General features: G+C 39.5%; 1 protein-coding gene and 1 long non-coding RNA gene across 2 annotated transcripts; both read right to left on the reverse strand.

Annotated features, from left to right (window-relative positions):
- Positions 1-47,322: 47,322 nt before the first annotated feature.
- On the reverse strand, positions 47,323-49,204 carry LOC130684880 (uncharacterized). Its single transcript, XR_008999233.1, has 2 exons — positions 48,015-49,204; positions 47,323-47,925 (listed from the first exon to the last, which is right to left on the reverse strand). It is a non-coding gene; the product is annotated as an uncharacterized LOC130684880 (long non-coding RNA).
- Positions 49,205-61,728: 12,524 nt separating this feature from the next.
- Positions 61,729-117,894, reverse strand: PPP4R2 (protein phosphatase 4 regulatory subunit 2). The gene is made up of 9 exons (XM_036877850.2): positions 117,652-117,894; positions 116,583-116,664; positions 77,485-77,655; positions 68,354-68,447; positions 66,650-66,687; positions 65,720-65,794; positions 65,323-65,466; positions 64,314-64,600; positions 61,729-64,057 (listed from the first exon to the last, which is right to left on the reverse strand). The coding sequence occupies exons 1-9, from the start codon at positions 117,683-117,685 to the stop codon at positions 63,738-63,740; spliced, it is 1,245 nt and encodes a 414-aa protein (XP_036733745.2). The 5' UTR covers positions 117,686-117,894; the 3' UTR covers positions 61,729-63,737.
- Positions 117,895-124,447: the final 6,553 nt, after the last annotated feature.

The raw sequence follows: 124,447 nt of genomic DNA on the forward strand, positions 1-124,447 counted from the left end.
TCCCCCCACACAAGCAGAGGCATGGCCTTGTGAGGACTCAGCACGAAGGCCGACGCTCACAAGCTAGGAAGAGAACCCCACCAGAAGGGAACCTGCCAGCACCCTGATCTCGGACTTTGGTCCCCCAGAATGGTGACAAAGCCAGAGTGTGTTTTTTAAGCCACCCAGTCTGTAGGATTTAGTTATAGCAGCCCAAACAGCTGATGCCTGGTCAATCAAAAATACCAATCCAAACTTAGTCCCATAAATCACAGCAGAGTCATACAACTGGAGTACACGGAGCCTTTAAGAAGAAACAGCAGATTTCCATGCAACCCCATAGAAAGTTGTCCCACCTTTACTGTATGACCAAAACAAGTTGTCCATACGTGCAGGATCCCGCTGCAAAACAAAGTGCTACACTGGCTCAAGTCTGGAGGTATCTTGGTTACAAGGAAGAAAAAAAGAGATAATAAGAAAAGACGCTTGGGGAAATTTAATTTTTTTTAAGTCATACTTGTTTGTGATTCTTACATTTTTTAAAAAGCAAAGCATTTTATATACAGTTCAATTATAAATACGTACATTTTTAAAAAAGGAAAAACAACAAACTCCAGTTGACTGAGAATTTCCCAAACTCCAGAAGTGATTAACACCCACTGGGTTTGCCTGTCAATTAGAACTTCTGCAGCGCTCAGTGATTTCATTCTTGGGGTCTGGGTTTCATTGGAAAAGAATCCAATGAGATGGTATCCTGCCCTTTTTACCTCCCAATATTTTATTACACAAATTTTCATACATACCAAAAAAAGTTGAATTTTACAGTGAATCTCTGTATGCCCGCCCTACAGATTCTATGATTAATAACCTCTTCTTGCTTTATTGTATATCTATCCACTGCTCCATTCACCCATCAATCCATGGTTTTCTTCTAAGGTATTTCAAAGTTGTGGATGTGAATAAATACTATTCCCCCTAACTAGTTCCCTATGTGTAGCATGTAAACTACTGTTAAATACATAAATTGTGAAAAAATCTCACCCAGCAGAAGAGGCCACACACACTTCATGTTACACTATCAAAGGGAAGAACTTGGAGAGACATTATGGGGTTGGGGGAGACAATAAAAGGACTAATTAGATTTTGTTTGCCACCTAGGTCCAGCCTTCACTGAGAAAGAGCAAATACCCACACCTCATAAGCCGAACATCAATATGTTTGTCATTAATCAAAACTGCAGATAAAAAAAAGAATCAAAGGGAAAACAAGGATCCAGACATATTTGTTGCTGTGAGCATTTTCCAAGGGGAGCTAGTGTCTCAGACTGGGAGGTTCGGCCTCGGTTGGCTCTAAGCCTTTAGCTTCTGGGAAGGCACCAGCCAAGCATCCTTTCAAGTCCTTGAAGATACGGTCTGTTGCTGTTTTCTTACAAACATTTGCATGTTGATATCATTGAATGTTTTCAATGTTTTCCAGTATTGTTTTAACTACAGCAACATCTCACCCCAACAGCCCACAAAGACTTTGATGTGACAAACGGTGTATCAACTTTTCCAACCTGACCTAAGAGGTTTATTTATTCAATTTCAAGGTAGTCCCAGGTCTTTTAATTTCTAATTAGTAAGCAACCCAATAGGATTAAAAAGCCTTGCAGACCACCTTTCCTTTGACAGATGGGCCTGTCAGCCAGCCTGGCTTATGGGAAAGCAAAGCATTGCAAACCAGTTTTTTTTTTTCCAAAACCAGAGAGAACATTTGCTCTTGCTTTGATGAAGGTGGCTGTAATGATACTCAGAAACACAACTGTACTCATGCATAACATAGCTCAGATTCTTTACTCTGATGGTGCCGCCCCATGGCTCCACCAGAACGGGAACGGCTGAATGCCCCAGTCCCCGCTCGAGAATGTGACACCTGCATGCAGCTCCAGGGAGCTCTTTTCCCACCAAAGAGGGTGCCTCCAGTTGTAATGGAAATGTCTAAAATTCCAAAGGTTAAGGGTGACCCCAAAATCCAGAAATGAAGTACTATTTCACAGGATAGAAACACCATTAGAACATCTGTCACAAAGATTAAAAAAACATTAGATTTAATTTTTTCACTATTTGGTCAGGATGCCTCACCGCCTCCACCCCAGATGCCAACGATAGATGGTTACAGGGAAGTGCAGTAAAGCGTGATGCTTGGATGCGTACATGGTTCGCCTGGTTAAGAAAGATGAGAATCAAAGGGAGGGGAAAGCAGCTCATATATCTTTTCAAACATATCTGTTCCAACTGATACTCTCATGGTTTTTTTCCCCATTTAAAATTCAAGAATAAATTAAAATTTAAATCCACTAAGACTTTAAATGGCCTTCATGGAGAGGAGTAAATGGCATTACATTTATCTGTTGAGAACATCAACAGAAAACTAATTTGAGGAAGAAAAGACTTATTAATAAGAGCAGAAATGACTACTTAACTTGCTTTGATCTTAGGAATTATTAAATAGCAAAATCACCCCTCTTTTTTATTAGGTATGATAAAACAGAGAAGGCAGAAGAAGAGGAAGCAAATAAGTGCTGATCTGGAAAGAACAGGGGCAAGTTCTCTGCAATGGGAGCTCCAACCCACTTGGGCTTCTAAGTGCAACTCAGGGCCCTTTGTGTGGATTACTGATTTGGGGGCAGCCCAATTCCAGGTTCCTACCTCAACAGCGGAGATGGAAGTCATGAGCTCTGAGAATCCCTGCTGCCCCCATCAACAGTCCAGATTTGGAGAGACTGCATGTAAAACCCTGGCCTAAGAACTGCGAGCAAATCCTAGAAGTAGCCATAGTTCCTGGTCTTAAATTCCTTAGAAAGACTAAATAAACTCACACACAAACCAAAGAGGCACTCTTGAAAAACCAGAATGAAGGACATAGAGAAGCAATGAGAATGGAGTTTCAGAACTCTACACAAGAGGAAATAAGTTTCTGGACTGTCAAAAGGCTGAAAAATTAAGAATCTGCATCCAACTTAGAGCTCCAAAGAACAGAGAGTCAATATCCAAATTGCACATCCATTGTTCCCACTAACTTGGAATTCATTTACCTATACTTATATAAATGAGATGGAACAATATAATCACAGCGTCAGAATCTCCAAATTTCTATCCCCAAAGAACATGCTATTTCCATATCGAAAAACTGCTTTGTAAACAGAAAGACATGCATAAATTGCTCTAAATTCTGTAATAGCACAGTTATGTCTTGGCCAATTTTCTTTGTTCCCACGACTTAGCAAAATGCCTGGTACACATCAGGTGCCAAATTAAGAGGTGTCATTAAGAGGGTAAAAGCAAACACTCTGTCATTGAATTTGAAATCACATAAAAGAATTAACAATTTCATGTTTTAACTAGGTGTATTTTTAGAGTTACTTGATTTTGTCCATTTCTAAAAGAAAAAAAAACTACAAAAGAGATATTTTATTGAACTGAAATTGCTTTGCATAGGAACCTTAGAGAAGGTTTCTGTACACTATTAGGCCCTTAAGAGAATTAGCCAGGTGGAGGTTTATTAATTCAAAGTAACAAGAAGAGGAACAACAGGAATCAGGCACTTTATTATCATCCCTATTTTACAGACAGGGAGATAGAAGCTAAAAAAACTTAAAGAGATTGTTACAGAACTTATTGCGGTCAACAGCCAATCCACTTCTAAGCACATGCTTTTAACTCTCACACTAGATTACTTAACTCAAAATATACCCTCATCTATAACTTGTAGTACAGAAAGGCTGGCTTTAAAAAGGTCCTTTCTAAGTATTTTAATTCCCTTGTTTTTATATTAAGATTTGGTTTAGGTGAGATATCAAATCCAAAATAACAGTGGGTTAACTCACATAAAAGCACTCAAGCAGTAGGCAGTGCAGGGCTGGTAGGATGGCTTTAGGATAGTAATCAGGATCCCTCTATCTTGATGTACTACCATCCTCACAGCCCAAGTTGACTGCTGAACTCCAGTCATCACATCCATAGTTCCTCAGCAGGAAGTAGGAAGACAGTTCCTGGAAATCACACGGGCCTCCATTTACATCCATCATATGACCATGAGGGAGGTTAGGAAATAATAGCCTTTGTTCTAGGTGGCCACATGTCCATGTAAAAACTGCAGACTCTATTAATAAGGGACAAGAGAAGAAAGATTTCAGAAGAATATCTAGCAGTCTGGGCCACAGGCAAATGATTAACTCAGTGCATTTGAGGCACAATGTGGCTACAAACCTTAGCCCCCGTTGGAATAAATATGCATGATTATCATTTTGTTCTTGGTAGCTTGCTCTGCTGGATGAGAGCAGAAAATTCTTTGTGAATGAAATCAATTGATTCTTTTTAAGTTTCACCTTCCTTTGCCTTTGGAGCAATGCCAATTAAGTTACGTACAAAGTATTTGTTTGCCCAGAGCGCACATATCCATTCATGTATTGAGTGCTCATAATGTACCAGGCACACGCCTGGCCCTGGATGCTACTGAGAACTACAACAGACCCAGGCTCACCCCTCCTGGTCACATCACACAGCCGGGAACACGCTGCCAAGGGCAGTCCAGGGGCCCTGAGGGCACCGGCCGGTGGCCCAGACTCACTCCTCAGAGCAATCTGAGAGCGGTTTCCCCGGGCAGCACGTTCATGCCAGGCCCTAGGTGAGGAGGAGGCTGCAGCAGGAGTCTGTCTCCTCAGACTGGGCTCGGAATTGACAACGTGAACCCGGGCACACACTTCCCCTTCTCTGACGGTCTTCACATTTCTAAGGATTTTCAAGTCCATTCCCTCAAACAGGCCTCTGCAAAAACCGACGTGGCCTCCTTTGCCCAGGCTGCGCTGATGGAGGAGAGGAGGTCCGTGACCAGCCCCCTGCGCACGACCCACGAAGCTCGCCCCGGCTTTGGACGGACTGCGCCCGGCATCCACATTAAGCTTAGTACTCGGAGAGGCTGAAGCATTTGCATGAAGCCACTGAGAAGGAGAACCGATGTGAGAACTGACAGCTTCATAGCGGGCGGCTTGATTCATAGACTGTTCGGTGACATGAATTTAAAAGCCAGGGCCCCCCAAGCGACATTTTAGGTTGGGCTCTTTTCCCCTTAATTACAAAATAAAGCATAGGAGGACTCCACTCCCCCCTGAAAAGTGGGGAGCTGGCTATTTCCAACTCAATACTAACTCCACTGCACCCACTACACAAATCAATAGGCCCTTTGGCTTGTGATATAATGGGCCGCCTTCCTCCACCACAGGTGTAGGCAGGGACAGAGCCAGGCCTCCCTCCTCCGGGGCCTCAGGCTTCCCTCACCTATGAAAAAAAATAGAACCAGAAGAATTCAGAGTTGGTGCTAGGACACTCAGCCTCAGGCAGACCTCTGCATGTGACAGGCCTTAGCTCTGCTCACACTGTCAGCCAGGAAGGAGAGCTCCCTAGTGACAGGCAGAAATCTGCCTGCCTTGCAGAGCTACTCAAAGTGTGGCTCCAGATAGGTAGGGTCAGCATCACACAGAAGCCTGTTGGAAATGCACAGTCTCAGGCCTTGTCATGACACTACTGAGTCAAAATCTGCATTTTTAACAGGACCCCCAAGGAATTCACAAGCATAAGGAAGTTTGAGGAATACAGTGCTTGAAGACGGATCCCAGCCCCACAAAAAAAAAAGTTTCCACAACAACAAGTTCCATAGTTAGAAATGACAGTTGATCAGATTTGTGAGGAGCTCTTGATTTAAATGCTAAGAAAGCTAAGCTTCCAAGTAGCCTCCATTCACTGGTTCACTTTTCACAGTTAAGCAGGACCAGACACGCGTAGGCCATCTGTGAAACAGTGTTCGCGTTGCAACGGATACCTAGGGGAACATGTTAAAATTCCAATTCCATGGCCCTGCCACGAAGAACGCCGATTCAATGGGCTGTGGTAAGACACGGCAACCTACATGCTTTAACAAACTCACCAGATGATCCTAATGCAGATGGTCTCAAAACACTATCATAAACACTGTGCAGTTAAACCATTACACTGGGAAATTGGAGAAAATAACGTGGACATTGGAAGTACTGCTCTCCGTCAGGTGGAAGAGCAGGCATCAGGACTGTGACAATGAAGCTGGACAAGAAGGAAACCTTTGCTTCCTCCCACATACATCACACACACACCTATGTATGTAAGTTTTACAGTTAAGTGTAGGGAATGTGAGGTCCCAGGTAGTTGGGGGCACGGGGGTTTAATTAATAATGTGGCTTGTTTGGAATAGGCCTGTTCCTAAGGAGAACAGGAGGGGCGTCCACACCACAGCTGGTGCAGTTAATTGGTGGGAAAGTTTGGGTCTCTGCAGTTCATGGTCTCAGGAGTTCTGTTTAGTCTTAGATAGGTGACACTTCCTCTTGCAGATTCAGCCTGAGGGTGGGTAGTCAAAACTACATTAACTCTTAGTGGTCCAGGATAGACAGCTTCTTAGAGACACCGATGAAACAATTTCAGAGCAGACTTTAGAGAGCCTCTGGTCCACAGCCTGCCTGCCTCAGAACACACCTTTCCTAGACCCCACACCGGCACGACTGGAATTCATGTTTAGAAGCTCCCAGGTGGTTTCGGTGATCATTAGCTTTGAGAACTACACAAATTTCATCTTCTAGATGAGAAAAGCAAAGTGACAGGCCACAGTCCTCAGCCCTGATTCCCCGAGAAGTGCTCTCCTGACAGAGGTGTCAGCTGCCCAGGAAGCTGCCTCTGGCCCTGAGGCCGCCTGGGCACCAGGATTGCAAAAGCACCAGTTTGAGGAGACTTTGTGCCTATTGTGAGTGCGAGCCCCCTCCTTATTTTTATTCTTTATGATCTCCCCCTGAGTCTTTGATGGATCCTTACAATGCAGCATGTTCTATAATGCAGGGTCCCCTGCCTTACCCTGGAGCAGGGCTCTAACCCGGAACAGTCTGCCCTCGGGGAAAGAGCTGCTGTTGTACCCACTCTACATCTGTTTGGGATTATGCACAGTGTTTAGTAGGAGAGAAGGCGCAATAAAATTTACACAGGAATTATCACATTCCCTTTCTTCAATTCTGCTCCAGAAAAGAACACAAACATAGATTTAAAGACTTAAAAAAACAGTAAGTTTCACACACTACCAATTGGGTTACAATAAAAAGGAAGATAATTACATATACATATATATCCGCTTTCATTTGCATAAAATTTCCCCTAAGTTTCACCACAAACTAGAGGGTTGCAATGGGAGAGGGCATTTCATTGTACAGATAGTGTTACACTTTTAAAGTTGGGAGCCATGGAATTGTACTGCAAATCTAATCATTAAGTTCACTTATAAGGAAAGATCTTGTTTTTAAGAAAAGATGACCTTAAGTGTTGCAAAGTTGGCAGTTAATCTACAGCAAAAGCTGGTTTCCTAGTCCTGGGGGACCCTGGGACTCAGGGGGACCAGCCTGATCCTCTCGTGTGTCCCTCTTGGCTGGCACCAGGAAAGAGCTGGCTTGGCTCATGGGATGTGGTCTCCCCACTGCTTGCACTGCATAGGATTTAGTTTTCCTAAATAATTTCAAAATTATGGCCACATAAGTAACCTGCATAGTAAAAAAAATAATAAAGAAGGGAGGGGTGGCTAAGTGGAACACAGCAACCAGCATGCCCAGCACCACTTATCTGGCATCTGTTGCATCCAGACACCAGCCAGAAGCCACCAAATAATCACAAAAACCCTCAGCTCCCAGGCAGAGTAAACCCTTTAGGACCATGAGAAGGCCTCACAGGGGAACCAGATGAAATGCGGGTATTTCTCTGTTTGCTTCTTCTGCCGGGCCAAACTGCTCACCTACCCCCATATAAAAAATATACTGCAGCAGGAGTTCTTAATTTGAGACCATAAAATCCAGACATTTTCAGGAAAAATAAATAATACATATATGCATATATATATTGTTCTGAAAAGACTCTCAAGGATTTCTGATCCCAAAAGATTTAAGCATCATTGTTCTTGAGCATGTATCTCAAGGTGTGGTCCTAAATGTTCCCATATTAAAAGCCCATTCTGACATATTACAGTAAGAACAATAGTGAAACATTTATTCATTTACTCAATAAATACTTGTTTTACCTACAAAAATAATAAATAAACAAATAAATGCTCCCATATCAGGCCACCTGGAACACTTTTTTAAAACACACATTCCCATAGCCTGCTGACCTCTAGCGTCAGAACAGCTTCAGGCAGTGCCTAGGAACCTACTGCCAAACACGCTTCTCCAGGTCACCCACATTTGAGAGTCACTGAGGTAAGCATTCAGGCTGTTTCCATAGCTTAGCTACGAAGAGCGCTGCAACCAACATGGCAGAGAAACAAAACTGAATAAACAAACCATGGTAAATACATGCAATGGAATATTATTCGATCCTAAAAAAGGAAATTCCACCACTTGAGAAAATATGGATGAACCTTGAAGACAGTATGCTAAGTGAAAGAAGCCAGTCACAGAATGATGAATACTGTATGATTTATTTATTTATGAAATCTAAAAAAAAAAATCCAACCCATAGAAGCAGAGCATAGAATGGTGGCTGCCCAGGGTCAGGGATGGAGGAAATGGAAAGACGCTGGTCAAAGAACACACAGCCTCAGCTATGCAAGAGGAGTAAATTCTGGAGATCTAATGTACAGCATGGTGACTGCAGTTAACAATACTGCATTGTGTGCTTGAAATGTGCTTAAGTGCTATCAACACACACAAAAAATAACTATGTGAAGTGATGGATATGCTAATTAGCTTGAGTGTGGTAACTATGTATATGGCTATCAAATCATCACATTTAAGCCTTAAATATATACAATTTTTATTTGGCAAGTATATCTCACTAATGCTGGAAAAAACAAAATTAAAGGAAGAAAAGAAGCCACAGCATTTCCTGAGGATAAAGATTTATATTCTCTTTAGAAAATTCTTCAGGGTGGAATAGGGGTGGAGGATGAAACAAACATTTCCCAAGGAAGGAAAATGAGCTATTTGTCTGAATCTTTTTTCCCTTAAAAAAATCAGGGTGTGAAGAGCCAAATTCAGAAGACACCACAATGGTAATAGCTTTTTAAATGCTGTATTGAAAAGGGTGAGTCTCTAACTTTACAAAGCCTTCTCCCAAAAACATGCCTGACTTACATTTAAAGATTACAAGGGAGTCTGACTTGTTTATTGATCATTCGCTTAATTACCAAATATAAAGGTCTGCCTTTTCAACGCATGATTTATTAAGGAGGTAAACCTAATATTAATTCCTGCCCAATCTGATACAATGATAGATAGCCTAATACTTGGAACTCCAAACATGTGAAACTGTTTTTACAGCCATCTAAGGTTTAATTCCATCATATCTTTTGATTGAAAACCTCCTCATCTGATCCAGAGGGTTTTTCCCCCAAGTTTTCTTCTTATGAGTCAAGATCTGTCCATGTAAAATTCCTTTTATGTTGGTATCTTAATTGAACACTAAAAAATAATAGTTCGTGGAATACAAGATTTAGTGTGGCACATAAAAAAATAAAATGACAACAATAAAAAAATATCTATCTCACTCACATAAATTAAAGCAAAGCCCTTAAAAATTCAACCTATGAATATCATATATTCTGCAGTTGATTTTCCATTTTCACCTCCAAAAATGCAATAAATTACAAAGTATTAGCATGCAGCCATGCAACTGGGTTACTGATCAAACACATAATTCTCCCTTAAAACATCTCAGCCATTTCTTATCATATTTGTCTTTCCAAATCTTTATTAACTCCACCAAAAGAGCTTATTGAAGGCGTACCTTCATTTTGACCTCAGGGGCTTTCAGCCAGTAAAAACAAAACAAATTAGAACTCTGATATTCACATACATACAGGGGAAAATCAATAGTTTTAATTTTCACATTGAGGCCCACAATTTTCAACTGACGGCCTCAGCAGGTTTTAATGGACACAAACAATTTACTTTTACTGTTTTAATTGTTTTTAGTCAATCACTTTTTATTGCCCCTCTACATCTGACTAAACAAATTAATCGAGCTATATTCATAAATGATGACTTGGTAAAACAGCCGGTTATGTATATTTTACTATTTGAGTCTCAATTACAGGCGGCATTAGGAAATAGCTGGTCCAAAAGGTAGCCTTGGTCATTAGAGCAGAAAACGAAAAAACCATCAGGAGGATGACAGAAGAGTGATCGCCTGTGGGTCAGGGCACCGGAGGGCAGGGGCTGGTGGCTCTCTTCTCCTATCTGAATGCAAAGCGGCTATCCAATTATACTCTGGGGGAGAAAAAGTGGCAGAGTTTCGGGTTACTGGGATGGCAAAGGCCTTGCGAGCGGAAAGGCAGGTGAGAGCCGTTTGTACCGAGTTAATTAGGAGGCTCCGCTACAGCTCAGGTAAGCCTATGGTCAGATATGTAGACTGCTGTGTGCACAACCCACTTTCTTTGCAATCAAATTAACCCTCTGTGCTCTCCAAAAAGTCCATGATATCCTGGAGCTGCAAACTCTCTCCTCTGAACAGTTAATGTGGGACATTTTTATGCCTATCAAGCAAACATGAGCAAAGACCACTTCTCACTGAAAAGGCTGGACCACAACATTTTCTAGCTTAAAAATAATGTTCCTAAAACTGATCTCTGAGATTCTTACCAAAGACAAAGGTTTGCTGCAAATCCAATGTTAAGTTTTAACTCCCACATCTGCTTTGATCACATGGTCCAGCCCTGGGCTTGATTTGAATCATTAATGAAAGTTAATCGATTCCAGTGGCCATCATGGTGTATGGGATGGAATTTTCCAGAACTGTCACCAAAGTGCTTTCTGACTCTACAAAGTCACAGCTTCTTAGTGTCTCGCTAGAATACAGTTGTATCTTAGTGGGTATGACTTTTGCAAGTTCAATTACATGCTCTGGCCAAAAAAAAAAGGAGGGAGGGTGGAAAGGGAAATATTTGAAATAGTGCAGATGACTTCACCCTCCATCCACCTGAGGAGCACGTGTCCTACAGAGAACTGAGACTGGAAATGCGATTCAGCTGTCCCAACAGTTGCTCTAAGCCTGAACGAACCCTAAGCCACATCTGTCACTCAACTGAAGAAACCACAGTGGGTTCCAAAGTTACAGAGAGGCTAAACTATGTTGGAGCTATGTTCCATCTCGCAGGGAGATGGAACCTGGGTTTCCAAATGGGGCCTTCCTAAAGGATTTTCAAGGGTAACTTGGACTACCTTCAATGTGCTCCTGATGCACTGCCTTTAAAACCTACCCTCTGGGCACCTCCAGGCATCCCATGGGGAAATTCAGCCGTGCCAAACCGAAATCCAGGAAGTCTCTTCTGTAGCATGATTTACTTACTCGTTAGAGCAGTCAAACCCTAGAAATCTCTGACTTGACCCAAAGGGCAAATAATTATTCATTTTAATTGTGATAAATCACTCTGCAATAGGCAAATATTTGATTCTGAATTAATTTCCCCAGCACTCCCACAGGGACAGTGCAGCTGCTCCATGACTCCTTCCACTGCCCCGTCAGGACTGAATGGAAATCTTATGGAAGGGACAGGTGGCTCACAGTGACTTCAGGAGACAGGCTGTGCTCTGAGAGTCTGTGATAAAAGCAACAATTATGAGGAAATTAATGCTCTGAATTGGCATTTGGATATATCAGGTAAGCCAGAGACCATACATGGCAAAACTAAAGAGAATACAAGATGCTGAATGTAGGATCCATGTGTTCCTGGCATCAAAAAGAAGCAATCACTTCTCTGAAAATTCAGTTGCCTGCCTATCCTCTTCTCCAATGCCTGGGGTTGTATGGAGTAGCAGGGAGCTGGGAGCACATTTTTCAGGCTCCACTCCTCACTAGCTGGGAGACATATTCAAGTCACATAAATTCTCAGTGCCTTTATTTCCTCACCTGTAAACTGGGGATAGTCATAATACCTATTTCTTAGGATAGTTATTAGAACCTGGAAAGTCTATATGAACATTTTTGTATGAATAAATAAATGTTAGTTGCTAACATTACTACTCATATCAATATCTTCATTGCTGTGAGAGTTTAAAATGCAGAAAATAAAACAATAACAAAAGAAACTAACACACAGTACTTCTATGTGCCTGACCCAACAACACAGGAAGATGACCATCAACTATGTTCGCTATGCAAGGGCACAACCCTTTTCAAGAGGGTCATTGTGTGGTGGGAGGCTGTGTCACAGCTCCATTCCAGCTTCTCTCTATGCAGCTGCTTGGAGAACTGTAAAAATCCAAACCTAGGGTATAGGGGAGATCAAATGAGTAAAGTCTCAAATCTTCTTTGGTCTCAGTCCAAACAACCTAAGGACAACAGAGAACTCCATTGCACCAGCCCAGCTTCTCAGGCTCAGAGGTTCTTCCCAGGCTTCACAACCCTGAAGTTTTGGGGTATGTGGTACTGTCTTAATGGAAAGCTCAAGGGTTACTTGCAACTCAACCCTATTACATAGCGAAAATGAAAATATAAATCTGGATCAAGTTAGTGCCTGGTCACTGAAATAGGCCTGCATGGACTATCTGGCTCCAAGTTTGGGCTCAGAGACCCCGAGCAAGAGACTTACAGTGAAGAACACCAAGGCTCCATCATGCTGGCTACGAATATTAAAACAGATGAGAGATGCCACACTCCAGCACTGTTCAGTTCAACACATTTTGCTGAATTACCTCCCCAAGACAGTGAGGATACAGCAGCTAAATGGAGGACAGGATCCCAACCCTCATGAGACCAATACCCTACAGACCAATCAATTTTTACCTATGTTTGAGATACATAACTACATTATGTAGGTTCTTTGCTTAAAAGCAAGAGAGACTGACTCTAACTGAAGGAAAGAGAAAATAATTCAAAGGACAACTGTGGTTGTTTGCAAAGATTAGTAGTCTAAATACACCAATTAAAAGACAGAAATTGACAGAGGGGATAAAGACAGATGACCTAACATTATACTGTCTACAAGAGAACTCACAACAAACACAATGAGCAATGCTGAGACAGAAATTTCTTAACATTGCTGGATAACCTAGAAGAAATGGACAACTTCCTAGAAAAATACAACCTTCCAAGGCTGACACAGGAAGAAACAGAAAATCTGAATAGAGCAATTACCAGCAATGAAACTGAATTGGTAATCAAAAAAACTACCTAAGAACAAAACTCCTGTACCAGATGGTTTCACTGCTGAATTTTATCGAACATTTAGTGAAGACCTAATACCCACCCTCCTTAAAGTTTTTCAAACAGTAGAAGAGGAGGGAATACTCCCAAACTCATTCTACAAGGCCAACATCACTCTAATACCAAAGCCAGGCAAAGACACCACAAAAAAGAAAATTACAGACCAATATCCCTTATGAACATAGATGCAAAAATACTCAACAAAATACTAGCAAACTGAACTCAAAAACTACATCGAAAAGATCATCCATCATGATCAAATGGGATTCATCCCAGGGATGCAAGGATGGTACAATATTCAAAAATCCATCAACACCATCTACCACATCAACAAAAAGAAGGACACAAACCACATGATCATCTCCATAGATGCTGAAAAAGCATTCAACAAAATTCAACATCCATTCATGATAAAAACTTTCAACAAAATGGATATAGAGAGCAAGTACCTCAATATAATGAAGGCCATATATGACAAACCCACAGCCAACATCATACTTAACAGCAAGAAGCTGAAAGCTTTTCCTTTAAGATTGGGAACAAGACAAGGATGCTCACTATCCCCACTTTTATTCAACATAGTTCTAGAGGTCCTAGCCATGGCAATCAGACAATACAAAGAAGTAAAAGGCATCTGTATTGGCAAGGAAGTAAACTGTCCCTGTTTGCAGATGACATGATAATGTACATAAAAAGTCCTAAAGAATCCACTCCAAAACTACTAGACCTAATATCTGAATTCAGCAAAGTTGCAGGATACAAAATTAATACACAGAAATCTGTGGCATTCTTATACACTAACAATGAACAAGCAGAAAGAGAAATCAGGAAAACAATTCCATTCAATTGTATCAAAATGAATAAAATACCTAGGAATAAACCTAACCAAGGAAGTGAAAGATCTATACTATGAAAACTACAAGACACTCATGAGAGAAATTAAAGAAGATACCAAAAAATGGAAACACATCCCAAGCTCATGGATAGGAAGAATTAATATTGTCAAAATGGTCATCCTGTCTAAAGCCATCTACAGAATCAGTGCAATCCCTATCAAAATACCGACAGCATTCTTCAACAAACTAGAGCAAATAGTTCTATTCATATGGAACCACAAAAGACCCCAAATAGCCAAAGCAATCCTGAGAAGGAAGAATAAAGCTGGGGGAATTAAGCTCCCCAACTTCAAGCTCTACTACAAAGCCACAGTAATCAAGACAATTTGGTATTGGCACAAGAACAGACCCATAGACCAATGGAACAGACTAGAGAGCCCAGATATAAACCCAAGCATATATGGTCAATTAATATATGATAAAGGAGTCATGGACATACAGTGGGGAAAAGACAGCCTCTTCAACAACTGGTGTTAACAAAACTAGACAGCTACATGCAGCAGAATGAAACTAGATTATTGTCTAACCCCATACACAAAAGTAAACTCAAAATGTATCAAAGACCTGAATGTAAGTCATGAAACCATAAAACTCTTAGAAGAAAACATAGGCAAAAATATCTTGAATATAAGCATGAGCAACTTTTTCCTGAATGCATCTCCTCAGGCAAGGGAAACAAAATAAAAAATGAACCAATGGGACTACATCATGCTAAAAAGCTTCTGTACAGCAAAGGACACCATCAGCTGAACAAAAAGGCATCCTATAGTTTGGTAGAATATATTTGTAAATGACATATCCAACAAGGGGTTAACATCCAAAACATAAAGAACTCACATGCCTCAACACCCAAAAAGCAAATAACCTGATTAAAAAATGGGCGGAGGATATGAACAGACACTTCTCCAAAGAAGAAATTCAGATGGCCAACAGGCACATGAAAAAATGTTCTACATCTATAATTATCAGGAAAATGCAATTAAAACCACAATGAGATATCACCTCATACCAGTTAGGATGGCTAATACCCAAAATACAACAACAAATGCTGGCGAGGATGTGGAAAAAGGGGAACCCTCCTACACTGTTGGTGGGAATGTAAATTAGTTCAACCACTGTGGAAAGCAATATGGAGGATCCTCAAAAAACTAAAAATAGAAATAACATTTGACCTGGGAATTCCAATCCTAGGACTTTACCCAAAGAAAACAACTTCTCAGATTCAAAAAGACATATGCACCCATATGTTTATTGCAGCACTATTTACAATAGCCAAGATATGGAAGCAACCTAAGTGTCCATCAGTAGATGAATGGATAAAGAAGATATGGTACATATACACAATGGAATATTATTCAGCCATAAGAAGAAAACAAATCCTACCATTTACAACAACATGGATGGAGCTAGAGGGTATTATGCTCAGTGAAATAAGCTAGGCGGAGAAAGACAAGTATTCAATGATTTCATTCATCTGTGAAGTATAAGAATAGAACAAAAACTGAACGAACAAAACAACAGCAGGCTCACAGAACCCAAGAATGGACTAACAGTTACCAAAGGACTGGGGAGATTGGGTGGGAAGGGAGGGATAAGGGGAAAAAAGGGGCATTACAATTAGCACACATAATGTAGTGGGGGTGGCACGGGGAAGGCAGTACAACACAGAAAAGACAAGTAGTGATTCTATAGCATCTTACTACGCTGATGGACAGTGACTGTAATGGTGTATGTGGTGGGGACTTGATAATGGAGGGAGTCTAATAACCATAGACTCCCATAGATGTAATTGTACATTAATGATACCAAAATAAAATAAATAAAAATAAAAATAAAAATAAAAGATATGGTACATATACACAATGGAATACTATTCAGGCATTAGAAAGAAACAAATCCTACAATATGCAACAATATGGATGGAGCTAGAGGGTATTATATTATACTCAGTGAAATAAGTCAGGCAGAGAAAGACAAATACCAAATGATTTCCCTCATTTGTGGAGTATAACAAAGAAGCAAAACTGAAGGAACAAAATAACAGCAACTCAGTCTCCAAGAAGGGACTAGTGGTTACCAAAGGGGAGGGGAGGGGAGGGCGGGTAGGGAGGGAGGGAGAAGGGGATTGTGGAATATCATGATTTGGTGCACATGGTGTGTGTGGGGTCACAGGGAAGACAGTGTAGCTCAGAGAAGACAAATCGGGACTCTGTGACATCTTACTACACTGATGGACAGTGACTGCAGTGGGGTATGGGGGCGACTTGATAATAAGGGTGAATGTAATAATCACATTGTTTTTCTTATGAAACCTTCATAAGAGTTTATATCGATACCTTAATTTAAAAAAAAAGAAAAAAAGAACTTTACTAACACTGCTTACATTAGAAAAAGATCTCAAATCAGTAATCTAAATTACAACAGCAAACTAGGAAAAGACAACAAAAATAAAAGCAAAACAGAAAGATGGAAATAATACAATAGAAATTATAGCAATAATAAACACAGAAATCAATTAAATTGAAAATGGAGAAAATCAATGAAACCAAAACTAGTTATTTAGGTGAAAAGAAATCAGTAAAATTAATAAATCTTTAGAAGTCTAACAAAAATAAAAAGAACACACAAATCACCAATATCAGGAATGAAAGAGGACATAACACTACAGATGCTGACACCATAAAAAGATATTAAGGGAATACTAAATACAACTTTACAGTAATAAATTCAACAACTTAAAAAGAAATGGACCAGTTTCTTACCAACCACAAACTCCAAAACTAACCAAGATAAAATGAATAACCTGAATACTAGAACCATTAAGAAAACTGACTATGTAATTTAAAACCTACTATAAAAGAAATTTTCGGACCAACTTCCATAGAGAATTTTATCAAAATTTAAAGAAGATTTAACATTAACTTCACAAAATCTCTTCTTCCAGAAAATAGAGGGAATGCTTCTTAATTCATCTCATGAGGTCAGTACTACTTTAATACCAAAACTGAGACAGGCAGTACTAAAAAAAGAAAATTATAGACTAGTATCTCTCATGCTACCCAGAGGTAAAAATCTTTAATAAAATATTACAAATAGAAGCCCACAATGTATAAAAAGAATTATACACTATAACCAAATGGGATTTATTCCAGGTATACAAGTTCATATCTGGTTCAACATTTCAAAAGCATTCAATATAACCCATCAGATCAACCAGCTAAAGGAGAAAAAGTATATGATCATCTCAATCGATGTAATAAAATCATTTGACAAAATCCAACAGTTATTTATGATAAAAATGCTCAGCAAGTTAGAAATAAAGGAGAACTACCTCAACTTGATAAAGAGCACCTAGAAAACCTACAGTTAATTTCCTATTTAATAGTGAAAGGTTGAACACACACCTAACACTAGAAATAAGGCAAGATAATCCTGTCTCAGTTCTTATTTAACAAACCACTGAAGGTTATACCCACTGTAATAAAGAAAAAGAAATGAGATACACAGATTGTAAAGGAAGGAATAAAATTGTTCCTTTTTGAAGACAACACAGCTGTCTACATAGAACACCTCAAGGTATATACAAAATAAAAAAACAATAAAATTAAAATTTTAAAAACTAGAATGAGTTCAGCAAGGTATCAGGAAACAGAATCAACACACAAAAATTAAAAATCAATCACATTTCTATATAAAAATAAACATTTGCTAATAAATTAAAAAATGCAATAGTATTTACAATTGAATAAAAAAATGACATGCTTAGGTAAAGATGCCAGTTCTCCCCAAATTGAGCTATAGTTTTCACATCATTCCTATCAAAATCCCAACAAGGTTTTTTGTAGACACAGATAAGCTTATTCTGAAATTTACATAAAAAGGCATAAGCCCTAAAATAGCTAAGATAATCCTGAAAATGAAGAATGAAGTGGGAGGGTTCACATTACCTGATATTAAGGCTTACCTAGAGTAATCAAGAAAATGTGGAATTGGTAGAGGGAGCAACAAACCGATCAATAGAAGAGAATAAAGAATCCGGAAATAGGCCCACAAAAATATGCCCAACTGATTTTTTCACAAAGGTGTAAAAGCATTTCAGCAGAGGAAGGTTGGCCTTTCTGACAAATGGTACTGGAACAAATGGACATCCACACCCTGAAAATGAACCATAAGCGAAACCTTAAACATTACACAAAAATTAACTCAAAATGGGTCATGGACATAAGTGTAAAACATAATTATAATACATTTAGAACAAACAAAGAGAAAAAATGTTTAGGAGATAGGGCCAGGTCAAGAGTTGTTAGACACAACACCAAAAGAACCACATAAGGAAAAAAATGGATAAATTGGATGTCATCAAAATTTAAAACTTCTGCTCTTCAGAGGCCCCCATTAAGAATATGAAAGATAGACTACCAACTAGGAGACAATATATTCAACAAAATATACACAGAACATTAAAAAGTCCAATAGTAAAAACAAATAGTCAGAAATAGGCAAAAGATATGAGCAGACATTTCATCAAAGATAATATACAGATGGAGAATAAGGACATGAAAAGATTTGCAGTTTCATTTGCCTCCTTTAGGAAAATGCAAATTAAGACTATGATATATTATTGCATACCTCTTAGAATTGCTAAAATAAAAAATAGTGACAACCAAATGCTGACGAGGATGCAGAGAAACTAGCTCTCTCCTACCTTGCTGGTAGGAATGTGAAATAGCAAAACCACTCTAAGTCTGGCAGATTCTCACACAATTAAACATACAGCTACCATATGCCCCAGCAGTTGTACTCGTAGGCATCTATCTCTACAAAACAGCAATTTATATTCACACAAAAGCCTATACCCAACAAAAGGCAGCCTTTATTAATAAATGCAAAAACTGGAAACCACTCAGATAATTTTCAATCAGGGAATCGGTGGTTGATTAAACAAACTGGTACAAACATAATTCAGGATATTACTCAGCAATAAAAAAAAGCTATTGATATGCTCAACAATTGGGATGAATGGCCAGAGAATTATAGTATGAAAAAGCCAGTCTCCAAAGGTTTCATACTGTATAACTCCATTTACATAACCTTTTTGAAGTGGCAAAATTACAGAACTGGAGAAAATACTTGGGGCTTACAGGAGTTAAGGACCAGAGTTGGAGAGCAGGGAATAGAGAAATGTAAGTATGGTTATAAAGAATGATCTTTGAGTGCTTATGGAACTGAATTATATCTTGACCATAATGGTAGATACACAAATCTACCCTGGTGATAAAATTGCACAGAACTAAATATACACACAAGTGATACAAATAAACTGGGAAAATCTGAATAAGGTCAGTAGATTGTATCAATGTCAATATCCTGATTGTGATACTGTAAGGTTGCAAGATACCATAATTGAGGAAAATTACATAAAAGTTACACAGGATCTTGATGTATGTCTTACAGCTTCATGTGAATCTACAACCTCAAAATAATTTTTTCTTAAAAGGGAAAAAGATAGAATTTCACTTTTTTAAAAATAACTTTGTATATTTCAGCTTTTTCTCTTGTACCTTTGCTACTGACATGAAAAAATGGCAGGATTAGCCTGCTGGAAGATAAGAAACATGTAGAGCAAAGCAAGTTGCCCCAGGAAGGCCATATTTGACCTGCCAACAGCCAGCCATTCCCAATCATGTGAGCAACCTGGGCACATCAGAGCCAAATGCCAGCTGACACCAGACAGATATGCAACTAATGCCACTGAAGGTTTGGGGGCTATTTGTCATGCAGCATTATCATGGCACTAGATAACTGACACACCAGGCAGGTCTCAGAAAAGACACAACCAAGGTAACTCCAGAGAATCAGGCAGCCCTGGTACATCAGGGTTCCCATATAGGAAGAGAGCTGCTCCCACCATTTTTCGTGCTTGAGTCCTCTGGCTCAAGCACAAAAGATTCAAATTCTTAAGGGAGTGTCTGCTTGGCTGAGCTGGGATCCTGTGGTCACCCCTTTGCCGGAAACAGCAGGACCCCTTGACTGCATGCACTGAGAGCTGGGACCACAAAGGAAAACCAGAGGACAGTAAAAAGAAGGCAGAGGAGACACCAGCCAGGCAAAAAGGACAGACATCCTCTGCCAAGACAAACAGGTTGTACTTAGTTACACCAGGGTGATGACCAGCTTCTTAAAAGATGTACCATCCACAAATCCCATTTTTATCAGCTTAGGGAAAAAGAGCTTTGGGAAAGTAAGCCACATTGGACCCTGGAACCAGATTGTGTGGGTTTGAATTCATCTCTTCTGCAAAAGTACAAATGTCCTACTTTGAGGCAATTAATTTGAAAAATGCCATATCCTATTTCTAAATATTAAAGATGTCTAATGCTAATTACCATATAATTAATAATTCTGAAAGTCCTGGAGTACAGAAACCCACTTAAGTGGTATTACTCCACCAGATCACTCAGTCAGCATAGCAAAGTGCAGGCTCAGTTTGTAGCCTAGCTCTAGTAGCTGTGTGACCTTGGGTAAATCAGTTAACATCTCTGTGCCCCAGGGACCTCATTTGTAAAATGGGGATAACAATAGTACCAATCCCATAAGATTGTTGTGTAGAATTAGTGAATGTACCTGTACAACATTTAGAACAGTACCTATTCTAAATAGTATTATTTAGAATATAACTACTTACCAATAAACACTATTATTTATTATTTAATTCCTTACTTGAATAAGGAAGCCCCTTGCTTTATCCTTCCTCCTGGTGGAAGAAGACATTTATAACATTTGACCTGTGAGTTTTAACAACATCAGAGGCCATATGTCAAATTTCATCCCTCAGCAATTGGGGGAAATAACTAAAGAGCCATCATAAATCCCTAAATCTTTATTTTAATGGCTACAGTGACTGATCCTTTGATACTCAACATCCCATTTCACTATTGTAAATGTCCCATTCTTGTCCAGGTTTCAGAGGGATGCTTTATGGCCATTCCTTCATTGCTCACATGGCTTATTGACATGCCACAGCTGAGCCAACTGAGTCCTTTCAGCAGCATGAAGCATCTCAGCCCATTTGTAGGCACTTTGATTAATCGTCAAGGGCTGCAGTGGCTGTATGGCCAGCTCGCATCAGGCCACCATGGGATTAGATTAAGAGAAGGCTCCTCATGTAGTGGGTTAAAAAAGTAATATTTCATCTCTTGAGACCTGGATTTAAACCTCACTGTAGCCACAAGAGAAAACAAGATTTGTGGCCTCGGTCCATCCCACAATTTGTCAACATCCAGCAGGAGTAAAATCCTTCTTAAAGGCCATTAATCAAAGAAAGTGGAATCATCATAGCCAAGGATTGATGGGAGGTGGGGCTGCAGTTGACACAGTCAGCCTAGTTAGAAATGGTTCCTTTCCCTTAAGAACTTCCCCAGGACTAGGATCAGAGGCAGATAAAGGTACAGAGCATCAGTCCCCATAGCCTCCATCCCCAGCCCGTCAACCCACTGTGTCCATTCTATCCCTAGGGATTTGCCTATTCTGGAATAAATGGAACCATACAACGTGTGGCCTTTTGCATCTGGCTTCTTTCACTTAACATAATGTTTTTAAGATGCATCTCTGTTGCAGTGTGTATCAGTGCTCTGTTCCTTTTTATGACCAAACAATATTCCATTGTATCGATAGACCACCTTTTATTTACCTCTTTATCAACTGATGGCCATTTGGGTTGTTTCCATGTTTTGGCTTCTATAATGCTACAGTATAAATTCATGTACAAGCACTTGTGTGCATGTATGCTGCCAACGACCTTGGGCATTTATCTAGGAGTGGAATTTCCGGGTAACTGTGTGTTTAACTTTTCGAGGCAATGTGTGTGCACCATGTTACGTTCCCCCCAGCAGTGTGAGAGTTCCAATTTCTCCACATCCTCACTGACTCTTGTCGTTGCTTGCCTTTTTTATTATAGTCATCCTAGCAAGCGTGAAGGGATCATCAGTATGGCTTTGATTTGTTAATCATCTTTCATGTATTTATTTATGTCTTTTAGAGAAAGGTCAACTCAAATTCTTTGCTCATTCATTGAGTTGCCTTTTTATTGTTGAATCCTAAAAGGTCTTGATATAGTCTGGATATTAGCTCCTTCTCAACATACAAATATTTGCAAATATTTTCTCCCATTCTGTGAATTGTCCTTTCACTTTCTTGAGGGTATCCTCTGAAGCACAGTTTTTGGGTTTTTTTTTAGTTTTAATGATGGTCAATGTATCCAGTTTTTCTTTTGTTGCTTGTGCTTTTGGTCACTGACTGCATTTAAGTAGCAGAGCAGGAGAGAAGATAGAAAAAGAAAGTCCTTTTGGGTCACTTACAAATCCTATAGATGCTGCCTACTTGCTTTTATCACAGATAAACAAAACTCTTCAACCCACAAAACCAACAGCCTGAAGTGAGCGTATCTTTCAGTTGCGCACAGAGTAGTTTTGTCTTCATGGAGCCAACATTTAAAAATCTGGATTTCCAGCATCCCCAGAAATATTTGAAAGACTGGCTATACAAGGTCACTGTTCCCAGACCTGCAGGAACCGAGCAGTGGCTGCTGCTTTAGCTGTGACCTGGACTGTCGTGTTCACCATGCTCATCTGTCCCTGCCCCCATGGGACAGATTTTTTGTCCCATCTACACATTTGAAGGCCACCCCAGCCATGTCAAAGATCTCAAGTCACTATTATCCCCACTGAACAGATGAGACAGACCCCTAAGGCTCAGAGAGGCAGTAACAAGCCCCAAGGGGCATTGTGGGAATTTGGTGGAAAAGTAAAGCCCAGGTCCACCTCATTTCAAGAGCATGCTCTTAACCACCATGCAACTCTGCCTGTATGTCACCTGTGCAAAGTATGCCATGCTCCCCTTCTGCCCTCCGCAACACCAAACATTCATTCAACAGCCCCTGGAGCCCAGGCAGCCTCGCCGTATCCCCTGTGGCCTGCCCCCACCCCCACCATTGTCAGACCAGGCCGACCAGAGGAAGCAGGAGCAGGGGCGTTAGATCAAGGGCAGCCCACCAATCCAAGAGCTGTCCGGCGCCCAGACACCAGGCCTAATACGTAAAATTGAGCAGAGCAAACCAGGCTCCCATCTGCACACATTTAAGAAACAGAGAAACTGAGGCGGTGAGCTCTGAAGCCTACACATGAACAACCACCACGGCACGCCCACCTACAAGTGGAGGTTCTGGAGGAGCAGAAACCGCATGAGTGCAGGGAGCTGCTCCGATGGGCACGTGAAGACCATGCTGGACCTCCGGGGCCCTGCTCGGCCCTCCACTGGTGCCTTCCTCCTAGAGGCACCACCCTTCCCAGCCTGCTTCTGGGCCAGGGATCTGTGTATCGTGTAGGCTCCGCCGGTCAGATCCCCCCCCCACCTCGAGAAGTGGCGTAGATGTTCCTGCTGTGTGCTCGGGCACGTGGGGCTGGTTCTCCTGCAGCCAGCCCCAGCGGGCTCAAGTCCTGGGGGCATCTGCCTTTCCGGGTGCAGTGTGGCTGGGGAGCCGAGGCCAAGAGCAGAACCATCAGGACCTCGCCAAAGCGGCCCCCACGGTGGTGTCTCCAGAGCCAGCAGATGCATGGCAGCGCCCCAGTTCCCCTCCCCTGTCCCTGCGTGTGGAGGAGGCAGCGGCTCCCCAGGGGTGGGGTGGAGGTGGCTTCTGCGGGGCTTCTAAAGAGTCACCCCTGGAGCCTGCTCCCCTGACCTTTCCACTGCTTTTGTAAGGACCTTGTGCCTTTTAGTAAGTCCCTGTCTGCTTAAGATACCTACAGTGACCTCTATTTCCTGCCATTGTTATAGGCTGTCATGTCCCCCCAAAGAGTTCATATGAAATTCCAACTCCCCACTACCTCAGAATGTGACATTCGGAGATGGGATCTTTAAAGCGGTCACTAAGTTACAATGAGGCCATTAGTGTAGGCCCTAAGCCAATATGACCAGCACTCCTCGGAAAGGAGATTCAGCCACAGGCGCACGGAGGGAGGAGATGAGAAGACACGGGGCGAAGACAGCTGTCCGCAGGCCGGGGGCAGGGGCCTTTGACTCCTGCCTCCTCCATCCAGGGCTCCAGGCCTCCAGCACCATCAAAAATATGCTTCTGTTGTTTAAGTCTCCCGGCCTGTGCTACTTGGTCTCAAGAGCCCTGGCAGACTAATACGGCCACTAAACCCTGACTTATGCTCAGGAGGAATGGAGAAGAGGTAGAAACAGGGGCAAAGATTCCATGAGCAAAACTCTGGCACCTCGAGGCAAGACGGAGAGCAGCCGCTTTTCAAAGGCTCCTACGAGCTGCGTGCTCCTGGGAAGTTCCTCACCCACTCCCGGCCTCAAGTTTCCTCATCTGTCAAATGGGAGTGATTGTGGTTATGAGGATTATGTTGCATAATCCATGTCAAGGGCTGGACACTGCGCCTCCTACACAGTAGGCCCTGAATAAGAATAGTGATGGCCTCGTTATTAGTCGTCACTGCCTCAATTTTCTGAAAGCTTCGGTGGTCTGATTCCTCTCTCTGTATGTTTACAAGAAATCTTTGCTTTGTGGAAATGGAATTTGTTGTTTATAGCCTACATATTCCCAATAAAACAATACTGGGAATATTTTCTCTTAGTAGATAGACTCTTAAAGGTCTGAGGCCTCTCCCTCCCCTCTCTGGCACCTTCTGGAAGGGGCTGCACCTCCACTCTTTCCCCCGTTGGGCTGGGGCAGGTGCGGCCTTCGGGACTGTGCAGAAGCAGCAGGTCAGGACCGACCCAGGTCAGGACCAACCCTCTGGCTCAGCCCTGCTACAACGATCACATTCAATCAGGGTGCCCCATTTTTAAAACACAAAAAAATAAAAGACAAATGATAAGCTACTCTTTTCATCAGCACGCCCCTGATTGCAAATGACAAAAAACGTTGACCCAAACCTGCTCAGACAAAGGGGAAATGTTTTGGCTCACATTCCCAAACCATGGGGCAGCAGGGGGTGGCTAAACCACAAACTGGGGCTCTCTCGGGCTTCTTCCCACCTGCTCATCTTTGCATCTGTCTGCACATCTGTTTAGTCTCTCTTCTCACAGACCTGCCTGTGTCACAGGTCACAGGTCACAGGGACATGAACATAACAGCTTCCAGACTCACACCCTTGGCCTGAGAAAACAGGGGCTTTTTTTTTCCCCCAGCTCCAATTTGAGAAATCTCAGGGAAGCATTCTGATTGGCCCAGCTTTGGTGACATGTTCATTCATGGACCAATCATAGCAGCCAGGGAATGGGATGTTGTGATTGGCCCACTTGGGTCAGGGACCCATCCTTCCTCCAGTGACTGGTCAGATGTGATTCTGTCCTGCAGACCAAACGGCTCTGGGGGGCAGGAGGAGAGGTGGAGACCAGCACAAACTGGCCACTGTGAGCTGTGCAGCCACCACTGTGATGCAATTTAACCTAATCTAAGAAATGTAATTAGAAATTAAAAACAAGAAGATGGAAAAGAAATCAGGAAATGACGTGACCTAGCACACTGTTCTAAATCGTGTCCCATTCACTGTTTAACGTCTCTGGTGCACTTGTTGGGTGTTCTTTCCTTACTTTACAAATGAGGAAAGTCCAAGAGAAATTAGTAAATTTTCCAAGGTTCCCAAATTAACAAGTGGCTTCACTTCCAATCTAGGTAACCACACTTTGGTTTTACTTTTTTGGGCTTTCCTTCAGATGACAAAGATTTGGAAACAGCAGGAGAATCCATCAAGGGCATCGCTAAGCCCCACCACTCAGATGCCCAGCTCCTCACGTAGAGCAGGTCCCTATAAACTTGGGATGGCAGCCAGATTTCATTATTTGGCTGATCTGCTCAGACTGATCTGGATTAGCCTGAAACAATACCGAAAGAAGCTTTGTGACGCTGCCTCAGGTTCAAGGGGAAAAGGATGTTGTGCTTGATTCACAAGGTCTGCCATGGGCAAAGGACAGGAAATTTACTATAAGACCCATGTGTTTGTTAATCTTACCCCAGAATTCCTCAGCAAGAGAGCATCAACCCTGATTCCTTTGACTTCCAGCCTATTTTTTATTTTATTTTTTTTAAATCTCTGTCCAACTTTCATTTCATTGTATTTTGGAATAACAGTGTATTCTTTCCTACCATCCTTCTTCCTACACCCCCCAATTTCGGGGACTCAGTTGAAACAGCATTAATTAACATCCCCTGTTACTCTACATTGGTCTTTAGTATCAGGGTCTCCTGGCCATTCTGTTTCTCTTATGCAAGCAGAGGTCTTACATTATTCTTTGCACATCTAGCACCTGCATGGCTCAAAGCATGAATCCGTAGCTTACTTCCTTACTTATCAAGGCCTTTTAGGAAGAACAGGTTGGGTATTCACTGTCTTCACCAGCACAGCTTTCTCAGAGCCCATGAGAAATGAATATGAATCATCACTTGTAAGTAATTCATACACAAAGAGATCCCAGAGCCACTGAATACCCACACAGCTAGAATGGTCCTGCATAGAGGTGTCTATATGCATGTACATGCACATGACCTTATTTTTCTCTTCCTTAACTCTAGAAAGAAGTGCTATAAAGTCCAGTTGTATGTGTGTATAGAGAGAAATCGAAAGTTTCCAAATGTATATATTCTGCTCCACTCAGTCAGGGTGGAGTGGATGAAAAAATGGTGAGATATCCATATAAGGGGGTACCACACAGTCACAGCCATTAGACAAAGAAAGCAATGAAGCAATACATCTGTAAGTCCCACTATGGAAAAATCTCCATGACAGACTATTAAGCACACAAAGCAGATCAGCATGTCGAAAATTGTCAAAACCTAATGAGGGTATTCGAAGACATTTGGGCAGCCACAAACATCCGCCAACAGTGAGCTAAGTAAAAATGTATGAATAGCTCCGTTTCTATCAAAACACCAATTTATGCTAGTTTGTACACTAAAAATAAATTTGGACGGATACACACTTAACTATACTAAGCCACTATCCTTAGGAGATGGGCTCATAAGAAACCCTTGTTTTTGAGAGCATATATTTCTATAATGATTAACTTTTTCTTAACAGGGTGAATGAAGACACTTTAAAATCTACCTCATACATTTTAGCTGTCATTTAGATTTAAGAATTCCACGGAGGACTCTCCTCTCAGGAAGGGAGAAAAGAGGAGAAAGGGGTGGGCAGAGAGACCCAGAAACTAAGCTCCTTAATTATTACAGAATCTTAACCACTTTGAGCCCTAGAAGGATATTTTGAACTGCCTGCATAGACTAGAACTATCAAAAGCTAACTTTTCACAGTGGAAATGAAACAGCGATGCTCCAAAATATGACCAGCCCTAAAGCCAGAGGCATCCTCTCTCCCCCTCAACGCCTGGGACATTGGATTTCAGGAAGAGCCTTTCGTGTGTACATCTCTGAGGCTCCCGCACATGTCACCGTTCACTTTTCAGGACCACCACCCAGCCACACCCCAAGCAGAGCTCCTATCTCTTCAGGACTTCAATCCCCAAGGACGCCTGCCAACTCTCTCCTTAGAACACTGGCCCTTCCAGCTGCTCAGTTTTCAATGGGGCACACAGGACACTCGGCACCAACATTATCACTCCCATGGAAGTGCACTTCCTCACATCTCCTCTCTCCAAATTATTTCTCCTGTAATTGCTCTGTGTGCCTTTGGATGCCATCAGCCCTTTGAGGACCGCTGGGCCTCACCTTGAACTGCAATGGGAGACGTCCCACTGCAATCTCCTCATGGCCATTTGTCGCGTTTTTAGACAGGGCAGGAAGTCGTTATTTCATGACAGACTATTCCTTCCCCTCCACAAACGAGCTCCCGCTCCATTCATCCAGGTTCCCGCTGTGTTACTGCTGTGACACACTCCCAGCCTTCCGGTTGACATGGGGCTTCCCGGCTTTCCCTAGAAACCTTGGTTTGCTACAATTTATGCCTTGATTAAAAATGTGCTGTCGGGTGAAACATGCCATTCAGGGGAGGGTTTTTTGTTAATTAGTAAAACAAATCAGGTCAAATGTTTCTCATAAAGATTTTGCATGTCTGCAGTTTTGAAACGACTTAACTTTGGTGTCTTAAGTGATTTTGTTTTATTAAAAACTGGAGGCGAGAGGATATCTACATTTTTTTAGACAAGTTCTGAAAGTAGCAGCAGGAGAGACATTATTTTTCTCTGTATTAATTTTTTTATAAAGTCACATGTCACAGCAATGTTTTTAAACAAGAACAATTTTGATACCAGTCTCTTTTGTTTGAATCTAAAAGCAGCAGCTACCTACCTGTATGCAAGAAGCCGTGTAGCCCATCTTGGCCTTTGGGAAAGCTTTTTGTTTGGGCCATGCATCCAGTATTCCATGAAACTTAGGCCCTTTCTGGACAGGTGGCCTTCAAACACAGGGTTGACTCCCTGTATATCGCACCTCTTTATGTCCTCCTATAAGTGTAGGGCGATTTCTTGGTCTCTCTCATCGCCTCTCAGTGAGAACAGGAGCTTACCTGACTTCACTCACTGCAGAGCCCATAAAGAGGCGCTGCATTCCTGACCTGACCTCAGGTTATTTCAGGGGCTCTTTGCCCTTCGCTGGCTCTCACTGGTCTTGAAGAACCTGAGGGGGCTCACTGGATCTTACTCGTCTTTTCATTCGTAGACACCAGTCCCATAGCCCTTCACACTTTTTATATTTTTTCAGCCTCCAAATATATGCTAGGCATTGTGGAAAATACAAAGATAAATATGATTGCTGCCTGCAATGACCTTGCCATTTATTAATAAAAGTGAATAACAGCAACACTCAGATATTTAATATGGAAACATGTTAACATGTTACAGATACTGCCTCGTCTCATTCTCCCAACAAGCGTCTCCCGCAGAGTTTTGATTTCCATTTTACAAACAGAGAAACTGAGACCCTAAGAGGTTCAGGAATCCACGCCTGGTTATAACTTGCTCATAACTAGGAAGGGGCAGAGCAAGGATGCTAGCCCAGTATAGTTAGAAATACTGGGCAAGACAAGGCAGGGTATGGTTTCATGCTAAGGGCCACGGGAGGGCAGAGAGGACAGACTGTGCAGCAGAGTAGCAGGGACAGCAACTGCTTGAACAAACTCCTGCGGTTGCAGGTGAAAGAAACAGAAATCCAACTCCATGTGGCTTTAAAAAGAGAACAAGGAGATTCCCCGGCTCTTAAAGGGAAAGTCCACGGGTTTGAACATGGCTGGATCCCAGTAGCTCGCACCATGTTAGCAAGGCTCATCTCTAAGTGTGGGTTCCACTCTCCTCCGCGTTCACTGCCAGGCAGGCTTCTGCACTGACAACATCCCAGATGCCACCAGCTACAGGCAGCCATACATCAGTTTTGCATCCCCGACAAAAAGATAGGGCATCATGCCCAGGAGCCCTGGCAAGGTTCTGAGCTCAGGGCTTATCCCTAAACTAATCACTGCATGTCAGCCGACATCATCTCCAACCACCATATTTATTTATCTGCTCTCTCAGCACCGTACCGTGATATACTAAAATATAAGATAAAAATTAAACTGAATACATTAAATTAGATCAGTAAAGATAATTACAATACAAATGAAGCACAATTAATAAATTCTTTACACTTAAAATAAGGAAAGATATAATGCAAATTTAAATGAATATTTACAAAATAAACTTAAAACCATGAGCAGCTCTGTAGTAGGGAGGCTCTGAAATATAGACTAAAACGGGGAAGAAAGTGATTTCTGCCCCAGGATCCAGTCTAGGGTACCACACTGCATGTAGTGTCATACCTTCCCAGTCTCCTCTGGTGTGTGGCAGTTTCTCACAGTTTCCTTATTTTCATGACAACACCAGTTTTGAGGAGCGCTGGTTGAGGGTCCTATAGAATGTCTCCCATTGAGGATTTGGCTATTGTGCTCCTTAGAATAGGGTTACACCCATATTAACTTAAAATATATAGATGTACCATTATTAGCCAACATTTTGATGGATGATCAGTGCCTATGAGGGCGGGCCCCGTGACCGGAGTAGCACACCATTTTTCTTACATAAACCATTTTTCTTGCATAAACCATACCCATTGTACCATCTGTGAATTTAGATGCCAGGTTTGTTAAAGAGGTTATATCAATTAGAAATGCTTTGGGCTACGACTAACAATGGCTTAAGCGATGCAGACAATTATCTAATACATCAAATTGTCCAAAGACGGATATTCCTGCATTGATGTTGTGGCTCCAGGATGTGTTAAGAAACTTAAGCTTCTTCTCTCTTTCCATTCTACTAGCCTTAGGTGCTACCTTTAGCCTTATAATCACAAAATAGTTGCTGCACCTCCAGATATTACATCTACATTCAACGCAGGAAGAAAAGTGAAACAATATGACTAACATCTGTTCCTTGTATCAGGAAAGCAATTTTTTGCAGAACCACCTCCCTTCTTAGCACACTTTCATCTGTTCTTTAATCAAAACTGGGTCACTGATACACCCAGCCCTAAAGCAAACTGGAAACTCATGTATTCATCTTTCCAGCCTCTATAAAAGAGGCAGACCAAAAAGAGAAGAGTTAGAAAAAGGTGTTGAGCTACCCAGTCAACACTGTCTGCCAAAGAGAACCTAAAAGCATTTCAAAACTATCTGAATGCAGAATTTTTCTCAGTTTTAAGCAAACCTTTTCAATATTTTATAATAACCTTGCCCATATCTAATTCAACAGCATTTTTTTTCCACCAAATTGTCTTTCTAGAGCATCTGTCTTTGGTTTCATAGAAATCATCATTTTTGCACTTTTATCTCATTGGATTACATGATATTCAACTGAATACATGTATCTATTCTTTAATACACTAAACTGATTTTTTCGAAGTTACAATATGGCCGACACGAACAGGTTTGGGAGCAAGCTCAGTCTTCTGGGAAAGCATGCAGCCCAGCAGGCAGAGAGGTGCCCAGGTGGACGTGCCCACAGCCTCACTTAGAGGGCTTCACTGAGGGAGTGATGTCGTCCACTGATGGGGAAGTCAGAGAAGTGGGGGGCAATGGTGCAAGCTTCTACTGAACAGGCACCATCAAGGCCCAAGTGGGAAAATCAGATGAAACTGAGTTTTGACCCTCCTAACAGCACTATCCATTTATCTTGTGAGGGAGCTGGAACAAATATAAATAGGCTTGAATCACAGATGGGTGAGGTGCTACCACAAAAACAGAACTGCCTGGGCAGAAGGGTACCACGGATGCTGCCAGTCCAGCTCACATCCCCTCAGCCTGGCCCCCTCCGTGCATGCAAGTGGGACCTCCCGCAGCCAGCACCTGCATCCGTCTGCCTCAGGCTTTCTCGGACTACCACGCTTTTCTCTGGCCCAGAGTGCTTGAGAATTCCCACTGCATCAACCTTCCACGGCTGGCTGGTAGGAGCTGGTGCCTAACTCCCCCAGCACCTTGCCCCCTGGTAGGATAACTCCAGGGTGTACACTCTACACCATACCTGGAGTTTCCAGCAGGTTTTAGCTCCAGATGCTCACAGTGGTTGCTGGCTTGGCAACACACCCTGGATTGGCTACATCCCCCTGCCCTGTCTCAACTTGCCAACTCCCCTAAGGATATTCCTTAGGATTTCCTCCCAAATAAGCTTCTTGGACTCCAATCCTTATCACAGGATGTACTTCTGAGAAATACTAAATTAAGATGAAGAGTATTAATAATAGCTTCCATTTATTGAGGTTGTCAGTCTGTGCCTGGCATTGGGCCAGGCAGCTTACATGCATTATCTCACTCATCTTTTCAATTCCACAAAGTAGAAACTATTGTTATTAGGATCAGAGAAAAAGCTGAGGCTCAGAGAAGTTAAGCAACTCATTCAACAGTGCACAGCTAAAAAGTGGCAAACATCAACAGATAAACGGCATATAGACACAAAGGAGTATTACTCAGCCATGAAAAGGAGTGAAGTACTGATACATGCTACAACATGGATGAACCTCAAAAGCACCATGCTCAGTGAAAAAGGTCAAACACAAAAGGTCACAAGTAACACGATTCCATTTATATGAAACACCCAGAACAAATGAACCCATAGAGACAGAACTCAGGTAGTTGCTGGGGACCAGGGTGAGGGAGGGAAAGGAGAGAAACTTCTGAACAGGTGTGAGGGTTTACCATAGAATGATGGAAATGCTTTGAAACTGTAGAGACAATGGCTGCAAAACATTATGAATAAACTACATGCCATTCAGTTGTTCACTTTAAAGCAGTTCCTTTTATGATATGCAAGTTTCCCCTTGATTTTCTTTTTAATGGCAGAGCTGAGAGTTTAGACCCAGCAGCTCTGGCCAAGCTCTTCCATCAGCACTTCTGCAAGTGTGGTCCTGGAACCAGCAGCAGCACCACCGCCTGGCAGCTGGTTAGAAATGCACGTTCTCAGGCACCACCCAGACCTCCTGAATCAGAAGCTCTGGAGGAGGGCTCAGCAATCTGGGCTGTGACCAGCCCTCCAGGCAATCTGATGTGATACACTTTGAGAACCACCACGTAATGTCCAGAAACCAAAGCAAGGCTTGTTCTTGGCAATGCTCAGCCAGTCTCAGTCTAAACACTTCCCATGAAAACAAAGTATTGGCTGGATTCACTGAAATGAGGACTTCAAGGGCTTGTGTGGTGTGGGTGTGGGTGTGTATTTCAGGCATCACATGCCTCCGCTGTTTACCAGCTAGGCTGAGGGTGGGGTGTCCCTTCTTTCAGCGAGGCTGGGTGCTCCCCAAAATGCAGGGAGGCAGTCTCAGCTGGCCCGGCCCTGCCACGTCCATCTGAACGTCGGTCAGGGGGCCCAGGGCAGACTGGGCCATGTGCTCACCAGGCCAGCAGACACCAAACTGGCAAACGCTTGCCCACGATAACACAAGAAGAGATTCCTTGCCTTGGCGGGACTAACAGCCATAAACATCCTGAGGCTCCCATGAGATCCAAATCTGCTCTTTTTCCGTACCAGGAAAGCAAACTCTGTGAATTTATTAACGAAAGCACTTAGGGATAGAATCAAGATTATGTTCATCTTTATACTAGGTTTAGAATCTTAGTTCAATTCTGGCTGGAACACTTCACCTATGTGCCATTCTCTCTGTTTTCCATAACAGATTCCCTTTGGAATAGTCCACAAAAGCACAGGTAGAGGCAAAAGATGGGAAAACAAGAAGGGAGGCTCTCAGTGCAGATTTTTTAATTTAATCCATTAAGCCAAAGAGACGGGTGATCTTTGAAGCCTGCCCACAGCCAGTGTGACTGGCTGAGCAGCCAAAGATCTGGCCAAAGTCTGGCTCGTCAGCCTGAGCAGCAGGAGAACAGACTAAGCAGAAGGGCTCCAGTGAAATGAGGCCCCATCTCAAAGGGCCAGAGGGAACCCCATCATTTCAGGTAACCAGCCTGCTGCAAGTCATACTCTCTTAACACTGGGCGCTACTGCCCCTCACACTGTAAGGCCAAAATTTCGATTTCTACTCACCGGTTTTTACCTCAGAAGACTGCTGCTTAAAATACACAGAGAAAAAGAAACCACTGGGGTTTTCCCAGCTTCTACAGCCTAAGAGAACAAAGTAATGCTGACAAGCATCTCATGAGACTCATTAACTTCTTCGTATTTATTTAAGACATAGTTACTGAACCTTTAATATGTTAGGTCCCATCCTAGCACTGATATCATGGCAGGGAACAAAACAATGTTCCTCTATTCCTGAAGCTTCCAAGTGATCAGCTTCGGGCTCTGTGTTAGCCAGGGGGAACTAGGTGGGTGCCTGGGTGAATGTTCATTACTGAATGCCTACTATGCGCTAGCCCTGTGCTATGCTCTTGTCATGCATTACTGTAGTCTTCACAACCCTAGGCAAGCATTATTACTTTCTCCATGTGACTTGAGACTCAGAGAGGTATAGCCACTTGCCCAAAGTCACACAGCTAGCTGGTCAAGGCTGGTGTCGAGCTGGGATGGATTTTCCAGAGCCCATAAGGAACCACACCACTGCTTCCAAGAAAGGAAGAGAGATGAAAATATCTTATCTTTGCTTTCCTTTTTTCCCCGAAATGAGAATACCTTTGATGTCCTGAATCCAAAGATGATAGAGTAGAGGTCACTTAACATGCTATGAATCATTTTACATTCTTGCTGTCACATCTTGTCAGGAAATTTTTTTTTACCATTTTTCTCTCAAAGGAAGGAGAAATGCTAGCTATAAAATGCAGACAGTACAGGAAGGTATTTGCATCATTCCATCAACAGAGCTCTGAGCAGCTGCCACATGGGACACACAGCAGAGACATGATACCATACCCGCCTTCTTGGAGATGATATTCAGGATATTGGTGCAGGGGAGGGCTGCCTGACCAGGGGAGGCAGGGGGCAGGGTTCTGTAAGGAGCGGAAGACAGAGCTGATGGGGAAAGGAGAAGCAGCAAAGGTAAAGTGGGTGGGGTGGGCCACCAGGGAAGAAGAAAGGAAAAGGCTAGTGCAAAGGCCCTGAGGCAGGCAGGCACAAGGCTGGTTAGAGCAAAGGAGAGGTGTCCCATAGGCTGTGAGAGATCACATTGTCCAGGTGGGGAGAGGTCAGACAGCACAAGGCCTGGCAAGCAATGTCATGTGAGGCCTGGAAAGGTCCATCCTTAGAACAGTGGCCACCCCTACAGGGCTTAAAATGACAGAGTGAAAGTTTAAAATTACCTGAATCTCACCATCCAGAAATAGCAATGGTTAATATTTTGCTATGGACCCTTTAAAACATTTTTCTAGGCATCTGTGCTCACATGCAAAGAGCTACAACCTTTCAAATGCAGAACAAGAACACTCAGTCTCTTTTTGTGTCTGCTTTTTTCTCTTAACAATGCATGGTGACCATTTTAGGTCCTTGCATGTGGCTACAGCTCATTTTAATGACTGTTCGGCATATCATTATATGAAGACATCACAAGAGATTTAGTTAGCCAGTTTCTAGCGATGGTCAGTGAAGTTGTATCCATTTCCCTCCATTTCAGGGCAAACCCAATGACCGCCCGGGCATGCACCACCCTGCATTTTCCCCTCCAACTCAAGGCGGCTGAGTTTTCTTTTCCACCCTCTTTGGTTGCCTCAGAGGCCTGGCTTGCCCTTGATCTGAGGTTTGGTGTCTGAGTGCCAGTTAGGCTAAAAAAGATGTAGGGTTTGATTTGGCATGGGGTGAAAGTGGCAGTTTCTGCCCTGATCCAAAGCAGATGGAGGAACCCAGAGAGATACTAGAATAAAGAGGGAATTGGCAGCTGGGTCTTCCCATGGGAATCAGGGAAGCCAGTAAGGATGCATTAAATGCTTAAGAGAGGGGAAAAAAAGGGGGGGGGGTGATGAAATGAGCTGGAACCCAGCCACGGGCTTGTCTTGCATCTGACAGCAGCACATATGTCTGGGAGCTGGACGCTAAGGGGGGGACTTCCAGGGGAGCCACAGAGTTGTGGTGAGGAGCACAGACCCAGCCTGTCACGCCCACCCCACCCCTGTTTCTGTGACCCTTGCTTGCTGTGCTCCAGTCTCACTGGCCTCCTGTCCTTTCCCCGCCCTGCTGAGCCGTCCCACCTCGGGGGTCTGTGCTGGCTGGGCCCTCCTCCAGGCATGCCCCTCCCCAGATCGCCCCCTGGACGGGAAGTTCTCATCACCCAGGTCTCACACCTCCGTGCCCTTTTCATGAAGCCTTCACCAAACATCCCATTCAAAGCCACCCTCTTCCCTTATTAAGGTTCCCTCTATATTGTCTTTCGAATGCATACCAAAACTATCTCATACTTTCTGTTTGCTTGGAGTCTGCCATCCTTTAGCATTTAAGCTCTATGAGGACAGGGAACTCATGCCCTTTAGTCCTTATTATTACCCGATAACCTAGCACACTGCCTGGAACAAAGAGCACACCACATACGTCTGATGCATGAATGAATGGAGTCATCCAGACTTGACTTCCAATTCCAGCTCTGCCACTATATGACCCCAGGTAAATATTTAACTATTATAAACCAGTTCTTTACTTTTAAAATGGATGTGATAAAAGCCCCCACCTGGCCAAGCTCTTGTCAAGATTAATCGAGATGATACCCAGGAAGCCCAGAGGCCAGGGCCCACCCTGGCAAGCGTCCGGCGTAGGATAAGTGGAGAACATAAGTCTTTCTAGAGGAAACCCTGCTATGTCAGGCACCATTACCATCTTCAACTCTTCTCTGGGCTTCCAAAACCGTAATTTTACCCAGAACAGGTACAGTACAGGTCTCTTTATGACTGCAGGAGACAATTGAAGATAATTATCAAGCAGGATCTAGGGACCAAAATGTTATTGTCACTTATTTACAACTGTGCTTAAGGTCAGTTTTTAACAATTAACAGGGCCTCCGAGGCAGGTTCTGACTTACTCATTAAGGCCAGAAACAAGCCCCTAGGCACTGCCCACTTAGAGCTGTAAATGCCAACCGTTACAGCCAACCTGGTCCACACCCAGGCACTGCTGACCAGCGGTATTAGTTGTTGAGAGAACTTTTGTATTTGCATTATGAGACGTGTCTCTCCTTGAATTCTTAAATTCCCAGCAAGAAACCTCTTGCTTTATCTCATTAGCTGCTCCACGGGTGGCAGGGAAGTGAAAACTCGAATATTATACAGGGCTGGTAGCAAGGAGGGCCCGTTTTTCCAGAATGCAGGAGGAACCCGTAGTTTTCAAGCACAGTGCTCCCTCTGGTGGTCATTATTCAAACAGCAACACCAATATCTGTACCACCCACTCCCCAGCGCCTGCTCCATGAAACAATGGCAGTTGCCCTTGGGGACACCCAGACCACCGTTTACTCCAGAAGAATGAAGGATAATCCTCTCTCAGACGTGGCTTTCGTTAAATTATACTGGGAGGGGAAGGATAATGGGTACACACTGCTAAAATAATGGGAATTAAGTCTTTTGCCAAAATGAGGCCACACCTTGAATCCTTCCCTGTGGATTTCAAAGCAAACCTGAACCTTGAGGGGAAGGGGATGTGGGAGTGGGAGGAGAGTGTGTTTATGCTGAGCCAGAAAGGGCTTCCTGTTACCAAGAAGACCGGATCCGAAGCACTCAGGGCCTCCTTGGACTGCCAACATTTCTTACAAAATGCCTTTTGATGACTGATGCAAATTTGTGGAAATATGCGGAGGTGATTTCCCTGGAAATCCAGCCAGGCAGAGCATGAAGGGAAAGAGAGGCTCGGGGCAGAGAGCAGGAGCTGGGTCCTGCCAAGCCTGAGACAGACCGCCGCTGTGGGATGTTAGCCTGGGCCCCAAGGTCACATCCCTGATCATTTGAATATCGGGGCGTGGTGAGAAGGGGGCGCCAGCACTGCTGGAAATCAGACGGATGGAGAAATTCCAGCAAGTTCCCTCCTCTCCACAGCTTTAACTTGTTGGCATTTCCCAACCCGAAACCAGCATCTTCTCCCACTTTACATTTAAAAATGTTTTCTGCTGAAGTTGAAAGAGGCCCAGCTTTCCATTTTACCCTGTTCTGTGAAATAGCTAGACTCCCTCCGACCCCATCATCTCTATCAAAATTACCCCTTGTTCATCATAAGTGGCCAACAATTTGACACTACGCTCAAGTCCATCAACAAGAGAACAGCTGCCTAAGCGATTCAGTCCACACTACAGAATATTATACACATCTAGAATGAGCATATACCACGTCCACGGACCCGGAAGGACGGCCCTGTAAACAGTTGCACAGGAAAAGCAGTAGAGTTCTGTGCAAGACATGCTGTTGGTGGGCACCTGTTTGTAATATATTTGTATGAACAGGAGATACACTCCAAGGAGTTGACACCTGCTATCTTGAGAGGGGGCAGGATGGGAGAAAGAGAGGCATGTTTTTCTTCCCTGGGTATCAGTCTGCTAAGAAGAGGATCCAATCCTGTGGGTACCTCCCCCATATCAGGTGGATCCCAAAGTCCCTGCCACAAAGCCTTTCCCTATTTCTCCATAAGGAGGCACCTTCTCTCCCATCTCTATTCCCCCCATGGAGCTGGGTTGCCAGTGTTCTTTGGTGCATAGCTCATGGAGCTTTTAGCACCCACATATGGGGCTTATCTGCCCCTAGATTTTTAGAGTTTGCAAGACAGTGAAGGAGCATTGTCTCTAAAGCTTCTATACCTAGGCCAGCCTGGCATGCAGGCTGCTTTCAAATACTTTCAAAGCTTGAGCATGGGAAGAATCACTTAGTAAATAATTAGGGATGAATTCCCAACCACTGGGGGAAATGAATAGTCTAGAAACATGCCACAAAAGAAATTCCAGGTGCATTAAAGGACTCCTTGAAAAAACCAGTCTACTGCAGTGGTTCTCAAACTTCAAACTGCAGGGCCATCAGCACCACCTGCAGGGCTTGTTAAAACATGGGCGGGGTGGGGACAGCCTGACTTTCTGATTGGGTAGGTACGCACGGGAGCTTCGGTATTTGCATGTCTAACGAATTCCCAGGTGACGCTGCCCAGGCAGATGCCACATAGCCGCCCATTGAAAACAGCTGGTCTATGACCTGTGGGTAAATTACACCATTTTAAGCAAAGGGAGAAATTACAAACAGAAAAGTGGTATTAGACCAATGGTTCCCAAACTCGGTTGCCCATCAGAATTATGCTCCCACCCTGTTCAGCTTGTTGAAATACTTAGTCTCAGACCTGTCACCATCTGAAGCTGAAGGTAGAAACCAAGAATGTGCATTTTTTTAAACAAATGCCCCCAAGTAAGTCTAAAGCACAGCCAAGTTTGGGAACTACTGTATTTACCTATATATGATATTGAAGAGCTTTACAGGATGAAAAATAGCCATAGAACAATAAAGGCAAAAGCAACAGGATGGGATTTGCATGGATGTGGTAGAAGGCTGAGTGACTGTGCTGTGTAAGGACCTTGTTCAAAGGCTCATGAGCAACTTCAAATCCCCAGAGGTTAAATCGGAAAAGACTAGTAGTAGCCACCAGAGTGATTACCCACCAGGCCTCTATGGAACTCTCTGGAAGTCTCTTCAGGTGACTTCTCGGGTAAATCATCCCAAAGGCCCTGTCCCTGGGGCCGCACGCCCCCCGGAAGGCGGGTTTCCGAGCAGAGGGGCCCGTCCCCAGCTGCCTTCCACATGCCCGAAGCAAGGCCAGGGCCGCCCGAGGAGGGAGGGTAGTAAGCAAGGGCCCGAGCAGCACTGTCCGCCTGAGAGGAGGTACTTTGTACTCTGCGAGAAAACGAGGCCCGAGAAGGTTTGAGTACCAACAGGAACAGAGGCGGAAGGGCGCATGAGGCTCCGAACGGCCACCAGCATCGCAGCGCACGCCGGGCAAAAGGACGCTCCAGCCTCGGAGAAGCACCACGCCAAGTGCACCGTAGCCCTCCCGCCACCTCGCGGCGGCTCTCCCCACCCGGCAGGGCCCGTGCGATGGGACCCTCACTCCATGCACAGCCGAGCAAACCCCGTCAGAGACACCATGCCACTTACCTGGGGCCACACCGGATCGGGCGTGTGGTTTTTCCGCTGGAAGATTCCGGGCCGCGCTGTCCCTTGTTTTCCGGAATGAAGTGGCATTCCTGACGCGGGTGGATGTGGTTGCAATTCGGCGAGAGTCCTGCCCTGCCCGCGCCACCACGCTCCGGGGCTCTTGAGCGCCAGGAGCGGCCGCGGCCGGGCTGAGAGGCCGGGAGGCTGAACGGGGCGCCCGGTCCCAGCGAGGCGCCTGCGGCGGGCCAGCCCCTCAGGCTCCTGGGAAGGCCGCTTCGCCCCACCGCGCAGGTGCACCTCCTTGGGCGCAATCAGGAGGGCCCGGGGCACGGCCCCACGCGCCACAGACCCAGAGGGAGCTCAGGCCACCCCCGGGTTTTCCTCCACTGTGCCAGTGTCCTGCTAGGATGGCCAGATTAAAATCACACACACGTATACATGTGCAGGATGCCTGGTTCAGTTCAAACTTCAGATCCACTGCACATGTTTTTTGCCATAAGTATATCCCAAGTAGTGCATGGAACATACTTGTACTACAGTTACTCGTATGCATCTGAAATTCAAATTAAACTGGACATCCTGTGTTTTAGCCAGCAGCCCTATAGGGGTTTAGCCTCAGGAGCCTTGACCTGGCCCCTCAGACTGCCAGGAGCCCCTTTCCCTACAACTGCAGTACCCACTCAGCCATTCAGTTTATAAGCAGACTTGCTCAGGGTTATGCTGTGAAATGAAATGAAATTGTGTGGTTCCCCATGGCAGTCCCGTAGACAAAGAGCTATGCAAGCTGCCGAGGCCCAGGTTAGCCAGGTCAGCTCCCCCGCTGCTGTGAAGGTGCCCTGCAGCCCTTCCTGCCTGTGTCCCGAGACTCAGCCCCGCGCCCCTACCACAGACAAACCGGCCTGAAATGCTCAAAAGAAGAGAAGTCAGTCTGCTTCTTGTGTCCCTAGTAGAATCCTTTACAAGAATAATTAGCAATCCTAACCGTTTTTTCCTCTCACACACATAGATGGCATCAGAATATTGTCCTTTTACAACATTGCCCCGATGTATTGATTGACATAACCTCTTCTCTGCACCCACTCCCTGTTGTGAAAAAGTATTTACGACATTCCCACAGGGGCTGTAGAGCAATTTATCAGAACACACTGATGGGCTGCTCTGAGGCCTGAGTCCTCAGTGAAACACTGAATAAACTTCTGTTAAACACAAAGGTCATGTTGATTTGGGGGACAATGACAAGTTCTTGCTAAGCACTTAAATTTCCATGGTGATTTCTTGTTTGACCTCAGAGTAACTTAGAAATACTTTCACTTTTTCAAACACATGAGGGCATATTTTTTTAATCGTTAATTTGTAACTTAACTACATGGTAGCCATCGAGCTTGTGCTGCATCCCTTACCTTCTTCCCTCCTCTCGAGCCACACTGGTCCCACCTCACAGCTTTCGCACTTGCTGTGCCCTCCTTCTGGGATGCTCTTCCCCTGGGACCTGCACAACTTACTGCTCCACTTCCTTTCGATCTCTGCTCAATGCCGCCTCTGAGAGGCCTGCCCACACTACCTTATGTATATGTACATTGATAGCCCCATCCCTGTCTGCTCTACTTGGCCGTATTTTTTGTCTCCATAGTTATCATCACCCGATATATGAAGTATTTGCCTAATTTTTTGTTTATTGTCTGTCTCCCTCTCGAATGCAGATGTCCTGAGGCTCACAGTTTGATCTCTTTGGTTCACTGCTGTATTTGGGGTGCCTGGAATGGTGTCTGTCTCACAAGCAATAACTGCTGTATGACAACATGAATTATGATATCAGGAATCTTAGATGTGTTGAGACTTGCTTTATGGCTTGGTAATGGTCAATTTGTATAACTATTTCCTCAGAATTGATAAGGATCTGTCTTCTCTAATTGAGTACAGAATTTTACAAATGCCCCTTACATACCTACATTTTAATCTACGTGTCCTTGTCAAAACTTCCCACTATGATGGTGGATGTGACAATTAAGCACATTGCATATCTTATCTTATTTGTAATAGCAACTACTCGAGGTACTGTGGCTGTGTGGCAAATAAACCACCTGCCCAAACTAAATGGCAGCAAAAATACAATTTTTTTACACTCATAGATTCCGTGGGTCAGGAATTCCTGTTGGGCACAGTAGGGGTTCTGCTCCAGGGTCTGGGGCCTCAGCTGGAGACTGGAAGGCTGGGGTGATTGAGGGTCCCTCCACATGACCCTGCCTCCATTCCAACTCTGGTGGCTGAGTGGCCGTTGTGGGGCATCCCAGGCCCCAGCGCCTAGTCAGTACCCAGACCAAGGCCAGTGAACAGTGAATGTGCTTCCAAGAGGTGCTCTCTCGGCCCACGCACCCTTCAGAGCATCTGCAGAGAGGCCTCTGTGGGAGCCCCGCAGCGAGCCCCCGGCAAGCGTGCAGCCCTTGGGGGAAGCAGAGCACAGGGCAGGCCTACTGTTTCGCGACAGCAGAGGTGGGGGCTTGCCTGCCCCAGGGTCACCCTCCCGCAATACAGGTTCCCTCTCCAGAGCCAAAACCAGCAAGCGGTGCTGCCAAACCCAGTCAGGGAGCAGGGCCCCCAGGTCTCCTTCCTCCGACCCAAAGCTCAGGGCCCTGCAGGGGTTGATGTAAACACCCCACGTACTTCCCATTAAGCTCTTCAACCGGTCATTATCCGTCACTGCCTCAAGTCCCAAGCAGGTGGTACAGGTTACTTCTGGGACCCCCTCTGCCGGCTCGGGAGCCAAGGCGCCGGCGGGGGTGCCCAGCACTGCAGCCAAAGGGCTGAAGCCGGGCTCTGCGTCTTATGTGGGGCTCTGGGGGCCTGGCAAGCCCTCTCACCTCCGGGTTTCCTAGTCAGTGAGAAGACAGCAAAGTACTGGCCTTGAAGCTCACCAACAGCACGCACAGGGCCGGTGCACACGGTGCTTCTCAGCAGCACCGCCGTGCTGGGGCTGAGGCTAATGCTAGAACAGCATGGACCCCAGTGGCCCTGGGTGCAGGAGGTCACAGCAAGGGTCTGTTGTTTGCCTCCACACCACAGGGTCTGGTGCTTCCTCACACACTGGAAACAGCCGTTGGAGAAGGCCTGGTATGCGCTGGCAGGGAGTAAACCCTCCTTGCCCTTCACAATGGGACGGGAAATAGAGTGTAAAAGATGCTAAAAGACTATGTATTGGTTGCTACCCCAACTTGTTTAAAAAAAAGAAAAGCACCAAAAGAAACATGGACTTCTTGGATTAAAAGTAAAAAATAGGTAAAAGGGGAAAAAATGAGAATGTAAAATGAATAAAAGGTAAGGCAAAGGGAAAATGAGGATCTGAAAACTTAAGATAAGCCAGAGTGAGCTTGGTGCCCCTGGTACCCACTGCAAACCACCACACCAGCAGAGGCCACACCATGCCTGCACTTTATTCTGTGGAGCCTGGATGCAACCTCAGAATCCTTCCCAACACATGATCCAGCCTTCAGTCCCTGAAATTGGCTATCCCCGCTCCACAGTCACTGAGTTTCATGGATTCAACTCTGCCTGGCAGCCCACACGTCATCTGTGGCTGTGGCAGGAAGCCCAGAGAGTAGCCTGCCGACACCAGGGAGGAAGCAGGGGCGTTTGGGTCTTAAAGGGAGAGGGGGTAGTGGCCAGAGGGGCAAGGCGAAGGGCATTCCAGGCAGCAGGAACATTACCAGAGGGAACGTGATTTCACTTGGAAAGACAAAATGATTGCACTGGGGCCTTGTTAATTAAAATACCTAAATTCCCGGCAGCTGAAAAAGGAAGGGTTTCTAAGCCACTCACCATACACCTGATAGCGCAGGAATCACACTTACTTGATTAACATCCCATTAAAAAGTCCATTCAGGCACAGATTAAGGGGGTCCTTAAATCAAAACATATAAACCTATGCTATGGCTTCTCTCATCTAGTCTTGAAATCATGAAATATGGGACAAATAATACTACTACACCACACAGATAATTCATCAAAGGAACAATCAATAGCCAGAACTGGACTGCAACCTTTGCAGAGGGGCAAACACATTTCCTTGACCACTAACATACAGCCAAGGCTCAGAAATTTTGATGAAGACAAATATTTTCTGAATTCCAGAAATTCTTAAGATTTTAAGTATAAAGCATTTTTATCTTAATTTTTAAATTTTAAGTCCATTCCCTTAATATTTTATGTAGTAGAATTGGAAAATGACCCCTGGTCACAAGGAAAATTTGCGTAACTGAATTAATTCACTTCCTGCTTTTGTATTTCTCATTGAATAGTCCTCTGGGACACTGAAAACTTTGCTCTTACAATCTGTTTTGAAAAAATTTTTTTGATTGAGATATGTGACATGCAGCATTATATTAGTTTCAGGTGTACATCAAGAGTCCACACTGCCCCACAAGGGCACCCCCAGCCTCTCCCCAGTACCCATATTTCTCTCCCTGAGGCTCGGCCACCCTGTGGGCCCAGGGAGTTCACCGCCCTCGGGAGCAGCTCTTCACGGATGCTGGTGGATAAATTCCCTTGTTTGCACCCCCACCCAAGTGTGGGGATGACTGCCGTGCAGTCTACACTGTTCCCAGCGGCTCCTCAGCAGGGCCTCTGGTGAGGGAGAGGCGACACGCCCCTCAGGGCAATGCAAACTTTTAATGCCAAAGAATTATACAGGTTTACAGTCAAGTCTATAAAATCTGTTTCTTACTTTCTGAATAGAAATCATACTCTGTGCTTGTGACCCACACCACATGAGAGAAGACTGCTTACTTATCACATCCAGATTTCCTCCATGATTTCTGGGGCTTTCTCTATCTCACTGGGTTCAAAATCCAGTCACTCAGATGGTGTCCCGGGTTCCCCTTCTCTTGCAGGTACTGACCAGAGACCCCCAGCAGGTCAGGGCCCCCAACTAAGCTGGCAGGCCCCTTCCTCTCTGTTTGCTCAGCAAACTTCCAAGCCAACATCCCCCATTCTTCAAGTTTGAATCTATTCTCCTGAAACCTTGACCCCTCTCGTGCTCACAGCTTTAGAACTGTGCTCCAGCCAAGAACCCCCAACAGGGAACAAGTCAGCAGCCACGTCAGAAAGTGAGAACGCACCTCACTTAATCCCTTAAATCCCACCTGAAGCTCAACATCAAACTTAGCCATCCACTGCAAAACGTGACACACTGCAAACTGGACCTTTCAAGACCTAACTGCAAAAGTGGCCCCATTTGCAGTCCCCAACTCAATATACAGCAAGGGCTTGGGGCACCTCTGCTTACTTTTCTCTCACAGTCCTCAATCTGTCAACAAATTAGGTCCATCTCCAAAATGCATCCAGATGAATTTTAACCACCTCTTTCATTGAGACCTTGTCTCTTCCCCTTTCCTGCATTCATTGCTCTCAATTTCCATCTATTTCCATCTCATGCAGCTTTATTTTCTACACAAGAATTTTCCTGAAACTATCTTGTGTGGCATATTTCTCTCTATTTACCTTCTGTCTTCTCCTCTGAAATGTAAGCTCCGTGAGGACTGAGACACCGTCCTGTTTGTGCCTGGCTGGCTGAATAAATGAGGGCGTGGCCGAACGTGCCTTCTCAAAAAATGGGCAGCAAATTCAGCTTCCAGCACCAAACGTGGAAAACTGAAGCTCTGTCCTGCCTTTTCGTTGACGTTCTGCCTCGATGTCTCGGCTGCCTTTCCCTTCGGTCCCTGTCCTGATTCTCACACTCAAGCATCACACACCGCACTTCCCTTGTCCTTCAAAATGTTCTTGGCACATTTCACCACAAGGCTCTGTCGACAAGGTTCCAAATGTGTCTACGTATCTTCTGTTGTGGTTACTTTGAGGTTTGTTGAGCTGTTCTGTTTTGACAGGACTGTCACATCTCAAAACTTGTTGCTGACTAAAAACATATGTGGGACCTTTTTTCCTTCTCTTTTTATTTTTATTTTTAAAGAAAACCACCTCCACCACCTTGCAAGTAAACACAGAGCCACAAGAGGGCAGCATGAGGCCATGCTTCTGCTCCCCAGGAAGTGGCTGGAAAATTGAGGGAGACCTAGGGAAGACGGTGCAAAACGCTCAGACTTTATTCTTCATCTCTTCTTTCATCTCAAAACCTGCATCTCTCAGTGTTGACACACCCTTCAGGCACAGGCTTGGAAAACTAAATTCTGGTTGGAAAACTAAATACTGGTAAAGCATTAGTAACGATAATAAAAACACTAACAAGCTGAATTTCTTCCAGGGACTAGGAACTTCACAAAAGTGTATTTACTCAGATATGCATAAGATCTTTCATCAGGGTTGAGTGAAAGTGTAGCTACAGGCACAAATGGAACAAATCTGAAACTCCTGTGAATTACAGCCTTCAGAAAATTTCCTCTGTAACAGAATCTCTAAAGCTGATATGAGTAGTTGAAAACAGTGCAGGGGAATTAAACTCTCATCAAGAGGGTCATTCACACTCCATCAATTTCTTAGGTAGTGACATCTTCAAAGGGAAATTTTCACTGTCAGTGATATTCTAAGCAAGACGGTTTGATGAATTTGGAAGAAGTAGGGAGAGAGGGAAATAGGAAAAGGGTTTAAACATGAAGGTAAAAATATCTTACATGTCTTTACATAGCGTTGAGACAAAAAGGAAAACTGAGGTTTTGACATCAGAGAACCCTTTCCAAATTAGCTGTGTGTCATTAAGAGAGATTTACCTCCCTGAGCCACTTTTTTTTTTAATCTCTCTTAATAGAGATAACAACTGTACCTACTTTCAGCTTGTGTGGATCAGAAAAAATAAATCACCTGATGCATAACAGATGCCAAAATGGCTATGCTAATGACCATTTGTTCACATGCTGAGGCTGGACAGGTGGGGTGACCTGAGAAATGCCACTTCTGGGTGTCAGTTTAAAAAGAAATCTGTGTTGCCATGGATTAATAATTGGTCCCTCCTGAAATTCCCCAAAGAAATGTCAGAAAGATTTTGGTAGTTTTTAATTCAAATAAATCCATAAAGATTATAACTGCTTGATGATTGCCATTTGTTTCAGACATTCCTACAACAGGGAGTGAGATGTACTTAAGGATCTTTTAGATTTTGTTAACATCAACTTCAAGTCAATGGCTGAAATAAGAGCATTTTCACAGTACTTATTAGGAAGCATTGGAATGACACGCAGGTTTCACCTGCAATGTTTGGGGCAAGTGAGGGAGTTCTCCTGGCAAGAAGATGCCCCCTGTGGACGTCTGCCTGTATGTCACTGGCCAGCAATATATGACATTGCTGCCCATAGTCACCTTTCAGCTTGTACACAGGAAGCAGGCAAGTGCAACATAAACGATAATGGCTGCCCAGGGGCCCAAACCAAGCGTTTCCAATGTTTTGTTTTACCAATTAGACACAAACACATGCCATTTCTCACCTACTACCCTCCATCATTCCATAAAAGGAGGGAGATGTGAGCACTGCAATAAGAGGAAAGACATCCTCAGAATAATGATCTGGTCTATACATTACTTCCACTTGGTGGTATGAAAAATTCCCCACATCGTCTTTAGTTTTTGCATTTCTTCAAAACCTAGTGAGAACTATCACACAAATTGGCACCAGTCTGGGGAACAGTGTGAGGAGGACATGTCTGCAGGGAGACAATAAACCACAACACTAGGGAGCCTGCCTAGGGCTTTTGGAGACTCAATAGAGAAAAACGGTATTTCTTCCAGATTGGGTCATCTCAAGATCATGGAACAAATTCTAGTAGAATTAAGTCTTGTTACAAACCTTTACGAGCTGTCATAAACAGAGATGGACATATTTAGGCCAAACTAACACATCTGCTCTGTTCCAGATCTTCATTAACATTCTACTAATACGAACAAGGTTGGGACCTGCAATTCCAACTCATTCAATGAGAAGTAGGAGCTGACGTGGGAGAAGACGACATGTCGTCAGGGAGGACACAGGGACAGCCAGCTGTCAGCGATGCACAAGCCTTCACAAAGAGCAGAGCAGACTGGGTGAAACCTTGACACAAAGTGAAGACAGAGTCAGTCCTCCCAGTAAGGTAATGCTGACTCGAGGCCTGTGGCTCATGAAAACTCAGATGGCTCCACCTACAGGCCACAAACTGACGACACAAAATGTGGTGGGGTGGCAGTTCTGTGTTGTCATTTCTCCTCAGTAAGATTACGTGGCTAGGCAGTCTGAATCTTTCCCTTCTTTCTCCAAAGAAGCTTCTGCCCCTCTCACAAGGAATGATTCCAATGGAAGAAAGCAAATTTGACCTGGAAGAGAAAAACAGATTTTAAATCTTTTGTGTCAATAGTATTACAGGTTCTTTTTCCCCTGGATAAATTCTAGGAATTTCAATTACTGGAAACTTCCGGGCTGTCTTTCTGTTGATTTTCCCTCAACGTCAGTTAAATTCTGAATTGTCTTGAATGTAGTACCAGGCGAGTCATGAGTGACAAACTCGGAGGACATAAGCATGCCTTAAAACCACCACCACTCGGAGCAGAGGTCAGCAGACACTTCCTGTAATGGGCCAAAGAGCAAACATTTTAGGCTTCGTGAGCCATACGGTCTTCATCACAACTGCTCCACTCAGCCTTCATAGCAAGAAAGGAGCCCATAGATAATACATAAAGGAATGGGTGTGGCTGTTGCAATAAACTTTATTACAGACACTGAAACTTGGATTTCAAATAATTTTTCATGTGTCACAAAGTTTTACTTTTTAAAACATTTTTTTTAACAATCAAAAAGGTAAAAACTATTTTTACATCATGGGCCATTCAAAAACAGACAGTGGGCCTGTAATCTGTCTATCCCCGAGTTAGACAAATAAAATAATGAACTCAGGAGCAAGCTTAACAGGAAAACCACGTAAACAAATTTAAACATTTTTTGAAGCCACAAAAGTAAACTTGAACACAAAGATGTAACACGTTCTTAGACTCAACATCAAGATGCCAATTCTTCCATAGTTAATTTTTAAAATATATTACGACCAAATTAACGTACACACAGATCATTTTTCTGGAATCACAGAAGCTGATTCTGAAGTTATGATATAGCTAATAATACTGTCTAATATACTTGAAAGTTGATGAAAGAGTAGATCTTAAATGTCCTTACCACAAAAAAGAAATGGTAATTATGTGACTGGACGGAGGTGTTGGCTAATGTAATGGTGGTAATCATTTTGCAATATATAAATGGATCCAATCAACACAAAGTATACCTTAAATTTATACAATGTTTTATGTCAATTATATCTCAATGAGGCTGGAAAAAAATGAAATTCACATGAAAAAATAAACAAGTAAGACTAGGTCTAGGAAATAAAAAGCCATGAAGAGAAACGAGTTGTATTAAAAGTAAAACCCATTACAAATAAAGGGAAGGAAGATGATGTGGGTCTGTCCATGTATGGACAGACAAGACAACAGAAAAAAGTAGGAAGTTAAGAAATACACTCAAAAGCAATAGAATATTTACTATGAGTTAAAGGCATCATATCAAATGTGATAAAAATGAACTTCTTAATAAATGCTGGCCATACACAAATTCAAACCTCACACTATATACATCAGGATAAACTCCACTTGGACCAAAAATGAAACCACGTAACTAAAAATGGGGGAAGTCTTTCTAAAAATAATTTAAAATCCAGAACTGGTACAAGAAAAAACTCATAAATTCAACTGCATAAAAATGTTTTGTTTATGGCTTTTTTTTAATGCAAAGACCAATTCAAAAAAAAATGACTATGGTTCATAACCAGAGGTTAATTTCCATAATACATAGAGAGTTCCTGGAGTCTAAGAAAAAGATTTTAAAAAACCAATAGGAAAATGGACACAGGGCATGAACTGAGAGTTTATGGCCCTTAAACACAAGAGACTCACACAGTTGGTAAGGGTGTGGGAAGGAGGAACCCTCCATACACGGCTGGTGTGAGGACCCAGGGCATAACTCCGAAGAAGGGGAAATGTCAGCAACTACCCAGATGGCTGCAGCAGTTATCTTCGGACAGTGGACACGAAGCCACCCTACAGACACTGCTGTGATGAATCAGATGACACAGTTACGAGGATATTCACTAAAGCCTCACTGTACCTCCAAGATTGGAAACAAGTGCACATCGCCCTACAACATACCGTAAAGAAAGACTGGGGGTGATCTCTCCATTGGATGTGGGTGAGCGCCAGGATATATTAAGTGAAAACAAGGAGCACAACAGTGTAGCTGGTGTGTCGCCTTTTGGTCAGTCAGGGATTTAAGACCATGTTTTAATTTGCTTGTATTTGCATTAAGAAATCCTGAAAGAAAAAACAAAAAATAAATAAAAATGGTTACCTATAGAGGGTTGGGGGACATGGGCATGGGGACAAGGGTGGGAGCACGAGATTTATGTCATCTTGACTTTTCAACTATTCAAAAAAAGTCTAATTAAAAAATTACTTCAGTGTGCTCATTTTAAGAACTTTGAGCCATTTCCAGGCTCACAGGTCACCTGGGTCAGGCTGAGGGGTAGGGAGTAGATAATGTGAGTAGTTATAAATATGTGTACCTTCACATACTGAAAAATGAATCTCTGAGTATCTGCTTTGGCGCAAATAGAAAACAAGTAATTTTGTTATTAAGAAGCCGAAACTAGTTATTAATTTGAAGTGCATGAGTGTAAGAGAGATCAAAGATTTAGACAGACCCCATTCAAGTTGTGCTGAGACTGACAGTAGCTGCCTTTGAGGATGCAGACTCCCTGTGGGGCACAACTGCTACAGTAAACATAAAAGGTCATTGCAGACACCCAATTTACAACGAACTACCCTCCTGCTCCCATCCTCCTCCTCTATATGTTTAGGTCCACAGCACTTGTCACCATCTTACGTCTAATTCTGCTCATCTTGTCTGTCTGTCCTCATTAAGTGCTCATCTGCAGGCCCATGCTAATTACATAGCCCCTTAATAAACACATAGATGAACAATGGAGCAGATCATTGCTGTTTCCAAGTTGTTTGATTCTAGCATGTCTGTTTTATCTTCTTGGAAATCGGGTCATGTCTCTCGGTCGCCTTCAGCCAGGGACAGCTGTGGCAGCGGCCATTCTGAGGGCACACGAAGTTGTGGTCACTGTTCACACCACTGTCACACCAATGGAGCACTGCTGGCACAGGTATGTCTTGCAATTGCCAGTGAAAATGTTTTAAAAGGCTTGTGCTATGATTCCACATGGAGACAAAAATGCATCATATCCCTCCAAAAAAGACGAGTTACCTATCATGCCCTGAAAGTCACAATAACAGAACTGCAGGGAATAAAGCTGACATTAGTAAAACAAGTATTTGTCATTGCAGGAATGAATGAAATTTTGTTATTTTCTTGCCAAGCAACAACCAAGAGTTTTGCACAGCTTAAGAAAGGAATATAGGAGGCGGAGCCAAGATGGCAGCATGAGTAGAGCATCAGAAATCTCCTCCCAAAACCACATATATTTTTGAAAATACAACAAATACAACTCTCCCTAAAAGAGAGACCAGAAGACACAGGACAACAGCCAGACCACATCCACACCTGTGAGAACCCAACGCCTCGTAAAGGGGTAAGATACAAGCCCCGGCCCGGCGGGAGCCGAGCGCCCCTCCCCCCAGCTCCCGGCGGGAGAAGAATAGGCAGAGCAGGAGGGAGACGGAGCCCAGGACTGCTGAACACCCAGCCCCAGCCATCCGGACCAGAGTGCAGACACGGTGCATGCGTGGAGGGCTGGAAACTAGGGAAACAGGACAGTAAGACCTGTGAGCGGGTTCCTGCAGCCAGTACCCCGGGGACAAAGAAAAGCGAGTGCTTTTTGAAAGTCTTAAAAGGACAGGGACCCCACAGCTGGATGGGAGTGCCCTGGTACACTTAGCCTAGCAGCAGGGAATATGGGGCAACTCAGGGCACCCAAACGCCCTGTGCAGCAGGGCGGCTCGGAGGCCTCTCACGGAGATAAACAGCCTCCCGGCCGTTTCCTCTCCGACACGGCTCCGCCATATTGGAGCAGCAGCCTGAGGCAGGCCACGCCCACAGCAACTGTGGAGCTAAACTCCATAGCAGCCGGGCAAGAATCAGAGGCCCCGTCTGTGCATAGCTGCCCAGCACATGCCGCTAGAGGCCGCTGTTCTCCCAGGAGAGGAGGGCCACAAACCAACAAGAAGGGACGTTCTCCCAGCCGTCACTCGCCCCAGCTCCGCAAACTATCTCTATCGTCATGAAAAGGCAAAATCTGAGACAGACAAAAATCACAGAGACAACACCTGAGAAGGAGATAGACCTAACCAGTCACCCTGAAAAAGAATTCAAAATAAAAATCATAAACATGCTGACAGAGCTGCAGAGAAATATGCAAGACCTAAGGGATGAAGTCCGGAGGGAGATTACAGAAGTGAAACAAACTCTGGAAGGGTTTATAAGCAGAATGGATAGAATGCAAGAGGCCATTGATGGAATTGAAACCAGAGAACAGGAACGCATAGAAGCTGACATAGAGAGAGATAAAAGGATCTACAGGAATGAAACATTATTAAGAGAACTGTGACCAATCCAAAAGGAACAATATCTGCATTATAGGGGTACCAGAAGAAGAAGAGAGAGAAAAAGGGATAGAAAGTGTCTTTGAATAAATAATTGCTGAGAACTTCCCCAAACTGGGGGAGGAAATAGCTGCTCAGACTATGGAAGCACACAGAACTCCCAACAGAAAGGACCCAAAGAGGACAACACCAAGACACATAATAATTAAAATGGCAAAGATCAAGGACAAGGACAGAGTATTAAAGGCAGCCAGAGAGAAAAAAAAAGGTCACCTATAAAGGAAAACCCATCAGGCTATCATCAGACTTCTCAACAGAAACCTTACAGGCCAGAAGAGAATGGCATGATATATTTAATGCAATGAAACAGAAGGGCCTTGAACCAAGAATACTGTATCCAGCATGATTATCATTTAAATATGAATGAGGGATTAAACAATTCCCAGACAAGCAAAAGTTGAGGGAATTTGCCTCCCACAAACCACCTCTACAGGGTATTTTACAGGGACTGCTCTAGATGGGAGCACTCCTAAAAAGAGCACAGAACAAAACACCCAACATATGAAGAATGGAGGAGGAGGAATAAAAAGGGAAAGAAATAATCATCAGGCTGTGTTTATAACAGCTCAATAAGTGAGTTAAGTTAGACAGTAAGGTAGTAAAGAAGCTAACCTTGAACATTTGGTAACCACGAATCTAAAGCCTGCAATGGCAATAAGTACATATCTTTCAATAATCACCCTAAGTGTAAATGGACTGAATGCACCAATCAAAAGACACAGAGTAATAGAATGGATTAAAAAGCAAGACCCATCTATATGCTGCTTACAAGAAACTCACCTCAAACCCAAAGACATGCACAGATTAAAAGTCAAGGGATGGAAAAAGATATTTCATGCAAACAATAGGGAGAAAAAAGCAGGTGTTGCAGTACTAGTATCAGACAAAATAGACTTCAAAACAAAGAAAGTAACAAGAGATAAAGCAGGACATTACATAATGATAAAGGGCTCAGTCCAACAAGAGGATATAACCATTATAATCATATATGCACCCAATACAGGAGCACCAATATATGTGAAACAAATACTAACAGAATTAAAGGAGGAAATAGAATGCAATGCATTCATTTTGGGAGACTTTAACACACCACTCACTCCAAAGGACAGATCCACCAGACAGAAAATAGGTAAGGACACAGAGGCACTGAACAACACACTAGAACAGATGGACCTAATAGACATCTATAGAACTCTACATCCAAAAGCAACAGGATACACATTCTTCTCAAGTGCACATAGAACATTTTCCAGAGTAGACCACATACTAGGCCACGAAAAGAGCCTCAGTAAATTCCAAAAGATTTAAATCCTACCAACCAACTTTTCAGACCACAAAGATATAAAACTAGAAATAAATTGTACAAAGAAAGCAAAAAGGCCCACAAACATATGGACGTTTAACAACATGCTCCTAAATAATCAATGAATCAACGACCAAATTAAAATGGAGATCCAGCAATACATGGAAACAAATGACAACAACACAAAGCCCCAACTTCTGTGGGACGCAGCAAAAGCAGTCTTAAAAGGAAAGTATATAGCAATCCAGGCATATTTAAAGAAGGAAGAACAATCCCAAATGAATAGTCTAATGTCACAATTATTGAAATTGGAAAAAGAAGAACAAATGAGGCCTAAGGTCAGCAGATGGAGGGACATAATAAAGATCAGAGAAGAAATAAATAAAATCAAGAAGAATAAAACAATAGAAAAAAATCAATGAAACCATGATCTGGTTCTTCAAGAAAATAAACAAAATAGATAAGCCTCTAGCCAAACTTATCAAGAGTAAAAGAGAATCAACACACATCAACAGAATCAGAAACAAGAAAGGAAAAATCACAATGGACTCCACAGAAATACAAAGAATTATTAGAGAATACTATGAAAACCTATATGCTAACAAGCTGGAAAACCTAGGAGAAATGGACAACTTCCTAGAAAAATACAACCTTCCAAGACTGACCCAGAAAGAAACAGAAAATCTAAACAGACCAATTACCAGCAACGAAATTGAAGCAGTAATCAAAAAACTACCCAAGAACAAAACCCCCAGGCCAGATGGATTTACTTCAGAATTTTATCAGACATACAGAGAAGATATAATATCCATTCTCCTTAAAGTTTTCCAAAAAATAGAAGAGGAGGGAATACTCCCAAACTCATTCTATGAAACCAAGATCACCCTAATACCAAAACCAAGCAAAGACCCCACCAAAAAAGAAAACTACAGACTGATGAACGTAGATGCAAAAATACTCAACAAAATATTAGCAAACCGAATTCAAAAATACATCAAAAGGTTCATACACCATGATCAAGTGGGATTCATCCCAGGGATGCAAGGATGGTACAACATTCGAAAATCCATCAACATCATTCACATCAACAAAAAGGACAAAAACCACATAATCATCTCCATAGATGCTGAAAAAGCATTCGACAAAATTCAACATCCATTCATGATAAAAACTCTCAACAAAATGGGCATAGAGGGCAAGTACCTCAACATAATAAAGGCCATATATGATAAACCCACAGCCAACATCATACTGAACAGCGAGAAGCTAAAAGCTTTTCCTCTGAGATCGGGAAGAAGACAAGGATGCCCACTCTCTCCACTGTTATTCAACATAGTACTGGAGGTCCTAGCCACGGCAATTAGACAAAACAAAGAAATACAAGGAATCCAGATTGGTAAAGAAGAAATCAAACTGTCACTATTTGCAGATGACATGATATTGTACATAAAAAACCCTAAAGACTCCACTGCAAAACTACTAGAACTAATATCAGAATTCAGCAAAGTTGCAGGATACAAAATTAACACACAGAAATCTGTGGCTTTCCTATACACCAACAATGAACTAATAGAAAGAGAAATCAGGAAAACAATTCCACTCACAATAGCATCAAAAAGAATAAAATACCTAGGAATAAACTTAACCAAGGAAGTGAAAGACCTATACCCTGAAAACTATAAGACACTCTTAAGAGAAATTAAAGGGGACACTAACAAATGGAAACTCATCCCATGCTCCTGGCTAGGAAGAATTAATATCGTCAAAATGGCCATCCTGCCCAAAGGAATATACAGATTCAATGCAATCCCTATCAAATTACCAATAGCATTCTTCAATGAACTGGAACAAATAGTTCAAAAATTCATATGGAACCACCAAAGATCCCAAATAGCCAAAGCAATCCTGAGAAGGAAGAATAAAGTGGGGGGGATCTCACTCCCCAACTTCAAGCTCTACTACAAAGCCACAGTAATCAAGACAATTTGGTACTGGCACAAGAACAGAGCCACAGACCAGTGGAACAGAATAGAGACTCCCAACGTTAACCCAAACATATATGGCCAATTAATATTTGATAAAGGAGCCATGGACATACAATGGGGAAATGATAGTCTCTTCAACAGATGGTGCTGGCAAAACTGGACAGCTACATGTAAGAGAATGAAACTGGATCACTGTCTTACCCCATACACAAAAGTAAATTCGAAATGGATCAAAGACCTGAATGTAAGTCATGAAACCATAAAACTCTTAGAAAAAAACATAGGCAAAAATCTCATGGAAATAAACATGAGTGACTTCTTCATGAACATATCTCCCCAGGCAAGGGAAACAAAAGCAAAAATGAACAAGTGGGACTATATCAAGCTAAAAAGCTTCTGTACAGCAAAGGACACCATCAATAGAACAAAAAGGTATCCTACAGTATGGGAAAATATATTCATAAATGACAGATCTGATAAAGGGCTGACATCCAAAATATATAAAGAGCCAACACACCTCAACAAACAAAAAGCAAATAATCCAATTAAAAAATGGGCAGAGGAGCTGAAAAGACAGTTCTCCAAAGAAGAAATTCAGATGACCAACAGACGCATGAAAAGATGCTCCACATCGCTTGTCATCAGAGAAATGCAAATTAAAACCACAATGAGATATCACCTCACACCAGTAAGGATCGCCATCATTGAAAAGACAATCAACAACAAATACTGGCAAGGTTGTGGAGAAAGGGGAACCCTCCTACACTGCTGGAGGGAATGTAAATTAGTTCAACCATTGTGGAAAGCAGTCCAGCATTCCTCAAAATGCTCAAAATAGAAATACCATTTGACCCAGGAATTCCACTTCTAGGAATTTACCCTAAGAATGCAGCACTCCAGGTTGAAAAAGACAGATGCACCCCTATTTTTATCGCTGCACTATTTACAATAGCCAAGATATGGAAGCAACCTAAGTGTCCATCAGTAGATGAATGGATAAAGAAGAGGTGGTACATATACACAATGGAATATTACTCAGCCATAAGAAAAAAACAGATCCTACCATTTGCAACATGGATGGAGCTAGAGGGTATTATGCTCAGTGAAATAAGCCAGACGGAGAAAGACAAGTACCAAATGATCTCACTCATATGTGGAGTATAAGAACAAAGGAAAACTGAAGGAACAAAACAGCAGCAGCAGCACAGAACCCAAGAATGGACTAATAGTTACCAAAGGGAAAGGGACTGGGGAGGATGGGTGGGAAGGGAGGGACAAGGGCGGGGAAAAAGAAAAGGGGAAAAAAAAAATCATAGGGATAAAGGAAAATAGTACCAGCTGTGCTAAAGGATGTATTAATTATCTTATCTGTGGTCATTATTTCACAATCTTTGTGTAAGTATATATATAATTCATATGTATATCTCTATATAAGTTGTACACATTAAACATGTATATTTTATTTGCCAATAAAAAGAAAAAAAAAAGAAAGAAAGGAATATACCCACCAAGAGGTGAAGCTGTTTGGTTTCTTTGTGGGATTGCCCACCATGAGCCAAAGCGGAGCAAACAATGGAGGAGTTGCAACATATGTGAGGAGAGGTGAAAATGCCAAGCCAGACTTAAAACTGGCCTATGCTCTGTGCAGGACTATCACTACGCATGTGTCGTATTTTAGTGGGTGGCTTATTTTCCCACTTTCCATAAAATAACAGTGCATCTTACGATTTGAGATGGCTTCCCAAGACAGTCTGGATTTGCCTGACAGATGATTCCCCATCCTTGCCTGCACCACATCCTCAAAGCTAAGTGCATTCATTCCACACATCACGTAATAATTCTCCAAGGAATACTTAAGCTCAGTGGCTTTGTGGACCCCCGACCCCGGGGTTGGCTGATTTTACATGTCCCAAAGTCAAATGCTCAAGGTGAGCAAACAATGGTCACAAGTCAAAATATCACAAGGTCACTTTAGGTGTCTGGTTAAATGAACTGTGGTTCAGCTATATTCTAAAATATTATGCAGCTGTTAAAATAACTGAGGTGGCTTTCTAGGGACTGATGGAGTATCACAAAAAATATATTAAGTAGGGAAGGAAAAAAAAGGCAAGGTGTGTATCAGTGTGTGTAATGTGCATTCCTATATATATCGTTCTATATTAATTTCCGCCAGAAGTGCATTACCTCATTTAAAAATAAAGAATAGATATCCACATATAAATCAAGTATAAAAACCAAATGAGTATTCATATTTGAACTGTTTATAGTTCATAATGCATGAGCAAAACCGAAAGTTTCTGTGATGACTGCCCTTGTACTGTTCACTATGTAACTTATTCATTATGTAAGAATTTGTTCTACATGTAAGAACTTGTTTGTTATGCCTCAGAAGATTGGAGACTGACAAAAATTAGGCTTGGGGTGGAATAATGATTGTGCATTGAGCATTGACTCCCCTATACAGAATTTTATTGTCGTTAACAACCATTTGATCAATAAATATGAGAGATGCCCTCACAAAAAAAAAAAAAAAAAAAAAAAAAAAAAGGACAGACTTCCAATGGTAAAATAAATTAGTAACCGGGATGTAATGTATAGCATAAGGAATATAGTCAAGATATTGTAACAGCCTGGTAGGGTGATAGCTGGAACCTAGAATTATGTATATAAATGTTCTACCACTGTGTTGTACACTTGAAACTCATGTAATGTAATACTGTGTGTCAACTACCCTTCAATAAAAAATAATTATTAAAAAAATAAAATAAAATAAAATAAAATAAAATAAAGAATAGACATGCACTCAACTCAACATGTCTAGCTGGAAGAACAAGGTAAGAAAAGTAACAAGGTGAGGCCGGAGAGTGAAGTACATGGGAGTGTGAAGGCAAGTGCTTGGGTCTGTGGCAGATGAAGCCTCGATGAACATGAACACAGGCAAGTCTGAGCGGCTCTGAGGACCTTCTGATACCTGGAATGGCTTCCTCTCTGCTGCCCTCGCTCCAATCCTGCAGGCCTTCAGGACCATACAGCACCTAAGCATAATAGATAAAAACCATTGGATTTTGCTGACTGAACCCGATTCTGAATACACGTGGGGATTCTTAGTCACTAAGTTCCCTTCCGTTCTGTAATACTGTGAGCAAAAGAGGGAGAATATAAACCAGAACGGAGACGGCCAAATACTGACCTCATACTCATCCCTCAAATTCTCAGCAAATGTTAAGCAGCAGTAAAAGACAAACAAGCCTACCTAACCACAAAGATTTCTTGAGGTAAGCATTATTAACCAAACATCAAGTCCCATTATACCACATTAGAGCAAGACTTGATTGGCTGGCTTAATGACTTCTTACTCATACAATCACCTGCCCCTATCAGGTGACAGTGTGGCACTGTACCTTTCTAGTCAGGGGTGGCTGGTCTTAGTCATAGAAGTCTTCTGTTACTGAAGTGCACATTTCCATATTTCCTGGTAATTCAGTTTGTCAAGGACATCCAAGAGCACGTACTGCTCCCAACTCCTGCAGCCTTCCTTAGTAGTAAAGGACAGTTTCAGAGAATTCCAAACCTTTAAAGTGGGCAGAAAGTAGTTGTGAGATGGGGAAAACCTAGATGTCCAAATTGGTTTGTGTAGGCAGTATCCACAAAACCCACGTGATTTAGACCGTTACCACTTGGCCAAGCACAGGGCTAGCTTGTGAGGTTATAAAGCTAAGTAAAATAGTGGAGTGTGCAGACTAGTATACAGAATTGCCAGCATTATTTATCTTTCATTATTTTTAGTTAAAAAAAACCTCAATGCCTCTGGGAAGAAAAACCTTGAATATTTACAAATAAATCCAAAGACTAGACATAAATGCTCCTGCTAAATTTTAAACTGAAAAAAGTCTGTTGCTCTAAAACTGTTAGAATACAACAGAGAACAGTATAGTCTTCATTCCAGTAGGCAAGTGGCCAGAGATTGTGCACTTACTCCTGCTCAGTGTTAAGAGTCAGTCTTCAAATCATTAACCCAAAACTCTGTACTATCACTTAGAAAATAAACTAAGTGGGGATAAGTTAGAGATCAAATAAGAATGAGAAGCTGAAATTCATTAGTATTTAAATTCAGAAACATGTCAATTAGTACTCCCACCTTCTGAGTTCCAAGTCACTGATGCCACTATTTACTATCACCGACTGTGCAGTAATATGCATAAAAGAGAAGCCAGAATTGAAAACCGAATCCATGCTCTCCACCTAGGGCAATTCTCCACTTCTTACAATGTTGCCTAGAATGATTCTAGCGCAAATTTTGTAGATCTGTACATGCAGCTAGTGCCAATTATGCCAAAGGGGAAATTTTTCATGGTAAATCTGGAGTTTTGTCAGATGTCAGGTTTGAATTACCAGCAAAGAACTGCAAAGACTATTCGACTGAGATGCACTCTGTGCAAATAACCGTTATCACTTAACAGAGCTGCAATAAAGTCCCGCATTAAGCTTCTCTACGTATCAGGAAATGCATACGGATCCTGAACCGAGGTGAGCAGAGGGGGATACTGGGAAGGGGTGTGAACTATTACAGCAAATTAAATAATTCCACACAAAAAAGACATTCTTCTAATTTATATTTTATTGCATTATGAAAATAATACATTTATTTGGCAAAGTAATCTAGGCTCCAAATTGAAATAAAAGAGAATTCTGAAGAAAGTGTACTGGTAATTTTTTAAATGTGAAATATTAGATGTATTCTAACCAATACATACTAGCATTCTTATTTAGGCCAATAATCCAGTAAACCTAATTATAATAATTCCATATGAAATTACAGTGTTTTTGCATTCATCCATTTTATGATTAGCACAAACCTTGAGAGAGAACTGAGCTTCATTTGATCAAAACCAATGTATTTAAGAAAGTCCTGTCAGGAAGACAATTTGACACACTATCCAAAATTTTTATTTCCTTTGGTTCTACAAGTTGCATTTTCATCCTTACAAGTTAACATTTCTCATAATCAAACATTGTAGCAGCTTCAGATTCTGCCCAAGTACCTTTTTAAGTAAACTAGTGTATCACATTTACATTATTTGAAAAATTGCTGATTTTACAAATGCAAAAATGCATAAATACATGCCTATCTACACCAGCAAAACAAAATACTCTGAACCTCCATGCTTTCAACAGGCTGGGCACCTTCTGACCCAGGACTTCTGGGGTGCCTCTCCTGCTAAGCCAAAGGGTTACAGCTCCCTGACAGCAATTCCACTGCTCTAACACTTCTGAAAGGTGTAGTTACAATAAACCTTATGTGGATTAGTTAACTTTACATAATCAACATTTGAAATTAATTTTTTCACTAACTCATCTCTGCTACATTTTTGGAACTGAAAAGATAAAGGTTTTAAAATGTTAGGATAATGTTTTCACTTTTTAAAAAGGGAAAAGTGCTAAAAAAAAAAAAAAACCACCCATACATAGTCTCACTTTCCTTATCAGCACTTCAAATTCTTTTTACATGTTGGGTTCAGAGTCTAGATTCTAACAGGTCAACAATCTGCTCAAGTCCAAAAAATTGTGGTTATTTTTCATTTAGATGTTCTAATATGACTTTGCTAATGTGTTAAGAAAATGTGCCTAAAATCAGCCTTTGAAAAATTTGCATCTGAATCAGTTACTATCAGAACTGACATTTTCATTAAGCAAAGTTTGTGTTAAGTGCACCTACAGATACTTGCAGAAGTTGACTTCCAAATGGGGCATCAGTGTCTTAAACCAACTTAACAAGGTTTCCCAGTTTAACTACGTAAGTATTCCACCCATCCGAAAGAAGATATTCCATGAGCATTCTATAATAATCTGTATAAACAGCAACAAGTTTGATCTATGATCAACATATGAATATCTAATAAATATTAAAACTAATAAACTATAGATTAAAATGCAGATCTCTCATAGAGTTAGTGATGGCATTTTGGTACATTCACCATTATTGTACTTTATTTAATAAAGAAATACATTTGCCCTTGCAAAATTAGCAATTGCAAGTTTACAAATAAAACCACAGACCTCAAAGTCATGATGGTAAATCTTCAACTTATAACGAACAAAAGTAAATCAATTTGTTTAAAAATGGTCTATGGCACAATTAAAATAAAAAATATCAAAAGGTCACAGGATCTTAAAGAATAGGTTTATTGACAATAATTCCATAAATATTCTAAAGAAAATTTCTAAATTTCTAAACTTAAAATTCTTTAAATCTGTTCTTATTGGCAAAATATCCCTCAACAAAATAAAGTAATAGGTTATTACATATGAATGTTACATTTAAAATTTGCTTCACTTTAACATTTTTGCAAAAAACTTTTTAAAAATTTACAATGTGTGATTTTTCTCCCCTCTTGGGCACAGTAAATTCAGTTTTAATTTCAACTATTAGACATACAAATATATCATCTAGCTGCTGTGAACTTGACAATTAAGTCAGTCAGTAGTATATTACCCTACAAATATAAACGGAGCCAAATCATTTTATTTTTAGTCATTAGCAACTAGTCAAAACTTTAAACTTGTGGTTGCCACCCAAATTACCCCAAAGATTATGATACAGTGTCAAAAACTGTTTGCATCAGATTTATAAGTTCATCTGTGTACTTCAGATATCGGAAACTTAAGAAGGGATTCTTTTATATTTTGATAAAAATGTACTCGAATATTTCAGAACATTAATATTTATTGCTTTATAGGAATACTGTATTGAAAGCCCAAGCATTCAGTTTACACACAGAAATTATACAATTATATACCGCTTCACAAAGGCAGTGAACACATTACATCCTACAAAATCTACAGAAATTTAAAAATTCTAAATATCAAAAGGTACAGCTGAAGAAACAGGTATAAATTTGGCAGCCAGTAATTTTGACAGGGAAGTTGCAGCTTTGCATGACTTCAAATACGTGAATTTGAAAATATTTGAGTTTAGAGTAATCATTGTGCTTTGTGTTGATCTGAAAAATATAACACTGGCTGTCAAAGAAGCATGTTCAAAAATATTTAATTCACTTCAAAATGTCATACAAATTATGGTGGTTTCTACACACCCCTAAAGCTTCAGTCATTTAGCTCCGGTATATTACTAAAGTAATATATTAATTCTTCCAGTACAGTGGTGTTTCAACCATGACATCTGCACACTCTAGAATAATTTAAAAAGAAATGTGTAATATTCACAATGTTCAGAAAAGCAAGCGAAAGGTCAAGGAACCTGCCTGGTTCTTCTGAGATGGTCTTATGTCAGCTTTATAAGCATTCATTCTACAAAATAGTCAACTAATGTTTGAACACAATTTCCAAGATAAAGCACATTTTCTCATAAATAATGAAGTCTTTTTTCAGGCACCTCAGAAGTATACAAAAGAATTTTAGTTTGAGGGATCTCTTGGAATGTGTTTAACCTGGTACATCAACAGACTTAAGATTTCCAGGGTTTCACAAGGGCCAGATTTTATCTGAATTACTCAGAAGAGAAAGAAAGTGTCTTCTGAGAGAGGTGAACTCAATCATTACCAATAGAAAAAGTATACACTGTAGTCATCTCTTATAGAAACAGAAAAATATAACATTTCCCCCCTTAGAATAATGTGTGTGTATGTGTGTACATATACATATATATATATGTATGTATGTATATATGACTTAAAGTTCCATTGTACATAGTTAAACAATAAAATCTGGAAACCAGCATGAAACCCTCTAATTCACGTTAAAATGTTGAAACTATGACCAAAATATGAAAACTGCTAGAGCTGTCAGCAAGAGACAAGACAAAAAACTTTCTTTCATATGTATAAACTAAATGTGATAATCTCCAAAAGGTTTTCAAAATTATAATTACTATCTTCCAGTTTAAAAACTTTTTATTCTAAATTAAAAAAAAAAAAAAAACTATACACAAACCACTGATTTGACCAGACCAAAAAAAGTCAGCGGTAAGCAGGACCCAGAGGAGCTGATATTCACAGTTCTTACATGTACAACTCTTTCAGGATTTACCCCATAAAGTACTTTACAACCTGCTTCTCTTTTAAAACTAAAGGTCCACTTTATTACATAAAAGGTTTATACAGTGTAAAACCAGAACTGTATGTAAAATACTGCATCTAAATGTTGCTAAACAGTTAGTCTTGTTCCATTGGTTCATCTGTGACTTCTGTGGTTTCGTCGTCATTTTCCATGGATGATTCCGAGGGACTCTCTCCAGTTTTACTGGAATTGGATCCTACTAATTCTTCTTTTTCATGGCAATCAGAACCACTACTTACAGGGCCTATATTTTCACTACCTTCAGAATGTAAATCTTTCTCAGCTTGAGTCAGATCAGATTCCTCCATTTGATTATTTTCCTCAGAAGTCTCTTCATTCACAGTTAAGGCATCATCAGATTCTTTTTCTTGATTTTTTCTTTCTGGGGTCATTTCTTTTGATGTCATAAAAGACTCTAAAAATAAGCAAATGTTGTTGTAGTTAAATTTTATTTTCAAAACACCTCCACAGTTAAGTTTCAAGAACTCTGATATTCTACAGTTCAAATCATAGCCCCTGAAACTCAGCAGCAACTACATACAGGTGAGAGAATAGCCCAACATCAGCACTACAAGGAGTTCAATTATGTTAATTTCTTTCACGCAAAAATGGAAGTACAAGAATTTGAGGATTTCCTTAACTCCACCCTTTTACAGAAGGTCTCTAAATACCTTCTTCTTCCTCTTCATCCTCTTCTTCATCCACTTCTGTACAGTGCTGCGTGGTACAACTTTCTTTGTCTTTATCCTGAGATGACGACGATGCTTCTGTTTCTTCAACCATAACTGAAGAAATTTCACTGGAAGATGTTTGACTGGCCATCTCTTTGACTTCACTTTCTTTGTCAAACCTGAGTCTTTTTACCTCATGCCCCTCAGATTCCACAGCATCTTCGTCTGGATGTTTATTTTTTATAGGGCTCACTGAGGAACCGTCTGGTGCAGATGCTGAAGAGTCACTGCAAATGTTTTTTTTAAAGTGTCATTAATAAGATTATTTTCTTCATCTTCTACATTCTCATTTTTAAGGTCTAATAATTTTTTACATCATATTTCAGTGTCAAAGTCAAACTGTAACATCTGGGCAAAGAAAAACACAAGAGAACAGTTTCGAGGGAACCTAAACTGTTTGAGTGTTTCCCACTAGGAACTAGTCAACAAGTTACATGATATTTCTGTTCAATTCTCCAGTAAGTTAAATGTCCTCCTATAATGAAACTGTAAGTCTTCCACATGGACAGCTCTTTAAAGTCCTCCCATTCATTTAATCTTCTTTCTCTTAATGTGATGCAGAAAATTTGAGAGGGGATATAAATAAAAGGCTTTCTTTTATGATCTATAAGAAATTAATTACAAAATTTCAACTCATTTACAAATACCTTTTTTCTTTTCAAGTAACTTTCAAAAACAAAAAATAAAATGCATGATGACCACTCTATTTTCTCAAGACCCTATTATGAAGAGGATCTACCAAACCAGCAGTTTTAAGCCTCTATGTCCATCTTCATCATATGCTAATGCTGCAAATGGCTAGAAGTCACAGCTCCCATAACCACATTTAAACCTCCGTCCACTCCTCAAAACAACAGCAAATTGTAAATAGTAAATAAAGAGTGCTGAAAACCATCAATGAATGTTAACTTTTTGTGAAACATTTTTAAAGAATAAATCACATACATACCTGTGATTTTTGTCCTCGTTTTGCTGTAAGTCTGAATCTTTGCTGTCTGTGCTCTCAGGCAAGCCATTTGTTGTCATGGGCACTGACAAAGAAACTTTTGGTCGATTAAGTGGCCTCGGTGTTCCAGGCCCATTTATATTAGACCTATGGTAAAATAAATCAGTATCATTTTCTCATTTTTGTAAAAAGTCAGTCCCCCCTCTCCAAGATCTGTTTATACGAACAAATCAAAGAAGTACCTGTTGTAACTGCCTTTCAGATGCAGATTACCACATCAACTAATTGTTTAGCATATCCTATATAAAATGCCCCAATTTAAAAAAAAAACAACACTGAACCTACTACTCATAATTAGGAAAATGCAACCTCTTTGGATATTGAAAATCAATCACCTTACCTCTCAGTATAACTTGGTGAATTTCCAGGAAACATAACACCATTCATTCGATTTAAACTATTGGAATTGTTTTTCCTGTGAGAAAAGAAAAAAAGTTATGGGTAGTTTAGCTCTTTAATACTGATAAGAATTATGGGTCTAAAAGACCTTTTGTAAAATCTCACTAACAAAGAACCAAACAAAAAGACTTCTGTGAAATATAACCTAATGAGGGAATTACCTTAGCATCTTATTTACCACCACATATATTCTTAAGACTTCTAAAAACAGATTCTGTTACTGTCTAAGAAATCATATGATAATAACTTAACCAATGTTTCTCAAAACAGGGCAACATCCTCCTCACAATCCCTCCCCCACCACACATCACCAGCGGACAGGAAGCAATATCTTGAAGACATTATTCAGGGAAACTGGGGGACGCTACCGGCATCCAATGGATAGAGGTTAGGGACACTGCTACACCTCCTGCAATTCTCAGGATAGCCATTAATAATAAAATATCAGTAGTGCCAAGGACTGTGTCCTAAGATGATATCTTAATTTCCTATATGAATCTTGAAAGCTGGAAATAACTTGTCCACTGTAAAGACGAATCGTAATCAAGTAGCTACTCTAAACCCAGGAGTTAGGACCTAGAGCTGTCCTGGAAAGGTCTGCAGAATGGGATCCCAGGGCCCTGAGTGCCATGAGAGTACATGAATTCTACAGGGCTAACAGGACAGGAAACCACCAATCTCTTTAATCCAACTTTCTTTACTGGCAAATGTTATTGATAAATTCGATTTTGGGGACTGGCTTTACAATTCTTTGTAAATGTTGTTATGCTTCATTACATATAAAATAAATGCACCCTATTTTAAGGCAAATATATTAGAAATGATATAATTAGGACATAATGTACAGAAACAGAAAAATCTCTATACTTACTCTGAAGAAGGATAAACACAGCTAACAACCATCACATTCTGCAATAACAAAAATTGGTGATTTACTGAGGGAAAGTATTACAACATACAGTTTAGTCATTTGTTTTTAATTCCTCAAAATCACCCTGGTAGGTTCAGCTTCCATTTATTCCAGTTTTACTAATAAAAGAAAATTAATGGTTAAAAATGAAAACTTCTCATCAAACAAAAACTAAAACATTAACAGAAGCCTAAAATCAAATATCCTACTAAATCATTTGAGGCTTTTTGCTAGTTTTTTTTTTTTTAACTCAAGTTACTTTGGAGCTGACATTACATATTACATGCACTCGAGCGAGACCATATTCGCTTATTTTAGATGCAATCACCCCCAAAATATTTAGAGACTGAATATTTAGGCGAAGTATAATGAATTACCTCATAAAGCAGTACCTAATCAAAACCTTCATGTGTACCATCAGACACCAAAGAGACTCAAACCATTTTTATAATATTCCTGGTAGTACTGATGGACAGTGCCTACTGGGTGGGGACTTGATAATATGGGTACATGTAGTAACCACATTGTTTTTTCACGTGAAACCTTCATAAGAGTGTATATCAATAATACCTTAATAAAAATTGTTTTAAAAAATATTCCTGGTAGTAACTACTTTAAGTCAATATTTACTGAAAGTTTACTATGAGCCAGAGTAAGTGCTTTACACTTAATCCTCCCTCAGAGCCCTATTAGTAGTCACACTTTACAGATGAAGAAAATAAGATAACTATGGAACACTGCAGCCCTGACTTAAAGGCAAGGCCACTGCTGGTATGACTACTATGACACTGCCTTTCTACCCAAAGTTCACCAAAATGTAGTTATTAACGGCTCCAAGGTAAAAACAAATATTGATGAACTATTTCAGTTTCCTGCCCTTCAGGAATCTTATTGAGGGCATGGAAGCTTAACAAAGCATATTAATCCAGCAAGGCCCTAAAATTTACTGCAGATCACTAAGTAATGGTTTTGATTCCTGCTTTAAGGGTAAAACAAATTGATTCTGATTTAGAACCTGTAAACTCACCACTGGACTATGTTTTAGGATCAATCACTGAGGGACTCAGCAACCCATCAGTTCAATCTTGCTTCCAACAGGGCTCCTTTGTTCATTCTCCCCTCCAGACAATTCAGTTTCTTACTTTTCATTCCATCAAACATCTTGACATATTTTGTTCACATTTTCTAACATGCCCTTCTCTTGTAACTAACATCCCTCACCCACAAAAATCCTAATGTTTCCCTCATTCTTAAATTTGATCTGTATCTTTCTCAGTATCTAACTTAAATGCTTTGCATCAACTTAGATATTCTGAACTCCAGAACTAAAAAAATTAATTCTGAGGGTAAACGAATCTGCAAACGTTTACTGAAGTTAAAATAACTTTATAGGACCTTCAATCTGTTGATGAATACTATGAATTTTCAAGAGACAATAAATAAGTTGCTTTCCCCTAACTTCACTGATCACAAGCCCTCCTCTGCCCTGCTGCCATTACATCTCTCCCTGAAACTCAGAACACAATCGGGAAAACAATTTGGGAGAAAACTCCAGATAGGCCAAGAAACTTTTAAGAAAAGGTGCCTGAAAACAGAGCTTACTTAATGTTCTTTTCTTAAACCTATTACACTAGTTTAATATAGTTCCAATAATAAAATAAATACCTTTTCTACTCCTCTGAGAAATTTGTCTGTTCCTGTATAGTTTCTCCTTGGATCTGTTAGCAATTCACACAGTCGCTGAATAGTAAAAGGAATACTGCAAAAGAATATAATTTTATAGTTTGAGGTCATAAATTATCTAGAGAATTAGGTCATTACTACTCTTGCTATTTAAAGCTTTATCTAAGCACCCATGTGTTAAGCTACAAAAGAAAATGCTACAATAGGGGAATGAATGGATGAGTCACTTAAAAACAGGCAGGACAGTGAGCACACCTTCTTATTTATCATGAAAATAATTTTCCCTTCCCTGCCTTAAAATAACAAAAAAGGACATTTAAAATTAACAAAGCTCCAAAATTGAGAAAAAATTTTAACATTTTGAATTATGAAAATTTAAAGTTTACAAGAGAGGCAACACAAGTAATAATCAAGTTAGAATTTATTTAAATACAGGAACTTTTCCTGAAGAGTTCTTTTGCACACAGATTTCTTCACAGTATTCAAATAAAACTACAAGTGTTTTATCATCAAATAGAGTAAGACAAATGATTCCAATGAAAAGTATTTTAAGCATGGTTCTGCTCCATAATTACAACTTTCTATACGGTCTACATGCTTCATCAAATTTGTAATACATACGAACAAAAAGTCAATATTTTGATGTGTCTCATTGTTAACTTTACCGAAATACTTCAACCATAATAAAATTATTTATCATAGCAAATACAAAATTCACATAGAACTAAAATCATTTTATAAATATAAAAGTAGTTTTGCATCTCACATATCAGCATTTCTCAATTACAGTTTAAACAGCAAACACATTATGACATGCAGTTAAAAAATACAAACATAAATTTCAGACTTCAGTATTTGCCAACAAATTTGACTCTTCTTATGAAGAGAATTACAAAGTCTCAAATTAATATAATTAACATTCACAAAGTTCTTTATGGATGGTAGGCAGTTTGACACAATAGTCTCCCACATAAGGTCCTAGCTTCTCTAACTTTCAAATCCCATGTCTTCCCTTCTACTATACCACTAATAGTTTCTAACTGGACAAACTACGTTTAGTTCTTATAGTATGAACATCAATACTATTCTTATGTTCTTATAAAAAGTCAATACAACTTCAAGAAGCTTTGAAAAGGTTAAAGTAAATGTTATTAATATGAAAAGTTACCCAAGAAACCAAAAAAAAATCAACCTTTTCTCAAGTAGCATCAAATCTTCAGTCAGAAAACTCTTGTTCTACAAAAAGACTGGACACTACTAAAACATGAAAGGCTTTCCTGATATCACAAATATTCAGGAACAGCTAGAAATTACAGAATTTCATGTTCACCATGACTGCTTTAAGAAAATTCCTTCAGGTTCTGAGAAAGAATACACTTTTTCTTCCTTTTGACAAACTCTTCCAAGTGAAGTACACGGTAAAACTAAGAAACCTCTAAATGGCAAAGAGAAGCACAAGGCACACCAACAACATCACAAACAGAATTGTAAGCTGACACATCTGTTTGGTTCGTTCCTATAAGGCAACATGTAAATGGAAACATACAGCTACTACACAAAACAACTCCATTAAAAAATTAAGCATTTTCTCAAGCTACATATATAATAAAACAACATCAGTTTCCAAACTGTCTTTTCTCATATTTGATCCTTCTTAAAGGCAGGGTCTTTTCACGTGTATTACCATCAATATATAATTTATATGCATATGTATCTGACAGGCAGCACCACTGTGGATTTCAGAGTATTAGTGGTTTTTATCAGGCATCTCAGCCCCTCTTCTAGTTCAGTACTTTCCAAACCTTAAACACAACACACACCCCACTTATGCTATTCCTTCATCACCTCAAAGTGGTACTGTAATTAAAAGTTTATATGGGATTCAAAAATAGCATCCAGTGTTAAGAACATTCAAACAGTATTTAACTGACAAATGTTTAAACAGATATTTCCTAAGCATGTCTTTTCCTCCAACTAAATTTCTTTCATACACCAAAAATTAGTTTTTTCTTTTAAAATCAGCTTTAAAAGGTGAGTACCTTTAAACTTTCATTTTAATAATGTTTACAACTACATGTTTTGGCTGATTTTCTTTAGGAAGGTAAGTAAAACTGTAACCACTTATTAACACTGTATGTGCTGGTAAATATTAATACTGCTTTTGCAGGGGATGTATTGTTTGCATAGAAATACTCACAATTAATAGCCTATGATAAAAGTTTACATTCTTAGGCAATTTCAGAAGTTTTTAAAGTCATTTACCAAGTGTCCAATAGATGGCACTAAAACGCCATGTAACACTACCTTCCCTCAGGTGACTAGGCTAAAAAACAAGCATTACTTGTAAATGAAAGTTAGAATTATTAATACAGTAGTTTTGACAACTGCACTGAAACCTCTTTACAAACGGTTTCTACTTCTTAACCTTTTAAGTAAATATGAGAGCCTAATATATAAGCTAGAAATACTCAATTAGCAGAGCAGGTAGAAATGTGAATTATAATTACAGTAACAAATGCACATAAAGTTGTGTGCACAGTGCTAAGGAAATAAACTGTATGCCAAGGAAGCAAGCATGAATCTGGAAACACTTAATCTGAAGTAGGTCTTTAAAAGGAGAAATAATAAACCAGATAAATGAATCCAAATGAATGCTTCATATAACTATATGAAAGGTCTGCCTTCTGTTACTCTTCTATATCTAACTCCTACATGTATTAAAGCTTTTCCTCTCAGTAAAAATTATTACCTAATTTAAGACATTGTGCTAAAAAGGAAAGAGCAAAAATGCACACTACTTACAATGAAAAATCTGAACCAGAATCCCTACATTTGGGGGAATGGGATAAAGATGTTCATTAGTGAAGGTGGACTATAGAATAACTTAGTGGAAAAATAAATATTGGGGGTTATTTCAAATAAATTGTGTTCTGTTTACTCTGCAATCTGTCCATATAAGAAAACTATTATATGAGGAACTGAAAAAACAATCAGAAAAGATAAGACTAGCTTGCATTTTAAACAAACAAGTTTGTCTACAAAAAAAGTTTGTTTACAAAATTCAGTAACATTAAAAAAAAAAAACCTACATTACGTAAAGGATCCAAAAGTAAGAAGTCCTTTCAAATGCCACTTAGAAAGGCTACAGAACACTGTCAGCCAGTACAAATTATAAGGTGATGTGATAAAAAAAAAATACTGGCTAGCCCACTGGGAGACCTTGCCCCCAAGTTGAGTTTACCTCTCTTAAGTCCTCATTTGGAAAAAGATTCTGCAAGTGCACCTCTCTCATGATTATCATGAGGACAAATATGATATAATGTACATAAATCATTTAACAGTGCCTGAAATATTTTCTGAAGTGTTCAAAAAATCTTAGTTCCTATCATCATGTTGATCCCAATTGCTATTTAATGGAGACTGTGGAAAGGCACAAATGCTCCCAAGACCTACCAAAGAGAGGAACAAAAGTATTTTGTTTTTTTACAAATATTCCTTTTAATTCCAAGGAAAGCAAATAGCCCTGATTACACAGGATCACACATTTTTCAGTAGTTATGTACCTGAATTTCACTGCAATCTGTGCCCATTTACTGACCTAGAGAAAGGGAAAGATCAATCAAGTCTTGTATACCTAACTACTGGAGTTCAATACCAAGAAATCTGCTTAACATCAGAGCAAGCCATCTAAGAATAAATAATCATTTCAGGGCTATTTTTTAAAAGATAGAAATTTTAAACAGTAAGGCTAAGCCCTAAAAAGAATTTCCAAAATAATATTTTTACTGAAATTTATCTTAACCTGTTTAACTGTTTGATCATTAAGATGTACAAATATTCTGAATATATACCAAGGTATCAAGTTAGAAAGAGGCATTCAGAGAGGGGAGAAAAAAAAAGCCCATTTCATTCAGAGTTCAAGATTAAAAATAAAAAAAATCAGACCTTACCTCTGTTATAGCAATTTTTCTCATAAAAAAGATAAATATAAAATATTACAGAGTTCACTAGACTAAAAGCTAAAGAAATAACTGTAAAATCAGATATCCTTTTAAGAAAAATGAAGAAACAGCCAATTTAGTTTTTGTTTTGTGCATAAAGATATAGTTTTTACTATGTCTTTATGCCTAACTATTAGTAGCCACACTTAACACTGTGCCTTGATTAATTGAAGTACTTAAGCCTGACCTCAATTATTTAGGTGGAAACTAACTTAAACCTTGCTCAATTATCAAAAGTCTGAGATTCTGTTTTGTTTACTCTTATATCCTACAAAAGTCAGAAATACCACTGGAATACTGTGAAAATCACTCTAAAAGCTATATGCTCTTTATGTATTCAGGCTTTAAAATGGGTGTGTGTGTATATATCTATACAAATACAAATCACATACACATACAAATATTCATATGCATGTTTTATGCCTTAAACCAAATGTCAGAAGTTCTGGTATTTACTGAAAATATCACTGTAAAATGGCAAGTACAAAAAATTAAGAAAATGAAGAATTAGCTTCTTTCAGTAATGGTTAAGTAACCTTAAATTAGTGTGTGTGTCATTGCCCATCCCAAAATAAATCTATGACAATTGTCAATGCTTTTAATCAAGTTAAGTATCTTTCATAGTGCCTCCAAGAGTCTGAATTGTTATTTTACTAGCATCAAGTAAAAATGTCAAGAAAAAAATCAGATTTCTATTTTCCATCGTTTGATTTAAAAAACTGTATTATAGAGAGAACATCATATCAAACCATATTACCACCAGATAAGGCAGGGCAGGGAGTAGAGTAAGGTGGAAAAGCTACTAAATAATTCTGATCCAAAATGATACTGTACTTATGCTAAGAGAAAAGGAAGTGAAGAAAAAGGAAATAAACACATTTAGCTGATCAATTAAATAGGTCAACAAATACTGACATATATAATTAACACAAAAATTCAAAAACCGTTTTTCCTGAGGAGAAAATCCCCCAAGCAATAAAATAGGCCAAGGTAGCACACAACAATTTAATAATAGAAGTCAAGAACACATTCTCTCATCCTTAAATAACCTCCAGCTACCGTAAAGCAAATACAAAATCAAAAAAGGAGTTTATGTTATGTACCTACAATCCAGATTTAAGAGTGCAAAAACCTCATATATGACTTTTAAAAAAGGTATGAAGAGATACATACACTCCCAGGGTGTAGAAACTTACAAAGGCAAACTGTGTTTATGCACATATACATAAAACAATAATGTGAAGTTTTTAGGACTGAGTAACTTTAGAGAAGAAATTCAATAGTCAGAAAGATCATCATGCCAAAAGATGACAGTCATGCCTCAGTTGTGACTGACTGTACCTGCCTTACAGATGATGTAACAATTAAAAGATTTTTAGATACCAAATGGTTATGAACTTTTCCCAGACCCCCTCATAAATATGCAGCCAAGCTATTTTAGTCAACTATTTACAGTAAGTGAAATTTAGTTTATTTTAGAAAACTGTTAAGTCTAACAGCACTGTCAAAGGAGGGGCACCACTGAGTAATTTACATTCATTTTTCTTCCATTCCAATAATTTAGAAGACATAAAATGATCTTTTTAAACTACTAGAAATGTCAAGTAACAATCTCTTTACCCTTGGAAATCCCCGTTTGTGTACCATTATAGTAATGAACTACTAGCTACTAGCAGTTTCTACATTACATTCCTGGTGTCTATGATAGGAAGAGGGTTTTTATAAATGGTCCTGATCTGAGTAAGCCCATATACTCTTGTTCATTACAATCCCAAACAGATGACAAAAAAGGCAACAAATGTCTTTTAGCTGACCATTCCATTAAAGTTTCTAATTTCGTTAATTTCAATTTCTGGGGCTCCTCATGTAAGAAACTTTAACTTCAGTTCTCAGGAGGAGCTACATTCCACTTTCTATAAAATTTTAAAGTTCAGAAGTAATTTTAAAAAGACAAAATATAGCTAAATTACAAAAAAAAAAATTTTAAGCATTTTATTGTATTTACCATGACCCATTAAACAAAATACAGATGTAGAAACTTGTTCATTTATATTCCTTCCACTCATCCATTCACCATTTATTTGTTTGTTTGAGAACCTGTTGTGTTCAAGCATTGACTGTTATAGGCCTTGTTTGGAAAAGACAGTTAATCACCCTTGCTCTGAATCTTACAGCTCAGGAAACTAAGCCAACAAGTGAATGGATTAATTTCCACTTCAAAGAGGCAAAATTTATATGCTGATAAAATACTAACTCACTTTTAGAAAACGTGTAATTTTCTTCATGGCAAAATACTATGATGCATTCAATATATAGGTTTTACTAATTAAAAGCAAAATCAAAATAATAAAATGAACTTACCAATAAGAAAACTATTAAAAGATAAGAAAAGCAAAAAAGGGTATGTTAAAGAGGCAAAAATGACATTAAAAGATGCTGAATTTCACTTGTAATCAGAGACACAAAAATAAATACACACAAATATACAGAAGAATTACGCTATCTGCACTTACATACACACGGAAGCATAAATGAACACACTGAGATCAATTTGGCAGTATCAATAGAAATTTTAAGCTTGAATACACTCTCACCCAGCAATTCCATTCCTACAAATTAAAAAAAAAAAGCAACAATTGATCTATGTATATATTCAATATATATTCATCAACACAAGAAGGTATGCACAAGGATGCACTATTTCTCACTACAAGCACTATTTCTAACAGCCAAAAAACAAACACCCACTACCAATAAGGACAGAGCAAATAAATAATAATTTGTTCATACAATAAAAAATAATACAGCCATTCCAAATAAACAGATGAATAGAAGACAAAGCTGTAAATGTATGATATAGAGAGGATATCACAACTCTGAATAAAGGAAAATAAAGTAACATAAACAGGATCCTACTTTGATTCTTTATGTACTCCCATGACATTTGGGGATCTAAAAATACTATGAACATATATTACTTTTGTGATTTTAAAGACCATCTATTACAACAGTGAAAGAAGTATACTGAAAAGGACAAACCCTCAAACTGGTTGAAGAAGAACAAAAATGCTACTTCTACCTATTATTCTTATTTAGCAAAAACTTTTTTAAAGTAACAACTAATTCATATACACTCAAAACACAAAAATAAAATTGAAGATTACAGATATGTTTCAATGTGCCAATATATAACAGAGACAAAAAAGGATAAATTTAAAAATGAAAACATCAATGTATCACTGATAAGACTGGGATTCTCTCTGATTAGGGAAAATCATTCATAAACTACCATTCTGAAAAATCAAATTTAAATACTTATGGTTCAAAGAGGAAAAATGTTTCAAAAGCAATTATGCTTAAGTATGCTTAGGCATTTAATGACTTCATTTTCAGAAGCAGGTCAATTACCTATTTTACAAATTAAGAAATTAAAAAATATTTACATTTATTTGATAACCTACTTATCTGTATATAGTCCAATTTTACTGGAAAGAATTAAAAATGGTATTACTTGTTCAGACTCACAAGTAAATTATCTTAACATTCACAAAGCAGTGGTATAATTTGACCTGTTTCATTTTAACTCTTACTTTTAAATGGCAGCCATAGTTAATTGAAATAAAAGATGAGTTACCATAATGTCTTTAAGCACTAGCTATCTATGTACTATTTACAAGAAGTATTGTTATTTTGAACACATTGAGTTCAACAGTAAATCTTATGCAACTTATTTCTACACCATATAGTTTCATCTGGGTACATGAGTTAAAAAAAACTAGTACTGATATGGAAATATGTGTATACAGTTAAATAATTTCCAAGAATACAAGGTACACAGTGAAAATAACTCTCCCTCCCATCCCAAACCCACAGAAATGATAAAGCTGTAATTTCTCCCCTGGCAAAGAAGTATTTCAGTAACATACCTAAAACCAAAGCATTAAGATTTTAATATTTTAAGCAAACTCTTACAAGCAGGGCAACATAACATATAACAAAGAGTTAACTAAATTATATTACCTTGTTGCAAATCCCACATGATTAAATATCTGAAGAAAGGCATGAGACTATTTATGCTTCCTAAAAATCCTTACAAATGAAACACCTTAAAATAAATCTGTCCCTAAATGTGAATTCACGGTTAAATACCCACATTCATTAAATTTGGTATTGTTGCCCCACACTACAAAGTGCTAATGCACCAACCTAAGTACTGAAAAATTCTACTTCAATACTTCTTCAATAAGGAAACCCTAAAAAGGCAAAGTCCTAAAAGAAAGTATTTAAAATGACAGAATATGACACACTGTCACTAAGTGCAGAAAAAGTACCAAATGACTTCACTCATTTGTGGAGTATAAAAACAAAGCAAAACCGAAGGAACAAAATAGCAGCAGACTCAGACTCTGAGAAGGCACTAGTGGTTACCAACCAAAGGGGAGGAGCAGGTTGGGGAGGGTGTGTCGGGAGGGAGAAGGGGATTAAGGGGCACTATAATTCACAATCACAACATAGGTAGGTCACAGAGAAGGCAGTACAGCATGGAGAAGACAAGTAATGACTCTACAGCATCTTACTACGTTGATAGATAGCAGCTGCAATACGGGGGGATGAGGACTTGATAATATGGATGAATGCTGAAATCACAATGTTCATGTGAAACCTTCGTAAGATTGTATATCAATGACACTTCAATAAAAAAAAGTCACTAAGTAGAATCATTTCATAAAGTGTTATTTTTTCATTTTAAAAGAAATGTTATTTATCTCAATGAGACAGTGGTTCTAGACAAGGTATAAGATTTATAATACCAAACATAAAATGTAAAGGAAAAACATTAAAACATTTCCTGATGTTCCCACTGTCATACCCATTTAAGGTCTAAATGCCACTGATACCTATATAAAGGTGGTTTAAGTTAAAAAGGAAAAAAAAAGCTGTAAATATTTTAAATACTTATAAGCTGAAAATCAACAAATAAATATGCCATGTCACTAGAGACAACTTACTCTGAAGGATAATCAATTATCAAACAACCAGATACATAAAAACTTAAAAATCTATAATCCTCTGCTAAAATATGAAGCCTTTAAAATAGTATTAAGTGCATACCCATTAAATCCAGTGACAATTTTCAGTATTCTTTCCTTCATTTCATCAAAAGGAATATATTCAACATTAGGGTTGGGAGGACCTCTGGGTTCAGGAGCTGAAGTTCTGAAATCATCCATCACTTTCTCCAGTTTGAAAATAAAATAGCCTTTGAATTGGGACCACTGAATCCTGTAAGGAAAAAAAAGTTTTTAAATATAATATCATGTATATAAATACCACATAGCTTTATAATGCTTAAACACAAAGCCCAATATAGTATTTACTATGACGTGAATGCTAACAAAATTAAGTTCTCAGTAAGTAGTAGTGAGGTCTTCGTTCAGAAGCATCAATGACTATGCCTGATCATTCTGACTCATAAGCTCCAACCTTGTTTCATCCAATCTTCCAACTCCTCCCCACTCAAACAAACCCCAAGTCTCTGATAAAAATCTTTAAAATCAACTACTTCTGGCTGAAAGCCTTTTGTGTGCTAAATTTCATTCTTAGTCTCTTAAAAACATTATGTCATTATTACTTGATCCCTCATAATAAATTTAACCAGGGAGGTACCATTGCCATTTTTTAGAGTGTGTGTGTGTGTGTGTGTGTGTCTCTCTCACAGGTTCTATCCATCATGTCGTGTGTGTGTGTGTGTGTGTGTGTGTGTGTGTGTCAGTCACAGGTTCTATCCATCATGTCGTGTGTGTGTGTGTGTGTGTCAGTCACAGGTTCTATCCATCATGTCATCTGCCAAGTAAAAGTAAAAAACATACATTCTTTTGTCATTTAGGGTGTGTGTGTGTGTCACAGGTTATGTGTGTGTGTGTGTGTGTGTGTGTGTGTGTCACAGGTTCTATCCATCATGTCGTGTGTGTGTGTGTGTGTGTGTGTGTGCGTGTCACAGGTTCTATCCATCATGTCATCTGCCAAGTAAAAGTAAAAAACATACATTCTCTTTTTAGGTTCTTCTCATATCTGTTCATTTATTAAATTAATGTAAAAATTTTTTTTACCAGTCCCCTCACATTTTTACCCTAAGATTAGGAAATCTGTGTTGATATCTGCCTGATTAGGCTAAATTCCAGATGATGGAAGAGGTCAGAATGCTATTCCCCCAAACAGACAGCACAACCGTTAATGGCAGCAGACAGATTTCTTAGGTGACTGCTTAAGAAAAATAAAAGGAATGCTAATATGCAATCACTCTTCAATCCCATTAAGCAACCCTATAAGCTAGGGCCAGTTTTCACGAAGTGTGGTCCAAGAGACCGAAGCTACTTTTATAAGAGTAACAGTTGACTTTTCACTCTGTTGACATTTGCACTGATGGTGCAAAAATAGCAACAGGTAAAACTGATGGCACTTAAGCACAAATCAGGGTAGCAGTACCAAACTATACTAGTAGTAGTCATCATCTTCTTCACCACCACAAACTCAAAGCAAAAAAACAAAAACAAAAACTTGTTTCACTTAAAGTTTAATTTTTTCAAAACTACTGATTTTTTCATCTCAATCTTCCAATACACATCTTTTAAATATTCTGTGTAACAAAAGATGATATACAGAAGGACTTAAGCTGCATTACTAAAATACCATGGACGTCTCAAGGAACAGCAGCTGAATATTATTTCCAGCTCAACTACCTGCTATTTCTCACAGAAAGCCTTTTTTACTTGAAAGGACTGTCAAACAAACAATGCTTATTCAGGCAAGAAGGATTTGGTAGATATTTTCTCAAAAACAAATGAAGTGAGTCTGTCACTTCAAGATAAACAACTGAAATATCTGAGGCCAATTATAAAAGCTGAACTTCAAAATAATAAGCTAAAAGTCTAGGAAATGTTTATTCTTCACTGTGAGCTTGGAAGAGTCCTGATACATCTCCAAGATATTTCAAAATCAATCATTCATGATATAAAAGATTATCTGACACCAAAACACACAGGCAACAGAAGAAAAATCAAACTATATTAAAATAAAAAACATTTGTGTTTCAAAGGACACTATCAACAAGAGTGAAAAGAAAACCCACTAAATGAGAGAAAATATTTGCAAATTTTATCTCGTAAGGTGTTAATATCCGGGGCATATAAAAGAACACTTACAACACAATAATGAAAAAATAAACACGATTAAAGAATGGGCTAAGGTATTTGATATACAAATGGACAATAAGCACATGAAAAATAGGCTCAACACCACTAATCATTACAGGAAAGTATGTCAAAGCACAGTGAGAGAGTGCTTCCATATCCATTAGGCTGTTTGTTACCCAAAAAAACAAAACAAGTACTGGCTGACAAGGACGTAGAGACACTGGAATCCCTAAGCACCGCTGGTAGGAATGTTGAGATAATGAAGCCACTGTGGAAAACAGTATGGTGGTTCCTCAATAAATTCAACAACAAAAAAATCACCTTATGATCCAGCAACTGCGTTTCTGGGCAGATATCTAACAGATCTGAAAGCAGGGACACAATCATTTAGATATTTGGACCCCAATGTATGAAGCAGTTATTACAAAAGCCAGAAGTTGAAAACCATCCAAATGTCCATCAACAGAAGAATGAATAAACTAAATGTGGTATACATACCTACAATAGGTTATTATTCAGCCTTAAAAAGGAAAGAAATCTGCCACACTCTACAACACTGATTAATCTTGAATACACTACACTACGTGAAATGAGACACAAACAAACAAATATTTTATTATTCCATTTATATGAGTTATCTAGAAGAGTCAAATTCAAAGAGAGAGAGGGCAGCAAGGCATTTGCCAGGATCTGGGAGAAGGGTGAGGAGTTACTGTTTAATGGGTACAAAGTTTCAGTTTGGGAAGGTGAGAAAGGTCTGGAGACAGTGCTGGTGATGGCACTAGACTGTCAATGTACTTAATGCCACTGAATTGTACACTTAAAATGGTATAAAGTTTACGTTATGTATATTTTACCCCTATTTTTTAAAAATTAAAAAATAGACAAAAGATTCAAATAGGCATTTCTTTAAAGATAGATATCCAGTAAGCATGTAAAAAAATTAACATTAATCCATTAGGGAAATGCAAATCAAAACAAGGAGAAAACATTTCATACTCATTAAGCCATATCAATAATGGCTATACTAAAAAAGATGGACAATAACAAATTTGGAGGAGTATGTAGGGAAATTGAAAATCTATACACTGTTGGTGGGAATGCAAAGTGATGTAGCCATTTCCAAAAATAGTTTGGCAGTTCCTCGAAAGGTCACACACAGTTAACATGTGATCTGACAATTCCAGTCTATTAAATGAGTGAATTGTATGGTATGTAAATTTTATACTATTATTAAAAGAATTTTGTGAGGATGATTATTAGAAGTTTTGCATGATTACCACTTCCCTCCTTTCCCTGGTCTATTTTGGTATTTCAAGATTTAACAAGCAAAGGCAATACACTTATAATTTTTGTCATGTCCAATATTAATTTCTGATTAACATACAATTGTCAACAGTTACTACTGTTTTTAAATTCCTCTAGACTCTCCACATGCATTTAAGTAATACTTAAACACACCAATGAAGATTACTAAAATAGAAGCCTAACAGTTCTTATTTCTTCAATTCAGAATTCTTTTTGTAGTTTTAATAATCACCCAGTAAGTCATAAACAGGGGCTTTTGACTCCATCTTTCCATTACACTTCCATTACACACACTCTCTCTCTCTCTCTCTCTCTCTCTCTCTCTCTCTCTCTCTCTCTCTCTCTCTCTAATGGGAATAGCCAGACAAAAAGTGATGGAGCCCAGGTAAAGCAAACTATGGGGAGCTTCAAAGACTCTATGACTAACTTGTTAGGTAGGAATTATGTCCTATATACTGAAGTGAAAGTACACACTGTACTTTGAGATTCAAATGTATCCAGCACTGTTACTCTAAATTAGATCCAAGAGATGTAAGATTTACTATGCCATACACAGATGAAAAAAATGCTTACATAAACTGTGATAAAGCTTTTTGTTGCAACACTATTTTATAAAAACAAAAACAGAAAATGCTTCTCTGGAAATTGTAAAATTTGAGCATAAAACCAGGCCATGAGCAAATCAACTGAAAATTTGACAAAAGTAATTCTGAGGAATGTACTCATTGGATTACTAGGAACCAGAAGAGAGTAACACAACACCACAAACCCTTATTTTTCAAATGCAGTAACATTATTCTAAACAGAAGTTCATACAACATAAACACATTTTCAACCCTACCATCAATTCCTTCACATAACATCTCCCCCCTAACAAATAATCCAATTAAAATACAGGCAGAGGACCTGAATAAGTAAGTATTCCTCCAGAGATGACACACAGATGGCCAACACGCAGGGCAATGCAAATCAAAACCATAGTGAGATATCACTCAACACCAGTTAGAATGTCCACTATTCAAAAGACAAAAAAATAACAAGTGTTGATGAGGATGTGGAGAGAAGGGAGCAATCCCACACAGGTGGTGAGAACATAAACTGGAGCAGCCACTATGGAAGCGATATGAAGGTTCCTCAAAAAATTAAAAATAGAAACACCATTCAACCCAGTAATTCCACTTCTGGGAATTTACCCAAAGAAAACAAAATCTCTGATTTGAAAAGATACATGCACCCATATGTTTATTGCTGCATTATTTACAATAGCTAAGATACAGAAGCAACTTAAGTCCCATCAACAGATGAATGGATAAAGATGTGGTCCATACATACAATGGAATATTACTCAGCCATTAAAGAGAATGAAATCTTGCCATTTGCAACAACATTGATGAACTTAAACGGTATTACATTAAGTGAAATAAGTCCGAGAAAAAAACAAATACAGTATGAATTCACTTATATGAGGAACAAATAAAACTGAAACAGACTCATAAACACAGAAAGCAGACTAGTGGCTACCACATTGGAGGGTGTGGGAGTTTGAGTGAAAAAGATGAGGGGGAAAAAATTTAGTAAGAATGTTTGGTATGTTGATCTGGCTAATGGTTCCATGAGTGTATACACATGTCAAAATGCATCAAGCTGTACACTAAAATCTGTGCATTTTATTGCATGTACCTCCATATAGAAAATAAAAAAGTAGAAAGCTGTGAACACTCCCCAAATAAAATACATACTCAGAATGTAAATCTACTTTGGTAAAATTAACTCAGGAATTCAATGAAATTCATTATCTATTAGTTATTTTTAAGTAACCCAACCTCCCTTCACTTCCTTTTCTTCTCTTTCCCCTTCATTTTTTCCCTTAATGCAGTTTCTCCTCTAGGAAGGCTAACAAATTGTATCACTAATAAGTATATCCTACTACCAAACACTGTACTAACCATTTTTCTCCATGGAACTCACAGGTCTATACTAAAAGAAACATGTTTCTCTCACAATTCTCAGCTAAAGGTATTTTTCAGAGGCTCAAGGGCAAAAATATGTCTCTTATTTTGCCCCCTGGTTCTAGAACATTTTAGTGGCCACCATCTTATCTTGATGCCTCTCACAGTTCAAAATTCTACTGAATTATTCCTTAAACAGTCTCAGTACTTTCCATGTAAAGTCTGTGTGAAAAGCTAGTACGAGAAGAGCATAGGAAAGCCCTATTACCTCCAAGGGATAGCAAATACTGCACTATTTGTAAACATCAAAGGAGAATATGGGAAAAATAAATAAAAACAAAATGTCAAAGAACTTAGTCTTGACTAATTAAGAGACTAGAACAAACAAAAACAAGTAAAATTAATCTGAATATTGAATTATATGAGTAAAAGCCTGGCAAAAGTAGGAACACACTGTGAGCTACTTACACAAAATCATGACATTTTAAAGAAATGTAAAATACAAATTACTAGCTCAGAAAACCTCTCTGAGGCCTCTCTTTTGCATGATTACACCATATCTTATATTTTATCAACTGTGCAAACATCAAAATATATCAGTGGAACAGACAGCCTAGGAAGAGACTCACACATAAACGGAAACTTGGTATTTGGGAAAGGATAGACTATTCAGTAACTAGTCTGAGAAATAATAGAGGACTACTACAAAAGTTTACTGGAGTTTAAAAATAAAAGAAGTATCTGGGGTTTCTTCTCATTATATCACTAGTACAGCCATGGTAAAATGAACTAGAAATAGAGGAAGAAACAAAATGAAAATTGCCCATAATGTGCCTAATAATCACCAGAGAAGTACATTTTAGTGTATTTTTTCACTAATCTTTATTCTGTTCCACTTATTTACTGCAATTTGACATCCTAGTTTAATACCCCTGTTTCTCCCACCTTACTCACTCTGGGTATTAACATGGGACAGTCTTTGAAAGTTAAGATTTTTGTTATCACATATGATTATGCTATTACTTAATTATCTGCCATATTTTAAAAATGAGTTTAGGTTTGCTTCCAGCTCATTACAGTTAAACATAATTGAGGCTAATTATCTTAATAATAAACTTTGTAGGGATCTGTTTATTACCTTAGGATATATATGTAGTCCTGTGAATTACTGAGTCAAAAGTCTGAAGTATAAATATCAAGACTTTTGATACGTATTTTCCACAGCCTCTCAGAAGGGCTGTATCATTTTACAGTACTATCAGTATAAAAACCCTTGTCATTCAAGTATTATAATCTTTCAAAATTGTCAATTTAATACTAGAAAAACACCTTCATTTGCATTTAATTCATTGTTAGTGAGCCTGAAATGTTTAACCTGTTATGTTTACTGGCCACAAGACATTTATTTTATGTGTGAATAGGTCCTTTGCAATCCTTCACCCTAGGGTCCCTCATTCTTGGCACTGCTGACCTCTGAACTTGGTAATTCTTTCCCAGTGGAGGCTGACTGCTGTCTTGCAGGGTGCTAAGCACCATCCATGCCTCTACCTGCTACAAGTCTGTGAAACCCAATCCTCACTCCTCCAAAAGTTGTGACATTATAAATGTCTACAAACATTGCCAAATGTTCTCTGGGAGACAAAAATGTCCCTAGTTAAGAACCACTGCCTTACCTCGTCAAACTGACTTTTTCTTATTTCATGGTGAATTACTATGTGGCACAAGTATGTGTCTTTTGGATTCTCATTTTGTACAGATGCTTAAAAAAAACTGTTGTTTTCATGTAATTGTTGAAGTGATGCTAAAATATTTGTCTAATTGTTCCTATTTGAAATTACCTTTGAAATACTACACATATTCCTGCCCAGAAACTTGTATCTGAAGATGACATGGTACTACCTGCTCCAAAGCAATAATGTTCTGACTCAAGTTCTGATGGGAAAGTATTCACCACTGAAATGAATTTTTCATATTAAAAGTCCTAAATATCTAATGATGATTATACATATACAGAATCCAATCAGATGGAAAGAAAGCTTCAACAGAGAGTACAAACTTCAGGTAACACCTCAGTGTAAACTTGGGTTTCTTCCTTGGCACCATGCATATATTCATGGTAAGGATTCTAATACATCTAAAGACCAAGTTACTTTCCTCTACTGACCCCTCTTCTCTCCCTACCAGTTTAAACAAAAAGAACTATCGTGTTCTGGTAAATCTGATTTATGCTTAACTCTTGGCTAACCTTTGACCCCTTACTGAAATTCTTCCTAAAATTTATTACATACCAACATGGACCCTTCCTTCTATAGAAACAGCTGAACCAAATACATCTCCTCTAACAGCATGGCTTGCGCTCAAGACAGCCAGTTCAGATTTCAGAGGGCACTGGGTTTCTAAAAGAGGACTAGCTTAATGGCTGAGATGACCTACTCTCCTCCCTGCTACTAGGGAGTGACTCTTCTCACTACTTCCCCCACTGCTAATGTATCACTTCCTCCACAGTCTGTATGATACCAATTCCAAATTGGCATCAGTAGAGTATATTTCTTCACTCCTACATTTTCCAGAGCCTGGCTAGGCCCTGGGCCCTTTTTTCATCCTACCAATTCACACTGTAACATCAGTAGTAGCTGGAAAGACCAAAAGAAAAATGACACTGACCCCGAAAAACAAAATTAGTTTGGAAAACAGGATATATAGACAATGAACAAATAGAAGACATCATAATCTATTAGTTGTAGAGACTTTCTAATGATGTTATAATATAACCTCCAGAGAGGAAAGATGAAATGTAGGTTTACAACCATCAAGGAAAGACTTCAGGATAAAGTGGGACTTTAAGCTGGATCTTAAAAGGACTAGTAGAGTGGAAAAAGGAAGTGGAAAGGCAAAGGATTTAAAGACAGAAAGGGCTTAATATAGACAAATGAATTTCTCAAACTGAGGACAGGGCTGGAGACTTCTGTGCTGTGGTGGGTTGTCCTAGGCATTCACTGTAGGGAGTTGAACAACATCCCTGGCCTTTACAACCTGATGCCAGTTAACACCCTACAGTGGTGACAACAAAAACTATCTCCTGACACTGCCAAATGAACCTTGGGTGGAATATTGCCCTGGTTGAGAACCAAGGCAATATACAATCCCTTCCATTGAGGTTTACATTGGTTCCTGAAACAATAATAAGGCTGGAAAATAAGAGTTGCAAGATCAAATCTCACTAACTCTGAAGACTAAAACAGCATGGATTTTTAATTTTTTCCAAAGAGTAAGAAGAGAAATTCTAAAATGCACATGATTCAAGAAATAAATACATCAGCATTAAAATCTATCTCATGAATCACTCCTCCAGTTGTACAGGAAATGTGCTATGGATATCTGACCTACAATTTTTTTCTCAGGTCTAGACTTCTGTGTACTGAGAAAAGTGGTGGAGAAAAACAACAAAAATAAAAACCCTTTCCACACCAACCCAGAGACCAACCCAACCCATGTGGTGCAATGCAAAGGAAGCAATAGTTGCTCAGTTTTTTCTCTAAGGAGAATGAAATGTACTTATGCAAATGATTAAGGCTTTACAATTTGTTATGAAATATAAAAATGAGTAGACACACTCCAGGTGGTGTGAAGTTATTGTATACAAGTCTCATCCTGGAAACCTGAGTTTGAAGGTGAGTCTCAAAATGTCTGTTTGCAGTATTGACAATCTGGTACGTGTCTATTTTGTCCTCTTTTATATGTAGATAATATTTTCACTGATGTTTTGAAGTATGCCCCAGCATTATATACTAGTTTAAAATTACTAAAGATGTTTAACTATTTAGAAAACATTTTTCTGTACCTACATACTCTCAAAAGGCAGGAAAAAAAAAGATAAAAGCACAGCATCTACTGCAAGAACTGTTTGTTCTGTGGTCCAAGAACTGTCAGAACATGTGGAAAACGAACACAGCAACAATGAAATGGATATCCCTTCCTAGGAATCCCCACCTACATATGATGAAACTAAGAAGATAAACTGGAATTTCTTCTTAACTGGAAATGTTTTTAAAATGACAAAACAAGCCCACAGCTAAGATCACACCAGTGACAAGCTTTTCCTCTAAGATCAAGAAGACAACAAGGATGTGCACTCTCACCACTTTCATTCAAAATAGTACTGGTAGTCCTGGCCAGAGCATTTAGGCAAGAAAAAGAAATAAAAGGCAACCAAGTCAGAAATGAAGAGTAAAGCTGTTTCTATTTAACATATTACATATAGAAGACCCCAAAGATGTGGGTTTTGGTAGAGTTTCCATAGTGGCTGTACTAGATTACATTCCCACCAACAGTGTACAAGGATTCCCTTTCTCCTCATCCTTGCCAACATTTGTTGTCTCTTGTCTTTCTGAGAGTATCTATTCTAACAGGTGTGAGGTGGTATCTCATTGTGATTTTGATTTGCATTTCCATGATGATGAGTGATGATGAGCACCTTTTAATTGTTAGAATTAAACACTGTTAGAATTAAACCTAACCACTGTTAGAACCAATAAACGAATTCATTAAAGTTGCAGGATACAAAGTCAAGGTACAAAAATAAGATGTGCATTCTACACACTAAAAGTGAACTACTGAAAAGAGAAATTAAGAAAACAATCCCACTTATAACAGCAGCAAAAAGAATGAAATAAATAGGAATAAATTTAACCAAGGAAGTGAAAACTGGTATACAGAAAACTCCAAGACACTGATGAAGAAAAACTGAAGACACAAATAAATGGAAAGATACTCCATGCTCATGGATTATGAAAAACAGTTAAATGGCCAAACTATCCAAGGCAATCTACAGATTTAATGTAATCCCTATCAAAATACCAGTGACTTTTTTCACAGAAATAGAAAAACAATCCTAAATTTGTATGGAACCCCCGAAGACCCTGAATAGCAAAAGCAATCTTGAGAAAGAACAACAAAGCTGGTAACATCACACTTTCTGATTTCAAACTATTTAACAAGGCTACAGTAATCCAAACAGTATGGTACTGGTATGAAAACAGACACATATCAATGGAACAGAACAGAGAGCCCAGAAAAATAATCCATGCATGTATGTATGATCACTTACTTTTTGACAAAGGAACCAAGAATATACAACAGGGAAAAAGTCACTCTCTTCAATAAATGGTGTTGAGAAAACTGGACAGCCAGATGCAAAAAATGAAGCTATACCATCTTAACACCATACACAAAATCAGCTCAAAAAGGATTAAAGACTATCCTAATACGTGAAACTGCAAAACTCTTAGAAGCAAACATAGGAATAGGGAGTAAGGTCTTTGACATTAGTCTTGGCAATGAAATTTTGTATCTGACACCAAAGGGAACAGAAGCGAAATAATAAATAATTAAATAAACTGGAACTACATCAAACTAAAAAGCTTCTGTATAACAAAGGAAACCATCAACTAAATAAAAAGGCAACTATGGAGTGGGAAAAAATATTTGCAAATCACATATCTAAAACAGGGCTAATATCCAAAATAACAAGCAATTCATACAACACAATAGCAAAAAAAAAATAACAACAACAACCCAATTTAAAAATGGGCAGAGTATCTTAACAGACATTTTTCCAAACAAGATATACAAATGGCCGACGGGAACATGAAAAGGTGTTCAACATTTATTTATTTACACCCAGGAATATCATTCAGCCTTTAAAGAGAAGGAAATTCTGTCATTTGTGACAACATGAATGTACCTAGAGGGCATTATCCTACATGAAGTGAAATAAATCAAAAACAAATACTGCATATGGTATCACTTATATGTAGAATCTTAAAAAGAAGTCGAACTCAAAGAAATGGAAGTACAAAAGTGATTGCTGGGAGTTGGGGGATAGGGAGAGGTTGGTAAAAGGGTACTGTAAGATGAGTAAGTTTGAGGATCTAATGTGTAACACGGTGACTACAGTAGATAACACTGTATTGGATAACTGAAATTTGCTAAGAGTAAAGCTTAAATGTTCTCACCCCCCCCCCTAAAAATATATACATATGTGTGAGGTAGTAACTACATGGGAGGAATCTTTTCACAATATATAAATATATCCAATCATCATGTTTATTTTAAATCTTTCAATTTCATTTGTCAATTATACCTCAAGCTGAGAAATAAAAGAGAATGCAGTGAACTCAATAAAGGGTTAACATGGAAAAAAAACTACTCATAGTTAATAGAGGTAGGTTTTTTGAAAATGAGAAAATTGGAGGAATAGCAATTTCTATATCCTAAATAATACAGTTAATGAGCTTTGTCAGTGTTTGGATAAGTCTGCCCAAATAACTCCTGATTCAATAATGGAACCATTTAACAGACTTTTTAAAAGAAGGTACAGTGTTTAAGAAACAGAAGAAAAAGGGAAGCAATGATGAAATTAGAGTAGCATGGAGAGGTCCAAAGTCGAAGTGACCAGGCTTCAAAGAAAACAGAAGAAAATGGAGAAAAAAATCAACAATTACTTTAAATCAAAAACATTTCCCAAAACAAAAACTAACAAGAACTGACAAAGATGTGGGGAAACTGGAAGCTCTGTGTATTGCTAGTGGGCATGTAAAATGGTGCAGCCACTGTTGGAAAACAGTCTCTCAAAACATTAAACATAGAATTATGGTAAGATCCAATAATTCCACTCCTAGGTATATACCCACTCCTAGATATATGAGACAGCAGTGACTCAAACAGACGCGTGAACACCAATGAGCAGCATGATGATCCACAATAGTCGGATGATGGAAACAACCCAAATGTCCATAAACAGGTGAATGGATAAACAAAACATGGTATGTGTATATATTTCCTCTCTGGAGAGTAGAAAATACAGGATAGCACACACACATATACATATAAAATATTATTCAGCCTCCAAAAGGAAAGAAATTCTGACATGTTACAGAAATGGATGGACCTTGAAAACATCACACTAAGTGAAATAAATAAACCAGACACAGAAGAATAAAAATATTGTATGATTCCACTTACATGAATTATCTAGAACACTTAATTTATAAAGACAGTACAATGGTGGTTGCCAGGGGCTGGGAGGGAGAGAATAGGGAGTATTTGTTTACCGGGCACAAAATTTGTTTGAGATGATGAAAGGTTCTAGAAATGGACAGTGGCAATGGCTGCACTACATTGTAAATGTGCTTACCACAACTGAACTGTACATTTAAAAATGGTTTTTTGTTGTCATAGCACAATAAAGCTGGGAAAAAATGGTTAAAATGGCAAATTTTATGTTATGTATGTTTTACCACATTAAAAATAAATTAATTTTAAAAAATTTAAATTGCCAGAATTATAGAATACTACTTTTCCAATTAAGAACTCAAAAGGGTTGTTGAGTGGTCAACACAAGGGTTAACAAACAGACCCAAAAGGAAGGCACATACAGTAAAACTGCACCAATCTAGAATCAAAGAGAAGATCCCACACAATTCCAGAGATAAAAGACTGAAGCCAAAGATGGCTTCAGTCTTATCAATGTCGTATTAAGAAAGCAACATAAAAATGCCTTCAAAATTCAGAGTTAATTCTTTTAGACCTAGAATTTTATACCCCACCTACTGATTTAAGTAAGTGGGCAGAATAAACACACTTTCAGATGTTGTAACTACCAAGACAATGTATTTGCTAGTATGCTTTCTCTCATCTCACTGAAACAATGAAGTAAACCAATAAAGAGCATTGCACATTATCTAGCAAGTTGAAGACACAAGACAGGAAAGTAAAATTTCAAGACGATGATGAAGGCAGTTCCCAAGAAGGTAGGATTAAGGTGGGTCTAAAGAGCAACCAGTACAAAATGGAGCAGTTAAGACTTAACAAGAGATTTTTTTTTATACTCATACAATTCACAGAAGACCTATAATAGCTCAATATATTGCAGTGTCATCTAAACAACTGAAGTTTGGGGCTGAATTAGTCATAAATATGTAGAAAAGTTAAATGAAAAAATAGAATTATATTGGAGAAATTGGGCAATGAACTAGGAAGCATATATGTATGCAGTGAAAAGTAAAAGAAACTACATCTTTGCTGCCTTAGTAAGATACCAGTAATTCCAAAACCTAAAAAAGAAAGCAACATTTTAAGACTGTAACACAGAAACAGGAAGGTAAACACCCCCACACACAAAAGAAAAACAGATTTAAAGTGGTTGTGTCTGCAAAGTAGGAAATACAGGAAACACACAGCAAAAAGTTTTTGATACCTTTGTCCTATTAGTAAACTCACTAAATCCTGAATACAACTTTGATGAAAAAACACGGTAAAAAAACAAACTATTTAAAAAAGAATTGGCTTGAGGATTAAAGATGGCATCATGAGAGGTGAGACACAGACCTCCCCCCAAAACCACATATAATAAATATAATTAATACAACTAAATCTAAAAGAGCAACAGGAAAGAAGGCTCCGCCAGACTGCGTACACCTGGAGAAAAGAGCAGACCTCACGGAACAGGGTAACGTACCAAAGCCGTGATCTGGTGGGACCCAAGGCCTTCCCCCACCTCAGCTCACCGGCAGGAGGAAGAGAAACAGAGCAGGAAGGTGGGTGGAAGCCTAGGACTACTGAACAACCAGCCCTGGAAATCTGCTCTGGGAGCACAAACCTACATTGCATGGAACACTGGAGATTTGTGGGGATGGAAAGCTAAGATAGGCAGAATACTTGGAGAGACTGAGATTTCAGCCTCTTGTAGAAAACAGGGATCCACATCCGGCTACTTTGGGACAAAAGAAAGGCGGGCAGTCTGAGAGACTTCCTAACAGTGAGAGGGCTGCTAAAGGGGCGTGGATTGCAAAAAGCTTGCTGCTCACAAGAAAGGTAGATGGAAAAAAATTGTCCAGGCGCACTCTGCCCAGCAGGTTGGGAACTTTCAGGAGCTTCAGGCGCTCCATCGCCCTGGCTGGAGACGCAGCTCTGAGGCCCCCCACCATGATACACAGCCTGCTGCGCCTTCCTCCCTGCCTGCCGGCACTGGCTAGCAAACCTGCAGTCCCTGCCCTGGTGTCACACCAGCCAGAGGGAGGCTCCGCCTACAGCAGGTACTAACCCAAAGCACAGAGGCTCACACCTGTACACTAGGCCTACTGGTTCCAACAGTGGAGACTGGCACAACAGCCAGGAAGCAGGAAACAGTTCTTTCCTGCCCCTCAGGCACCAGCATCACTCCCCTGCTACTCCCAACATTGCTCAAGGGGCTGAGCATCTCCAGAGAGTAGAGCTTCTGGGCACTAGAGGGTGACAAATATGAAATGTCAAAGGAACCTGGTTCAAACCAAAATCCCCCAGACTCCAGAAAAAGGGTCAAGTGAAATTAAACTCATCAATCTCCTAAAAGAGAGTTCAAAATAAAAATTAAGATTCTCATGGAGGTACAGAAAAATATTCAAGAACTCAGGAACAAATTTAGGATGGAGATTCAATCACTAAGAAATTCAGTATTTGAAATGAAAAATAACAATGGAGGAATTTAAAAGCAGATTAGATGCAGTAGAAGAGACAGTAAATGGAATAGAAATTGGAGGAGAGGAATACAAAGAAGCTGAAGCACGGAGAGAAAAAAGGATCTCTAGGAATGAAAGAATACTGAGAGAACTATGTGACCAATCCAAACGAACAATATTCGCATTACAGGGGTGCCAGAAGAAGAGAGAGAAAAAGGGAAAGTGTTGTTGAGGAGGTAATTGCTGAAAACTTTCCCCTTCTGGGGAAGGAGATAGTCTCTTAGGCCATAGAGGTTCACAGATCTCGTAACAGAAGGGACCCAAGGAAGACAACACCAAGACATATAATAATTAAAACGGCAAAGATCAAGGATAAGGACAGACTTTTAAAAGCAGCCAGAGAGAGAGAAAAAAGATCACATACAAAGGAAAACCCATCAGGCTATATCATCAGACTTCTCAACAGAAACCTTACAGGCCAGAAGGGAGTGACAAGATATATGTAATGCAATGAAACAAAAGGGCCTCAAACCAAGAATACGCTGCCTGGCAAGATTATCATTTAAAATTGAAGGAGGGATTAAACAATTCCCAGATAAGCAAAACCCGAAAGAATTTACCTCCCACAAACTGCTATAGATGCAAGTGTTTCTAAGGCTCAATAGCTGTCACCAGAGGAAATAAAACCATGGTACAGTAAGTAGAACAATTAATTACTCAGCAGATGTAAAATCAAAGCAACTACCCCCAAAGTCAATCAAGGGATAGACAAAGAGTACACAGTATAATACCTAATACATAAAGAATGGAGGAGGCAGAAAAAGGAGGAGAAATAAGAAAAAGAACCTTTAGATTATGTTTGTAATAGCATACCAAGTGAGTTAAATTAGACTGTTAGATAGTAAGGGAATTACCCTTGAACCTTTGGTAACCACGAATCTAAAGCCTGCAATGGCAATAAGTACATACCTATTGATAATTACCCTAAAAGTAAATGGTCTGAATGCACCAATCAAAAGACAGGGAGTCACTGAATGGATAAAAAAACAAGACCCAACTATATGCTGCCTACAAGAGACTCACTTCAAACCCAAAGACATACAGACTAAAAGCGAAGGGATGGAGAAAGACATTTCATGCAACTAGTAGAGAAACAAAGCAGGATTTGCATGCAGTACTTGTATCAGACAAAACAGGCTTCAAAATAAAGTCACAAGAGACAAAGAAGGACATTACATAATAATAAAGGGGTCAGTCCAACAAGAGGACATAACCTTGATAGATATCTATGCATCTGACACAGAGGCACCTACATATGTGAAACAAATACTAACAGAATTAAAGGTGGAAATAGAAAGCAATGCATTCATTTTAGGAGACTTCAACACACCACTCACTCCAAAGGACAGATCACCCAGACAGAAAATAAGGAGACAGAGGCACTCAATAACACATTAGAACAGATGGAACTAATGGACATCTACAGAACATTTCACCGAAAAGCAGCAGGATACACATTCTTCTCAAGTGCACATGGAACATTTTCAAGAATAGATCATATACTAGGCCATGAAAAGAGCCTCAGTAAATCCAAAAAGATTGTAATTATACCAACCAGCTTTTCAGACCACAAAGGTATGACACTAGAAATAAACGAAAAAACCCACAAACACATGGAGGCTTAACATGTTCCTAAATAACCAATGGATCAATGACCAAATAAAAACAGAGATCGAGCAATATATGCAGACAAATGACAACAATAATTCAACATAGGCCTACCTCAGGAAAGACCAACAATCTGATATGAACAGTCTAAACTCACAATTAATGAAACTAGAAAAAGAAGAATAAATGAGGCCCAAAGTCAGTAGAAGAAGGGATGTAATAAAGATTAGAGCAGAAATAAATAAAATCAAGAAGAATGAAACAATAGAAAGAATGAAAAGCAGGAGGTGGTTCTTTGAAAAAATAAACAAAATAGATAAACCCCCTAGACAGACTTATCAAGAAAAAAAGAGTCTATACACATCAACAGAATCAGAAATGAGAAAAGAAAAATCACAACAGACACCACAGAAATACAAAGAATTATTAGGGACTACTATGAAAAATTATATGCTAACAAACTGGATAACCTAGAAGAAATGGACAACTTTCTAGAAAAATACAACCTTCTAAGACTGACCCAGGAAGAAACAGAAAATCTAAACAGACCAATTACCAGGAATGAAAATGAATTGGTAATCAAAAAACTATTCAAGAACAAAACCCCTGGACCAGATGGATTCACCGCTGAATTTTATCAGATATTTAGAGAACACATAATACCCATTCTCCTTAAAATTTTCCAAAAAATAGAAGAGGAGGGAATATTTCCAAACTCATTCTATGAAGCCAGCATCACTCTAATACCAAAACCAGGCAAAGACACCATAAAAAAAGAAAACCACAGACTAATATCCCTGATGAACATAGATGCAAAATACTCAACAATGTATTAGCAAACCAAATTCAAAAAATGGGAAAAACATCCTGTGCTTGTGGATAGGAAGAATTAATATTGTCAAAATGGCCATCCTCCTAAAGCCCTACTACAAAGCCACAGTAATCAAGACAATTTGGTACTGGCACAAGAACAGACCCATAGACCAATGGAACAGACTAGAGAGCCCAGTTACAAACCCAAGCATATATGGTCATACAGTGGGGAAATGAAAGCTTCTTTAAACAACTGGTGTTGGCAAAACTGGACAGCTACATGCAAGAGAATGAAACTGGATTATTGTGTAACCCATGAACAAAAGGAAACTCAAAATGGATCAAAGACCTGAATGCTAAGTCATGAATCCATAAAACTCTTACAAGACAACATAGGCAAAAATCTCCTGAATATAAACATGAGCACCTTTTTCCTGAACACATCTCCTCGGGCAAGAGAAACAAAAGCAAAAATGAACAAATGGAACATCAAGATAAAAAGCTTCTGTACAGCAAAGGACACCATCAGGAGAACAAAAAGGCATCCTACAGTACAGGAGAATATATTTGCAAATGACATTATCTGACAAGGAGTTAACATCCAAAATATATGCCTGAACACCCAAAAGGCAAATAACCCTATTAAAAAATGGGCGGAGGATAAGAAAGAAACAATTCTTACCATTTGCAACAACATGGATGGAGCTAGAGAATATTATGCTCAGTGAAGTCAGTCAGGAAGAGAAAGACAAATACCAAATTATTTCCCTCATTTGTGTAGTGTAACAACAAAGCAAAACTGAAGGAAGAAAATAGAAGCAGACTCACAAACTCCCAAGAAGGGACTAGCGGTTACCAAAGGGGAAGGTGAGGGAGGGTGGGTGGGGAGGGAGAAAGAAGGGGATTGAGGGGTATCATGATTAGCGCACATGGTATGGTGGGGGGGGGGGGTCACGGGGAAAACAGTGTAGCCCAGAGAAGACAAGTAGGAACTCTGTGTCATCTTACTACACTGATGGACAGTGACTGCAACAGGGTATGGAGGAACTTGATAATAAGGCTGACTGTAGTAACCACATTGTTTTTCTTGTGAAACCTTCATAAGATTGCATACCAACGATGAAATAAAAGAAAAGAAGAGAAGAGAAGAGGAAAGGAAAGGAGAGAGGAGAGGAGAGGAGGGAAGGGAGGAGAGGAGAGAAAAAAGAAAGAAAAGGAAAGGAAAGAAAAGAGAGAAGAGCAAAGAATTGGGTAGTACTAGAGACCCAAGTTTGGTTGGGTTCAAACTTCATTTCAGCCAATTTCTTATCCATATGACCTAAAAAATAATTCTAGCCTTCCTTTGTTTCCCCATCTGTAAAATAGGGATAACAGCATCTACTTCAAAGAACTTCTTTAAGGAATAACATCAGTGTAAGCAGAGTGCTTATTTTAGCAAAATGGCTGACACCAAGTAGTCATTCAATAGTTGTTTTTCTTCAAGAGCTCAAGACAGGGAGACCACCTTAGTAATATGGTAAATATACACAGAGCGCCTTTCAGATAAAGACCTCTGGTAGACCATAATAAGATGACAAGTCTTATCTTATATACTGTCAGATAACAGATATAAAACTTGAGGCAATCTCTCCTGCCTAAGAATATTTCTAAAGGCTCTTTAACTATTCCCTTCCGTTAGAGGAGAAAATTCTTGACCCAATATTCCTTGTCCACCCATTCATAAAGCTATTTCCTTTGAAAAAAAAGAAAAAATACCTATGCATTTACATAAACATAATCACCAGCTTTGTCAAGCCTTAGGTGTATTTTTTTTCAGTTCTACATGAACTACAAGATATTAACATATACTCCACTTAAACCAAAAATTATTTTATTTCACTAGGATCTCCAACCCATTGATCCTACTATCTTTCTACTGTCCCTCACCACAGACCCTAATACTTTTCCTTCATTATCTAGCTTAAGTTATAATTAATAATTAATCACTATAATTATCTCCTTGCATACAGTTTATTCTCTAGTCCTCTTTGGTTTCAATATACTCACAAAATCAACTTTCACTGGTGATATGCAATCCCCACCAAATCTCTGCCTATAAAGCAGGGCACATGTAGATGAAGACAAAGTTAACAGAAAAACATATCACCATGCTGGCTGGTCTCAAGTACACTATCAACGAATGTCACAAGGTAATACTCTTATTTCCCTACTCAAACTCTTCTAGGTAGCTATTTCATACATTTTCTCTCCTCAAACCCCCAGTGAGTTCTCCCTCATCTTCACACTCAAATGACCTGCTTCCAGTTTCACTTATAAAACTGCAACAACAGAAAGGGAATTTCCAGAGTCCCACTACATTTGTCCACCAACTACATGCTCACGTATATACCCTGAATTGAGACCTGTTATCATCAGTGAACTAAATGTCCACACTCTCATCTATTTATGAACCAGATTCTCCACTTCTGCACCTACTCAAGAGCATCACTTGGGTAACTCTCCACTTTCTCCTATCAACTACATCTGTATCACCTTTTTAATCTCTAATGGATGGATAATTTCCACCACCATAAAAATATGTTGATTTCTCTCATCTCAAAAAATATTTTTTCTTTCCTCCACTTATCCTCCTAGATTCCACGTCATTTATTTGCTCTGCTTTGCAGGAAAATTCCTTGGAAGAATTGTCCCTCTCTCACCTACTGATCCTCAAACCCACTCCAATCAAGCTTCCAACCCCACCACTAAAACTAACCCACTCTTATCAAGGTTATCAATGACCTCCATATTGCAAAATCCTCACACTTCATCTTAATTGTCCTATAAAGAGTATTTTACACAGCTGATCATTCCTCCTTAATTATTTTCCTGCGTTTTCTTTTTGTCCCCTGGGTTTCCTTTTAACTCACTGGGCTTCTTGCTCATTTTCCTTTTCTGGTTCCCCAAACTGCTTAAGGCTGGAGCAATCCAAAGTCCAGTCTGTCTCTTCTGTGTACCCTTGGGTGATCTCATCCAGTCTGGAGCTTTTAAATATTGTCTGTATGCCAATTTTATCTCATTCAGCATGTCCAAAACTGAAATCCTAAACTTTCCCACAAACTGCTCATCCCATTGCCTTTCCCATTTCAGGTGTGATGAAATTCAACCCTTCTAGCTGTTTAGGCTGAGGAGAGTCATTCTTGACTCCATTCTTCTTCTGACACACCACACCCTACCTGCAGAAAATCCTGAGTTGTACTTTCAAGATATATAAAGAATGTGACTAATTCTCACCATCTCCTACCACTTAATCTGAGTCACTATCACCTCTTCAAAACCACGATTATCTTTAATAACTCCTGCTTCTATCTTAGTTTACCTAAAGCATATTTTTAGCACAGCTGTTCACAGAACAATCCTTTTAGCACTTAAGTCTGATAATGTCTTTGCTCAAAACTCTACCACAGCTCCCAATGTCACTGGGTAAAAGCCAAAGTCTTTACAATGGCCCACAATGTCTTACATGATCTGACCCTAATCCCCTTTACCTCTGATTTCCTCTCCTACACCAGTGGCCTCCCCCTTGCTAGTATGTGACAATGCGGGACACCCTCCTTACTCCCTTTGCAGTGGAAGATTTCTCAGCCTGGAATGCTCTTATATTATATACTGAATGACTAACTTCCTGTCACTCAAACATCACCTTCAATATGAGGCTTACTCTGACTGCCTTATTTAAAATTACAACTACCTCTCCACCTTTAATTCTCACTTCCCTTACCCTCTTACTCTTCCATTGCCATTACAATCTACATAATATAAATGTAGTTACTACATTTACTATCTGCCCACATATTTGTTCACCAATACAGATCACAAGTACCAAGAATATGCCTGGCTCAATAACCATCTGGTGAGTATCCTGAAGCCTATTTTGGTAAGAATAATATTCACAATACACCTACAATGGAAAAAAGAAATCAGGAAAAAATATACTACACTCCAAACAGATTGGGGAAATGTTGTATGTGTAACTGTTTTAGCAACAGGGGCTATAGATTCATATTTGTACTTTAATGCATAAAGGTAATAGTAGCAAACACATAATCACTAACGCCACATAGTTCTAAGCATTTTGAGCAAAGTAACTCAATCCTCACAACATCAGGAGTTAGGTAGTACTACTTAACCCATCTTATTATCAATAGGCAACTAACAAAGAGGTTAAATAACCAGTCCACAGTTGAACAGCTATTATGTGGCAGAGCCATGATTTCAACCCAGGCATTTTGGCGTCAGAATCCATACTCTTAGTAAGTCATGACATCTAGTTATAGCAAAAGTGTTAAGGGAAAAAAAATCAGTGCAAATGTGCATCTCTAAGATACCCTGTAGCAGGAAAAGAAGAGGCAACAGCGTAACAGAATATACATATGATGATGGAAGCAATCATAAAGTACTATAAGAATGGGCTAAGACACACTGAACCCAGCCAAGGAAAATTTTCCAGACCCTTAGTATGTATCTTAAAAGATGAACACAGAGGAAAAAAGGTCTATCTGAGGAAGAGGTAACAACATGCACATAGGCACTGAGATGAGGGAGCACGATTCATCACAGCATTTTGAGTAGCTTAGGACAGTAGAAAAACAAAGGGAGCAAAGTGGAGGGCAGCAAGTTAAGTAGACACACACATGTAGTTTGTTATTATAAGGATCTTAAATTTTAACTTGAGCAAGGGGGAAAGTGCGTGAAGAATTTAATCATGGGAATAACATGAGATTTACATTGTAGTACCACTACTGCTAACAGCATAGATTAGAGAGACCAAAAAAGGGCAATTAAAAACTGCACTCAGGAAACCATTCAGGAATACACAAAAATTCAGGGAAGATGAAAGTGACAGTATCTACAGAACTATAATCCAATGCTGTCTGAATTTTAGGTCCATTCCCACTAACATGGTCCTATTTTCTCATTTCCTCTATCTTAAACTCTGACAATAGCTTCCTGGGTGGATTTCCCTAACTCCCTGAATCAGATACAAGTTCCCCAAGGCAAAGCTCTAATTGTCTCTCCCATGCTCAAAAACCTTCAATAAAAACTTGTAAAGTCTTTCTAAATGCAAAATTCTATGTATTAGCAAGACATTCTCTGATCTACCCCAGATCTACTTTCGTAGGCCTGCGCTTTTTCCCGACTATCCCTTTGCTCACTGTTGCCTCCCGCTGGACTGAGCTAAAATAAAACGCCTCTTGTACCACAAAGCTTTCCCTGATCTTCTTTGCCAGAAATCAACTCTTACCTGACTGTTCCCAAAGCACTTTGTTTATAACTGTCTTGAGGCAATTATAATATTCTGCCCCACACCATAATCACTAGTTCTATGTTGTTGTTTTTTTCCTTATAATTTCAGATTCCATGAAGCTAAGAATAACGGAGCAATTTCTCTCTTCGGTGGTAACTGGTTTTTGTCATGAAAACACTTTGATACTGACTCAGCAAAAGCTATAGTTTTGAATTGTAAACATTTCAGCAATTCAAAGATGTTGGTAAGAACACTGATTTGCCATAATAATAAAATAGGGGTTAGTGCTAATTTCATCTAGATCCTTAAGGGTCAAGATACTTTTCTGCTGATATACAAGTCAATTATTACTTGACAACAATTTTAATATACTTTACTTGTATGATGTATATACATATGTGCTGGTCAGAGCATATATACCAGTGAGTTGGCTCCCCAGCCCATGGTCTCCACTTTCCTAAAAAGGGATATAATACACAAGGATGGGTTTCCAGCAGCCAGCTGTCTTCCTGCCCTCACCACCCATCCCACTGCAAAAAATGGAGTAACCCTGGGGGTAATAAGTCAAGTGGGGGTTCTCCCCAAGAAATGTGAAATACGGAGAGTCCAGAGACTAGAAGTCATGGATGCTAAATCAGCCCTTTGGCATGAATCTAAAGAAAAAAAAAAGTCTAGAATCTACTAATGAGGCCTCTACATACGTAACCCTCAAAACCTTGGGTTGGTGGTACTCCTTTGATTCTAAATGCTACTTCAATACACTTCCAATAAACTTTTCTTTCCCTTCTTTATTCGTTTTTTTTTTGGCTTAACTGAACCAAAATCAGTGTATGCTGCTTGCAAGCAAAAAAGTTTTAAATTAATTTGATGCTTTCAAAAAGCCAAATGTTCTTTTGGAATGAAATCTTTAATGTTCTAGCTTTAAGCAGAAATCTGTGAAAAAAAGACTTCTCCGGATTTTTCAAACTGTACTTTAAATGTTTATTTCTTATATTCAAATTGCAACTTAAAATTTTATTTCTTATATTTTAATATTAAAATGTTGTGACACCAGTACATAATTAAAATCTGAGTGGGCATTCCCAAATGACCCATATGAACATTCAGTCTAGCAGACTACCTACAGTATTCAGAGAATGTGAGTTTTAGTTTAGTTCTCTGCATGTAACTCAGGGCATCAAAGATCCTGTATGTTGTTCTACACATGGACAATCTCTTTATGACAGATCTCTGCCAATAAATTAACTTCATTGCTATTTTCTTCATTAGAACCTTACTCCTTGTTTATAGTTTAGTGAATTTTCTTCTTCCAGTTAAATATCCCAGGTCTTCAAAATACATGAATGCTCCTGCATCAGCCCTAAAGCTTGATCTTCCTACATTAGAAATTAAATCTGAATTTACAAATGTGTATGTTTGTGAATTTAAAAGTCTGAAGAAAGTTATACATTTCAGTCGGGCATATCTATGAATTTTTTCTTTTTAATGTAAGCTGTTTGTTTTTTAGGAGTATAAAGAAGGTAATTGCTTAAAGTCTGTGCAATTACAAGTGAGAAAACTTAAGCTACTGATGGTAAAACTCTCTAATTCGAAAGTAAAGACATTCAGTGTGAATACTAAAAAGCAAAATTGATCCAAATTGTTTTTAAAGGGCTACTAGCATTTCTTTTCTAGCTATATGTAAAAAATCCAAGTTCCTTAGAACATGAAGTTCTGCTGAAGTATACCTTAGTTTTTCCTGGTGACTTTTTTTTTTAAAGCTACTTATTAATAACTAAATTCTCACATATTTTGTATTTTACTGAGTACAAGTAAATATTCAACATATTCTGGGGCACAGAAATGCAGGCACTGTCATTTCTTTCTTTTATTAAATACTGCATTGTCCCAATTATTTTAAATAAGGCATCACACTTTTATAATAAAAAATACATTTTAAGCCACATTTCTTAAGACTGTGCCTCATATCAACACTAAATTCAGTAATTTTGGAAACTGGCATATTTAGAAAACTTTATTCCATTAACGTGAGGTTTTTGTACTGTTTAACTACAAATTTTTGAAAAGCAAAATCTTCAGTTATGAATAACACAATTTTATCCAAAAATCCTCTTACCAATCTGAACTTTTGAAGACCATCGACTAAATATAAAAGCAGTTATCTATTTTTCTTAAAACCTTTTCTTAGTTGAAACATGCCAATACTTAAATTTACTTACACTGAACACTCAGAAAGCCTTTCTTTCAAGTGAGTGATTCTTCTACACTTTACAAGCTAGCCAGTGCACTTATGTATGTGCCTTTCCCAAACCTTCAGAGGGCTAACACTATATTCACCAAATCTAAATCAGGATCAAGCATATATGACTTACATTATTTTAAGAATTCTAGGACACTACTGATCTTTAAAAGACATTCAATTTCAAAGACATTAAAATGTGGATAGAACATACAGATGAGGAATATTTATTTGTTTAATTTTTAAACTGTTAGTTTTTGGGTAGCAAAAAGATTCTAAGTTTAAACCTGTATTTTCATAAAATCTGTAATTATGTCAAAATTTTTAGAAGTACCTGGAATTTATATGCATACATAGCAGAAAAATTCAAAAGGCAAAAATTTAAAGCAATTTCAATTTTTATTCCCATTGACTCTAACCAAGCTCTCCCTGTTGCACTCTAAACATTATGAGGCTAGTATCACTTGACACCAAAACCTTTCACCTCTCACCCAAAACTTAAAAATAGAAACACACAACATAAATAATTATTAGTAATGGTTGTCCTCTTCTATAGGTGATTAGTCTTAGGCTCATAGCATACGCTCATTCATGGATCAACTGAAAAAAATTACTCTCTTAAGGAACTACATTTATGAAAGTTCCCCCTAATCCTAATGTTAAAAATGAAGTTCACACATTTGATAAGAGAAATGCTGAAAAAGCAGTGAGCAAAATCTTAAATGAAATACTTTACTGTTAAAATAATAAATACAATAAAAGACTGTGGTTTGTTCACAACTGCAACCCAAGCACCTATACCTAGCAGGGTACCTGGCAAAGAATGTATACTCAATAAATATTTGCTGATTTAGACTAAGTGACATCTCAATAAATACATGAAGGACCTTTTAGCAAACTTAGCACACAGTCAGAAATTACACAAAACTAAGTGGTGAATAATACATAAAAGAAACTTCTGCATTCAGAAAATTTCACACAACCATTTTTTACACAGAATGTTACACAGTATGCATTCAATAAATCCCCACCCCTTCTCCTTCTCTTTCTTTTAAACTAGGTATACCTAAAATACTTACTGAATGTTACACAGTATGCATTCAATAACTATCCACCCATTCTCCTCCTTTTTTTTTTAAACTAGGTATACCTAAAATACTTACTGACAAACTCAATTTCAAAATTTTCAGGAATATATCTGCATGAAACAATCCATACCTGACTTTCATCAGCAAATATAAAGAGAACGATGTACTGACACAAATCATTGGCAAATGTTATGGACTGAATATTTGTGTTCCCCCCAAATTCCTATGTTGAAGCCCTAACCCACACGTGACTGTATTTGGAGATAAGAGGCCTTTGATAGACAACTGGCTAGAGATGAGATCTTGACAGTGCCTGTTCTGAGCAGTTCCCTCAAAGTTAGTCAGCAGTTATAACAGAAAACATGATCAATGCATGTTAGAAATATGGCAGTTTCTATGGTGAAAAGGGGATCAAAGAAAGCTTTTCAGTAGATTAATATGTATTTGAATGAAGGTATCTGGGCAGTCTTAGAAGGCAAATTGAAATCATCCCATTAATAAGAACATCAGAGGCAATGAACAGAAAGATGCTGTTAAGAGTTGAATAGAGCCTGCATATTCAGTGAACTGTAAGTAATTTGGGAAAGTTACAAATGGTGTCAAGAGGCAAAACTGGAGGTAAACAGAGCCCAGATCAAGAAAGAATTTTAAAGAGTAAGACAAATATTTGCCTCACGGATATGATAAGTTTAAGAACGAATGATTATTAACTAGCAGTGCTGTACAAACAACGGAGACTTCAAAGAAAACAAGGTAGAGTGAATGTATATCCTAATTAGAACAGTCGTAGACCACATGTGTACACCTAGTGTCCCACCCAGTCTACCATTTGTACAGTATTTAATGAAGTGCTATTAATAATTATATTAAAATATTCAGGTTTGTTAGGTCTTTTCCACCTTGTGCTTCCAACTCCTGCAATGAGCTTATCAGATTGTTTGTGAAGGGCATGTATAATGAACAAAGTCCTCATTTTAACATGCAGTTAAACCTGAAAGATGATAGAAATAACCAATCTATCTTTCTGGCAGGATTTCCATACTCAAGGTATCTAGCCATTCCCTTTCAAGGACAGCAAGCAGGGGACTCTCCAGTGGTTAAGGTTCTTTTGGAGGTGGGAAAAGTGGTGGACACTGCTGCCACTAATGTCCAGTTGGTATATCAGCCAACAGTGTGGTGGCCTGTGACTTTGTCTGAGATACACACAACTGGCAAGCTACCAGGAAGCGTAGTTTATGAGAAATTATACGTCAGATATACATTACGTATCAGGTATATACAGACGGTTAATAAAGATATAAAGCTAGTAATCCATCAATGAAGTGACAAATTAAAGCTGCTCTCTCCCCCATGTATATAAGAATTACCCAATGAAGCTAGCCAATGAATGGATTTCTGAAATAATTAAAAATACACATATTGGGCTCTATGTGTATTCCTAACACAGAGCTCCTAAAACCCTTGAAAGTAGGGCTGCTAGGAGAACCTTTCATTCCAGTATTTAGTATTTGGCCACAGTTCCTGATGCAGAGCTCCTAAATCTCTTAGAATTTTCTGGGTGATAAAGGCATCTCTTATTCTAATGAAGCAACTCAAGGTGGACTCCTGGATGGGATCTGGTCACCAGAAAGACCAAGCCAGGACCAAAAGCTTGGGCCTTTCAGCCCTATCCTACCCTCCTCCAGAGAGGGGAGAGGGGTCAGAAGTGGAGTTAATAATCCATTATGCCTACATGACGAAGCCTAAACTGTGGGATCCAGAGAGCTTCCAGGTTGGTAAACAAGAAGAATGCACCCATGTATTGGCAGGATGGTGCACCTCCAACTCCAAGAGGACAGAAGCTTCAAGACCCTTCTGGACCTTCCTCTATGTAACTCTTATCTGGCTGTTCATTCATATCCTTTAATATCCTGTGTAATAAATTGGTAATCTAGTAAGTAAAGTGTTTTCCTGAGTTCTGTGAGTCACTCTAGCAAACTAATTGAATCCGAGGAGGGGGTCATGGAAACCTCACTTTCAGATGGCTGGTCAGGAAGCACAGTAACAACCTGGACTTGTGATTGACATCTGAAAAGGGAAGGGGGAAGTCTTGTGGGACTGAGCCTTTAAAACTCATGAGATGTGATGCTAACTTCAGTAGATTGTGTCAGAACCAAACTGAATTGCACGATACTCACCCGGTGTCACAGAACTGTCTGTGGCCTTATTTAATTAGATAAAAGGCAAAACATCAGGGACATTCATCTTTACTGTAAGTCAGGAAAGAGAACACTTAATATGAATCTTTGACAAGTAATATTTGTCAAATTTAGTCTTTTCTAAGTTTCTCAAATAAGAATTCTGAAAGGTAAAGCTAAAAACCTTAGTTAAAGACCTTAATGATCTTATACTCATCATTGTTTTACTTCACAGGTCACAGAACAAAACTGCAAGATACTTTTTAAAAACTTAATGTACGGTTTTTTCCTGTGTAGCAGAATCTTTCAACCTCAGCACTGTTGACATTTTGGGTCTGAGAATCACGTGTTGTTGGGGGTTATCCTGTGTAAAGTGGGCTGTTTAGCAGCATCCCAAGCCACTACCTTCAGTGGGCACCAGCAGCGTTCCTCCACTGTTACAACCAAAAATGTCTCCAGACGTTGTCACTATTGGCTGAAAACCACTATGAAGAATTGAAAAGGACAGTGAACACATATTATAGAATTAAATGCAAATGTGAAAATCCCACATCTCAATCTCACACACCTTCAATTACTTTTACTTCCAATTTATTGCCAAGTCTTACTAACATGTTTACATGAATACCTCAGGTCAGGAGTAGGACTGTATGGCATTTCTGACACCTCAGTATTCAAGCAACCTAAGAGCAGAATGCATATTTTTTTTCCCCTTAAACAAACTAGTCTCTTTTGGCCTATTTAAAATATAGGCCAGGACCAAATTGTGAAAAAAATTTACAAGGACAAAATTCCAAAACCAGTCATAAAAATCATTGAAGACATTGCTCGTATTTTGTATTTGAAATCTCTTTTGCTGAAAATTATGAATACTTACCTTTGGAATGTGGCTGAAAAGACAAATATATGATAGAAATAACAATTCAATCCATCAATCATAATAAAGACTATCCTTTGATCTAGTCCTATGACCATCTTCTTTTATCAGTAAAAATCTAGCATAAAACTGAAAAAGGAGAGAGAACCAAGATGGCGGCATGAGTAGAGCAGCGGAAATCTCCTCCCAAAACCATATATATTTTTGAAAATACAACAAATACAACTAATCCTAAAAGAGAGACCAGAAGACACAGGACAACAGCCAGACTACATCCACACCCACAAGAACCCAGCGCCTCGCAAAGAGGGTAAGATACAAGCCGCGGCCCGGCGGGACCCAAGCATCCGTCACCCCAGCTCCCGGCAGGAGGAGAGGAGTCGGAACGGGGATGGAGAGGGCGCCCAGGATTGCCGAACACCCAGCCCCAGCCATCCGCACCAGAGCACAGACACACAGTGCATGCGTGGGGGACTGCTCTAGATGGGAGCACTCCTAAGACTAAATAGATGTCACCAGAGAAAATAAAATCACAGCAAAGAAAGCAGACCAACCAAATACTAACTAAAGGCAAAAAATAAAATCAACTACCCACAAAAGCAGTTGAAGGAAGCACAAAAGAGCACAGAATAAAACAACCAACATATAAAGACGGAGAAGGAGGAATAAGAAGGGAGAAAAATAAAGAATGACCAGACAGTGTTTAAAATAGCTCAATAAGTGAGTTAAGTTAGACAGTAAGATACTAAAGAAGCTAACCTTGAACCTTTGGCAATCACAAATCTAAAGCCTGCAATGGCAATAAGTACATATCTTTCAATAATCACCCTAAATGTAAATGGACAGAATGCACCAATCAAAAGACACAGAATAATAGAATGGATAAAAAAGCAAGACCCATCTCTATGCTGCTTACAAGAGACTCACCTCAAACCCAAAGACTATAGGAACAAAGAAAGACTGAAGGAACAAAATAGCAGCAGAATCATAGAACCTAAGAATGGACTAACAATTACCAAAGGGAAAGGGACTGGGGAGAAAGGGAGGGGAGGGAGGGATAAGGGTGGGGAAAAAGAAAGGGGACATTACAATTAGCATGTGTAATGTGGGGGGGGCGGGCATGGGGAGGGCTGTGCAACACAGAGAAGACAAGTAGTGATTCTACAGCATCTTACTATGCTGATGGACAGTGACTTGTAATGGGGTTTGTGTGGGGGATTTGGTGAAGGGGGGACCCTAGTAAACATAATATTTTTCATGTAATTGTATATTAGTGACAAAAAAATTAATTAATTTTAAAAAAACTGAAAAAGGAACAAATCATAACATTAATTCAGATGACAGAAAATTACAAATGGCAATAAACAAATGGAAAAATACTGGCACAAAACAAAAGCAAATTAAAACTAGATACCATTTTTCATCTGCAAGATTTTCAGATTTAAAAGCCTACTAATGCTCAGTAATGACATCAGTACACAGACAACTTTCATACACCATTAGTATAAGCATATGGTGGGAAAAAAATTTTTGCAAATTCAGCTGACAGTATCTGTCAAGATAATAATGCACATAAACTTCCAATCTATAACCCCACTCATGTGTCAGTGCCAACGTAAATATGCTCAACTGAACAGTGTTTGAATTGTTTTTAACTGTAAACAACCTGAAGGACCATTAAAGAGGACAGGATAAACTATAGTATACCCTAAACAACGGAATACCATGCAACCCATAAAAACAATGAGGCAAAACTTTTCTATTTTGATATGAGATCCAAACACAGCAGCAAGTAACAAAAGGCAAAAACTGCAGGAGTATGATACAAAACCACTGTGTGATTTTCCAAAATTAATGTATATACACCTATACGTGCATAGAAAAATTGTTAATAAAGAAACAGATTAACAGTATAGTTTGGTTTTCCTTTTTTCTTGTGAACACTTTTATAATAAAAAATGTATTCAATAAGACAGGCTTATCTAATGCAGTATTAATTTCCATAACCTTTGTTTTTCACAATATGGGCACAATAATAGTCATTTGTTTCATGTGAACTCAAAATGCAGTTTTTTTCAACGTTCCCTTAACTAAAATGAAGATATAAATAGAAAAAACATGTATATGATGTTTCCCATATTTAAGATACTTAAAATATGAAAGACTGCAAGTTTCAAAAAAAGCATTTCAATTTTATTACTTGTCTGTCCCTCTATGACCTAACAGTTTGTCAGAAAATAATTTTTTTAAGTGGGCATCCTGGCTTTGGCATTGATTTGTCACATCCTAGAGCAACTAAGATGGCAAAATCAAATGCCAAAGGCAGTTCTCCAAAAAAAAGGAGTAACAAGGCAACAGAGGTATTATCCCCATGAACTCTCTAAAATAGGAACAGTTAGGACAAGCCTGGATCAGTATCTATACAGGAGGAAGAGAAAGACAACTTGTCTTCCAAAAGCCTATGAACAGGAAAACCCTGAATTTACCAACAGTACTCACTGGGGAAAAAAAGAAAACTAGGCCATATTCTGCTCACATTCCAGATTACTCCTTGCAGAAACACTCTTGTTGTGCAAAAAAGTAAATCCAAAAGCATTATGAACTCATAAATTCATTGGCAGGCACCAAGAGGATTTCTGGATGTAGATAAAAACCACATGCATATGCAGATAACAATACTATGACAGGCATTCTGGGAACCTCTTTTGGCCTCTAATGAGTTAAGTGATAATAAGGACTGGCCTTTCTCATCCAAGTATAGACAAATGATTCTCAATTTTTTTACTGCCTCCAAAGGACCCCCTATGCAACACAATCCCAACAGTTAACATCTTTCAACACAACATCAGCAGACACTTTAACATCAACCATTATCACACTGTGCCCCATTCTCTACCCTTAATTACTGTTGTTGCAGTATCACCCCCAGGTAACAACTGCCACAACATAAAGACTCCTGTAAGCTTTTCAAGCTGGAAGGAATCTTGGAGATCATCTATTACAAGTCACTCATTTAGTAACTGAGAATACTGTGGCCCATAATAATTTAAGTGATTTAAATAAATGAAACTAAAAATAGGTTATGGTAGTTTCCGCTATAGGGAGAAGAGGTTATCACTATGTGCCACTCACTGTGTTAAGCATTTTATACGTATATACTCACTGAATTCCCACAGTGACCCTTGAGATAGATTTATTACCCATATTTTACTGATGAGGAAATAAAGTCAGCTTTGCTCTCACAGTAATCAAGTGGCAGAGCTGGGAATTTAAACCCAGGTCTGTCTTGAGCGCTGTCTTGTGCTTAAAGGACTCAAACCAGAGGTCTTTCCAGAAGATTAAGTATCTCAGACTTGTTTCTTCAGCCAAATTCATTCTATCTATGCAACATATAGGCAATTCTAATATTTACTCCAAACTTTGTTATCTATGCTAAATTCATTTATTCAAATCCTCACAATAGCTGAGGCAACTATATGGTATAAAGCCCATTTTTCAAGTGAAGAAACAAGCTCACAATTAATTTACCCAAATTCACACAGAAAAAGTTGCCAAGCTAAATTCAGAACTTGAGCCATGCTCCTTCCAAGAATGACATTACCACATGCTAACTCTCATGAAATTAGCCAACTTCTAGTAAAAATATGGGCTAAACATGGAAAATATGAGCTCACTTGCACACCAAAGATTGAATATCTGAAGTTAACTCTTGTCAGAAAAGTTGGTATATCTAACTTCCAATGCATCACATTCAGATTTTGTGCCATTGGCGTGACACATCAGGTGTATAGCATAATGAGATGAAACAAACAAAAACTGTCATTTTTTTCAAGCTCATATACCTTAATCACTGCAATCACTGGAGCATTAGACACAAAAGAACATCCATTTAACTATAACTAGTACTTACCTAAGTCTGTGCTTCCTGTGTGCCACTTTGATGATGATATAGGAGAGGACTTTAGGTGACACATGGATAATTAATATTAATTATGTATTCCACTATTTATAGCCTTTAAAGTGACTTAGAAAGATGGAACTAATGTAACAAATCACTTTATTTTTTACAAGATTGGGGGAATAATTAACATAGTGATTATACTTCTGCACAAGGGTAAAAGAGGGCTTATCCTCCATAATATTTTAACATTTAAAAAAAAACTTGAAGAAAAAGACTAAGCTTACCTAAAAAGTATTAAGTAAATAATTATACAGATGTTACAAGGATGTGGCAAAATCATGAAGGTAGTATATGAGACTGATATTTTAGAAACAGCATTCAAGTGTTCAATAAATACTGTTCGATAAAACAAAATTCCCTCCGTTATAAAGGATCTCCCCTCCCACAGAAGGATCTAACAACTTCATAGGTTAAGGAGATTTTATTTATAATAATGCAAGTTTTAGCAGTTGAAATACTGCAGATTTTAGCAGGTGACAGTTACTTTTAAGAAACCTTTTATTTTCTGAATAATCCATCAAAACTGCTGAACTTGTAAAGAACTTGAACTACAAGGAGGAAAAAAAGCACTCAATAAAAGCATTATGAACACAGTAACTACTATTTATTGAGCATTTAATTTACTGTTTCCCAAGCACTGTACTGTTTTTCCTGGTATTACCTACTCATACTAGAGATCCTATCATTATTCTCATTTTACAGACGAGGAAACTAACCTAACAGGGACCGAATGACTTAGTTTCCCTAAAAAATATAATTCTGAGAGGATGGCAATGGTGCAATAGGTTTTCATTTCTCCAAGTCTCCATGTATCAGACATAACTAGACAGCAAAACCAAAACCAATGAACAAAAACATTTGCAACAAAAGTAGCTGACAAGACAGTCTCACGAAACCCAAAACATTAAGGGTTAAGAAAAAACTGTTAAGTCACATGACAGTGTATTAGGATTTGTGCAAGAGAAAGCAGAGAAGTCAAGGAAGTTGTAGGACCTAGAATACAAGAACCACAATTGAGCCCACAAGTAGTCACTAAAAATCACAGCAGGCCAATGAGAAAACAGGAGCTACAACTGAAATTGGCTTTGCCCACTCCAGTAGTGAGTGAACACAACAGAAAGGACCTGCCAATGAGAGCTGAAAAGAGTAGGCTTGTTCTCATGGCCTACCAGGGCTCTCATCCAGACCACACAATGAGGAGAAATAGATGAACTGAAGGAAAGACAAGGTCCAAATAAAAGTAGGAGTGGAGAACAGAGCCTGGAAATTTCAGAGTTCTAAAACACTTTACAAAAACAATGATAGAGCTCTGTAAAGTTAGAAAAGCTACGCTGAACCATGTTTCCTCCTCAAAGTTCAGGAAAACTAACTGCATGTAATAATGTGCAACAAAAAATATCCAAGTCAAATCCATTATGAAGTTACTATAAGAAACAAGAAGTAGAAAAACATCCCTACAGACAAAAGGCAGCTGAAAAGACCTGTTCAAAAACAGATCAAAACTGAATTATAACTTTTCAAAATGAGCTGAAGACATTCAGAAAGTGGTACAAGTCAGCTTTAGAAAAACTCAGAAAAATGAAATACAATTCAGCAAAGAATTAGAAATAACAGAATACAATTCTTCAGGGAATAAAAACTAAACTAGAAAGTACACAAAAACAAATGAACACGAAAGATAATGCAGTAAGAATCCTAAAAATCGAAATGGAATTAAATTTAAAATTTCACTTAGAAAGATACTGTTAAGACAATGAAAAGTCAGACAGTGACAGCCAAGTATTGGCAAATCATAGCAGATAAAGGGCTTACATCCATAATATATAAAGAATTCTCAAATGCCCGGTAAGAAAACAATTTTTGAATTGGAAAATATTTGAAAAATCATTTTACTAAAAAAGAAATACAAACAGCAAGTGAACACATGAAAATATGTTCAACATAGTCAGAAAAATTAAAATTAAAACCACTAATGCAGTAAGTCCCTATTAGAATACTGAAGTGAAAAAGATTGACCATACTAAGTTTTAGAAAGATTGTGAAAAAAAATGAACCCCCACAACACCGGTGGGAATGCAAACTGATACAATCACCCTGGAAAAGTCTGGCAGTTTCTTAATAAGTTAAATATACACCTACCATGTGATCCAGCCATTCCACTCCTATATTTTTATCCAAAAGAATGTGTATGTACAAATACATGTACATAAACAAGTGTTCACAGCAGCTTTTTAAATAGAAAAATCTGGAAATAACCCATATGTCCACCAACATATGAATATATGAAAAACTTTAGAATACCCATATAACAAATACTACTCAGAAATAAAAAGGAATGAATTGTTGATATGTGAATATGGATTAGTCTCAAAGTCACTAAAAGAAGCCAAAGTATACGTACTGTATGATTCCATTTATATAAAATGCTGGAACATGCAAACTAATCTACAGTGCGAAAAAGCAGATCATTAGTTGCCTGAGGGGAGGGGATCACACAAAGGGAATGAAAATTACAAAAGGGGATGGGGAACTTCAGGGAGTAACAGATATGGTTCACAATCTTGAGTGTGGTTAGACTTTTTAAAGTGTAGGTGTGAAAATTTAGAAAATTACACATTCTCAAAACATGAAATTTACTGCATGTTAATTATACCTCAAGCTGGTTCTTAAAAACAGGAATGAAAAAGAATTCAGGACAAAATGACAAATATTGAAGATAATACAGAGATGATTCAATCTAAGAATACAAGGAGTCGCTGAAAAAGAAAACTGAATGAAATAATTTAAGAATCACTTTCCTGAAATTAGAAAGCTTTGAAAAACTTAAAAACACATGCTCAAAGAACATACCACATACCTAAGTATACTGACCCAAAATGCCCAACAGTACATGAGTCTGGAAAAATTACTGTACCTTCAGGAAAAAATTCTTTTTTGGGAATCTAGGCAAAATATAGGTGGTTTATAAGAAAATCAAATTATCATCAGATTTTTTTTCAATTGGGAAAACAACAGAATTAACATATTTAAGCTACTCAAGGACAAAAAAATGAAAACCAAAGATTTCATTTCCAGCCAACCTGACCTTCAAGAATAAAGAGCACAGTTAACAACACAGAACTCAGGAAATACTGTTTCCATGAGCCCTGCCTAAATATTCTACAGAATAAGCTTCAGACAACGACACTGACTAGGGACACTGACTTATGGACTCATGGTGAGCATTAGATACATACCTATTGTTAAGACTAAATAATGGTTAAAAGGGAGAATTATGTAATAGTTATATGCTCAGATAATGTAAATGGGGGCTAGAAATTGGGAGAGCGTTATGTAGAAAAATCTTAATGTTCTTAATAATTATTGGTGGTATCTGTATCACTATTCTTAGACTTTTTGGTGTGTGAATGTTAAATGTAAATATCAGTAATTATGGGATGTCCTAATTATACTATCCCATACATCCATGAGAACTAGGATTTTTGATGTGGAAGAAGTAAAAAACAAACAAACAAACAAAACCCTGTAGTCCTGAATCTAAATTGGAAATATCACTATGAATCTTAAAGTATTTTATTAGTTCTGTTCACTGAAGAGGCTAGAAACAATAACAAACTCAGTAATAAAAAGCATCTCTAACACCCAGGATGTAGTATTAAAACATCATCTCCCATCTAAAGAGGAAAGGGCTTCTTGAGAAACAGGTAATTCCACATCTGGGGCAGGAATGAGTTTACAACATATTCTCCTATCAAAGAGGAAGGATGTTATCACGGATTATTAGGGTCAAGTCAAAATGACTCTAATCAACGGGAAGAGGCTCCCACTGGCCAAAGATTGGACAACTGAACATCAAAAAGACAAACTACAACTAAAACCCATCAAATATACTTAAATCCATAATTGAAACCCATTAAATGTTTAAACTTATGATTGAAACCTCCTACGTTTCCTGTTTATCCAGCATATATGGCATTTAGTTTGACACTTACATTTGGAGAAAAGTGTTGCTCAAGGTAGTATCTCATTTGAGGAGGAAATAACCTTTTCAATGTAAAAATTTTTTGAAATGGCCCATATCAACTTATTAGGGGATTGTTTTAGATATACAGATAAGTAATCTCCCTCTTTGTAACAGTTTAGCAGCCCATGTCTTCAAATCTTTCCCAACTTCCTACATCAGATTTTTACAGATAATTTTTAATAGACTAGGAAGGAAAATTGTTCCAGTGCCCTTTAAATTTCCTTCAATCTCTTTCTCAGTAAGAACCTAGACTTTTAATTTTAAAATCTGTCTAAAACTAAAAACACAAGTGTCAGATCTATATTTTTAATGAAAAATAAATAGCATAGGCTGTCACTGGTTATCATCCATAAACAAAGGTTTATATTATTTCTTCTGTTAATGAATCTTGATATAATGTATCAGTGAAAATAAAAACACAACTATAGAATTCTTATCTTAAGCAATACATCTATCCTAAAACAACACAGATCTGAATCTCTGTTCTTTAGATTTTTTCTCATTACAATCTTACAACTTAGAGGAAGCTCAGTTTAGTGAGGAAGTGACGACAAACTTCAAATTTCAGTATGGAAAGTTATGACATGCCCAATTTGATTAAAAAAACAAAGGATGAATGAAGTTGAATGTATATATACACCAGCAGCTTGAGTGATAAATTTTAAAATATTTTTCAAACTCCATTAAGAACCTAACACTACCGTTTAATACAAAGTACTATTAGAACATGTACAAAGACCTAGTTGGGGCGTGGGGGCGGGGGCGACTGGAAGATGACATACAACTTGTGTAAGTTTTCTACAATTGTCCAGACAAATCAGGTTAAATTTCCCTAGCCACTTGGTGATCCAGTCAGACAGGTTATAAAAAGCTTTCTCTTGGCAACTCTCACCTATATACATTTACAGCCAATGTGTTTGACACAAAAGGCAAGACAGTTTATTAAAACCTGGTAAGGAGAGAGGGCTTTAAGTATTTGTCTCCAGAGTATATAATCTTGTGCATCAAAACTCTTGAAAGTAAAATGCTTTTCCTCTTGATAAGCAGAGAGGGATAAGTTTGCCTCAAGGAACAATTTTAAAGAGTTGACAATGTAAGCATTCAAATTAAGGGATCAATTTATTTTTGAAAGTTGGTGTCTAGTCATTTTAAGCTTATCTATATAAATCAGTTATTTTGCATCAATTTTTTAAAATCAAGATATTCTAAAAGACTACAATTTAGAAGCAAAAGTGACCTCTTTCTCCCTAAAGCCAATGAAAAGTATGCTTCACTTGCTGAAGCTTACACCCTTACATTAGGCCTCTCAAATAATTTAAAAAATAAGCAGTCACCCTAAGTAGAGGAGCCAAAAGAAAGCCCACCTTTTCCCTTCTTACTCCCAATCCCCTTCCCTCCCCCCAAAAAAGACTACATAAAAGTCACCAAATCTACACTGCTCTCTACAAATTTAGAGTGTGATAACAACTCCTACCACACAAACTACACACACAATGAACTAGAATGTTCCTTCTGAAAACAGTCCTAACTTCGTAGTTTAAGTTTGAGATACATAGCATTTGGAAACAAGCCTAATAAAATGCTGAGCCTATGTCACAAGTTAGCTATCCTACAAAGTTTGCAGGACAGTCAAAACCACAGTATCTGGAATTTGTCAGGTAATTACTCTTGAGTCCTCAGGAGAAAAAATGGAAGTGACAGTTCAAACACCTACATATATAAATATGACAAGAGGTTGGTGGTTACAGGACGATATAATACCAGCAGCAAAAGAATCTGAAATAGAATCGAAGCCACAAAATTCAGAGAATAAACTTATTTGTTTACAGCCGAAAAGGGTCACGATGGAATAGGGCATCCTTCCTTTCCCTGGCTAGTCAGACTAATAAATCCTAAAAATGCAAAAACCACGGTTATAAAGAAAATTTTAACAAATGTAAAAAATTCATTACAGATCGTGCATCAAGTAAATGAAGTATACGCGTTTAACAAATGCTTTAAATGACTGAGGTTTATGCGGTTTGAACAAATGCAGTATTCAGTTCTTCGGAAATACACTTTTTTCCCTTTCCTGAGCAATTCTGAAAGATACGTAGATCTGTAACAACGAATACAGGTTTTCAACTCACATTGTTTCTCCAGTCTTGGCTACATGACAAAGAAACTGATCCAGGACCGGACAAACTTCCTTTTTTCCCCTCTTCTCAAAATCTAGATAAGGGAAGAAAGAAAAGTTAACAGGATTTCTCAAAAAGTGCATCGACCATTTCCAATGCTCTCTAAAAACATCCTCCTCCGAAGTCCTTCCTCCTATTTAGACGCAATTAAAAAAAAAAATCAGCCTCTCAACCAAATATTCACCTCGGCCCCTCCAAGTCCTACTCCCGACATGTCACTCTCTTCACAGGTAACATGAATTCTCCTAGAGGGGGCACTTAACTTCACAAACCAGCATAAGGCTGTGTTTCTCAAAGTGTCGCCCAGGGGAACACCAGCATCAGAGTCATCTAGAAGACCTGTTAAAATACAAATGCCAGGCCCCGGCCCCACAAACTGTTTATCCACGTGAACGAATTTCATAAATCTGCTTTTGTAGGAACACCAGCTACCTCATGCAGGCGTCCCCAAAGGATGCTGTACGTCAAGACGTAATTCCCAAAACGCTCAAATCACATTATTCTAAGTCTGAGAACCACTGTTCTCAAGCCTGTTGCTTGGAAGGAGACCGACCACCTGAGAATCGCGACGCGTGGAGGGATGACTTCAGAAGCCCCGAAAAGGACTTCCTGAGACACTTTAAAGTTGCTTTGCCCCTCCCTTGCCCCCACCCCCAACCTCTTACTTTCTCTCTCCGACGCCAGGCGTGCGGGGGCCTGACGGCGAGCGGAGCCTCCCTGGGAGGGCGCCGTGGGCCGTCGACCTCGGCACGGAGCGGTGGGCGAGGGACCGGGGCCCCGCGAGCTTCCCCGGCTCCCCTCCCCCAGCCCAGACGCCGACGGCCGACACAAAGCCCGGAGCGGGGCGGGAGGGAGCTGCCCACAGGGCTCCCCGCCCCTGGGGAGGCCGGGGGGGATGGGAGCCGGGGAGAGCGGCCCCCCGGGCCGCCCCGGCCCCCGCCCTCGGAGCGCCCCGGCCTGAGGCGGGAGGAGAGACGGCCGCTGAGGGCGAGCAGGAAGGCCGAAGGGACAGCTACCCCACCTTTCAGCGCCTCCTGCAGCCTCTCGACGTCCATGGCTTCCCGGAGCCCGTCGCAGCCTCCGCCTCCCTCCGCGGGTCTCCCGGCGACCGGAACGCCTCCCCCCACCCCCCCGATGCCCTCCCCCTCCCTCGCACACACTCCGGCACGCAGGCGACCGGGAGGGGCACCGAAGGGAGCCGGGGGAAGCGAGCGAGAGAGCGAAACCGAGAGAGCGAGCACCTCCCCGAGCCGCTACCACCAGCCCTCCAACATGGCGCCCGGCACGTCACCGCGCGCACGCTCCCCGCCGCCGTCCTCGCGCCCGCCGCTCGCCCGGCCCCGAGCCAGAGAGCGCGTGCGCGGCGGGGGCGTGCCGCCTGGGCCGGCCTGGAGACCGGGGAGCTGTCCACCGCTCCCCTGGGGGCGGCTCGCGACGGGCCTGCGCCCTGCTGTGGGCGCAATGGTTAAGGCCCCTAGGGAGGTGCAGGCCCACTGCCTGGGGTTTTGCTAGCTGTGTGACCTTGAGCATTTCCCGGGCCTCGCTTTCCCCATCTGTACAAAGAGTGCGCTAGAATCGACCACCCTATACACAGGCTGTGAGAATTAAGAATCTGTACACAAAGCGGTTAAGAGGACACATTTTAAAAGTTTAGTATTACCAATAATCGTGACAAGAATACTTCTCTGCCTGAGCCGTGTTCATCACTGACCCACCCGTGTAGAGAAGCAGTGCATTCAGCAAAGTGATTAAAAGCTTAGGGGTTGAACCAGCTGGATTCAAAGCCCTTCTCAACTATTTACTCCCCATGTGACTCTGCACTAGTTACTTAAACTCACGACGCCTCAGTTTCCTTATCTACAAAATGGAGTTTTGTAAAACATCCCTGAGGCTTGAATGAAATGGCGAATATGAGGCATTCAGCACGGTGCCGACAACTTGTAAGCACTCAGTTAACGCGGCTGCTGTTTCTATCATGATTACTTACATTACGGAAGCACGGCGTCTCAGAAGTCCGGTCCCGTGCTGACACTTTAGAATGGGATAGCTGAGGTGTGGATAGCTAGCCTGGCGAAAAAGCACTAGCTCTCAGAAAATCCGGCTCCCAGCCGTGTGGACATTTTTATTATCTTCTCTTGTCTGTGAGCTTTTCAAGGAAAAGATGCTGAATTATTCCACCTTGTCCTCTCAAAGCCTATGACAAAGCCATGAAAGGAAGGAAGGGAGCAAGAAAGGTGGTGAGTCAAGAAGGTTCTTTATTGCCTTGTCTTAGAAGGTGCAAATTTGGATACAGTTGTTGACCTTCTTAAAAGGTAGTGGCTCTTGACCCTGACCCCGGTTGGTAAATGTAGACAAAAGCTCCCAGAACCCAAAATACTTCCCTCAATTTTGCCATCAGAGACCTAGTCCCTGGCATCTTTAGACCCTTTGATTGTTCAGAGCTCATAGCACCACTACAAACAGCCCTGCAGGGTGATGTATTCAGGTGGCATCATCAAATGCTTGGCCAGCCCTTACCAGCCACTGGATTTAGTTTATCATGGTCCCTTTCAGTTCGAAAGGGGCCTGTTCTCTACCTAGCAAGGCTTAGTCTCCCTCCACTTCACTCTCCATTTGACCTCTGTTCAGGCAGGTCTCTTCCTGTAAGACCTGCACAGAACAATGCAGTTGCTCCAGTGTGTGCAAGAAACAGCATCTCCCTCTTACCGTCTGAATAGACACTAATCATTTCTTGCTGTCAAATGTCCATTTTTAAGCCTAGTCTCTCTCTCTCTCCATATATACGCATCTCTACATACACACACACATACAACGTATATCATACATGCATATACTGTGATTGTTAACTTTCTATGTCAACTTCACTTGATCACTGGTCACAGGATGCCCAGATAGTCTGTCAAACATTATTGTGGGTGTTTTGGGATGAGAGTATCACTTAAATCAGTAGAGTAAGTAAAGCAGATTCCCCTTTCTAATATGGGTGGGCCTCATCCGGTCAGTTGAAGGCCTGAATAAAACACAAAGGCTGGCACCCTTACCCTAAGAAAGAGAGAATCCTTCCTGCCTGGTGGCCTTCCAGCTGGAACATTGGCTTTTTTCCCTGCCTTTGGACTCAAACCGAAGCACTGACTCCTGGGTATCGAGTCTGTTAGCCTTTGGACTAGCACTGCACTGTTGGCTCTCCTGGGCTTTTAGACTCAGACTGGAATTAAATGATTGGCTTTTCCAGGTCTCCAGCTTGCAGACTGACCCTGCAGATCTTGGGACTCGCCAGCCTCCATAATCAGCAATTATTATGAGCTAGTTCCTTATAATAAATACACACATACCCTATCATTTCTGCTTCTCTATAGAACCCTAATATATATACATACACACATATAGACACAGACATATACACACACAACATTTAATAATTGAATATGATCAAATTGAGTGGTATGCTGGTTAAGAGAAAAGGGTCTAAAATCGAACAGATCTGAGTTAAATTCCTGGCTTACCATTTCCTAGCTGTGTGGACTCTGGTAAATGATTAATATCCAAATGCCCCAATTTCCTCATCTGCAAATCTGAAATGACAGTGGACCTCACTCATAGGTTTGCTGTGAGAATTAAGCAAGTGATCTGGCTCAGTTGTATGTTATTTATTGTTGGTACTCAGGTTAAGAATTACAAAAAAAATATTTGTGATCTTGTTTCCTTTTTCTTTTGAAATAATTTCACATTCACAAAAAAGTTGCTAATAGAATACAGTCAACATTTTTTTTCCAAAATATTTGAAAGCTGTCAAACACATACCCCCATGCCAGGGATATTACACAGACTTTTAGTGTGCAATTCCTGCAAGGACATTCCACTACATAACCACAATACTTTCAAGAACAGGAGATTAGTATTGATATGTTACCTCCATCTGCTCTTCAGACCCTATTTAAATTGTACCAGTTAACTCAGTAATGACCAGTCCCACATCATGTGTTACATTTACTGGTATCTCTTCAGTCTCTTTCAAGCTGAGAGTTTTTCCTTGATGTTCATTACCCTGATCCTGTTGGTGATGACTAATGTAGATTGTCCCTTCTTTTGGGTTTGTGTGACATTTCCTCAGATTAGATTCAGGTGATGCATCTCTGGCAAGAATGTCATAGGAGGGATGTTGTGTTCTCCTCATTCCACCCTAGCAAGTGGCCCACAATTTCAATTTGTCCCATTACTGAGGATAGTCACTTTGATCATGGGATGAAGGCAGTGCCTACCAGATTTCTTCTCTATAAGGGTGCTCATTTCCCCTCTGTAACTGTATTAGTTTCCTGTGCTGCTGTAACAAGTTACCACAAACAGGGCAGCTTAAAAACACTATATTATCTTGCAATTCTAGAGGCTCAGAGTCTGAAAGCAAGGTGTCTTCAGGGCCGCACTCTCTCTGGAGGTCCCAAGGGAGAATCCATTCTTTCCTTGTTCCAGTCTCTGCTGAGTGTTCACATTCTTGATGTGTCACAGCATGTGTCACTCCAGTCTCTGTCCCTGTGGTCACATTGCCAGTTCTGTCTGTCAAATCTTCCTTGACCTTATTCTTAAAAGGACACAAGTTACTGGATTCAGATCCCACCAAGATAATCCAGGATGGTCTTCTCAGCTCAAGATTCTTAACTTACATTCCATCTACAAAGACCCTTTTCCCAATATGGTAATAATCACAGGTTCCAGGGATGTGGACATATCATTTTGGGTGCTACCATTCAGCCCAAGCTGGTAATTAAAAGTGTGTTGTGGGAAGGTACTTTGAAACTTTGGAAAAAAAAAAATATCCCACTTATCATCAAACTTTCATTCTTAAGTTTTCACAACCATTGATGTTATTTGGTTGAATTAATTATTCGTCTCATGGGTGCCAAATGGTGGTTTGCTAATTCCATCATTCCTTTTACATTTAGTAGTTGGCATTCTAATATAAGGAAGGTGTCAATCTTCTCTCATTTATTTGCTTTTTTAAATAATATTAGTTTCGACTCATAGATTCCTATTTTAATCAATGGGTTATGCTTCATTACTATCATTATTTATTTTGATATCTAAATTGTCCTAGACTTGGTCAGTGGGATCTTCTTCCAGCTCACTTCTGCATGCTTTTGACATGTCCCCATCATTCTCAAAGCACTTCTTCATTTTCTGGTAAAAAGGCTATTGTAGGCTCATCTTGCATCTTCCCTCCCCAAGCCCTAGAATTAGCCATGTCTCTAAGAAGTCCCAATTCCTTTTAATGGAGAATATTATTTAGGAATCTAAATGAGCCCGTTAAGGTATTTGTTGCCATTGGGATGTCATTGTTCCCAGGTCCTATTGGCAGAATTAGAGACTATAGACATGTGTTCATATCTATATCTATTGTCTATATATGTTTCTGTATCTAAGTAAATATAAGTATTGAAAACTATAACTTGACAGCTTCCTTCCAATCCAACACTGGAGGGGGTTCATTGTAGCTTTCTCCCCTCCCATATGTATAACTGTCCACCAGTAAAGAACCTGGCTGCCATTGACCTCAACATATTTATTTGTTGGCCCAATCCCCGTGGTAGGCACCGACCTGTTACCCTGCAGTCCCTGGAACAGGTGCCCTGCCACCCAGCACCAGGCTACCTTCCCCCACCCTCTAGCAGAGTCCTACTTTTCTTGGCCACACCTAATTGGTTTGAGGCTGTATTATTCTGGAAGGAAGGGTAAAAATTATTAGTACTTACACTAATGATAAAAAGTGATTTTTGATTCCTCAAATAACTGATAATGTTTCATAAATCAATTCAAAGAACACAGGGCAAGTCAAAGTCTCTTATGAGGGTCTTCCCTGCCCAGTACCCACCACAGCTATATGAAGCATTATGAATTTGCTTTAAATCTTTCCAGATGTTTACTAGGTGTTTACATGTCTCACCTGTATTATGACAACAGCTTCCAACAGCTCTCCTGCTTTCCTATAATTTATTTTCAACACAGCAGCCAGGATCCTTTTAACAAGATCAGATTATGAGTCACACCTATGTTCAAAACCTGCAGTAACTCCTTGCTTTATTCAGAGTAAAATTTGCAGTCCTTACAGCGGACCATGCTTTGATCCTTAGGCATACTCTGCCGTTCCCGAGCCTGTTTCCAAGCTGCTGCACCTCACTGCCTCCAAGATGTACCCTTAGCCTGCCCTCCACGCATCACCTCCCATCCCACCACCAGGGCAGTGAGTGTCCTCGCTCCTCCTTCTGCCTGGATCACGGTTCCCTAGGATGTCCGTGTGACCCTCTGCATCCTTCCCACCTCTTCTCAGTGAGGCCCACACTGACCATGCTGAGTAACACCGCGCCCTCCACCCCTGCCCTCCTGACCCCCAGAACCCAGCTTTATTTGTTTCTTTTGCGCAGTGCCCTTTTCATCTCCCAGCAGATCATGTGATTTCCTTCTTAACGTTGATTGTTTCTCTAGTCTAGAACAGAAGCACCCTGACAACAGGAAACTGTTTTGTTTGTTGATTTTTCCCAGGGACTTTGAAGGCTTGTACAGTTTGTACAGCTCCATAAATATTTGTTGCACAAATATATAATGAAGCTGTTACTCTTGGGCTAAAGCTCTCTCTCTAAATAGTAACACATTCTGCTGCAATTTTATTTTCTTATTTTTACTTAACAATATGATTTGGGATCTTTACATTTTATAAATATGATTTTAAATCTTATTTTGCTGTGAACTTTGGAGTATAGATGGGTGGTTGTTATTTAACCAGTCTTCTATGAATACAATATAGGACAATTCAAGTTTTCTCTATTATAAACAAGATCTTGGATAATTCAAGTCACAATTTCCTCTTTTGTAAAATAGAGACACTATTCACCTCATAAGAGACTGAGGATTAAAAGGGAGCCTAACATAGTGCCTGGTAAATATTTTATTATGTTTTTATATTACTATTATTGGCATTATTATTATTATTACTACTACTTGTGCCCCTGCTGCTTCTACTACAGGCCTCTCTGTGCCAACACATAGTCAGTCCTTGAACAACACAGGTTTGAACTGCACAGGTCCACTTATATGTGACTCTTTTTTCAATAAATATACTGGAACATTTTTTGGAGATTTGTGGCAATTAGAAAAAACATTCCCTTTTCTCTAGCTTACTTTATTGTAAGATTATAGTCCATAATATATATAGCATACAAAATATGTGTTATTGGACTGTTTATGTTATTGGTAAGGCAGAGCAGGTAGGGAAGGGGAAGGAATGAGCGTCTATCAGCAAAGTCACCGGTTTGGAACAGAGCTGACCCAGGGAAATTCTCAGGGCCGAGTATTTCCTGACGGTGTTTTTTACGCCAGGAATTGATCTGTGGAGACAGCAGTGAACAAGGCAGACAGGATCCTTGTCTTCATGGATCTCAGTCTAGTGGGTCAGACAAATGTAAAGGAAGTAGACGATTATGTAGAAGCCCAGGAACTGTAGCTTTCAATAAGTGCTATGAAGCACATAAAAAGAATAATATGGTATGAGCACAGTGGGAGGGAAGCCACTTTGGGTGGGGTGATAAGGGAAGGTCTTTCTTAAGAGGTAACATTTAGGCTGTGATTTGAAAATGAGCCAAATTGGAGAATTATTGAGGAAACAAAAGATACAAAGGCATCGAGACAAGAAAGGCCCTGGTGTGTTTTGAGAACCTGGAGGAGGGTTAGAGCATAGTCCGGCAGGGGAGAACAGAGCAAGAAGCAGGAGAGGAGCCGGGTGCTGTGGATCCTTCTAAACCATGCTAACAACTGCAGTTCTCATCTGAAGT

The sequence above is a fragment of the Manis pentadactyla genome, chromosome 1 (genome assembly GCF_030020395.1).
Source record: "Manis pentadactyla isolate mManPen7 chromosome 1, mManPen7.hap1, whole genome shotgun sequence".
Taxonomy (NCBI): Eukaryota; Metazoa; Chordata; class Mammalia; order Pholidota; family Manidae; genus Manis; species Manis pentadactyla.

Coding starts and splice junctions, on each gene's coding strand:
- PPP4R2 (XM_036877850.2), bottom strand. CDS start 117,685: ATGGACGTCGAGAGGCTGCAGGAGGCGCTGAAAG. Junction 116,665..117,651: donor GCTGCAGGAGGCGCTGAAAG/GTGGGGTAGCTG, acceptor TCCCTTATCTAG/ATTTTGAGAAGAGGGGAAAA. Junction 66,688..68,353: donor TTCTCAGAGGAGTAGAAAAG/GTATTTATTTTA, acceptor TTGTTATTGCAG/AATGTGATGGTTGTTAGCTG.